Here is a 144,179-nt window from a genome sequence, read left to right on the forward strand (position 1 = left end):
CCCACTGTGTAACTAGAGGGTGAACTACAACCCCCAGCACATCCTGCTCTGTAACTAGAGGCTGAACTACAACTCCCAGCAAATCCCGCTGTCTAACTAGAGGGGAAACTACAACCCCCAGCACATCCCGCTGTGTAACTAGAGGGGGAACTACAACCCCCAGCACATCCCGCTGTGTAACTAGAGGGGGAACTACAACCCCCAGCACGTCCTGCTCTGTAAGTAGAGGGTGAACTACAACTCCCAGCACATCCCGCTGTGTAACTAGAGGGTGAACTGCAACCCCCAGCACATCCCGCTGTGTAACTAGAGGGTGAACTACAACCCCCAGCTCAACCCGCTGTGTAACTAGAGGGGGAACTACAACCCCCAGCAAATCCTGCTGTGTAACTAGAGGGGGAACTACAACCCCCAGCACATCCTGCTCTGTAACTAGAGTCTGAACTACAACTCTGAGCACATCCCACTGTGCAACTAGCGGCTGAACTACAACCCTCAGCACATCCTGCTGTCTAACTAGAGGGGGAACTACAACACCCCCCCCCCAATCCTGCTGTGTAACTAGAGGCTGAACTACAACCCCCAGCACATCCCCCTGTTTAACTAGAGGGTGAACCACAACCCCCAGCACATCCTGCTGTGTAACTAGAGGGTGAACTACAACCCCCAGCACATCCTGCTGTGTATCAGGGGCCAGAAGCAGAACATGAGGGAGGGAGAGAGGATATGTAACAGGGGGATGAGGCCTTGTTACACAAGATGGGCGGGCTCTCTGGTCACAAATCCCAGCTGCCTCCTCAGCCGCCCTGACAGGCGTGTCTGCTGTTATAGAGGTTGTGTAAGGAGAAGCCGCAGACATGTCTCTCTATAGAAACACGGTGTGGTTTGTGAAGGGGATGCGGGAATACACAAAGTAAGTGCTCTACGTCTGTGGCAAGCCGTTCCCAGAATCCTTTGGGGTTACTTAGGCTTGAAGGCACTTCATCCTGGCACCAGTGCCTCAGTGTAGTTGGCATGGCTGTGAGGAGTTGTGGTAAACCTCATACGGTGCAGCCGCCTCTTGTGCAGTTGTGGATTCATGGGAGGCACAATCTACAGCCACAAATGGCAGCACTATTACTGTAGCGGATTTGTGGTGCATTTGGTGTGAAATGGTGTTCCTTCTCCACATGGCATCGAAGTCTGTGGTGAAGCTTCGTATCTGAACTCCACAGCGCTCCGTTACACGCTGCACAAATCCTTTCCCTATGCATGTTCCTTTATTTCTAACATGCCGCGGCCGTGGCAGGGGATCGCGGAGTCCTCCCATTGCTTACAATGAGGCTGCAATGTGAGCGAACATTCCGCGATTTGTTTCTCGCACGGCATCGCATTGCGGTGCTATAGCGGAAAAATCGCTCATGTGTATGAACCTATTTAAAAGAATGGGGTTCATATTTGTGCCAGATTTTCTCGCCCGTGTGACGGCGGCCTCAGTCGCAGGTTGCATCGTGACACGACTGACGCAGCATGACATTGGCCACGTATCGGTATGTAGCTCTTGTCGCACCCCTGCGCCCGGGGTTCGGCTTTCCTGCTTTGACTAGAATGGAGTCCGTTCAGTTTCCATTCAGCTGCCCGGCTGTTAGACGGAAGAGAAAGCATCACTCGCAGCGCTTTTTCTTCTGGTATTTTGCGCTAGACCTGCGGCGGAACCTCCGAGGTTCCAATGAAGATGTAAAGCCGCCCTTACATACGCTGCGGATGAGAATTGCTATGATTGTTCATCCCATAGGCCAGCTGTATATTTTCCTGTAGACACAAAGAAACGTATGACCTATCAGGAAGATCGTTTGATCTTCAGTTAGCATAAATCAGCTGACTAATGAGCATTCGTTATCTGACTATCTGGAGAATGAATGTTTGGGCCCGATAATCTGGCAATGGGAAAGGGTATTAACTGGGGCAAATACAATGGAGTAGTTGTCCACGGCAGCCAATCAGATTATAACGTTGTGGCCGAAAATCATGTGAATGAGGGAAAGCTGCGACCAAGTTGCGTCTAAATCTCACGTTTTTCTTGCCCGCTCAGGCGGCTGGGTGCGGCGTATATACGCCACAGGCCGGAATTCCATCGGCCAATGAGAGAGAGTTTAGCGATGCTAAACTCTCTCCCTCCCCCTCGCTGACTGATCGCGGCAGTAGAAGCTCCCATAGAAGTTTATGGGAGCTGCCGGACAGTGGAGGGAGGTGGGCGGCTCGTGCTGCTAAAGTCCCTTTCCCTCCCCTTGTCGGCAGCTCCCATCGGCTTCTACAGGAGCTGCCAGCTGATCATGGCCAAAAGATGTGCTATCTTTTCCGTTCATCTGATTTTAGGCTCCTCTGTAGATTCTGTCAAATCTGAGGGAAAACATTAACAAACAAAATGATGGAACCCGACGGACCACGTTGTCCCTCCAGTGGGGCTCTGTTAGATGCCATGGAACCCGGAAGACGACTGTCAGTGACATCCCGTACTTGTGCACATGACCGCTCAGCCACTTAGTCTTCAACAGCCATAGAAGAATCATTGCTGAAGCCTGTGAGTGGCTGAGTGGTCATGTGGACAACCCTGATGCCCGCTGCTTCTTCTAGGTTCTGTGTAGTGGGCACAAAGGCTGCAGCGTTGGACAGGGAGACGCCAGGATATGTGAGTATTCAATAGCTCTTCATTTTAAGCCCCTTAAACTTTTTTTTTTTTAGGCCATTTGCATGTTCTCAGTAGGGGCAGGGGAATGAGCCACTGCCAGACACCTATGGTATGGGTTATTTCCTTTGAGAACAAAGGATTGGGCATGTTGAAATCCAACATGCCCAATCCTGCTTTCCCTGATCATTGGGGAAAAGTTGGGACACCCAACAGTGAGCTCCGTTATCTTTGCTCTTATGTGCATGGACACCTCGAGGTTGCCTCATCAATATCAGATCGGTGGGGGTTTCTCTCTCGAACATAAAACCAAGTTGTGCACTTAAATGTAAGAAAGGATGTAACTGCGCAAGTCACAATAACGGGAATATCTTGTGTTTCGTAGAGGTGGATATGAAGCTGCCAGCAAGCACTTCGCTGCGGAAGATTTACAAACTGATGTTACTGGAAGGTCTTACATGATCACAGGAGCCAATAGTGGCCTCGGCAAAGCGGTTGCTCAGGCAATTGCTAAAAAGGGTAAGTCTACTGCCAGTAAGATGTGGGCCAAAGAGAAACTTGGGAAATTTTCACTGCGTTACCAGAAGGAACATTCCCCATCGACGGGTCCATAAACTTGAAACCCCACCAATTCTAAAAATAAGGATGCCTGGCTTCATTTACAGCAAGAGAGGCATCTACATTATGACTCTCTATTAAAGGTGAGGTCATGATGTCATTTCCTCAAAAAGTTTCAGCTCTGTTTTTAGTCCCTAGGCACTGATTCACTGATGGTAGCCATTTTTTTTCACTAGCCCGTCTCCTTGTCCATATATTGGCGTAACATGTTTCTTATTCAATATGAAAATGAGGCTGAATGTGCCAAAGGGGTGGACACTGGTGCTCTGATGCAAAGGGGTGTGTATATTACAGCTCTAACACTGTCTAATCAGAGTGGCTATTACACTATACACCCCCCACCACCCTCAGTAGCTGGTCAAGAGATCTGGAGCAGAGAAGACCATGAGTTGCCTGCCTGCATGACCCCCAAGGCACAGAAGAGATGAATATGGAGGCGCAGAGACTAATTCTGCATTCATGCTCTCTTTCATCTGTCCCCTACTATTTGTTAACATACATGTTGGTAAGAAAAAGCAGACAGATGGAAAGAAGTATGAATGCAGAACTAGATCAGACCAATATAGAAGGGGATTCTTTACTGTAAGAGCAGTGAGACTGTGGAACTCTTCCTGAGGAAGTTGTGTTGGCGAATTCGATTCAAGAGTTTAAGAAGGGCCTGGAGGCCTTTCTTAAGCTTTACAATATTAGATGTTATATTCATTGCTTACTCAGAATGTCCGGTGAGTCGGGGATTATTCTGATTGGCAGACATGGAAAGGATTTTTTTTTCCCCTTAAGGAAAAAAAGACTGCAAAGGTGGAAATGTCATCAAAGGGTAATTGTCATCAGACAGAGATTTACATTTTAATGAATCTGTTAGCTGCAATAAGAGAAGAAGTTGGCAGGTACGTCCTCTTGCAGACTGCTGGGATTCTGAATATTCTCCAGGCTCACTTACACAGGCTTATTTTGCCCGCATATTACATACGTGATACCCGGTGCTAAAAGCCTATGGATTTCTATTGGGCCACCCAGATCTGTGTGTGTGTGTGGGGGTTTCACGTTCGTAATACGTGAAAAAAAACACATCCTATTTTATATTGATGTGTATTACGCACCCATATTGGCCATGGAAATGTAACATATGCAGCAAATTCGCATGTACATGTGTATTTCTTCTGTACTGTGTATTTTAGGGAAAGTGCCTAGAAGGTGTGAGGAGACTTATAAAGCCATCCATGCTGCTCTGGGAAATATGCAAATGGGAGATGCACAGACAGCCATTTCGGGGTGATTGCACCTCATCAGTGTGCTGCAGGGTTCTGGCTTGACTAGTGAGCAGCTTGCAGACCTGTGCATGGTTATCATCTTTTTTATGGAGAAGACTCTGGCTTTGGCTCACAGTTCCCAGTCATTGTTACAAGGCTTACTAAAAAGTCTGGCATTGACTTGCAGGAATGCTGCCTTCCAATAGGTGGCGCTGTATAGGCATTGTTCCATTTCCCTATCTGCATAGGGAAATATACGTGTGACACATCTGCCCATGTGAGTGAGTCCTCTGTAATCTGCTTCTTTAACTGATGTTGCATTATTGACCTCTCATTGTGTTGTGAAATGTGCCGCTCTTTCATGTAACAAACATCCTTTTATTGTGTGGTTCAATATTCCTAGGTGGCGTCATTCATCTGGTATGCAGAAATAAAGAGCGAGCAGAAGAAGCGCAAAAAGAAATTATTGCAAGTAGTGGGAGTCAGGTAAGGATGTAATGTTTGTAGTGAAGACTATATACAAAGTAATAATTCTTATTTGTATAGCGCCAATTTACTCCGCAGCGCTTTCAGGTAATTTTTATTTATTACACCCACAAAGCTGGGTACTCCTTTTACCAACCTCAGAAGGATGGAAGGCTAAATTGACCTTGAGTCGGCTACCTGAACCAAGAAGGATTTGAACCCACAACCTTCAGGGCATGAGCGAGAGCTTAGGACTGCATTTCTGCTGCCCAGTATCACAGCTGCTGTGATGTTGGGGTAAAGTAGATACTGTAGTGTTTGGCAGAAATGTATAGTGGTGGCCATTTTCAAACTTTTTACCATGAGGAAACTCCTTAAAAAGTTTCTCCCTCTGGGAAAGCCCTACAAGTGCAAATTTGGGCTGCTGTATTTCAAATGAACCCTAGTTGGGGAAACGCTGTTTTTAAAAAGGTTATCCAAAGAAAACAACCCCTGTTCATATGCCATACTAGGGTGGGATTACCACTGCCCTTAACATAGCCATTGCTGTCTCCGACTTTGGCCCCCTGTCCAAGGGCGAGGCGGAATATCGCTAGCGATATTCCACCACGGGGAAGGAGGGGGAGCATTGACAGATCTCCAAGATGAGCCTCTCTGATAGATAGACTCACCTTGGAGAATCGCGGCAATTGCAGCATGCCGTGATTTAAATCCCGCGAGCAGAGAATCGCTATGAGTCTCCACTCGTGGATGCCGGCGCTGCGCTTTCCATAGCAACCCTATCATCGCCTGTGGACAGGCAGCCTTCCCCATGCATAGCACTGGAAGAAAGTCTAAGACCTTTGTTGTCCTCCTCTACCCTTGGATGGACCATCCAGTCTGTGTTTTCTTATATAGGTCTCATCACAGAGGTTCTGGCTACGGCTATTCCATCTGGGGGCCTTGGAGAGGTGAGGGGTTTCTGAGACTTTCCACCAAAACTATGCATAGGGAAGCGGTCATATTGGGAGTAGTGGACCAGAGCAGCAGCAGCATGGACGCTAAGTAGAGTATATTGCATTCACATATTCTGTTTCCCAATATACACAAAGTAATTTCTCACAATATTACAGAATATATTGGTGCACCTGCTGGACATCTCTAACCCAAAAGAAGTCTGGGAGTTTGCTGAGAGGTTTAAGACTGAACACCGTTTGCATGTATTGGTGAGTTCTGCCACGTGTTGTCTAGACTTTTATTTCTTTGTTGTACCTTTAACCAGAAAGCTGCATAGTACGACAAGCCGATGGCCTCTTTAAATTAGTGGAGCCCCAATGTTGTATCTTCTTGTATTTCTAGATAAACAATGCCGGGTGTATGGTGAACCATCGAGAATTAACAGGAGACGGAATAGAGAAGAACTTTGCCACTAATGTCTTGGGTAAATAATAATTTTTTTCAGTCTTGTATGTCTTTTTTTTTTTTTTTTATGTGACTTTTTCAGTGTTTTATTATTTTTGCATATACATTCACTAGAGTATTATAGACTGGCATCAAAAAGGCATGCATGTTGGAAACAGAACATAAAGGTTTCCGAGCAGCCATGAAAAAGCAGAAGCTGCTGCCTCCTAGTATATCTCCTCTTATGTAGGGTCTGTCACTGTCTTCTTCAGTACAGCAGACATCCCACTATTAGGGCTTATTCACCAGGGTGAGTGTTTGCTATCGCGCTTTCCAATGTGCATTTTTCATGGCGATGCAAAGTGTTTTTGATTCAAAACGACATCATTATGATCCGCACACACGTATTAGGATCGCAAATGTTTCCCATTGACTTCAATGGGAAACCTTACACTCGTGATTGCGCAATATGCGCGTGCCGTTGGATGGCTTTTAAGGTCCCGTTGAAGACAACTTAATGCCCAAAAATGAAACGTGCTGCAATTTTTTTTTTTTTTTTTTTGCAGCGATTCTTGTGAATAAATTCATTATGAAATCCATTAATTTGATTCACGCAAATCGCATCGCACAAAACTCACACGAGAATATTGCACATGTGAATAAGCCCTTAATCTGTTGTAGAGGAGGTGGTATATACCCACTCTCACAGACTGTATATAATTTGATCAGATATTTATTATACATGTCATTTCTAGAAACACCCCTTTAGCATCTTCATTTCATTACTGGCATCTCTAAAGTTCAGTTCTGGGTTCAGAAGCAAAGACAAAATGAAGCTACAGACACAGTACTTGTGCTCGGGAGTTACATTTTCCAGTTCATCCTTACTAATAGTGAAACACATCTCGGTAACAGTCCCAAAAACCTCTAGGAATGTTTCCCTTCTTCCCTAAACTAAGAGCTGGTTTTAGTACTTTTAGGTTAGGGAATGTATCAGCTATATGTTTCTTCTATTAATTGAAGGGGTTGTGCCACAAACTATTGGAGCAGATTTATGAAAATGCTTTAGAAGAAAAACTTTCTTTGTTGCCCATAGCAACCAATCACAGAGCGACTTTCATCTTTTAAGAGCACTTGGAGGAATAAAAGCGGTGCTGTGATTGGTTGTTAGAAGCAACAGACAGTTTTTGTTTTAGACCGTTTCTTAAATCTCCCCAATTGTTTCTAGTTAAATCTAGCCAAAATAATTCTAGACATTTTTTTTATATTTGCCCTTGTTTAAAAATATTTATACCCACAGATATTCCAGGACTAATGTTAGAATAGCGCCCCCTGCTGTTAATGTGTCCACCTCAACAAATGTTTTGAGGTGATCACATGTGCTTAGTTTTGTTTCTCTCTGCCTCACTATGTATGTGGAGGGATCTCTGCAGTGATGAATATATGATGAAACACAGCCGCCCCAGTGATAACGACTGATAGCCGGCAGTTCTAGGATAATCAGCCAATCACTCGGGGAGTTATCTGTAGAATAGGTGGAAAAGCACAGTCCTTAGGTTCAACTAAAGCAGGGGTGCACAACATGCGGCCCGGGGGCCACGTGCTGCCTGCGATACCATTCTGTGTGGCCCCCAATAATCTGGACACAGAACTATCTATGCATGGATGCTCACATGGAGCTTCCATGTCAGGGTGATGATGAGTGGCACCTAGCAGGGCGACAGGAACAGACAAGTACTGAGGGTGCCCTGTGTAGCTTTGTCTGGCTCTTTATAAGAAGAATGAAGTCTCTTGACCCGTTTGGTGTTCCAGCAATGAATATATGACTTGGAAGCATCGTATTTGCATGTATCTCTCTATTGTAGTTTATTGGACTTATTAAACATCCATCGTCTACAACAGTGACATGCATTGTCTCCTCTCTGGAGTGCTGATTGGGGGAAAGGTGGCCCCCATTCCCACAATAGGTGGGAGTCCTGGAAGTAAAACTTACTTCAATTTTATTATGGCCTATACCTAGGATATAGCATAAATGTCTCAGATGGGTATACCCTTGTGGCCCTTGGAAGTGGTTCATATGGCATTGTGGACCAGAAAACGTTGTGCACCCCTGAACTAAAGGAATAGTAGTCTATTGGCAACTATGTGACTGAACAGGCTGCTGTTGCTTTCTGTCCAATTTCTATTAGTTTCTATTTATTTTATGTTTTTTTTTCTTTTTTCTCCCCTACAGGTACGTATATTCTGACCACTGCTCTGCTCCCTGCATTGGAAAAAGAAGATGATGCAAGAGTAGTAAGTTCCCTGTTATTGACCGTTTTTACCGTGTTAGTGCTTATTCACATGGGCAAGGATTTTGCATGAGTTTTGTGTGTTGCGTGTTGCACAAAACTCTCACAAATACTCTTTCGAATGGACTTATTCACGTGTTTTTTTTCACAGCATGTTCTATTTTTGATCACCTCTTGCATTGTTTTCATGCACATGCGATGTGATGTTTCCCACTGAAATCAATGGGAAACGCTTGCGATCCTCTGATGCATGTGAAGCACCCGTCTGAGGATCGCAATTTCACAGAAGCGATGCAAGGCTTTTTTGAATAAAAAAACTTCTTGCACCGGCGTGAAAAAAGCACATTGGCAAGTGCAATATTGCGCAGAGTTTCTCGGCTTGATATCCCACTTGCCCGTGTGACGCTAGCCTTTAAAGGAGTTTTGCCACAAAAACATTTTATCACCTATCCACAGAATAGATAAAAATATATAATTATTGGGAGTCCCACCGATCAGTAGAACAGGGCTCCCAACTGATGCACTGCATTATCCCCAGTGCAGGGGATATTCTGCCACCTCAGATCCTGCAAGACCCCAAATTAGGTATAATACCATGTATATTTTTTTTTCAGAGATCCTTCCATTATTCTCAGGCCTCTCTCACACAGGGGTTTTTGTACAGCGTTTAGCGCTGCTTTTTCAGCACAGTGCTAAACATTGTATAGCGCTCCCATCCATTTCAGTGGCGCTGCGCTTTGACAGCACTGAATGTTGTATCTTTGCCCGTTTTTGGCCCTGCGTCACTCATTAAAATGAATGGGCAGCGGTTTCCGTGCTGCTGAAAATGAGGTGCAGCTTGGTACCACATTTTTGGCAGTGCTAAATGCCCTAGCTACACTACCTAAAAGAGAAAAAAGAATCAATACTCACCTTGCAGGTGCCATCGGCGTCCCACCGGTGTTTTCGGAGCTTCGAGACGGCTGCTGGGCACTTGTCAAGCCGTAAAAGTCTCCATTGCTAGAGACAGGGATTAAGTTCCCCGCCTCCCAGCAAGAGATTGCTCCGATTGGCTGAGCGGGCTGTCACTTGGCCAATTCAGCCAATCGCCATTGAATGGCTGTGATTGGTGCATCCAGCGCTCGCTGTGATTGGCTGAGCGGGCTGTCACTGGAGCCTCAATGATGCACTATGGTTTCCATTTAAATTACATTTTGCTATTCGTTCCATTAAAAAACAAAAAACGTTCAAAATGGAAATCAAAATTCTGATCTGAATTAGGCCTTAGACCCATACTTTGAGAAAAAAAAAAAAGCAAGCATTTAACGCAAAAGGGAATTAAAGTAGAGGTACTAAATAGATCAGTTGTTTATTTTTGCTAGTATGAGGTGATGTCTACTGGCTTTTCACTGTATACTTACTGCACATATTTGTCAGGCTATATCACCAGCACAAACCGGCCAGTATCTGGTTATAACTTGCCTGTGTACATACACATATAGTACCAAATAGAATCCACATACGGGGCAAAAAAGCACGGAATGTAAAAGCAAAATACTTTATTCAATAACACAAAGAGTTTGTCCATAATGTAGGTCTGTCTGAAGTCTGGTTACCAAAACATATATCTATTATATATCATAATCAATGCATAGAAAGGTAAACCGCATATAACACACAGATGCACTAAAGACACATTGCATGTCCATATCATTGGGAGGAGATGAATAATTGGTTGCCAGGTCTCTTGAAATACGGTAGTTCATCTCCAGATTGGGCATGATGGTACCAAACATCTGCCATCAGGGGTAGTGAGAAGAACGCCATACATATTAGCTCGCTGGCTGATACCGCTGAAGTAGCCAGCGTCAGATGAGTTTTGTACAATGTGTTTGGCCCTGGCACTGAGTTAGGGAGCCCTATGTGTAATGATGTTGCTGGGTTGTTACAGGTAACGGTCTCATCAGGCGGCATGCTGGTACAGAAGCTGAACGTCTTAGATCTTCAGTTCGAGAACGGCACTTTTGATGGAACAATGGCGTATGCACAAAACAAGGTCTGCGCTCCATTCTTCACAAGTCCTAGTATTGGCAATATGTAGAAAACGATTGTATTAATATTTGATTTTCACACTGAATGATTTGTCCTGACGTCCCTACACTATGTAGTTACAACAAAAACGTGGGGGAAAAAATGACGGTATTTTGGATGCCCTTTATTAGAAACCTCACACAAGCGTAATGGGAGTAAGCTACTTATTGCACAGTGTGCCTTAAACAATCCTTAGTTCCATAATAATGTCCTAAATGGTCCAAAGCGCTGCTGGTGCCAAAACTGGTGATGTGTATGTTCAGATGTATTTCAGAGGCTGTAGTGCAGATCAGTACAAAAACCCAGATGAAACCGGGACGGCATGCTGCGCTATTTCCTTCAGGAAAGGATTGGGCAGCACGCGGGAAGTGGTGTTCCAAGGTGACTGGGTCTGGCATTTCCAGATCCACCACTTCTAGTATTTTCCTAGGTCAGAGTCCAACACCAGAAATAATAGCATGATGTGAAAGGGTCAATACTTGTGATGCAGCACATGCCAACCGGGAATGAAATCCATTTCGGAGATTGAGTTGCATTTGTGTTCTGGGTAACATTATGATTGTTGGACTACAAGTATTCAACATATCTAAACCAGCCTAAAGTTTGCACCAATGAACAAGAACAGGTTAACATTTAATGGTGGTCTTGAAAAAGTCATAAGATCAGGTAGAGTTAAAATGAGTCGTATACGACCACTGCCTGTAGAAGAAACAGACGACACGGATTGTTCTGCATCTGACAAAGGGTTATCGGCTCTTTCTCCCCCCCCCCCCCCCCCCATCATCTTTTAAAGATGGATATAAGAAGGTGGTACGATATGTATAGAAATAGGTTGTCTTACAAGCATGGCAATATCAGGGTACATGACGAAATATATTCTTGGCCAAAAAAAAAAAATCTTCCCAGAGATGGTCTACGTGATGTCGACATCAAGATTTGGTGAAACTACAGTTTATTTAAAGGGCTTGTTCAGTTACTGGAGAACATCCTTTTTAGTAGCGCTCACTGTGGTAAAATACCAAACTGCACAGTACTTACCCCTCCTCCACCACCACGATCCAGCGCTGCTGCCCCATTGTGATTTTGGTGTCTGTTGTGAAGTCTGGTGATTGCAGCAGCCAATGAGGGGATGTGAGCACCGATGCCAGGAGAACGTGCAGTGGTACATCAGCGGTCACCTGACTTCCGATGACATCAGCGGTCACAACAGACACACTGGGACCATGGCAGGGCGGTAGAGGCGAGGTAAGTACTGCTCAGTATTTTACTGCAGTGAGCGCTATTGAAGGGACCAACAACCCCATTAAGTTCAGATATTGCATACGAGTGTAACTAAGCAACTGCAGATCCTGTAGAGCTCATCTAGTTAGTAAATCAGCTACAGCACGGGTTGGCGCTCATCAGAAGCTCTTAGGTTATATTTACATGAAAGTAGCGGCAGACAAGTTGTGCATGTACCCTTATGACTCAGTTCTATGATTTATTAAGGGTATAGTGTGCACGTGTGACTTTTATCAGCTTTTTTTGTCATGATTTGCACAAAAGAATATATCTGTTATATGATGTCATACCGGCGCACAATGCGGCGTGTAAGAAGAGCTCGAGCCGTTACAGATTCCCTCAGTTTTTTTTTGTTTTAACTTTTATTTTTTAAGCTTGTAAGAAGGGAAAAAAACACATATTGGGGTGGATTCACATCTGCAGCAGGGATTCAGCTTTCCTGCTCCGTTTGGGGGTGAGGAAAGGGTTTTCGCTACGGCCAGATGATTTTGTCTCTGGACTGACCCCATTGACTATAATAGAGTATGCCTGCTTTCTGCACAGCTACCCGGCATTTGGAGGGATTATTTTCAGCTGGATCTGTGACAGAACCTCCGACTGGAGGTCCCAACGCAGATGTAGAATCGGCCATTTTTGTTCCCAACTTGGTGGTGTGTTTTTTTTGTTTGTTTTTTTTTTACTATTTTACCTGGTCGCTATTAATAAAATGGGCCGATATCCATATGGCAAAAGCTGGGCAGAGACAACGTAGCACAACGCCTTCCAATTGGCACTGCCAGTAGTGATCAACAGGAGTCACATTGGCCCTAGCTGTAACATATGTTATATGGATGCATTTATATTTTCTTTAGAGACAGCAAGTAATCCTGACGGAGCACTGGGCAAAGGCACACCCAAAAATCCATTTTTCTGTCATGCATCCAGGCTGGGCAGACACACCAGGTACTTTTCCTGTAATTCTTTAGATAGGATTATTTGTAGAAAAAGGGAAATCCAGTGTTTCTGTAAAATTCAGTGCTCAATGTGATATAAAGCATCATTAAGGCACCTTTCATTTGGATCCATTCTGTCAGGCTTCCATTGCCTTGAAGGGGTATTCCAGTTACATAAAATACCATTTATATCGTACTGTTTTAAGCTACTTTCGGACAGGCCCACTTTAACTCCATATCGAAGTCCGCAAAACGGGGACCAAATATGGAGCTAATGTAAATCTATATATGCGTTCATATGGCCATATTTTTACGGCCATTTTTAGAAAACGCTATATTTTGCATTTTTGCCTCCATATTACTATATTTTTTTTCTACTGACCAAATACTGATCAGTATTTGACCTTTTTGAAGAAAAAAAAATATGGAGCCAAATGCTGATGAAAATAGTGGTGACTTACGGTTATGTCATCTGAAACACATCCATAATACTAATCCGTATTACGGATGTGTTGCCATAAGCAGAGTTTAAAGCCCTATTTACACAACGATTATCGCTCAAAATTCATTCAAACAATTGCATATGAGTGATAATTGTTGCGTGTAAATGCTACCATCGTTTACTTTTCAGCTGAACGATGATTTTAAGATGAACTTTAAAATCCATTGTTCAGATGGAGAGAAGATAAAAGGGACCGCATGCTGTGTTCTGCACGGGAGTTGGAGATTACATTGTATTAAGCTGACAGCCCATGCGAGAACAAAAGGAGCTGTGTGCAGTGCTCAGACCACATGCTGAGTTCTGCAATGAGCTCCCGGAGGCTCATTTACATGCAAATTAAGATTATAAAGTGCTAATGGGCATTAGTTTTCATTAGCACTTTATTCAAAATGATCACTAAAACTGCCAATCTTTCAATCGTTTGAAAGCGTGTCTTTGCGTGTAAATGGGCCTTAACTTGATTGTGATAACTTTCTGTAACAAGTTCTTATCTCAACACAACAAAAGCCATTGCAAAGTAATTAAAAAAAGTAAATAAACTGGCGCAAAAAGTTCCCATAATGCGTTAAAAGTCATATTAAACTCCAATACAAATGTTTGTCCAAATGTATTGATGCTGTGTAATCTGTGGCCTGCATATTGATGTCTTCTTATTTTAAGCGGTGAGATCGTCCATGCCGGACTTCTATCAGAAAATGAAGAACAGATTACGCACAGAAGAACAAGGAGCGGACACTGTGGTGTGGCTGGCTGTGTCTCCTGCTGCAACAAAGCATGCAAGTGGCCTCTTCTTCCAAGGTATATGGGGTTAATATTTTTGAGGCGAGCAATGGTTGTTGTATGGTGGGTACAGGACAAAATGAAAAGCTCCAATCCCTCTGTATTTATGTCCAACAGAAAAGAACATTGTTTTTTGTAGCAATTGTTGTTGCAGAATATGCAATACCTGATCTAATACTATAGGCATGATCAATGGGCAATAAGCCTGCATGGTGCATCACACGTAACCATGTGACTGGCACCCTAAAGTAGTCATATGTGCAAGTATAATACTAAGCAGCCTACTGCTCCCCCAATGAATAGTAGGTGTGTAAGTGACTTGTCATTATAACACCATGCAACCTCCCCATGTAGCATTTTGCTTTTTCTGCATGCTGGTGGGAATTGGATTTAGTCCCCATAGTGTGGGAGGAAACTGGAGTCCCCAGAGGATACCTATATAAACCTGGGTGCAAACATACAATTTCCATGCAGTTGTAACCCTCGGTCAGATTCAAACCCAGGTGAACCTACTTTTACGGCTCATATGCAATGTGAATAGTCCTGTGTAGCTACTAACTTGATGTTTTATAACTCCTCTAATCTTGAATTAAGGCCTCTTTTACACGAGCGGCGCAGCGATATCGCATCTGTGTTATGTGCAATATTGCGTTGCTACACCCCCAAATAAGCACTAGCTGCATATGTTTTTTTTTTTTTTTTTAATGCATCAGCTAACAGCCACTGTTCATTCCGCCGCGTCTTCGCTGCAGGTCCCAGACACATGCTTGTAATTTTCTATCAGCACTTCCTGGTCAGGTGTTCAAATTCCCCATCGCCAGGAAGCACTGGCTGTGATTGGCTGAGCCGCCGCGCTCGAGAACCCATCAGAGCCAGCGCTTGATGAACCAATCACAGCCATTCATTGTGGGAATCCAACCTGCCCGTGGACATGAGGCCTAAAGGCCCATTTACATGCAAAAATAATTTTTCAAACGACTGAAAAATTGTGATTTGAGATGAGCGAGCATACTCGCTAAGGACAATTACTCGATCGAGCATTGTCCTTAGCCAGTATCTCCCCGTTCAGGAGAAAAGGTTTGGCTGCCCGCGCCGGTGACAGGTGAGTTGCGGCAGTCAGCAGGGGGTAGCTGGGGAAGGGGGGGGGGGGGGAGAGGGGGAGAGAGAGAGATCTCCCCTCCGTTCCTCCCCGCAGCTTCCCGCCCGCAGTCGAATCTTTGCTCCCGAGGGGCAGGTACTCGCTAAGGGCAATGCTCGATCAAGCAATTGCCCTTAGCGAGTATACTCGCTCATTTCTAATTGTGATCTATTTGCATAAAGTGTTGATTGCCATTAACACTTTATCATCTTCATTTGCATGTAAAAGGGCCTCCAGGAGCTGTGCGCAGAGCCCAGCTTGTGATAACACACACCCAGCAGTGCACACAGCTGTATTGTTCTGCTTGCAGCTCCCGGAGGATTACAATGTTAACATCCGGCTCCTGTGAAGATGCAGTCTACTGCGAGGTAAATGTGTTTGCTTTAAGGCCAATTTAGACACCACTATTATCACTCAAGATTTGCTCAAAAGCAATCTTGAGCGATAATCTTTGTGTGCATTTACGCACTCCGAGAACTGCTGTGTTCTCTGAGCACTCAGCTGGGGCGCTGTCTTCTGCATACTCCTGCTGTGTTCTCAGAGCAGGGTACCAGCTGAAACACGCAGTCCTGATAAGGCTCATTGTTAACTTTCAGTTAGCTGAAAGTTAACGATGAACGAATCGTGCATGCTTGCCGCACGTTTAGACACGAATATCGCTCAAAAGACTGCTTTTGAGCGATAATCATTGGGTCTAAATGGGGTATTACTTCTCAGTAGATGAACAATGGATTTTAGGTTCACCTTAAAATCCTTGCTCAAGCAAAAAGTGCATGATGCCTGCGTTTACATGTAACAATTATCGCTCATTTTCAGTTGTTTGAATGAATTTTGAGCGATAATAGTAACGTGTAAATGGGCCTTAAGAATTTACAATGTGGTGCAGCACAAAAGGGGCAAGATAGGTTAGACCTCCAGACTAAGATTGTAGAAATGGAATGATAAATAGGACGTTTTTGCACCCCTCCACACAGTGATCCTGTCAGTCGGACAAACTAAGGCTCAATTCACATGGTGTACTTGTAGATATAAAAGGATGCCTATACAGTTGCCATTGACTACCCTAGTAAAGAGGGGAAAAAAGTGTACAGAGTGAGCTCTTTAGATCATCCAACATCATGTTGAAACTTGGTCTTCTAGAACGACAGTATGAAGAATATATGATGGAACTGGAATTCTGGTCATGCGGAATGGCTGGTCTTTTGGAGAGATTTCACTGTATGTACATTGTAACAGTGGTTCTCCCTGTGGGGTCCGTACCCCTGTGATGTGCCTGATGCGTGTATGTAACTTACCCCATATCTACACTATTGTTGCTGTAAAATTGTAACGCTTGTAACAATCTTAATAACTTTTTCCTGTAGATCGGAAGCCTGTTTCTACACATCTTCCTTTGGCAAGTACACACTCCTCCGCTGGAGATGAAGAGACACTACTTCAAACCTTGCAGGACATGTCTGGAAAATTTGCCACTGCTTCCTGTAACTTGTAGCCCCTCTGCAGGTCTCAATTGAATGTATAAGTCCCAGAAATCCCTTTAATGCTATATCCTAGAATCTAACAGAAGCCATGTGTAACATTATGAAGTAAGATATTCAGTAACACTACTGCACCCTCTAAACCTGCACGGACTTTATACACGGTCACATGCCCTGGTTGACGGGCTCTACCTCTATTAACTACCTCGGTTTAGCTATGGCCTGCCAGGATAGCCAATATATGCTTGTTAATCTGCAGACAACTAGCTCAGCTAGAACAGAGAAGCTGCCAACCGAACCGCTTCATATGTGCAAGTAATGGCACTAATCTGCAAGTAATGGCACTAATCTGCAAGCAATGGCTTTTAAGTCTACTTGTATCGCTGCATTTCAGTGGAAAGGAACAAATTGAACTGATTTGATAGAAATTAACTTCTAAAGGTGCATTTACACACAAAGATGAGCGATTTATTTTGCATAAATTACTACTTGGTACTAATGCCTAGAAGTACCAATTAGTAGCGTGTGAGCCGCAGGGAGCTGTATTCAGAGAACAGACCACCTGCTGTTCTCTGAATAAATTCCCTTTCTTCTGGCACGGGGCTGACAACGTTATCAGTGCTCCTTGGGCAGAACACAGCGTGTGGTCCTTCTTATCAGCTCTTCTGCCGAACGATGGATTTCATGCCGAACTGAAATTCATAGTTCAGCAGAAAAGATGGGCACATTTACACACGATTATCGCTCAAAAAAAGGCTTGAGCGATAAAGGCTCATTTAGACAACGATTACCTGTTAGAATCCCTAGCACAAATGTGAATTGAGCCTGTTTTCCTGCTCTGTTATGGCAGCAGGAAAACTGAATTCCCAAGATGAACAGATCCGTCTTATAACAGAACCCGTGCCAAACGGACCCCATTGATTATAATGAGGTCCTTTTTGTTTCCTGCACCAGTCTGGCATTCTTACCGGATCTGCGCCGCAGGCTCTGACACAGGCGTATAGTTGATTGGTCTAATAAATTATTTTTTTCTTATCTGTACAAGTGCGTGGCCTCAGTGTTTATCTAGTAGTGTGCCCTCTGCGCGGTCTGTGCTAATAGAGGAACCAGAAATCAACTGAAGGGCAGGGATGAAGATTGATGGACGCCTGCCTAAGGACAGGTCATCAATAGAAAAACAACCCCTCAGACAACCCCTTTAATACCAGCGTTTATTATGTGTACATTTTTGCTTATATTGGTTGAGGCTAACTTCACATGGGCAAGTGCGACATGAGGCAGTGATTCAAGCCCCGATCTCTCGCTCATCACCATGTGAATTCCCCATGGGTGCAAGGCGTTTTTATGTCAAAACAGCCAGACATCACTTCTGGGATGTAGCGGAGTTTCTCTCATTATTTTCAATGGGGGACCTTGCGTCGCGTGCACCTAGCATGTGCTGTGATGCTGCTGTGGGCCCCATACAATGGGCGCTGCAAAGCGAGAGCACGTTGGAAGATGGAATATGCCATGATTTGCTTCCTGCATCGCATCTCCGTGCCATGCAGGAAAACCAAGAAGAGGGTTCATAAATGTCCAAGATCTGTGCGTCTCGCAACACACATCTCACGTGACTTTCTTGCCCGTGTGAAGTTGGCTTTAGAGAAGTTAAGGGCATCCCTATACTGAGCAGACAGTATGGGAAAATGGTCACATGGTGCATTTTTTTTTCTTTAATTCCATTTGAGACATGGTTTATGTGGAAAAACCGCAGCAGCGAGGTGGAGCGTACTGCTGGTGCTAAACTTATACATCAATGGGGCAGATTTATTTAATGCTGTCTAGACCAGGCGGGCAGAAGATGCATCCCAGTGGTAACACTGTGTGATATGTGGTATACATCTTGTAAATCACTGCCGACAATAGAGAAATGCCAGAGACTATTTAAAGAAGTCACTACAATAGCTACCCCCCCCCCATAAAATATAAACTGCTAATTGATGTGCATTAACCCTTTCCAATCTAATCCCTGCCACCCACACACTCCTCAGTTTTTATTTATTTTGGGTGGGAAAGCACCTTGTGGATTCCTGGGATGATTTTTATTAGCGATTTTTAACACCCCCCCCCCCCCCCCCCCAAAAAAAAAAAAACAAACAAAAAAAAAAACATGCAGGAAAACCTCAAGGTCCGACTTGGGAATGAAAGGGGTTAACACGACACCTAACAATTGGCACTGTAGAGTCTATATATCACAAGGGCAGTTTAGTTTAACTCTTTCATAACCAAGGGTCATTGATGCACCTATGTCCAGATCACATTTTGCAGTACCAGTATGCACTGTTTTATAAATGGGGAAAACGAAGCATTTGCAACGATTTCTTCAAGATATACGTGGCTATAGTTTGCTTGACAGGGACTGACCGCTCCGAATCTACCCCTCCTTTGCACTTCATATGTGGCCATGCACATGAGCTGCAAGTTAAATTATCACCAACTGCAAATGAAGAAATGGGGAAAAGTGAAATGAAAAGCCACAATCCTTAACGAAGGTTTGCAAATACTTTTTATTTACACTAAAGGATTCAATAACAAATGTCTTAATCAACATGTACAGAAATTAGAAAATACAAATTAATTGAATCGCGTTAACAGCGCAACAAGATTAAATTAGAAGTTACAGAAAGTAACAATTTAATGTGGTCCCTTGTCATTTGTAAATCACCTTGTAAACAAAACGGAACAGCAGCAATTCAATAAAGAAAGACGATGAAACCTTTCACAAGATGCTCGTCTGTAACAATACTCCGGATACCGCACAACAAAAAGTTTAATTACAATTCCCTCTTAAAAACCATTCTGTAGAGAGGAACTCTTACCTAGAAACGGAGCGGCTGCAGGCACTTAATATTAGTCATCTACTACAAAGGTTAGGATCTGCAAAATGGTACAAGATGACACTGTAATTCACACGTCCATCCCCCCAAGATCCGTGCTACATTGCAAGTTCAAACAGATGATGTATCATAAACAGACACAATCATTACAATCAATTAGCATTTTGTGCACAGTCACTCTCCAATAGAAATCAATGTGTCTCTTGCAGTAGTATAGATTTACATTTTCTTCCGCTAGATTATGACAAAGTGAATGTCTTTCTTTTAGGAACATTTCCGTGCTGAAATATAAATTGCTGAGAATTTCTACTTAACAATAGTTGTAGCGGGACTTCTCTCATAGAGCTCCAAATACCATGTACACAGTCAAAGGCCTAAGATACTGATGACCTATCCTGCGTATATGGTCTCCGGTGTCCAAGTGATAGGGGTCTGTGTGGACATGGGATCGCCAAAAATTGCTGCTTCCAGAGATTATTCACGCGATATTCGCCTCGTGTAAAACTACTTTACTTTTATTCACTCAGATGTAATGAATTAGAGGATTTGGATCTTCATAAAAGAAACCTAAAAAACTTTATTGTGAAATTAAAGGGGTTGTCAAAAAAAAAAAAAAAAAAAGAAGAGGGGGGAAAAAAAGTGTTGGCAAAAAAGTTTTAATTCCCTAAGGCTGCCTGCAGATGGGCGGGTCTGATCCGGCGGCGAGGATTCTTGCCGCGGGACCCGACCGCCTGCAGAGAGCGGCGCGCACTTGCCGGGGCTCTGCAAGCCCCGCACAGAAATAGGACATGCCGCGGTTTGTTTGCGGTGAATTTCTGCTCGTGTGCAGGTGGCCTAATCTACCTGTTTGAGCTATGCTCTGCTGTATGCTGATCTGCCAGCAGCAATGACTGCCCGCAGCGGTGATGCCAGGGATTGGCTGCAGCCAGTCATGTGCATTTGTGGCAAATCGTAGCTGCCAGCATGTCAACAAAAACCAGCATGGGATCACTGGAACAGCAGAGGAATATAGGTTAGGAGTTTTTTCCTTTTGAAACACTCCGAGTGAAGCAGCCCTCAAAAAACATTGTATGAAAAGATAGACATTCCCTTTAACCAGCAGACTGCAAATGTCTCCATGTAGCTTGGGAAGGATAGGCATGTGGGGAAAAGGTCTTCGTGAGATCACTTATGGCTGTTGAATTTGTGTGAACTTGACTCAGTAAATAGGAATAGCTGGCTTTGATAAACTGCACTAGCACCATAACTACAGGGAGGCTGGTGACAGCAGCCAACTCCATCAGTCATGTGTAATCTGCCATCCTTCAGACTGCACCATATAGATGGCGACACAGCCCTCGCCCACCAGTGTTTAGTAGTGTCACCACCACTTCTTACTACTGTGGGAGACTAGACGGATTATTCTGCAAGCACTATGGCTGGGTGACATAATGAGCATTAGGGAAATACTCCACCGCTTCAGTGAAATGGTTGTGGATATTGTTGTGGATATTGTATCTTTTCATGCAAACTTTGTGAAAATAATGAAAATATGGAATGCTCCACCATGGCATATGTTGAACTTTTAACAAGAGGCTTAGATGCCCTTCTTGAAAGTAATAGATCACACACATTATAGACTAGATTACTGGATATGGATTTTTTTTTTCTATGATGAGAAGAGTTCTGCATCCTCGAGGTGGATAGATTTCCAAATTTAATAGTGTTCACATGTAGCTCAGTGACCCGATGGGGAAGAACCTGTGCTCATGTCTTTAGGGAAGCTTCATGTAAATCTGTCCTTCCTTTAGGATCCACTTATGGCTCGGACTACAAAATGCATCCTAAGCTGCACTTTGAATCGATTTTAAAAGGGACCGTGGGGTAACATTATATAACACTGACATACATAACAGCAGATTAAAAGGAAGGGGGTCACCTGCTAGGAGCACTATAAAAGTATATTATGGTGCTTATAGGACTGGTCCCACGGGGGTGGCATTTTTTTTTCCTGACATGGCTCCCCATTCCCACGCTATCACCCCAGGAACTCAATACTCCATTTATCAGTAGTACTTCTTCCTTCAGTCTGTGTGCACGCACTCCATTGTTCTCTATGGGAATGTGCAAGCACGAACTGCCAGATGGAGCACCGACTTACCGGGGTGACAGTGTGGGAATGATGAGCCTGGTAAGTATAACTATTCTACCCCCGGGCTCAGTGTGATCTGTCCTGTAAGCACCATAATGTATTTCATGGTGTTTAAAGGAGGTGGCACATTCCATTTAAGGGCCAATTCACATGGCGGTATTTTCAGGGTGTGTGCCATCCGTGTATTCCACAAACAGCACACTGCCCTATTATAGCATATGAGGCTATACATGAGTAATTTTCCACACGGACTGATGGTCTATGGGAAATGAACAGAATAAGGGATGCAGCAATCATTTTTCTGTTTCCATGGCTGAGGATAGGACACACAACATGCAGAGTCTGCAGATTGGACATCCCATGGACGGGTGTCTGGGTGCTGCACAATGAAAGTTACGTCCAAGTTTCTTGGGCACAACTCGCAGTGTGACCGTGTGAATCCAGCCCAAGGCCATGGGAAATCTTCAATACTGGGCTATAGATAATGCAGTAATATACTCGGGTGTATCTTTGCATTTCCAATATGTGACATGATCTACTTTTGGCACCGGGTCTATAAACAAAGAAAACCAACTAAATCTGCTTCTATCTCTGGTCCACTTATATTTCTGTATGTGAGGCTGTGCTGACCATTAAGAAGTGGTTGGATATAAAGATGTACACAACTTGTGAAGATAGCATGCCTGCGAGTATAAGAACTGGGTACATCCCATGATTGCATATAGAAGAGAGGAGCCGTGCTCTGGAAGCGTCCCTCCCTTTCAAGCTGTGACAGTTCACTATTCTACCACTATGCCTCATCAGGCTTTAAAAAAATGCTGTAAGGCCTCATGTCCACGGGCTTTAAATCCACAGCGTTTCTCCCGCACGCAGATCCGCGCCCCATAGGGATGCATTAGACACCCGCAGGTAGTTAAATACCTGCAGATGTCATTTTTCCCATCAGGCGCGGATCCACGTGTGCGGAAAAAAAATGGACATGCTCCATTTTAGTGTGGGTCTCCCGCGGGAACGGCTCCCGAAGATCCGGCCGTGAAGGGGAGACACGCATCGCCCGGAGCAGGTGAGTTTATTCTTATTTTTAGGCATCATGTCCGCGGGGCAGGAGGGACCCGCTGCAGATTCTACATATAGAATCCGCAGCGGGCCTGATTTTCCCCGTGCACATGAGCCCTAAATGTGAGATCTGTGCTCACCAATTCTCTACCCAAGCGAAACCCGGGGTTTTCATTCACATTTGGGCATGCTGGTGACCACTGCAGCCAATCAGTGGCCATATGCCTGTAACTACTGGCATTACCACTCAGCGATGGAAGCTAGGATGGCTAGGGGCATGGCATATGATGGCAGTGGCCACCGATTACATGCAGGAAGCTAATACAAACAAGACTGGCAAGGAACTGCAGTAGAGCAGGTGTTAGATAGCCAGGGCAGAGAATAGGTATTTGGTTCCTTTTCGCTTTTATTATAGTTGCAGGAAAAAAAAAAAATGAATAAAACTTGAAACAAAATTGTAATGGGTTCTACCTACTGCTATATTCAGCCTCTTGTAAATAAAGACCCCCAGCCAATATATTACATGCACTGACAACTCTGGTTATGAGGTTGTACCGGAATATGTGTAACCATTATCCTGGACGGATTATTACTCGTTCGGATATGCATACAGCATGAAGAACACTCTACTCCAGTACTCACGGCTATAAGAACTACAACAGGACTTGTAGGTAGCGGGACTAGATTTAGAAATCACAGCTGTACATTATGCTGGGTAGACAAGTATATACATAGGGGGCTCGGGCAGCGGCAGGTCTCAGCATACCATAGATTATGCCAGAATATGCTGGGGCATCTAGTTGCACCTCGCTACAAGGCCTCATTCACACAGGCGTATGCATAGTAACAGCGTGTAAGGCTGCCATGTCCATCCAGTTCAGCCTATTTCAGTTGTTTCAGTTAAAGGAGATGTCTCGAGGAAGCAGTGAATTTTTTTTTTGCCCAGTCCCCCTAATTAAGCATACATTACTAAGCCCCCCTGTAAATGACTTTTCTAGCTGGTTTGTACTTACCGTTCCAGCGTTTCAGCAACTTATAAAAGTTTCCCCAAGATGGCCGCCGGCTTTTTTCCCGTCGCTTGCTGTAGCCCGACGTGCGCGCTCCCGAGATGCTGCCAGCTGTGTCTCCATGACAACACGACGCCCCGCAGCCGCCGACCGGACCCCTGGAGTGAACACGGCCGACCAGTCACCCACCGCCAGGCAGCAGGTAACCGGCGCAGCCCCCGGCTCCCCAGCGCTACCGCCCCGGCTCCCCAGCGCTAGACCCTGACAGACGAAGGCCCCCTCGCCCCAGCGCTGGGCTCCGGGGCCTACCGCTGTGGCCCGGGACCTTCACCTGTTAGTGAAGATCACCCCCTGACCCATCACTTACCTGGGTGGCTTCTCGGGACAGCTGGGCTGGGCTTCTCCGCTGGGCAGCTCCAGTTTCTGCACCTTCCTCTAACAGAGGATGGTACAGAATGGCCGCTCCAGCGCGCTCCCGAGCGGTGACAGCTCGTCTGCGCAGGCTCGTGCTGAAAGGAGAAGAACGGACTGCGCAAGCGCGTCTAAAAAAGCAAGCTGCCAGCGAATTTAGACGGAACCATGGAGACGAGGACGCTAGCAGCGGAGCAGGTAAGTGAATAACTTCTGTATGGCTCATATTTAATGCACGATGTACATTACAAAGTGCATTAATATGGCCATACGGAAGTGTATAACCCCACTTGCTGCCGCGAGACAACCCCTTTAACTAAACCCCCAAGTCCTTTTCCATGTCAGTGTTCCCCAGTGGTTTCCCATTTAGTGTGTAATGGTGACATGTATTTCCTCTGCCCATGTCCATAACCTTACATTTATCAGTGTTAAACCTCATTTTCCACCTTTCTGTCCGAAACCCCAACCTATCCAGATCCATTTTAACCATATACTGTCCTCTTGTGCTACCTGACCGTTTTGTGTCATCTGCAAACAGGTATTTTATTGTACAATCTCTCCATAATATAAATACAGTAAAAAGAATATGGCCAGTACTGCCCCCTGTGGTACCCCACTAGTAATAGTGACCCAATCAGAGTATGTACCATTTATAACCCCCCTCTGCTTTCTATCACTGACCAATTACTTACCCACATTTTCACCCAGACCAAGTATTCTCATTTTATATACCAACCTTTTATGCGGCACAGTATCAAACACTTTGAAGCGTAGAAGCTGATCAGGTTGGTTTGACAGGAGTGACCCCTCATAAACCCACGCTGATACACCGTTATACAGCCATTTTCCTTGAGGTGCTCCAGGATCGCATCTCTTAGATACCCTTCAACCATTTTACCCACAATACAGTTGTCACTCCCTTTGTACGAGCGTCTAAGCCCATGTTACATCTGGATTCACACGCCAAAAAAAAAAAAATGCAAGAGGACCCAAATGATGTCAGTTTTGTCACAACCCACAAAAGGCGGAGTGCATTAAAATACAAAAACCCCTTAAAACCAGTTTATACGGATGCTGCATTTTTGCTCTTCCACACTCAGACTTTAATGGGGGTTTTGGGTCTGTGAATACTCACTAAAAAAGGACACGTTGCAACATTGCTCAGTGTAAACAAACATCTGAATCCACCACTTTAATGTAATGTGTCTGTGTGCGGTCTGTATTTAATCAGCATACAGCCTGAGTAGGTACAGAGAATACGCCTGTGTGAGTGCTCCCTTATAGGAAATGTAAGATAAGCTTTCCAAACAATTTGACAAATCTCCAAAATCAGCTATTCTGAACCACTAAAGGCGGAACACGTGTCCCGATCCTATTCTGCACTCAGGGGTGGTCAGTCCAGCTTTTATCATGTACAGTCCCAGTTATCACATCCCCATAATTCCAGTTTTCGTTATTAGTACTGTTCTTCATCTCTAGCAGTGCAGTCTGGTGACATAATTACCAAGGGGTATTCCAGTTGTGGAACGTGAAGGCATGTTGTGTAAGTATATGCCATTCATTGCTATTGCTGGAGGTCTCTCTGCAGTACTGAGATAGGAGCAGCACTGCAGAGAAAATGCAAACAGGCCATAGCCCCCTTAATTCTTGTGCTGTGTGGGGGTCCGTTCAAGTGCGAGGGTCAGCATTGCAATCCTTGCATACGATCTTTAAAACAGCAGTACTTCAGATGAAGCCACAGCGATCCACAGAACTCCACTGACTGCTAGAATGAAAGCTCTGAGGTGATACCAGCGGCCGGACCCCCAACAATCGGGAAGTGAAGGCATATACTAGCAAAATGTCTTCACATACTCACACTAAAGCTTTCATCATACATTTCCTTTTTAAGTAGTTGATGTATCACCTACATGTTTTTACTTGACAAAAAATAATCAGTGTTTTGGTTTTGATAAGATCTCACTTTTTGGATTGTAGACTTTTTGGATATTGTATTTTCTGCACGTGACTATGGAGGCAGCCATGATGGTTGCCACTAATGAGATTCAGAAATATGCTTTATAGCAACCACATGGACCATAGGAACCAGTAGTCAGGAGAGGACTCAATTTCTATGGGACAGTGTTGTGGCAATGCTCTGTGACATGTGCAGAGGTCCTTGTGCAGGGAGGGGAGGAGGTGAGCTGTGACTAACGCCCATTGTGAATGGCAGACTCTGTTATCTATACATAGATGTCCTCTTTCAGTGTAATCTTGCCTGTGATAATGAGATGACTACTGAATTTTTTTTTTTTTTTTTACAGAACAGGAAGTGCCAGACTATTAGGCTTAGTGATTAGTGTGAGATCTGCAGGACTTCAGGATCTTTTATTAATACAGATCATCACACTGAAAATGTAAAATCAATAAAACAAATCACTAAAAATTCTTAATACACATTTAACAAAACGAAAAAAAAAAAAAAAAAAGCAGCTTGATTTAAACAATGGGTTATGGTTTACATTCTCTTTAAAAGTTTGTAGCAAAAACTGCAAATTTGCAACTTTTGTTAAAATTTAGGACCATACAAGACGATGATGCACGAGTCACGCAGAGCAAACCACCCCCTTCCCCAGCCAAAAAAAACAAAACAAAAAACACAATAGTGTTTTCATACGGACTAATCAAAAACCTGAAAAAATAAAAACACTAAAATCTGACCGCTTCTATGTGTGAATCCAAGAAGTTTTGGAGCTTAGGCACAGGCCGCTTTTTGTAGGCCACAACTGTGTGAACAGGAATTTGCAATTCTGCACTGCCTAAGATACAACAGCTGCTTGGAGAATTGCTCTATACGTAATGTAGTGACACAGCACCCAGATGCCCTGGCTGAACCGCTCTGCCACAACAGACAGGACAAACAGACAACTAGCAGCTTTTTCTAGAGACGTTCACTAAAAACACTGAGATAATAGGTAGAGCTGAAAAACTGAATTGCCCTTTGAAGAGGGTGTACCGCAGCTCAAGAAATCCTTCTCCAGAGAGAAGACTAGGGGTTTCTCAGAGATCTCCTTCCCCAACGCCACTCCAAACCTCGACTTCACCTCTCTCCACTAGCCATACATCAGTCTGCTTAAAGTATATGTCATTTCATAAGGACATGTCCAAAAGGTTTGATCTGCGGAGGGTCTTGGGCCTGAGACCTCCAACGATGGCTAGAACAAAGAGTGTGAAACGTACATCCCAACGCTGTCTCTGCTCACTAGGCGAAGACGAACTCATAGACTTTCCATTGAGTCCGTCTGCAGATAACAGAGAGGATGAACACTTTATGGCTTTGTTCTAGCAGGCAGTAGGGGTCTCAGCACCCGGACCAGCACTGATCAAAACTTTTTCATGTCCCTATGACATAACGGTCATTTCCAAAAACTTCTGACATCATAAATGAGTTTAATGTGTGAATTCAATATTACTTTTTGTTCTATTTTTATTTTTTTTTTAAATATAAATACAGTTTAGCAAATGGAATTTTTCCCCCCATTATTTAACTAATGTTGATTATGATTAACCCTTTCCAATCTACTGTCTGACGTCTAAAGACATTCTAATTGAAGGCTGTACAGTTTCTGATGTCGGAAGACGTCCTGCAGGGTATTCTTACTGTATATTACTAGCCACTCTGTTGTCAGAGGCCTTGCCAGCATGTTCAATACCGCAGTACTGGCTCTAGCCAGCAGGTGGCGCCATTGTAAAATAGCAGTACATAGATAAAAACAAGATCCGTGCTCCGGGAATATGGCACTTCTAGCAAGTTTATTCACACAACGCGTTTCATCCCTTCATGGGGACTTTGTATTTTGAATGTATTGTTACACTTGAAAATCTATTTATAATAAAATCCACATACCTACCACATCCACATTTATTATAAATAGATTGTATTTTGAATGTATTGTTACACTTGAAAAAGTCCCCATGAAGGGATGAAACGCGTTGTGTGAATAAACTTGCTAGAAGTGCCATATTCCCGGAGCGCGGATCTGTTTTTATCTATACACTGACTTTTCAGAGCGGCTCTCTGGTTGAGAGACGGAGGACGAATGCGGCTCCCCAGCTGACTGGCCCAGCAGGACACCAGGGAATTAAAGGCGCAGTATATATAAAAGAGGACCTGGATAAAGGGTGTGAGTGAGGATCCTAACAAACAGGATCTTCACTGTGCACCGGGTGAGTGAGACAAGATATAAGTAATATGATCATGATATGATCATAGGATATACTCTGGAAGCGCTATCCTGATTTTTGTATATTGTTCTGATTGTAAAATAGCAGGAAGAGAAAAACCCCTAGGAAACTCTGAATCCAAAATTGGATTCAAAGGGTTAAGGACAAATCACTAATATGTTGTCATAATGAAATGTTATGGCCAGGATTTGTATGGAGACAAAGTGGAAGGAGGAGGGAAGAAGAATGAAAATACTGTATTTAGAGAACATGATCACTGCAACATTTTTGGATTTTCTTCTAGACAGTCATATTAATGCCTTAGCAGGAATGTATAATCCAAAGAAAGCATGATAGGAAGGGTTTAAAATAGAAGGATCCTCAAGATAAAAGATGGAGGACACCAACCGTAATATTAGCTTCTATATAGTTGGTGTCCCCCATCTTTATATATAATCTCCAGTAAATATAGTGCAGAACAACCTGCACATTAAACTCCAAACAAATCAACAAACCCAAAAGGTAAGTTCAAAACGTGGAGGTGGAGCTGCCATAGTCCCAGGCTCAGATTAGTCAGGACCTTGTATCATTCAATGCAGCATTAATACAGAGAGAAGCTCTCTCCCCAGAAACTGGAATCAATAAAACCTTAACCACTAGATACTCCGCCTACTACTTCCTGGTAGAGTCTGCACTGAATCTTCTACTTCCGTAATTACGGATGCTGAGCTCGATTTGTAGAATGTTATCAAGAGACGACCGGTGTCATATCCCAAAGCTGCAAGAGAAGAAGAAAAAAAAGTATCACTCAGAAAAAAAGTTTTTATGAACTGTCGATTAATTTTGCGCTTCAAAACTCTAAGGGGGCCTTCACACTTGTGATCGCGATATGGCTGCGTTTTTTTTAAAACGCGTATGCGAGTAGGACTTTCTAATGTTAAAAACGCATTGCAAAAAAGTCAAACCACAAACTTGCGTTTTTTGTGCGATGCGTTTTTAACATTAGAAAGTCCTATTGACATTCATGTTAAAAAAACGGGGCGATATCACGATGGTAAGTGTGAAGGCACCCTAAAGCTGAAACTTCCCATAAAGAAAACCGATGACAGCAATGTTGGGCATGAGCGTCAATGAGCTTTGGCCTGCAAGTACATTTGCATATACGTATAATAATTTACAATATGGTCATGTGACCATAAAGATATAATGGCATAAAGAGGTCAGTGGCTGAATTGTTCACATATGGTTACAGTATTAAGGCGCTTTCACATAAGCGGAATACAGGCACATTTCTGCATTCCTATTAAAGGAGTTTGCCCATTACTTAAAATTGCTTCACAGCCTCTCTGTGGTTCTTGGTTGCTTCTGACCAGGACATGTGACTGCTGCAGCCAATCACTGGCTATAGAAGGTCGCTGCTGTGGTCCAGTGATCCAAACTCACAACATCATGGGTATCTGAGAGATCAGCGCGTTCAGGTCAGCAGACCCCAAGTTGGGCCGAGACATTGTATTACACTCCTGTGACAGCAGCCTAAACCTGACCCCAGTGGACCCCATTGCAGAGGCCAGTAGTTTTAAAGGAAACATTGGACCAGGAATTCCACTATTAAGCGATAGCGTTATCCAGCATGTTCAATGCATTACATGTGTGTATTTGCGTTTATGAATTCCTCCTATATTTTTTTTAAACATTTACGCCAGAATTCTCGGAGTTCGACGGAGTTCTCAAACCTGGCCAGCAATAGACTTGTTAGTGCAGAGGAAGCCCGGATGAGCGGCAGAGACCAGCGGCCACGACCCAGACTGCAGCGGCTAGGTGAGTATTACTTTTTTTTTTTCTCTCTACCTAGCTGGGACTGATTTTCGGGGTAGGGCTTCTATTGCAAGCCCCCACCCCGAAAACCGGTGAGCGGTTAACGCTGCCAAAAACGCGGCACCAAGTGTTGCCGCGATTTCTGCAGTGCTAAAACCGCTGCCCATTCATTTCAATGGGTGACGCAGGGCTGAAAACGCCCCAAAATAGAACTTGCATCGCTGTCAAAGCGCAGCGTTGGAAGGCGCTGCGTTTTCAGCCCTGTGTGAGCAGCCCCATTGAAATGAATGGGAGTGTTGTACAGCGTTTAGCGCTGGGCTGAAAAGGCAGCGCTAAACGCTGTACAAAACGCCTGTGTGAGGGAGGCCTTACACTGGTTTAGCTTGTCAAAGACTGGCGTGTATAAACCTTCAGTTCGGCAGTGCACGGCGCTGGAAGACATGGCAGAAGGCTGCATGGCATATGTGCGGGATTTCAGAGTGACGAATGCGGATGTGAGGAGCCAGGGAGGTGGTGTGGATAGTCTACAGACGCCGTGACTAGGGGGGCTGCAGGTACTACACGGAAGACTCCAGACCAGGAATATTACCATGTGGCATTCTGTGTGTAAAGTAAGAAGTTTAAATAACTAATATTTTATGTTTTTTTTTTTTAGTGTGTAATGCAGTGAACATACTTAATAGCGCCACTGGTGGTGGCTTAGTATGGTGACAGATATCATTTAATATAAGCCAGCTAGTCCCTCTGTCCTGAATAGCAATGCTACGTGCCATAATCATCTCATCATACGGCACTCTCATCACCGAGAAGTTTCATGCCAGCTGGGGAAAGATGGCAATTGACGGCGGTTATTGGGCACAGAAACTAATGATTTTCTATTTATGTGAAACGGTTCCAGGTAGACCAGATCTAATGTGTCCAATTGGCACGATTAGTCAGTTGGATCTTGCCCAATATGGCTGTTTACCAATGTAGTGGAATTACTGCCAAAACCACCTACACTGAATCTTAGAATCAGCTTGTGTACAGGCATGGCAAGCGTCAAACTAGCACTTGATACCTACTTATATCAAGCGATGATCTTCTGCGTTTTCTGTTTATTTCGCGTTTCGAAGATCTTGCATTTGAGATATCATACGATAAAAATCAATAAACATGAACATGGCTGCCATAGGAAAAGGTGACAGAAGCCTAGAGACACAGATCTAAAGAACTATCAGGGATGTAGCATTTTTGACATGAAGAATGGTTTACTCTGCTAGTCTGCAGCACCATTTATTCTCCCTGCCAAACATGTTCGAACTCCAATGCCCCGCCATTATCAGTCAACAGAGCCTGGCAGAATGCTTTTGGAAATGGATCTAGTATAGCTGTCCGACTCCAGTATGAACGAAAGCCATTAGTGATGAACCAACTTCAGTTTGGTCAATTCGACAAATTTCGGTGAAGAGTTCGTTTCAGTCAGAATTAGTTCTGAACCGAAACTTCACCAATACCTCTAGAACTGTCCGAGTGCCAATATAGCCCTGTATAACAGTCTTAGCTCATCTAGGAGTGTATCCAAGTACTTCTGAGCTGTTTTTAAAGGAAATTGAAGGAGCAGGAAAAAGAAAAAAGGAGAAGGGGGGAAAAGGGAACGGAAATTTTTTTTTTGTGGATTCAAGTAAGATGAACTGCCCAGGGTTGGGATTTGCACCAAACGTTTAGTAAAGTTTGACCCCAAACAGGGTTTGGCTGTTTTGGTTTGCTCAACACTACCCATGATGCTAGTGTGAACGCCGCCTTACTTTGCTTTCATGTTCTCGCAGCAAATCCATTGAGTTCACATGTGATGGATTTGCTGAGAATTTTCTGCAGCAGAACATTCCATATTCTAATCCGCACCGGACTTCATCCCTTCAATAGAAAACGTGAAATCCAGTGTGGATTTTGATGTTGATCCATAGCAGAAATCTGCCCCAAAATTGGCCACATGTGAACGCACCCTAAAATGAGAGACAGCGCCACTCAAATCCATGATTACTTTGGAAAGTTATTAAGTTGTTTATGTCAGCACCAGAATGTGACCCTTAGACCTAAATCTTTGAGCGCCTGCTGGTATCACGCAGGTAGAGCTACGTGGGAGACTTTGTGTACACGGCAGTCATAATCTGACTTCATTACTAACCTTAATGACCTTGTCTGTTCCTGAAGTCAGTAACCAGATTCTTGTAGGGTCGAAGTGTACATGGGCTATATTGTGTTTACTATTATGGAATGTCGCAGTTGGCGCACGTCTGAAAAGAGAGAAATAAAGTTAAAAGAAAGATAAGGAACAAATAATAGGTTTGGGATTCACTCAGGCTTATTTATTTACACAGTGCCTAAACTAATAAACGTTTGGTACGGTGTTAGCAGTGGAGCAAAGTGTGATTGTTCACAGTAAGAGAAACCAAGTAATCTTGTAGATATGATACCTTTTAATGGCTAACACAAATACGTGATGGTACAGCGAGCTTTTGAACCTTCTCAGGGTTCTTCCTCAGCCATAATGGAACAAATCTGTTCCATTATAGCTGAGGAAGAACCCTGAGGAGGTTCAAAAGCTGGCTGTACCATCACGTATTTGTGTTAGCCATTAAAAGGTATCATATCTACTTGGTTTCTCTTACGGAGAACAATCACACTCTGCCTTTCTTTTTATTTCTCCTCTCTTTAGGATTTATTCCTGGCTTTTGCTAAAGTCCATAATGCTCTGTGAATTGGACCTTAAAGAGCATCAGTCATTAAACGCCAAAATAAAACATGTCACTTCTACATAACCCATCGCTTCTCTTCTCCCTGGCGCTGCAATGTGGAGGTTGTGCTGAGTAGATTTAAATGATCACTAACTTTTCAAACAACTTGTGTTTATATGGTAGTCCATGTGATAACTAAAAAAAACTATTTACTTTAGTGATGTTTTTGTCCTGAATGGTCTCTCTAAAGTGCTGACCACTAGGAGCCCCTCTTCCTCCTAAATGACTATTGCCTGCTGCTAAGTGGAAGTTAGTCATCATCTTCATTGAAGTCTATGACAGCAGACAGGTGAGGGTGGAGGGAGATACACACACAGGTAACTTGCTGGAGCCAATTATGAGTTATTTGCTATTTATTCACATCTCCACTGTGCAGTACTGCTATACCTTGTTCTACGTGATGATGTTATGCCTGTGTATACTACAGAGAGAGGGCAGAAGTTGTAGTTCTCTGTGCACAATCTATAGCACAGCAGCTAGATGCTTCTCACCAGCTCAGAAATACAGATCCAGCCTGCAGAGGCGGATAATGTGGAAAAATACAGGATACAAGTCGTACAATAGCTAGAACTAGCGTTACATCTCATGTGCGCATGACAGCTTATTCTGAAGTTATTTGAAAAGTTAGGTACGCTTTAAGCAGTCTCTGCCAATGGGTTCAGACTGCACACCATTAAAACATATGGGAAAGTGGTAGAGTAGCAGTGTCTGAAGTTACGACAGCCATTACTACCACTATAAAGGGTCGTTCCGTTGACTGCAGATACTCAGCCCCAATATTTTAAAGTAAAAGGACTTTCTGACCATTGGATGGCTGTCCTTTAATATTCATTAGGGGTTCCACCCCTGTCCATTGCTCTTGAACTAGATCATTTGGCAGCTTCCTCTATATGCTGACAATTGTCATGTGACATCACATATGCAACTGAGTAATAGTGAATGTGGTTTATCAGTTATTTCACTGTGCAAGTCTAAAAGCTCCACCACATGGACTCGTTCAGAGCTAGCCACAACCTTTAGACTTGTTCCATCCCCAGTCACAATGTGCGACACGGATGTGTGTGTGTGTGTGTGTGTGTGTGTGTCCCCCCATGTTCATATAATAATCTTAAAACAGTGACCGATACTCTTTAATGTTTTAGTCTATATTCAATAATCCGTGCACTCAGCTTTCCCTAACTTACTGTTCATCTGTGATGGACTCGTAACAGCTATCACACACACGTACTTCAAACTCAAAGCCCAGGAGGGGAATCGTGGACCTCTTGGAGCTGCATTTTCCACAAACGGCCTTTCCACACTTTCTGCAGTGATGCTAAAATGACAGAAATAGAAATTTTAAAAAGGGACTTGTGTCCAAATAGTCCAGGGGAAGAGGGTCCATGACCACTTAGAGCTCAGGTTTCATCATCTTGGTGCAGTTTGCTGTATCATTAAAGGACTTGTATAAGTTTTGAAAACTTTATAAAATGAAAAATAGCACCACACGTGTCCATCAGCTGTTTCTGATATTGCAGGTCATTCCTTTTCTCTCAGCCTCGGGTTAGATTCCGCATGCGGGAGGGCTGTAACCGATTCAGTCTGTGAGCCCGGCTGGTCACTTTACGTACCCTCCTATAACTGTACTGCGGATGACCACGGAGGCTCGCAGGCGGTCATGCACAACTCAGTATTTTTGTTTGTATTTCCCGCGTTGTCGCTTAGCTATGACGCGGGTACCCGCAGCACATATACAATGTTAATTGCATATGGCCTGCGGGTTAGAGGCCTCTATCGATATCAATGGAGACAGACAACGCGGATTCTGTAGCAAAATAGCGCATGCTGCGGTTTTTGTTGTGCTACACAATTCATATCCCCGACTGTACGAAAAAGCGAAAATGCCTGCTTTTCAATGCCCGCGTTTTACTGTTGATCGCAGCATCTACGATACAAACCGCCTGTAAATAATTATTTTAGCGAACCATCTGTTTACACTAGAGCCGTAGTGTGAACTTTAGGACTGAGCTGCGTCCATATTTGCTGAGATTACGGCTGCTATCAGCACAAGCTCAGAATACTGCATGTCGTCAGCGACCATTGCCATATTTTCCAAATAATTTGAATAGAGTGGCAGCTACATATTGGATCACGGTTCCATGTAAATTCCTCTTGGCCAAGGCTGTAGAGCTGGAGGGACAAGAGACAAGGATTCTCTGTTCCAGCAATCAGTGAGGGTCCCAGCAGTTGTACGCCACAAATTAAGGCTTACCATCTATCTAATATATACCTATATGATAAAGGGGTATGGCAGGCAAAAGCATTTAATTCATACTTGTTGACAATCCCGGAATGTCTGCAGACTCCTGGAAAAAGAGGAAACCTCCTGAAAGAGAAGGCAAATCTGGGCAACAAAGTGGCCTCATGTTGCAGGTGGATCCAAATTATTAAACAGGTGAGGCCAACACAAGTAGGCCGGGTCATCAAAATGTTACAGATAGCCACATCGGTCATAGGTTGGGCCTTGGAAGATAGTACAGTAAATGTGTAAGATTGTGTGGTACTGGCCTTTTAAAATATGAGGTTTTATTCTCATGGTCTGCGTCTTTACACTCCTTACAAGAAAGCAGGTCCTGTAGCATGTGCTCCATCTTGCCTCAACCCCAATTCAGCCACAGTGAACCTACTGGAGTGCATTAGTCACTGCACACGGGTCAGAGCTTGAGGAAGGCCACTACGGCCGAAACGTCGCTGTCTTTTGTAATGGGGCAATAAAAAGTTTTGGTACTTCTCTACATCCGTTTATGCTGCCAGTCACTGCTTTTGTGCATGTACAGAAACACGTCTCCAATTCAAATACTGGTGTATCAATAGAACGTAAATTTCACCGTCTAGCAGTTGCTTATATCTGTACCTAGTAAAAAAAGTGGGTGCACTCAAAGAGCACTTGAAGCACCCGTGTAAAATGAGCACTTTATCTCTATGCACGGATATGTATAAGCTGTGCAATGCACATGGTCAATGGGTTCATTAATGCTACATATTCTGATGTAACTGCATCTAAGGCAACCTCCATTAAAGGGAGGATGTCCATTTTAAACATGTAAAGGCACTGACAGGTAGGTAGGGGCGGGCAAGAGGGACCTTTACATATCCTTACTAATGCTTTTACCATCTGCAGGACTCTAGATTAGGTTTTAATTCCCTGCACGTGACTCGAGGAGGTGCCATCAGAGCTGGCCTTCTCTCTGAAGTGCTCCACAGTTCTGACTGACAGCTGTAGCAGCCAACCAGGAGACCATTACAGTTGTCAATCAGAACTGTTAAGCAACTCAATGGACAGAACTTAAGAAAAACCCAGACCTCACGGCACTCCGGCAATTAAAACTTCATAAGCATCGGTGAAGATATGCAATATCTCCTCTCCCCTGCCCTGGACTAGCGACCTCAGCAGTTTTGTATGGTCAAAAATGCTGATGGGCTCCCTTTAAGCTTGAGGTTCGACTTGGTGTGTCTTGTGTTAGTTTCACAGATAAGCACCAAAAGCAACAGATTACAATGGTCACAAGAGACCTCAGATGCAAAAGAAGTCTCAATGTTCTGAAAACAGGAAATCCCCATTAGATAACAGCTACATTTAGATCTAAGCAGCTTTACACCAGTCCATGCATGGTCTTCTGTGAACAAGACAAGCCATGACACCTCCAGAGCTCATGTTTTCTGCTGATCTTTACTGGGAAATAACCTTAAGAACGGGTACGCACCTGTCGGAGGCCTATCTTCTTGCAGTCCCACATCTGTTTGAAGTTCCAGAAGAAAGGCTGGTCACACTTCTGACAGGAGTCACTGTCCAACCATTCTGGAGTCTGGAGAACAGAAAAAAAACGGAGTAAATATTGCACCAGACATACGGCACCACAAACTATTTAGGCATGGATGTCGGAGCATACTCTATAGGAATTGAGAAGGGACTTGTTATTTGTATAGCGCCAACTTATTCCACAGCGCTCAGCTGGGTACTCCTTTTCCGACTTCGGAAGGATGGAAGACGGAGTCAACCTTGAGCGGGCTACCTGAACCATTCAGAGATTGAACGTACTGCTGCCTTAACACTTTGCGCCACACTAGGCATAGTTTTTAAATCGATCATGGATGATCTGGGCAGTCAAAGAAATATGGGAGGAGATCTGGGACTGACAGAAGAGGAACAATGGCAAAAGATACTGAATAGATTACCGCAAATACCTTCAAGTGAGACACACACGTTATCTCATCTTTATACAGTACATGGGGTATACAGAAGGCTAATATTTATAGAATATTAGACTCAAAAGATACCCTGTTTTATAACCTCTGCAAGGTGAGCAGGCCTGACCTACTTCACATGATGCGGTCAAGTCCAAAAGCTGGAGTGATATTATAAGTGTTGGACCTGGTCAACTCCGTACATAATTATCAGCTTGACGCCATATTGTGTCCTTGGATATGAAGGTCTGCTTGCTACAGGAGCTCTTAAGCTAGCCATAGGATGGATAATGGAAAGTGGCGGTGGACCTAGTCAGCTTAGTACACGATCTGTCTACCAGCTTGACGTGATAGATTTGTATCCTTGGATACGTAGATGACCTGCCCACCACAGAACCTCTCAAGCTGGCAATTACACAGAAGTTGTATATGGCTAGAAAACTTATAGTACAACATTGGTTACAGGAATCACCGCCTAGAACACGAGTTTATTGACAAATTGAATTAGCTTATAGGAACGGAAAAATACAACGAAGTGTTTTATATAAATTTGAGCTCAAAAAGGACGCCAGTCTCATTATTTTTCCCCACGGAGTGCAAGGGTGCAGAAAACCACTGCTAAAGACCACAAACAAAGGAAAAGTTCCAGGAGCTTGGATTTTAGACACTTTATTCTTCATGCACAATCATGGAGTAAAATCATGGAGTAGGTTATATAACTTGCCTACACGTTTCAAACCAAAACCTCTTAGTCATGGCATATGAATACATACATTTGAGGACTTGTGGTTTACTTTGCTAGATAAACCATGGCTGGCACCAGTTCATTTGACAAGAGATTAAATGGAATATTCCATATATGAGATGGCATGAACAAGTTACCAGAGACAGCAACCTCTAATACATGGATGTCAAACCCAAATCACTGAGGGCCATATCAGCCTAATGGTTGCCTTTTAAAGCGCCAATTGTAACATAGTATGCTAGGCTGAATGAAGACAAGGTCCATCTATTTCAGCCTTTTTTTAAAAAAAAAAACCCAATTGATCCAGAGGAAGGCAAAAACCCCAAGAGGCAGAAGTCAATTAGCCCATTTGGGGGAAAATTTCATTCCCGACTCCCTAATGGCAATCAGAATAATCCCTGGATCAACCTCTAATAGTTCCTAACTGCCTGTAAAACCCCAAACAACAACCCGCTGGTCACCTAATGTCTATATCCTGTAATACCCTTCTGCTCAAGAAAGATGTCTAGTCCCCGCTTAAACTCCTCTATGGATTTTGCCATCACCATGTCCTCAGGCTGAGAGTTCCACAGTCTCACTGCTCTTACAGTAAAGAACCCTTTTCTGTGCTGGTGATGAAATCTGCTTTCCTCTAGACGAAGCGGATGCCCTCTTGTTACCGTCGCAGTCCTGGGTATAAACAGATCGTGGGAGAGATCCTTGTATTGTCCCCTAATATATTTATACATAGTTATTTGATCACCCCTTAACCGTATTTTTTCCACGGTAAATAATCCCAGTTTTGTTAGCCTCTCTGGGTATTCCAGTCCTCCCATTTCATTTATTAATTTAGTGGCCCTTCTTTGAACCCCCTCAAGCACTGGAACATCTTTCCTGAGCACTGGTGACCAGAACTGTACGTAGTATTCCATGTGGGGCCTGACGAGTGCCTTATATAGTGGAAGAATAATGTTCTCGTCCCTCGCCCCTATACCTCTTTTAATGCACCCCAAGACTTAACTGGAGCAACCAATGCCAGTCAGCTGCTGCAAAAGCAAAGTCTACAGTCCACAAGTACCCCCAGGTCTTTTTCCATCTCACTTTTCCCTAGCAGTACCCCATTAAGTGTATATTGGTGACATCCGTTGTAATTGTAAGACTGTATAGTAAGGACTCATGCACCAGAGTGCATTTGCGCACGTAAAATGCAGTGAATGAAACCCACTAATTTTAATGGGTCAATTCACAGGAGAACAATTTTTCACATGATGTGCGATTGCATCAAAAAATACGCAGCATGAGTTATTTTGATGTGTATTACACACTGCAAAAGGACCATTGAAGTGAATAGGCTGCTGCAAATACGCAGTGTTTAAGCGGGAAACCTGCGTATTTGCTTACCATTTCAATGCGCTTGTCTTCACGATTCGTTATTGGTTCCCATTTTCCTGATGAACCATCATACTAGTGGGGAAACTCGTTGAATAGTGAATTTGGGATACTGTGAATTGCGAGCTACAATAAATACGTATCCTCTTTGGAATATATGAAAATAGAACGGCGATCTGCAACTCCGAAAAATTCCTTTAAAAATTGAGTTTTGAGCAGCGATATAGGTTTTTCTTTATCTGGGTGCAAAAGTTGACATAATAGTCATGCCTAGAGATATAAGCACAACATCTATGCGATAAATGTCTGAGTTAATTATATGTGAGGGCGTCTCCTACAACTGACACCTAGTCATTCCCCAGTTTGACATGGTGGATGGTGTAGTTCCTTTGCCCAAGTTTTTAAAGAATTTAGTTTTAGTTATTAGTGTCTATTCTATGAAGGGCTTAGTTGAAGTATAGACTCATTTTGCCTTCTGTGTTTTATAGCCTTGGATACATGACAAGGGGATTGGGACTCTCTGGGTGACAGCGACAGCCAATAGTAGCCTTCAGATATCTATTTCCTTTCCACAAGGTGAGAAGTCTGAAAGTAGACTGCACATAAGGATTCAGGAGCACCATCAATGTATAATTTAGGGATTGCCCAAACTATCTGGGCAATCCCCGGCTCACAAAACTTCAGGCATGCCCTAAAAACGCACCTCTTCAGGGAGGCATACCACATCTCCTAAACCAAACCCCTCTGTACTCCACCTGATAACATGCTCCCTGACCTACCGACTGCAATCCCTGCCAGCCGCCCCCTGCAGTCATACCGATTCAGCCACCACACGGCTTAATGTCTGACCATTGTTTATCTGTATAGAATCCCTCACTCTCCACCTCGCCATACCGTGCACATCTCCAGCCCCTTTACCTTCTGTATCACCCCACTATCTGTAGTAGACTTATACAGCATATAGGCCGGGATGCAGATTTTGTACATAACTAACTGCAGCCTGTAATGCTCGGAATATTTTATTAATAACATTAACATTTGAAACAAGAAACATTTAACCAGTGTGCACCATACTGATAGTTATTGAGCCTTGGGGTACTGATGGCTGGGGGTGTAAGGGGAGGGGTTAGGTTTTTAGATTAACGGAGGATAATTGTTAAGCCATATGTTCCATTTGTCGATGAAGGCGCCTAGTTTCCCACCTTGGACTATCAGTATGATATCTTCTATGGAAGATATTCTATTGCTTTTCCAGTTTCGTGCAAGCGTGAGACAAGAAGCATGAAGAACATGGCATGCGATAGTTCTGAAATTCAGTGGGAGGATGTCAATGCCAAGTAACAGAAGGACCAGGCCCAGACTACTCATAATTTGGGGTGAAGGGGAGAGTGAATTCAAGAAACGGAACACCAAACCCCATAGACTAGAAATAAGTGGGAAGCTCCAAAAGATATGTAAAAGCATGCCCCTACGCCCGCAGCCTCTCCAACATAGAGGCAAGGTGTCAGTAAAGATATGTGCAAGTCTGTCCGGGGTGTACTCCATATACCAATGTTCTTGAGGGACCTGATACTAAACCCCACCAATACTCTATAAATTTGTTTTGTGTTTTTTTTTGTACACTTTCACATAACATGTTCCTGGAGAGAACTGGGCACTTCCTAAAATAGGAAAGAGATCTAGCGAGCCAGGTCTCCATTAGGGATTGGCAAATCACTATAAATTGAGCTCTTAAATCCATGGCATGCGCTTCCCACCACAAATATTTTAAAATTGCCTTTTTTTTTTTTTATTAAAAAAAAAAAAATTGCACTTGTATGAAATTCGCACGTACAATAATAGTGTGAGATTTTTACCTTGCCCATAGGAAATAATGGGCGAGTCTTCTTTCAAATCACAGAAAAAAAAAATAGCAGCATTTTCTATCTCGCTGCGGGAGAAAAAAAAACAAAAACTGCACAGGTGAATAGACCCATTGAAAACAATAGTGTCCGTTTCTGTGCGAGTTCTGTTCATCTTACAAAGCACAAAATTTGCATTGGAAACTTGCCTATGTAATCACAGCCTCACCCATTAATTTGAATAAGTTCCTTGTAAACAGTCGATTTTTCCTTCAGCGCCCACCTGCAACTTTGTCTGGGGAGAAAAACTAAATGCTTCAAGTAACTGGGACGTGCAATGATCAGCGGATCGCCAGGGCTGTCCAGCTGGGGCAGAGAGAGGTGGAGTTTCCCATTACAAGTTTTCACTTGGTAGTCCAAACTTCCTAATGAATGATTATTTGCCCCTGCTGTTTCATACGCAGCAACCCAAAAAAATATTCTGACTGTTGCATAGCAACAATGAAGTAGGTGATGGTCTTGTGTATGGTGCGGCGGTGACAGACAGAGGCGGCACATATAAAAAGCTGAACTTTTCTGAACGACGGTAGTTAATTTTGCCACTTGATAGGAGGATGATGAAGACTTGAACATTACACTGAGTTACTAACAGTATGTGAGACATAGCATTTAACCCTTGGTAGCAGCAAGTAACCTCCACAGCACATACTGGCCATTGGTAGATACCGCCTCATCTAAATACCCGTAGCCCAACCCAATCCGCCCCTTAGGTACTGCGCACTCACACTATGAGCACTCAATGTCGTTGACCACATTAGCTAAAGGTCCTTCCTGCTATGACACTTCTTAAACTATACCGGTCAGGTGATCTGCTGCGCCACGACATCTCGCAGTCGCATTAGTACCCAAGCTCTACATGCAAGATACTACACTAACCAACCCATAGCCCTTCGAACTACTGGAGGCCTACAAACCCTTCAAACACAATCTTCACTGTTGTGCACACCGATTCTCATGGACATGAATATTCTCTCACCCCCTTACAACGCTACCAGCCAAAACCTGTGGATGACACATGCACATCGGCTTGTGTCCCCTACACTTAGCGCAAGCATTGGTGGATACTGCTAAGCAATGCTATCAAGTATTATCTAGGGCTACAGAGGAAGATGGCCAACATTGACCAGAGTTGGAGCGATGAGAACTACATAAGGGTTTATGTTCACCCAATGTCACTTTTATGGAGAGAGGGTCTATGGCCACCCTAAGAAGTAAACTAAAAATTAACCCAAAACACAAAATAAAAGAACATCTTAAAACTAACCTCCTGTCTCTCAACATCCATGTTCCAGACTACAATTCCACCATCAGCGCTACAGGAAATGAGTTGCCGGGAATGGTGTGCGTACGAGATGGACTGGATCTTGTCACTGGAAGACACAAAGAACAAAAATTCATTTAGTAAAATAATGTCTGCCAACGGTCAACATTTGTTAAAAGGGTCATTCCGGTGATTAAAAAAAAAAAAAAAAAAAGAAAAATTTAAATTAAATAGGCTGAACTGGATGGACATACGTCTTTTTTCGGCCTTACATACCATGTTACTATCCCCCCAATAAAGTGGGCTAGTGTTACCTTGGTTAGTTATTTCTTTGTATCTGAACCTCTGGTCATGTGATCTCAGGGAGACCATGGAACTCTGCCTGAGGGCGTGGTGGTGGCAAATTCGATAAACGTTCATGAGGGGACTGAATGCCTTTCTGGAGTTCTACAGTCATACATGTTATAATCACCAATTACTTCAGATGGGTCGGAGATCCAGGAACTATTCTGATTGCCAGACTGAGTCAGGAAGGAATTGGTTTTTCCTTTAAAATGAGGAAAATTAGCTTCTACTTCATTGTATCTTTACTTTCCTCTAGATAATCATTGGGTGGGAAATATATGTCCATCTAGTTCATCCTATTTTTTTTTACAACCTAACATACTATGTTACTATGGATTCATTTTCTAATCAATTTCTCAGTCTGTGTGATGCTGTTACATGGATCTACCACAGATACTGCTTACTGAGGGATACAGGCACAGTTACTGATGATCACACAGCTCCTGTCACACAGTTATAATAGAGGAGATCACAGCTCATCCTCCTAACTGCATACTTATGGCCTGTAGCTTATTTAGGTGAATATAGAAAGGTAAAAATGGTATAGCCTTATCTAATGCTGGGCTGATGCATCATAAGACTGATAGAAAGTGAAAAATCTCAGCCTCAAGATGGTGACTACTAAGCATCAAACAGGGGACTGCACTACAGGGAAGTGGCTGGAATATACAGACGAGACCTCCAGATTGTGACAGGCAATCAGGAGAGGGAGGCAGGCATGGAAAATGTGTTTTACCAGAGTAGCCCTTTAAGTTTGTGTGTCATCTATCCTTCATCTTATCTTTCTAAGGCTGCCTGTCCACAGGAGTTACGATATCCTGCGGTAGCCACTGCCTGGGAGGCATATATCTATATTACACACCAGTTCGGCACTAACAACCAATCAGGTTGAATCTGGGAACCCAAACAACCAATGAGGTTGAATCACACAAGCCAAACCACCAATGAGGTTGCTGGAATTGCTGCATGCTGCCGAACTGGAGTGTAATATAGATATATGCGCCCGGGAGCAAGAGCCAGCAGAGAGATCTCCGCGGTGAGCCGATCTGACAGATAGGCTCACCGCGGAGAATTGCAGCAATTCGCAGCATGCTGCGATTTGCTGTCCGCCCGTGCCCCCCTTCTTGAATGTTAAAGGGGTTGTCCCGAGAAAGCAAGTGGGGGTACGCACTTCTGTATGGCCATATTAATGCACTTTGTAATATACATCGTGCATTAAATATGAGCCATACAGAAGTTATTCACTTACCTGCTCCGTTGCTGGCGTCTAATTTCAGCGTCTAATCTCCCGATTAGACGCGCTTGCGCAGAAGGGTCTTCTCCCTTCTCTTGGGTCTCGGCACGAGCGGCGTTCTGGCCCCGCCCCCTTCTACGCGTCATCGCGTAGCTCCGCACCGTCACGTGTGCCGATTCCAGCCAATCAGGAGGCTGGAATCGGCAATGGACCGCACAGAGCCCACGGTGCACCATGGGAGAAGACCCGCGGTGCATCGTGGGTGAAGATCCCGGCGGCCATCTTGGTAAGGTAAGTAAGAAGTCGCCGCAGAGCGGGGATTCGGGTAAGTACTAAACTTTTTTTTTTTTTAACCCATCCCTTGTGTTTTTCTCGCGCCGAACGGGGGGGGCCTATTGAAAAAAAAAAAAAAAAAAAAGCCGTTTCGGCACGGGACAACCCCTTTAAGTTATACAATGTTACAATACCACTTTGTTAAAAACCTGTGCAACAGATGTCTGACGGATGCATACAATTTACTTTTTAGCGTCTAGTGTCATACATCTTGGTAAAAGCTGGTTCTAGAGACAAGTTAAAGGGTTCGTGTCACAAATTATATTTCTCCCCTGGTCACTGGATAAATGTTAGATTGCTGGGAGTTAGACCACTGGGATGTGCAGCAATCCTTCACCAGAATGCAGTGGTAGTGAGCATGTGTGACCACCATTCCATTTACCTCTAAGACAGAAGGAGATTGTAGAGTGCATCGATCTCCTTCAGTCTGGTCACACAATATCCCATTGCTATGGAGCATTCAGGGTGCACAGATCTTAAGACTGCTGGAGGTCCCAGTGGTCACCCTCACAGTGATCTGATGTTTATCCTCTATCCAATGGATAGGGGGAATCAAGGCGATAGTAGGAAAACTCCTTTAAATCTGCTGTCCGGTTGTACACTATTGATGGCCTATTTTTTAAGATAGGCCAACAGTGTTTTTGCCGCCAGCAGTTTGCTGGGCTTATAAACTCATTCACAGAGCTGATTTCTGCAGGAAACAGGCAGCTCCATCCCCACTGTAGTGGCCAGGCTTGAAGAGTTCCCATTTACTTCAGTGGGAACTTAGCCGGTAATACCAAGCCTCGCCACTTGTAGCGGAGTTGTCTGCTTCCAGCAGAAAATCAGCTCAGAGCACAAGCACACCAGCTTGGCAAAAAGCTGATCAGCAGGGTCCGGGGTGGCAAACCCTCACTAACCTGCTACTGATGGCCCATCCTCAGGCTAGTAATGAAGTTTACAATTAGACAACCCCTTTAAGGACGGACAAGACGGTAGCTTGTTTGGCGATCAACCAAATATGGATGGCAATAAGTGGACAGGATACTAAAAAATGGAGCAACAAGATATTCAAGACTATACAAGAGCTGAATGTATGCCAGAAACAATGCTATACAAGTTTTAGCAGATAAAGGTCCCTGAACATATAAACTGCCTGAAAGCAAACAGTTGTGATGGTTCAGGTTCCTGGGAGAGCAAGGCTTCGAGTCATTGCTGTAGAAGTTGGGCTCCAGTGGAAAGTGATCTGTCTTGCAAAATAAATGAAGAATTGTTTCTGCTTATAAAAGCATCTAAACACAAAAGATATGAAAATCATTCCTTGGCAGGCATTTCTTTCCAAAGGTAGTCGTAATGCTGCCGTTTCTAGGCAACAGTCATCGGTTGGCCTCCCCGGGTGCGACAAAGATCCTCCGTGGGATTGTGTGCAAAAAAACAAAATCATTGTACCAAGTCCTCAAAATAAAATACACAAAGAATAACAGCAACAGCTGTCATGTACTTTGGCTCATTACTAGACAACACACATACGGTGTATATATTCTATATAGGATATACAGTATACATATATTACATACATATGCACACTGATCAGCCATAATATTAACAATTGTAGGTTCCCCTTGTGCCACCAAAACAGCACCAACCTGTCAAGGCATGGACTTCACAAGACCTCTGGAGGTGTTCCGGGGTATCTGGCACCAAGACACTAGCAGAAGAACCTTTGAGGAGGTTGTCCAGTTAGTATACGAAATTACAAGTTTTCGTCCATCCACTGGATGTGTGAAAACTCATAGGTCAGTTGTGTCCAACCACTGGGACCCCCACCGATCTTGAGAATGGGGGACTTGTCTCTTATTACCCAGTACAGTATTGCTCACTCCTATTTCAGTAATGCTGAAGCGAATGGGCTGCAGGTCCCACGTGTGCGGTTGTGGTTCTAGTCATTTCAATGGGGTTGACTAACACAGTCAGCTTGCCTTCTTCCCACAGTGCATCCTTGTACCATCTCCTGCCCAGCTAAACAATGCATATGCACCCGGCTGTCCACATGATGCACAAGGTAATGCTTTATCAAACAAGGCCACCTTCTTCCATTGGTCAACAGTCTATTTCTGATGCTAATGCCCACTGTAGGGGCTTTCAGCAGTGGATGACAATCAGCATAGGTACTCTGACTAATTTGCAATTACATAGAAAGCTGTGAAGCCCTCTGTCATTGGACATCTTCCTATCATAGCCAGCAGTAACTTTTCCATTAGTCTGTGCTATAGTTTTTGCTCCCCTGTTGCTGGTTCACTGCCTGTCCTTTCATAGGCCACTTTTGGTAGGTACCGACGACTGCATACCAGGAACATCCCACACCGACATCTAGCCATCACAATTTGTCTCGTCGTGGTCACTTAGATGCTTGGACTTGCCCACTTTTCCTGCTTGTAAACACATCAACCTATAGAAATGATTGTTCACTTGCTGACTAATATATTCCACCTATTGACAGGTGACAGTCATCAGATAACTAGTATGAAGAATATAACAAATGGGTGGAGCAATCTTGAATAGTTGCCTAGAGATCCTAGGGGCTTTAAGGCCATTGGCAAGAATGAACTTCAAATGGAGGTTCTGCCAGCCAATTGGATACCTTCCCTAATGATAGGTATGCAATGTAGTGTAGGACATAGGGAAAAAAACTGGTACATGGCACAACCTTTCAATGGAGAAACTTTTGACAACTTAGTAAAGTTCTGCTCCTATTATTATCAGAGACTCTTCTTGAGTCAAGCTGGGATACAAAAGAAGGACAATGACAAGGTATATAGGTAATAAAAGAAGAAGCAAAAGAAAATACAACACAGATAGAAATTAATGATAAAGTTAATTAAATCAGTAAGTGTGTGAAGGTAATGAATAATCCACAATAGAATTCACACACTTGCTCCCTTTTTAATTTCTAGCAATTTTGTTTCCCCGTTTACATGCTTTCCTTTATATGGTATATACCTTATTATTGTCATTAGTGTATATCCTAGCTTGACTTATGTAGAGGAGTTTTACCTCAAAATATGTTTCATTACTGGTGCCCTTTATAATAAAAGGAATTAAACCCAAGTTGCCAAAAGTTTCTTCACTGGAACGCTGCATCATCAACTAGGCGTTTTCACGATGATCACCAGATAATGAGTGTTATTCGCTTCACCTGTCAGTAGTTTGAATGCAAATAAGGGAGATGGGACAATACCTCTGCAGCGCCACCTATTAGAAGGCAGCATTCCTACAAGTCAATGTTAGACTCTTTATACAAGCTTTGTAACAATGACTTGGAAAAGAAAGCCAAGCCAGATTCCATACACAGACACCCCGAAACAGCTGTCTGTGTATGGATTCTGGCTTGGCTTTCAATTCCCAGTCATTGTTACAAGACTTGTATAAAGAGTCTAACATTGACTTGCAGGAATGCTGCCTTCCTATAGGTGGCGCTGCAGAGGTATTGTTCATCTCCCATATTTGCATATTACCCAGAAAAGCATGAATGGGTTTATAAGTCTCCTCACTCACTCACCTTCTAGGTGCTCTCCCTAAGGAGAAAAGATAGCGTTCCAGACTCATTAGTTTAAAGGTTATGGCTGAACGGTGTAAATTGATATTATTCACACATGATCAAACTACTAATGACCACTTGACCCTGAGTATGTATGTTTGTGTGTGCTTCTCATGCTCCACCCCTTGTGATGTCATCGCAGGTCCTACAACATATATAAAGCACAGAGCCTGACTGACAGAAGAACACAGTTAGGGCTCTTGGAAGGGGAGGACAAAAATAACAAAATGAGAATACAACTAGGCAGTTATTATCTCAGACACAACTCAGCTGTCCTGACAGAAGGCACCAACCTACTGCCACCACACAGATCCGGTGGGATGAAGGGCCTGCGGTGATGTCACTGCTGTGGGAGGAGTCATTGTGCAGTTTGGTAAAAGATATCCAGTGGCCTAAAGGACCTGCGGTGACATCACTGATGTGGGAGAAGGCATTGTGCAGTTTGGTAGAAAGTACTGTATACTGGATAAGCCGACAGCAGCTACCAGGGCCTGTGATAATGTCACAGTCATTTGATCACCTCTGTGGGTAGAGTCAGGGATCACATGACCAGGGGTTGATCACTGTATCCAGTTGTCTGCTGAGCTGGTGAGGTCTGGAAATCAGCATGGATGTACCACGCTGTTAGTGAATCAGTATGGATGTAGTACAGCTGTGTGTGTAATGTGTGTGGACAGGATGGATGTAGTAGAGCTGTGTGAAGATCATAATGGATGTAGCCCATCTGTGGAACATTGCGCCACCAGAAACACTGGTACTATGATTTCCTAATAATCACTACGGTAGTAGATTTATAAATGCTACGTGACAGCAAGATAGATATTCAAAGGTGGATTTATAAAAGCATGCATGTTTAGCGGACTGACCAGTTGTCACTTCATAAAAGGAAACCACAAACACTGTGCTGAAATCTGCTCTACGACAGATCTAAAGGACTCCATCAGCTTATAACTGGGTCTGTTATGGACCCATCATGGTTTCCGTCATTTTTGATGGCAAGAATAGTGCTGCATGCAGTTATTACTGCCTTCAAATCTGATGGAATTGCTTCCAGAGCCTCTGGAGCGAGCTGGCAATGCGGGTGAGAACAGTCTGTAGAAGTTATAACCACTCTGCAAAATGCACGAGCCCCGTAGTGAAGTGAACAGTTTCTTACTGATGTCCTTGCAGTTCTAAAGCCGTTCCTTTTCGTCCCCCGATGTCCCATATGATAATGGAATGGTCAGAGCTGCCAGAAAACAAAAGTCTCTGTACCGGGTCCCAACACAAGGCCGTCACACCAGCTGGGAATGAAACACAGGTTAATATGGTCATTGGAGGATTTACAGGTCACTTGAGTGCATCCCGAGTCCCTGAACACTGGATGCTCCTTAAGTCAACAAGTTCTGCTCTACAACCCATAATGAAATACACTTCAGAGAGCAGATCGATCAGAGTGCACAGCTGTGGATTATTAGTGAGGCAATAGTGGAATATGAACTATGCTGGATGCATTACTTGCTAGAAAAGGCAGTAAACAGTCCATGAGCACAAATCAGAAACCTCTTAAGGATGCAGCCATTTCTGCCTTTTCATTTCTGTTTTCTCCAAGACAAGTTGTATTTTTGAATGCTACTCAAGGACTTTTAACATAGACTAAGTGGAGTGAAATGGCAAAAAAATGAAAAAAAAAAAAATAAAATAAAATTGTTGTGCCAAAAAAAAAAAAAAAATCTATATCTATCTATCTATCTATCTATCATTATTTTTTTTGAGGAGGGAGATCTTCGTACACAGCAGCAATGACGACATGATACAATTTGGTATCATAAATTATACTGACCCACAGAATAAAGTTATGTAATTTTTTTTGTTTTATTACTCTTAAAAAAAATTAATATCTTTCAAAAAAAATACAAAAAAACCCCAAACAACAAAACACAGATACACAAAAAAATTGTCGCCATCTTCTGAACAGCATAATTATTTTTTTTTTGTAAATGCAGCTGTGTGAGGGCTTGTTTTTTGCGGGATGCCCTGGGGTTTCCATTGCTGCCTTTCAGGCTATAGGATTGCTTTTTATTTTATTTTTTTCTTTGAGACGAGGTGACCAAAAAGCTTCATAATTCTGCATTCTGTATTTTTTTTTCCTGGTGGCATTTGCCATGTGAAGTAAATAATGTATTTTAAACAAACAGACTGGCCTCTTTCGGATGCGGCAATACAAAATGCTTGTTTGTTTTGATTAGATTATGAATATAATGAAAAGGGAGTTTTAAAAAAATTGTTACACAACACTTTCCGCACTTCTATTTACTTTTTTTTTTTTTGGAGTTCCTTATGGCTACTTGAACTTGTGATTGTTTGATCACTTATACAATAGAATGCCTGCATACATACTATATAATACAATACTGAAGTATTGCAGTATATTAAGATGTGCCACAGGCAGCTCTGAACAAACAGACATCCATAGCAGCTCTGAGGACTTCCACAAGGCCCTGTGTTGCTATGGCACCCGAATTACATCCCATGGAGCATTTAAATGACATTGTCAGAATAGACAGCATCCTTTAAATTGTTAACAGCCGCATGCAAAGTAAACTCTATTTGCGGCTGTTGCAGCCAGGTATTGACTGTCAATGCCCATTCCATAAACTCCCTATGCACATCTGCTATAGCTGTATGGCAGATGTCACCATGGGGTTAATAATTGTATTCACCCTATATGCATTTTAGAAAGGCTTGGTAACATGGTGAGCTTTGTGGTCATCCTTGTAGAAACAGGACATTTCAGAAAGGTCTATTAGGTATGTGAATAAACCCATAAGAACGAGTCCCTAGAGGTAAGGGATTGTCTGCTGAACCCCTGAGGCCGATTATGGTGCCCGAGCCTGGAGCCACCGGAGGATCTGCTACTCTGTGGGCCAAAAGACAAATGTAGATCACTCTTACAGCTCTTGGATGGCAAATACTGCAAGACAAATATCCAACAATACAAGAACTGCCATAGAAGAGCTGGGAAGACCGTCTGACAAACGCTAAAGGGTTACACTTTTTGGTACAATATCAAGCTTCTCCAGTATAGTAAGCAAGAAATGATTAAAACAACTTGAAGGGGTATCAAACTTATTTTCACCAAACGCCACATCAGACTTATGGCCGCCAATTTCTGCATGAGTAATACGCTGCAAACAGAACCCACTGACTTCAATGGTCTCATTGAGGGGAGCAGATTTTTTCATGCCATGTGCAATCGCATGAAAAAGATACATGATGTGACCTATTTTGGTGCGTATTATGCACCACAATAGGCAAGTGACATGAATGGGCAGGTGCTAATATGCAGGGAACCTGCGCATTCACTGCAAATAAAAAAAGCATGTGCTTAAAGGGGTTGTCCCGCGCCGAAACGTTTTTGTGTTTTTTTCAACCCCCCCCCCCCCCGTTCGCCGCGAGACAACCCCGATGCAGGGGTTAAAAAAGAACACCGGAGAGCGCTTACCTGAATCCCCGCGCTCCGGTGACTTCTTACTTACCTGATGAAGATGGCCGCGGGGATCTTCTCACTCGGTGGACCGCAGGGCTTCTGTGCGGTCCATTGCCGATTACAGCCTCCTGATTGGCTGGAATCGGCACGTGACGGGGCGGAGCTACACGGAGCCGGCATCCAGCACGAGCAGCCCCATTGAAAAAAGAAGACGACCGGGACTGCGCAAGCGCGGCTAATTTGGCCATTAGACGGCGAAAATTAGTCGGCACCATGGAGACGAGGACGCCAGCAACGGAGCAGGTAAGTGAAAAACTTTTTATAACTTCTGTATGGCTCATAATTATTGCACAATGTACATTACAAAGTGCATTATTATGGCCATACAGAAGTGTATAGACCCACTTGCTGCCGCGGGACAACCCCTTTAAGTGATTTTTGTTCTTGCAAATACGCCCGAAATGCATTTACACCCATGTGAACAAGCCCTAATAGTGACTCTCATAGTGGCCACAGGAGTAACAGTCACCCCCACAGTGGCCCCAATAGTAATAGTCACCCCTGTAGAGGCCACAGTAATAATATGGATCCCCATAGTGGCTACTATAGTAATATTCACTCCTGTAGTACTCCCTGAGATGCTGGCCGGCCAGAGGCTATTAGCAACCACCCTATTGACTTCTGGCCAGGCAGCATCATTACAGGCTTTACACTCACCCCGCCTGTAGCTCCGGTCCAGCGGTGGTAGCGGCTGCAGGGTCTGTGACTGCGGACTTCTCAACTTGGCGTAGACATCGATGGTCACAGACTGTGCACTGGAGCTGCATGCGGGAGAGGTGTAGGGGGGGGGGGGGGTAGAATTCCTTTAAAGGGATTATCCAGACAACGCCCGCCAGGATGCATGAGGGCGGGAGTGGAAACACTTCTCAGCCCCGTGTAGTGGTCGGGGTGCGTAATTGCAAGCTCAGCTCCCATTCACTTCAATGAGAGCTGTACCAAAACAAAAGCATTGGACACTACACTGGAGTCAAAGGAAGCAGATTCCGCTCTGACCACAGTATAGCCTGGCACAGACACCTGGTGCTGCCTGGAAAACCCCTTTAAGGACCATATCTGGTAATCTGGGTAGCAAGTTTTTTTTTTAAACTAATCAGTCACTTAGGCTGCCTGTCCACGGGCGATTGCTCATTGCGTTACCCGCGGTGATAATCCGGCTCGCGGGTAACGCAGTGAATGCTTTCCATAGCATTGCTACAGAAGGCAAACCCCTGTCCACAAGCGGAGAATCATAGTGATTTTCCGCTCATGGGATTCAAATTGCGGCATGCTGCGATGAGCCCGACAGGTCTTCCCCCCTCGTCCCCCGCAGCGGAATATTGCTGGCGATATTCTGCAACGGCCATGGAAAGGGGGCCTAAAACAACTTAACTTTTCAACAAGATGGGGCGACGTGCCGCATATCTAATGCAAGCATGAGGGAAGTTGAAAGTAACATTTCTGGTCATCTCTATTGTTTTACACCCACTCATGTACCCGAGATTTTGCTGGTCACTCCCCTCACCATATTTATTCCTAAACGCCCTTTGACATGGTTTAAATGAACCCGTTCACCAGTATTCATGAACAAACCCCCTGTTCATCGGAGTCTTGTTTGGCGGTCACGGGTACCGTCCGCATCGATGAGAGGTGCGATGGTTCAAAAACACATAGGGGGGAGATTAAACCATCTAAGACAGAAATGGTCTGTTGCCCGTAGCAACCAATCCCAGTGCAGCTTTCATTCCTCAGTGCTCTTGAAAAATGAAAGCTGCTCTGCGATTGGTTGCTAGGGGCAACAAAGTCAGCTTTTCTTTTAGACGGTTTCCATAAATCTTTACACTCGGGTCAATTTCCATAGGGAACCAGACAGAAAAGAGAACGTTATTTTGCCGCAGCGTATGAAGGGATCTGGCCCTCTATCAGTGCCAACATGGCGTCACACAGAATTAAGAGCGCAGAATCATTTCTTTTGCTGTAAAAGGCAGATTACACTAAAAATATCCGAAAACATAATACACAAGTCAGTGATAAGCCAACTCTGTCACACCAGTCATGGAAAAAGCCGACAGCTAAAGAGACCTAGGGATTAAGAGAAAGTCTATGCTTGTAAATTGCTGTAATTAGAGGTTGACGTTAATTCCTAGCTGATTAGCGCAGTCTAAGCCCACAGCGACAGCTATATGGGGGAAAAAACTGCAAAATCTAACAATATTAATAATACCACAATCTAGATTAGTTTAGCGAAATCTGAGAACAAACAGCGAGCTAATGCTGCCCAAATGGAAACTAGAAGTATATCCCCGTGGGCCCATTGTATAGGATGGCGGCACAATAGCATTGTTACATATGCCAGAGGAAAGCTCTAACAAAAGGCATAATCACAAGACTATTCTCCCCGTGGGAAGGGTTCTATAGTAATACCAGTAGTCTGCACTAGGACGCCACCATAAAAAGCAGATTTAATACACATTAATCTTTATCATTAGTGTAGAGAGGTATAATCAGTAGAACCATCATCAGTCACTTGAATGTGGTTGCATCTATGTCCCGTATTGGATACCAATCTGCTCCATGTTTCTGTAATATCTGATGGCATCTCTTGGCGGATACAACACTGTAATTCAAGTAGATCTTATACTATTAGCTTTTATATGTAACAAGTTAGAGGTGGCTTCCCATCTGCATTGGGGATGCTGCTTTCCTGCTCTGTTGGGGGGGAGCAGGAAAGGGGAATCCCCACGACCAAATGGTTCCGTTTCTGGATGGAATGAACAATGCCAGACGGACCCCCATTGGCTATAATTGGGTCCGCCCACTTTCTGCCCAGCCACCCGTTTTTGGATGAAAGAAAAAAAAAAAAAAGAGCTGCATGCAGCACTTTTTCTTCTAGTACTTTCAGCCGCTTCTGTGACGGTTCCGATGCAGATATGAAACTGGTCTAAGGTCTCCAAGAGCCACAGATTCTGGGTCAGATTGGGGGCCTGTGTCCAGATACCTATATGTCCCTGATAGAAGCTTTTGATACAGAACTTGGGACTTGGTGCTTGTAAAATGGTTTATACACAGTAGATGTAGGATGGCCGAACCCAAAGATTTTGTTGAGAATCAGCAGGGTACTATCTCCACCATCCCTAGTGGAAACAGGGTGAAAAAAACCAAGATTGGGCACGTTAGATTTTAATATGCTCCATCCTTGTGGGACATAAGCTGTGGCAAGACCCTTTGGGCGGTAGGCTACTTCTTCTACATTAAAGTAATTAACCCACCAAAATTATGTATCACTTATTTGCAACGGGAAGACCCAGTAATCATGAAGACGTCACACCCCAAGTCGCTCTGATCACTTCTATTGTGCTTACGAATATGCGCTTAGCTATCTGTATACAGAGGGAATGTCCAGTCACTTGATGGACTTGAGGGGCACCATTCTTGTGATACCAGGGGTCCTAGCGGTTGGACCCCTAGCAATCACTTTTCCCATACATACTGGATTAATGATTTTGGTAGTGATAACCGCTTTTAAAAAAAATGAACACTGCAAACAGTAAAGGCTCATTCACAGGGTCATAAGTACACTGCGTATTACACGCAAATTATTTAAATTTGTAATACCCAGTGCTGAATCCTCATTAATTTGCATTGAGGCATTCAGATCTGCATATTTACTCACGTGGCAAAAAAAAAAAAAACGCTGAAAGTTCCATCTTGATTCGTGTTACAGACTGAAATAGCCCCTTAAAGTCAATGGGATTGTGTAATTATGCACAATACATACGTATACAGTGTATTTACACATAAAATCTATGGACCTGTTTGAGTTTTTTTGCCCACATGAAAACCGCTGGTAAATATGAAATATGCGTGTAAAAGAGAAAAAATAAAAAAATTAACCACACAGGCAGTGCCAGATACGCAAGCAATGCGCTGCAAATTCATAGACTGAAAACTTAATTCGCCTGTGTGAATAAGCCCATAATCTGGTAATTACTTTAAGGTAATATATTCACACAGGGTGGATTTGTTTTGGAATTTTCTGCAGCACAAAAGTCACACCAAAATCAACACGGTTAGGGCTCATTCACAAGGGCGTATGAGTAACAAGTCTTGCAGCGTTTTACTCATTGCAAGCGATTCACTCTGCCAGCAGAGATCACGTACTACAGGCTGTGATAGGCACTGACGTCACGGACATGTGCAGTGTGACTTTTTTTTAATTTTTTTTTTTTTAACTCCCCGCTCTGTGCGGTGCTGCATATTAAACGCAGCCCTGGAAACAGAGAAATAGAGCATGCTGCAATTTATTTCTTCTGCTGTTTCTACGGATGTTCCCTCACAGTTCCAACTCAGGTGTGAATAGAAGAATGAAAGCCCATAGTAATACACCCCCACGAATGAGCCCTTTATGTGCGGAGTTTGGTGTGGATCTCACCCCCCTCATTTAGAGATGTGGAATCCGCGGCTACAAATTTAAATTTCATACTGGATATCAATCTTTGCACTGATTTAGTGCAGAATTTTTCCACAGGTAAGATTTTGAAGTATTAATCCACACTGCTGCCACTCTAGATGCCGTAGATTTTCAGCATGGAAAATCTGCAGCAAATCCACCCTGTGTGAACATGGCCTTAGGCTACCTGCACATTCTGTAACTCTTTGCCGCAACCGCTGATTGCAAGGTGACACCTGGAATAACGGTTGCACCTGGACTTAAACCTAAAGTCATCGTGTCACCTTTCAATCGGTATTGATTGGCAGGCAGTTGCAACAGAGCTGCAGCATGTATGAGCAGTCAACAAATGTCTCTACCCCCTATGCTAAGCTATAGCTGTTAACCCTTTACAATCCAATTTTGGACTCAGGGTTTCCTAAAAGGCTCTCTCTTTTTACTGTTATACAACAGTGCCATCTGCTGGCTAAAGCCAGTGTGTGTGCGCCAGAGAGGCTCCGACAGCGGATAGGCTGGCAATAGACGGTAAGAATACCCTGTCGGATGTCTTCTGACACTGGAGCTGTACAACCTTCAATCATAATGTAGGAAGATGTCAGACAGTGGATCAGAAAGGGTTACTAGATGATCACTCACCTGTATGTCCTTTAAATGTAGTAATGAGGCTACAGTTGTCTTGTTCAAGTTTTAGAATAGTGACCTGTCCAGAATGGTCACCGACAAATACGTGTCTTGTCTCCACGTCAAATCTGTTGCATCAAAGTCAAGGAAGAAATACGCATGAAGGAAAATGTTCTCTAAAAGTTATTGTTAGAAAAGAAATTAACCAGGTTTTATAGAGAAGGGCCTATAGTGTACAGGAACAATACACTTTATACCATACATAGAAGAACAAACCCGTGGCTTTTGTGGCCCCGTGAGATGAATTCCCGTTTTGTGTTCTACTGTTCTGAAGGAACATTGTATCGACCCAAACAACCATCCACATCCTCACTTATGTAGAGAGGTCAAGTCACCAAGTTAATGTTGTCAGGAGCACAAAAGGAGATGCCTCCAGATCTTCAAGACTTTGCTGTATGACAGAAAGATGAAATGAAAACCGCAAGGCCGTCTTTTATTTACAGAGTACTGAATAGTTAATAAAGCATCGAACATCATCTGGGTAGAACATAAAGCTCTGCTCAATTATAGCCGCTGTAATTGGAGATGGAGCTGTAGGCAATAGCAAGTGATGGAGTGGTTCCCATGGTAAGTCTTGCAGGTAACACGTGCCTCCACAGCTGCAGCGCAGAGTGCAGATCTCAGCATATAAATGAGCAGCTTACAAGTCCTTTAGTATGAATTTTGTATAAATCCTCCCCGAGGATCAGTAAAAAAGTTCGAATACAGAAAAATGCAAGTAATTCTTCCGTCTACTATCGGGGCTGCACATCGTGGCTATCAATCACAACCAATAGCATTGGAATTGTGGTCATCACAAATGAATTGGAGGTCTAGTCTTAATAAGCAAACCCACTCTGTTTCAGTCGCACCGCGCATGTCTGCGGCCATACGCAGTGCACTTACAGTCATATGCAGTCTCTGCTGGTAGAGCCAGTATTTACAAACGTTGGTAAAACGCTACGTTTGCGGGCATGAGCACTTATGGTGGATTTTCTGCAATGGAAAAAAAATCCCCACCAAAGTCTGCACTGTTTTGTATGGACTTTGAGACGTATTTTGTTGTAGAACTGCAACACATTTCAGCCCTTCAACAGAATATAAAAAAAATAAATAAATATGCGCGACCAAGTGCGGTGCACTCACAGCCATACGTGGTCTCTGCCGGCAGACCCGATGGTTACAAAGTCTGTAAAACACTGCATGGAGACCCGCAGCGTTTTACCGATACGTTTGTGAACATGAGCCATCAGGTTTAGTTCCTTTGACACCATACTTTTCCCAATATTTAAAAGGTTAGAACTTTTCTGCTTTTACACACCAGAACTGATACAGAAGGAGAGATGACCCAGTCTGTGAGCTTACAGTCTACAGGGAAGGGGAAAGGAGTTCTTTTTAAAGATTTTCCAAGTGGTGGAGAATCTGATGTGTTGGGGTTTCATGTAAATAAGGGAGATTAAACAATACCTCCACAGCGCCAGCTATTGGAAGGCAGCAATACATAAAGTCAATGTTAGACTCTTTATCCAAGCCTTGTAACAATGACCAGGAATTGAAAGCAGATTCCATGTACAGACAGCTGTTTCAGGGTTTTTGCTCTTCAGTGTGCAGTAGGAGTCTGGCTTCGCTAGTGAGAGGTCTGGGATGGGGGTCAGAAACGCTATCTTTTCTCCTTAGGGAGAGCACCTGGACAGTGAGTGAGCAGACTTAAAAAGGCCATTTATGCTCCTCTGGGTAATATGCAAATAAGGGAGATGAAACAATACCTCCACAGTGCCACCATATTACCCAGAGGAGCGTAAATGGCCTTTTAAGTCTCCTCATTACCGTCTAGGTGCTCTCCTTGAGGAGGAAAGATAGTGTTTCTGACCCATGTCATACTGTAGGTATTGCTGCCTTCCAATAGGTGGCACTGTGGAGGTATTGTTTCATCTCCTGTATTTGCATATTACACCGTCTATGTGCTCTCCCTAAGGAGAAAAGATAGCGTTTCCGATGGGGGTTTCATATTACATTCAAAAATAAATAAAGCCCATAGAAGGAGCTGTTTTTGTTGCAAAACTTGGCAGATATAAAAATGATTAGAGTTGTGGTGCGATTAGATGAACGGTCTTGCCAAGTGGCCTATAAAGAGGCTCAGCGGCTCCTTGTGTGTAGTGACCTCTTTCTCCGCTAGTGCAGAGCTTGTTGACCACTACACGCCTCTACGACCCAGGGAAGAGATTTTGCCCAGTTAACAGAGTCAAGAGGCACTTGATTTTTATTTTATTTTTTTGATAATGAGTGTACCAAACACAGATTAACCCTAACTGTAATGTACCTTTCCAAGAAAGACTACACTTTGCACTTGAATTGTGAAAAGAATGAAGGATGATAAAAGGTTGCACACACACGAGCCAATGAGATTCCACTCTTATGGCGTAGGATCCTAAAAGGATACTGTAGACATGAAGCACAGGCCGTAGTGCGGTAGTTTCCTAGGCGTTCCCCAGTCTCCGAGCAATGCCAGGTAAAGAGCTTGTCCTGACCCGTACTCAGCATCCACTCCATCTCCAGAATGAAGAGCACCATGGTTACTCTGCTCTGGTGCGCTGTAGGGTAATAACACATTACTGTAGAGTCCGGTGGGCAAGAATACTCCAGCTACACATTAGTCAGCCACTTACAATACCAAGCAAATCAGAAATGTCATAAGTAGCAAATTTGTGGGCATTTGGAAAAAGCATGGAATGATCATTCTCAATCAGTGAAGCTCCCTGCTGCCAGACAGATGGGGGTTATGAAGACCTTAATGCGAGACCAATCCAAATTTGAGAGAACCCCTCGTCTGTATATCAGTGCCAGGATCTAAACTCAATAATTCTATTCCTTTTTGACTTTTTTCAACTCTGAATTATTTTCTGTGCCTTTATTATGGGGACCCTTTCTCTGCCCTCAGCTCAGTGCCAGTTTATCTAGAGCGACTCATCATCTACAAGGCTGTAGTTGTTAATCGGTATATCCCAGCAACTAGTATATACTCCAGATTGCAGTTCCAGCAAGTGCAATCAGACGATTTTATTTGGGAGGCTTTTCTGGTCAGATGTGTCCTTTGCAGCAGCCGCCAGGAAATGTAGTATAACATAGCGGCCATTCAAATGAATGGCCATCCATATAATAAATGGACTGCTGCAGTCTGCTGTAGCAGAAGCTGCTCTTACAGAGGGGTTATAGCTCATAACATGAGATCCCAAGTAGGGGACCACCCTCTATGATACAAATATACCCCATAAGGACAGGTGTTGGCTGTATGAGATAACCCCTTTAAATAAGGTATTTAGCTCAAAGCTAGATTGCCTCTGGGCTAGCAGCAGAGAAGAGGCTAATGAGTGGTCCTAAAATCTCACTCATGGTCTAAGAGGTGGCCCAGATGGGGCAAATTTGCTGTAGAATTCCTGCGCGGACCCTCCGAGTGGACATTCTGTGGCATTTACAGTAGCAGCAAAGTGGATGAGATTTTGAAAATGTCATCACAGGCCCCTTTCACATGAGCGTATATCAGCCGCAGTTTTCACGGCCAGCCGATATACACTACGAGCTGATGCATTGGATTCCAATGCATCAGATCAGACGGCAGTATTTGCGCGTCATGAAAGCACCCGGCCGGGCCAATATAGCGCTAAGTGCTTTCATGACAGCCTGCAAAGATAGTCCTGTCTTTCGGGTCGGAATACATCGGCCGCTGCATAGGTTCCTAAGGGAGCCAATGACAACGGCTGGAGAAGGGAGACGAGAGGCAGTTGAGCAGCGTGACCGCTAAGCTTCCTCCTCTCTGGCTGTTTGCAATGGGAGGGGTCAAGCTTCACCCAATCGCGCCTCCTCCCATTGCTGGCTGCGGACAAGGGGCGTGAGGTTAGCTCCGCCCCCATCCATTGCACATAGCCGGACGGGAGGAGAGAGGAGGTGAGCCGGGGAGGGGATAGGAGGCCCCACGGCATTGCGGCCTCGGCGAGTATGCGCCAGGGCCCATGCCATCCGAACGGGCACACGTTTGATTTGTGCGCCAGTTCACGCGTTTTATGGCGCTGGCCGGGACACTACTGCAAATCGGCCCGTGTGGACCCAAACTAGGGCGTCTGAAACCCCTGCATGTGCAAGTATCAGAAGAGTCCTTTTTGGCAAGGAAAAAAAATATATATATACCATTACATGTTGTTCTTACCAGAATACGTTCTTGTGGGGTTCATTTTGTTGTAATCTTCAGCTAAAATAAATTCCTAGAAAAAAAACAAAAAGTTGTTGTGCTTGTAGTATGGAGGAATGTCCTGGCCTGACTGTGGGTGCACGCTTCTATAATGCTGCAAGTTCAGGTCATGAGACCCCCAGTTGGGCTCCCTTCATAATGCACACTCGTAATATGAAACTGACCAAAGTCCATATAGAAACCTGGTAATTCTATAAAAAGTATATCTAGGATACCCAAGCCTGGTTTTAATTGTTACAAAAAGATTAGGAGGTGAAAAATAAATGTAACATTCCGGGTCCTTCCCCTTATTAACTAACTGTCCATTCAGAACCTACCTGCCTAATGTCTCCAGCTGTATAATAAAGAGATGACAGCGGAGAAGAGCAGGAAGTGTCAGCCTGATGACGGTCAGTGGCAGGGTGGCCAACTATCCAGAAATTCCTGGACACTCCATACAAAGGATTTTTCCCCAGTATCCGTGAAAAAAAAAAAAAAAAAAGGATGCGTATATGATTATTTTAGAGACTGCCTGTCCGTGATTTGGGGGCAAGTGGTCCAGAAAAATGAAAATTTTAATTTTGGCCACCCTGCTCAGTGGGCAGCGCGAAAACAGAACTTAGGAGGATTTCAAAATATACCGTAGGTGCAGAAAATTAAAGGATTAAAAATAAAAAGTTACAAATGTGTTTAAATTAAGTTTTTCTATTAAACAGGTAATTTTCTGACGATGTATTCCCTGTAAACATGACTTCCTACATCAACACCACAACGGTTTATCAAATCACACCAATTTTCAGCACTGACCGTCTACACGTTTCAGTTCTGTCAGCTGTCCATTGCTTTAGGCTGCTTCACATTGGTGAGTGCAACATCGTGCCGTGATTCACGTCCTAATATCGCGCTCACAACCATATGAAAGCCCTGTGGTTGGGAGGCAGTTTCATTGCATCACTGGGCGGATCGCAGAGTTCTCCCATTGCTTTCAGTATAGCTGGCGCTGCTGACGCTGGTGGGATGGTCTTCCATGGCTGTCCGATCACCAGATTTATTGCCAATAAAACATATATGGGACCTTCTGAGACGCCAACTTTGACCCTCTAAATTATATAGACTTGTAGGCTGTCTGTTACAGCAAATGTGGAGCGATATGCTGCAAGATACCGTATCTGCCTGTATCCAGGCTAAAGGCAGTACAACAGGGTACTAGAGCCTCCATGCCCACCCGTATCCCATCTTATATCCAAGTTAGTGGCGGTACAACAGGGTACTAAAGCCTTCATGCCTGCCCGTATCACATCTTGTATCCAAGCTACAGGCAGTACAACAGGGTACTAGAGTCTCCATGTCCGCCCTCATCACATCTTGTATCCAAGCTACAGGCGGTACAACAGGGTACTAGAGCTTCCATGCCCACCCGTATCCCATCTTGTATCCAAGCTAGAAGCGGTACAACAGGGTACTAGAGCCTCCATGCCCTCCCGTATCACATCTTGTAACCAAGATAGGTGTGGTACAACAGGATACTAGAGTCTCCATGCCCGCCCTTATCACATCTTGTATCCAAGCTAGGGGCGGTACAACAGGATACTAGAGCCTCCATGCCCGCCCATATCACATCTTGTATCCAAGCTAGAGGCGGTACAACAGGGTACTAGAGCTTCCATGCCTGCTGGTATCACATCTTATATCCAAGCTAGAGGGCGGTACAACAGGGTACTAGAGCCTCTATGCCCGCCCATATCACATCTTGCATCCAAGCTAGAGGTGGTACAACAGGGTACTAGAGCCTCCATGCCCACCCGTATCCCATCTTGTATCCAAGCTAGAGGCGGACCAACAGGGTACTAGAGCCTCTATGCCTGCCCATATTACATCTTGTATCCAAGCTAGAGGCGGTACAACAGGGTACTAGAGTCTCCATGCCCGCCCGTATTACATCTTGTATCCAAGCTAGAGGCGGTACAACAGGGTACTAGAGCTTCCATGCCCTCCCGTATCATGTCGTATATCCAAGCTTGAAGCGGTGAAACAGGGTACTAGAGCCTCCATGCCCACCCATATCACATCTTGTATCCAAGCTAGTGGCGGCACGACAGGGTACTAGAGCCTCTCTTCAAGTGTTGAATTCTCTGCAATAGATTCTCCTTTTGCTCTGATATTGTAATCACTTACTTATATCAACATTACACAGAGAAAAGTTTAATTTGATTCCAACAACTCCTTCTAGGGGAGGGATCTTACTGGTGGGCCAGCTACATACCGTAATAAATGGATTTTTTTTTTAATCGCCTTTAAAAGAGGTTCTTCGGTAGCTGTCTTGTGTCCTGTACCTCAGCTGCTGCAGAACATTGTGCACACTCCCGCTGCTGCAGTCACTATTTGACCAGGATCCACATTTCATAAATCAATGGTGAACACAAAACTTGGGAAAAAGAGCCTCTGCAGCAGCTGAGATGTGAGTTATATGGAATAAAGTTTCCCCACTATAAATTACACACTTTGCTGTACGGTATCTGCTTACAAAGTGATGGTATAACCTGGTGATGAGCCATCACTGTATGGGATTGGAATAAGCTTTTAAGGACTACTGTAGAATGAACGGCTGGGATTTGTGATGTTTGACAGAAGGTATGTCTAGCTTATATTTTATCAATGCTAAATCAGTCTTTCCTTCTGTTCAGGTCAGCTGTAATTGTCCCAAGCTAATGAGGACAAGAGCACAGGGAAAGAAAAAAATGAAAATGGCTAAATAAAGACACAAATTAGAGCAGGAATGAGGTAATTTGAGGATACAGACCCAATATGCCAGGCCAATTAGGACTGAGGCACACACAAGACATGAAACGTGAGGTGCGTTAGGAATACCATCTGTACAGCACCAGGTTTAGCATATAAAGAACCTCCAGGCCAAAACTAGACTTCATTAGGAGGACCTGCTAGGAATACACTAAGCATACAAGGGTAGGGTCCCACGTTGTGGTTAACGCACGTGGCCAAAACCCCCACCCACCTGTAATGTCCAATGGCAGCAGAATTGCTGGTCATACAGTCCATTGGATGTTGCAGCAGGTCAGGTTGGCATCACGTGGTTTACTCTAACACTTGCCCCTACTACCCTCAAGGTTGTAACAAATTACCAACATCATCATAATTACTGCCCTTGAGAAGTCTTTGGATTTGATGATCACCTGGCTTATGACTGTCACCTGTAGCAGTGTTTCTCAACTGCAGTCCACAGGGACCACCAACAGGTCATGATTTCAGGATCTCCTATAGCACGTGTCAAACACAAGGCCCGCGGGCCGAATCCAGCCTGCTGCCTCATTATGTGGCCCATGGCGTGCCGACGCCCGTTACCAGTGCAGCGATTACCAGCTGGGGTGCCACAGCTCCCCGCTGGTAATCGCGCTGTTACCGCTGATCCCAGCGCACACGGACGTCAGTGTGCAGCTGGGATCCTCCTTCCCTAAGTCCCCTGCTCATCTGTTCTGCAGGAGGAAGAGTTCCGGGCGCCACACTGACGTTAGTGTGTATCTGGGCTCAGCGCGAGCAGAGGGGGAGCGGCGCTGACAGTAGGGAGGAGGTAAGTATATGGGTTAGAGGGGGAACTATTATTCCTAATGGGAGGGGGCTTCTTATAATTACTGAGGGGGGTGGGGGCTTATTACTGAGGGGGTTAATGTTGCCATGGGGGCATTACTACTGAGGGGGTTATTACTACTAATTTGGCCACTGGGTTTTTTTTTTTTTTTTTACTGGGGCCACTATAGCGGTCACTATTAGGGCTCGTTCACATGGGTGTAATTGTATTTCAGTTGCACAAATACGCAGCGCATTTGCGCAATCGGAAATCGCTTATGCCTGTATATTTGAGTACGCAAAAAGGAAAGCAGATGGGCCCACTGAAATGATGCGCAAATATGCAGTTAATACACAGGTTTCCTGCGCATTCCCTACGCATTTGCGCGGCCCATTCACTTCGATGGCCTATCGTGGTGCGTAGTACACAACAAAATAGGTCATGCTGTGTGATAATTAGAGATGAGCGAACGTACTCGGATAAGCACTACTTGTCCGAGTAATGTGCCTTATCCGAGTACCGCTGTACTCGTGCTGAAAGATTCGGGGCGCTCCGCTGCTGACAGGTGAGTCGCAGCGGGGAGCGGGGCAGAGCGGGCGGGAGAGAAGGAGAGAAAGATCTCCCCTCCGTTCCTCCCCGCTCTCCCCTGCAGCTCCCCGCTCCGCAGCGCGTCCCGAATCTTTCAGCACGAGTACAGCGGTACTCGGATAAGGCACATTACTCGGACGAGTAGTGCTTATCCGAGTACGTTCGCTCATCTCTAGTGATAATATACATCATGTGAATGGATTCATTGAAATCAATGGCTTCTATTCACTGCATATTATGTACGCAAATACGCTTGTGTGAACAGGCCCTTACTGTACTGTCTTAGGCCCCCTGCACACGGGCGAAAATTCCGCGGCGGGATTTCTCGCCGAATTTCCGCCCATGGAAGCTGCCATAGGATTGCGTTAGAAAAACGCAATCCTATGCAGACGGACGCAATTCGTCCACGCGAAATCACGCGCAGAAAACAAATCGCGGCATGCTCTATTTCTGTGCGGGGCTCGCAGAGGCCCGCACAGGAATGTCACTCCCCGGCCGCTGGCTCTGCTCATGCGCCGACACATCACAGAGCCGGAGCTGCGGGAGCAGGTGAGTGCCACGCTGGTCCCTGCAGGGGCTCTGGTCGGGTCCCGCTGCGAGAATTCCGACCCAGCCGTCTGCAGGCGGCCTTACAATCGGCCCTTTGAGGATCACCATAAGCCTGATGTGGCCCTCGGTGAAAATGAGCTTGACACCCCTGTCCTATAGTAAGAACACCTGTGGCAATGTCTGAGGCACCGACAATAATCACCTGTGCAATACTGAGGAAGTCCTGAAAACATGACCTGTTGCGGTCCCTGAGGACTGGAGATGAGAAACACAGACCTATAGCTTGTCAAAAGCAAGAGCGAAAGCTAGTAAAAGGTAAAGGTTTTTTTTTGTACATTTAGGTTTCTAATAGTTCAATTACCAACTATCATCTTTTAAATGGAAACTACCTTTTAACACAACTTCTGCTCATTTAACAGTGTGTGTCATGTGTGGGTCATCAATCTTGTGATATACTTGCATTCATTTTTTTCCTGTAACTACTGAAAATCAACCACTGCCTGTCGTTAGGCATTTGGCTTCTCTAGTAAGAGAGACATGGGGACACAGCTACTGCATGAAAGGAGGGACAGGCATTCAGATACTACTTTAAAGCCGATTGGAGTAGGCTATGCAAGGGAGCATGGGAAGCATGGGAGAGGACGTCCCTGCCAGTATAGTACTGGCAGAATGGTTGCTTAGGACTCTCCCCCTTCCCCGATTTGTAAGTGGATTGCAAACAGAAGGGCAGCAGAAAAATAGAAATACATGGAGAACTGAATTGATAGAACTCAAACTGGGTGCAGACAGCAGTAAAGCAATGGCCAATGAAAACCTGGGTTGCTTTTGTAAATTTTTTAAAGCTTAGGTATGCTTTAAGGGGGTCATCTCAAACTCAACTTTCCATATACCCTACTAGGACATAAATATATCATAAAGTGGGATGCCCAATCTATAAACCACAGCAGACAGCTGCAAAATAAGCGGCTCCCGTCCCGCTGGTGGGCTTGGCGTTACATGATGGGTCATTAATTTGCTGCTGCAAGGGATACGTACGGGTAGATGCAGCTTACCATTAATTAAAACAGGGTTAGAGAAACCGGACCAACAGCGATCAGCTGATTTTCAGGACCCTTTCAATTTAAAAAAGGGGTTGTTTTCATGAAAACCCGTTTATAGTCTGTGGTCTCGTTTAGTGGTTAATTAAATACATTCTTCCAAAATGTAAATGATGATGGGCGATCTCAGTACCATAACCTGTTGCAATCCTCACAGTTAACCCTTCCCTATTAAAGCCAGTTTCCCGTGACTGAATTTGAATTGAGGATTGCGTAAATCGCTATCTGTGCGGGCATTGAAAGGCATGGACTTTTGCCGATTTGCTCAGACGCGCAAGTAGGAATTAGCGACTTCCGCAAGTAGATTAGAAAAAAAACAAAACACTACATGCTCTATTTTAGAGTGCATTCCACCCATATGAGCTCCATCGATCTCTATGGATGCAAGCGATCTGCAGTGCATACGCAATTAACAGTGTGTATGGGCAGGTTCGCTCGCAAGGAGGAATTTGGGGGAAAATTCAGGACAAAGTCTGGGGAGAGGCACAACCATTCAGACTGCTGTCTGCAACCTCCGCTTAGATTACTAGACTCCATTTGTTAACATGGCTAAAGGAGAAAACTTTGTGCTCTAAAAGCTTGCAAGAATAAACTTTTTCGGTCTTTTCATATGAGTATTTTATAAGAATATTTAATATCACCTGAATTTCTCACAGGTAGAACTAGTCAGAAAATATTTAAAAAAATAAATAAAAAAAAAAATTATATTATATTAATACATACACACACAATAAAAAAAAAAAATTCTATATCTCTCTATCTTTCTATCTACACACACGGGTGACTGGCTCTTTATTGCGCCCAAACACTTCTCTGCTCACAGCACTGTTCTTAATGTCAAGATTACAAACCCGAGTGGGAACAAACGCAGCATTGTGGAGATGAAATCTGTGGTACAAGGGCATCTAGTTACACTGGGTAATGAGATAGTTGTTTCTAGGTCAAGTGGAAGCTGACACATTGCAATGAAATGTAATAGTGAGGCTTTGCTCTATCATTATGCAACAGTGAGCTGGCACAATTAAGAAATATGGCTGAACACGGCACTGGATCCAAAGCTTTATCGCTTTTAAAGCCATCACCTATGAAGACAGACACATACATATAGGGGGTGTAGGTCCATCTGAGCCTTGGACCCCGAGGATGTCCAAAAGCCCCCATATGTGCAGTATAGGGCGATTGAAAAAGTAACGTGGATTTATTCCTAAATGAATTGACATACAACAGCCAGAATGCCATGGAGATAGAAGATGTATAGGACATTCATTACCCATTATGCTTTGCAAAACTACCTAATCTTCCTTGCAGGCTTTGTCCCATCTCTTTTTTTCCCCAAGGTATATGTATGTTTTAGGCAACTTGCCATCAGTTGGCCGCACAATATAAAAGGGAGTCTGTCAGCTGGAACACGCTGTCCAAGCTGAAGGCATTATGTTAGAGCAGGAGGAGATGAGCAGATGGATATACTGATGTGTGGGGATGGATTCTGTAGAACTTGTATTGTATTGCCATCTCTGCTCATTCTGAGCCGAGTGGTCCAGTGGGCGGTCCAATCAGTGATCCGCCTACTGGACTCCTGAGCTCAGAATAAGCAGAGATGGAAATGAATAAAATACACGTTAGACTGAATCTTTTCCCAGAAAACTATATACAATCTGCTCAGCTCCTCCTGCTCTATAACATGATACATGTGGATTGGTGACAGGTTCCCTTTAAATATTACCCAATAGGGAACAGCTAGTGCGCAATGGCAAAAGATTGCCCTGGCTAGATCTATAGATTTATCCCCTCTCCCCTCAGATCACACTGATCAGAGACTGCACACATGCACAGTGTGTAGCCCATTATGTCACTGTATGCAGTCTTTGCAGACTAAAACACACTTATTGTGTCTGCCCTTTATAGTAAGAGAGACAATCATCCTGTAGACATATCTTTTAATGGCCAACAACCAAGCATGAAGAGACGCTATAAGATTTATACAGTAGGTGTGCTAATACACAAAGTATGGGGCCTTCCCAAGTCAGCCTTGCCGTGACATTCTCGGCCAGTGCTAAAGGGCCATAAGTTCGACATGTATTTTAAGGAGGATCTACGGCAGACAGACACTCTGATTTCTGCCATACATAAATGATCAACATTTTTATAAATGATCTGAAGAAGGGAATTGATGGGGAAAAAACGTATCAAATTTACTGATGACACAAAGCTAGGTTCTGGGCACCCCACTTTAAAAAAAAAAAGGCAGACAAACTGGAGCAAGTTCAACGAAGAGTTAGCAAGATGGTTAGCGCTCTGCAAATCATGTCCTATGAGGAAGGGTTAAAGGATCTGGGAATGTTTAGCTTGCAAAAGAGAAGGCTGAGAGGAGACTTATTAGCTGTCTACAAATATCTGAAGGGCTGTCACAGTGCAGAGGGATCAGCCCTATTCTCATTTGTACAAGGACAGACTAGAAGCAATGAGATGAAACTGAAAGGGAGGAGACAAATTAACTTTCTGACAGTGAGGGTGATCAATGAGTGGAACAGGTTGCCACGGGAGGTGGTGAGTTCTCCTTTAATGGAAGTGTTCAAAACAAAGACTGGACAAATATCTGTCTGGGATGATTGAGTAAATTCTGCATGGAGCAGGAGGTTGGAACCGATGACCCTGGAGGTCCCTTCCAACTCTACCATTCTATGATTTATGATAAGATATGGCATGAATCCACATGTGGACTGCCTCTACTATCATATAATGGGGCTAATCAATGGCAAGTGTATGCATGAACAAAGCGTGAACGTATATGGGGGGCAATAGCTGTCAGAATAATAAGCGTACATCTAAAAAAGGTGTATGACCACCTTAAGCCTGTCCACTTTCCATGGAAAAACATAAATGTACAATATACTTACTGAGATTGTACCATTGTCTAGCCCCACAGACAGCCTCCGGGTTTCCGGGTTAAAAGACATGCATGAACATGGAGCTGAAAGATATGAACATGTGATGATGTTAGCAATGTTCATACACCCAGTGCTAATTTCCATACATGCATCCATCTCTCATACATCAAGGTTTGCCTCTCTTACTGTTGGGGTAATATAGTGGATAGCGTTCCTACTAGCCCCTATTACAGTGCCACAAACACTATGCAGTCTATGGCGTCTGTGAGGCATCGTATTGAATCAATATGATGAAGCATGCCATATGCAATACTAGAGGTGGAAAGAGGTACGGTACTGGAGCATACGATCGGGCGCACAAGAGTGGATGATAAAATCTGCATGCTCAAATGAACCTTTACATGTATACGTTATTGCAGTTTTCCTGAGGCAAAGGCTTGGGAACAACACGTCGCTCCCCAGCTGTTGGCAACTACAGAGACTATTGTGCAGTAATAGCACAAAAGAAGTCAGAGCATTACTGAAACCTGGGCAGAAGGGACACGACTGTATGACTGGCAGTTGATACACATCACGGTCGCCGAGTTCCTGAATCAGGTCAAGGACACCTATTAAAACTATGTATCACCATCAGAGGGATGTGAAGAGACAAACTTAAAGCATACCTGCACCTTCAGAGGACTTTTCAGAATAAGCTGCTGTGTGTGTACATAAGAAATAAGACCATTACTTGCCAAGGCATGGCTTGTTTCCTGTATTTGTCATCAGTTTTCCCCTCTGCAGGCTGTAAATCTAATTTTCAGTTCACTCGAAGCGACAGAGAAAAAAAAAAACTGTTTGCATGCTGCTTGCACACACTGTACATGGATACAACTGCAGATTTGTTCCCTAATGCTCTGTAGTGCACACAGAAATAATATCAGAATGGAGGATACTAGAAGGACTGAGCAGTGTAGATGTGATCCCAGTAGCTGAAAATTACTCATAATTATCTCCAGCAGCCACATTTGTGCAAGTCTCTCCCCCTTTTCCTCTCCCCTCTCAATAGGCTTCTATGGGCAGCATAAATCATTACCCTCCTTTAGTTCCTGCTATCACTGTTACTGGTGACAGATTTCACTTAACAGCAGTGGCCAGAAAATTAGAAAGGAGGGAGAGTCCTAGTGGTCAACACACTTTAGAGTTTAAAAAAAAAAAGGCATTTTAGGTAAATAAAGAGCTATCAAAAGTGCAAATCAATCACAGCAGATGTCAATATTACCAGAAGTTGTCTGAAAACTATGAAGAGCATAAAATTTGTCTCATACTGTATTCTTAAATCTAATCTACTCATCTGCATCAGTGGTAAAAACAATATATTAAGTAACAAACCAAGTTATGATGGTTACAGAACATGGAGTCCGGGGAGGTTTGTTTTTTGCCTACTTACCAGGCTTCCCGTTCCCATGCTGTCACCAGTGGAAATTGGTGCTCTGACCCTTTTCTGTAGGCTGTACGCGCACACTCCCAAATAGAACAGCGGAGGTGCTTACGCACAGGCTGCAGAAAAGTGTCAGACTAAAGACCCATTTAGACACAACGATTAGCGCTTAAAAGCCGTCTTTTGAGCGATAATCGTTGTGTCTAAATGTGCCCATCTTTCAGTTTTCTGCCGAATGACGGTTTTTAGTTCTGCTTGAAAACAGTCGTTCAGCAGAACAGCTGATAAGCAGGACCGCAGGCTGTGTCTGGTGTCCATAGAGCTGAATTCTCCACGGGGAGCCCGTGGCTGAACAATGGAGCTAATTACAGAGCTCCTGCTGAGTTCTGCAACAGCTCCCAGAAGCTCATTTGCATGCAAATGAAGCTAATAAAGTACTAATGGCAATTAGTGCCTATTAGTACTTTATCAGGGATCGTTTCGCATCTTTCAATCTTTTGAAAGATTATCTGTGTGTGTAAATGGGCCTTTACTGACCGGGCACCAACTGCCACCAATGACAGCATGGGAATTGGGAGCCCGGTAAAAAAAAAAAAAAGAAAAAAAAAAAAAACCCCACACACACTCTTACAGACTCTGTGTTCCCTGTCCTATAAGCACCATAGCTTAGTTTATGGCGCTTACAAGAAGAGACAGGTTCCCTTTAATAAAAATAAGCGTGCAGAAAATATTGGTTCATGTCGCTCTTTAGTTGACAAGCCCTGTGTAAAAAGACCCAGGCCCAAGACTTTAATTGTGTAGCTAGATGCTACTTACACCACTTCACCTGCAGCAGTAGTGGCAAGGGAGATGTGGTAATACATAGCAGCAATTTAGGTTAATGTTAGACCAGGTAATGTGTGACATGCCAAGTCCACCAGAGCAGAAGCCTTTACGCACCTGGGCCACAGGAATTTGGACGATAATCATCCCATGCAAATGCATGCAGCAACTTCGTAGAGATTAGATACATTAGGGGAAACAATGCTGGCGTGTTCTAATGCTGGAGCCTATAGCGCAGTCTATGGACCAACACAGAAGCCCATACAAAAAGTACTGCTAGGTGTACAATCCCTTAGAGCCAAGTTATGGGGCGATCGATTCTCCGAGGGCGGTTCCATATTAGGATTGATTACTTATTACTGACTGATAAGGGAATTTAAAATCTAACATCTAAATCTGCATACTGCACTTGATAGGAGAATAAGGAATGTCCATGAATTAGATTGATTAATGATTAAAGATTTTAATTACTACTACACTACCTTCTACCAAGGGAGAAAAAAAAAAAAAAAAAGAAGAACATTGGCATATATTTTTCTTTCTTCATTCTACTAGCCCTGTGCAAGTGCCAAGACCGAGGTTGGCGCAGAGTGCAGCCCTCCATGTGCCTCATGATGCTTAGCTGGTTTCTTATTCAGCAGTTTTCTGATTCTCAATAAATGCCTTTTTGTTTTGTCCTTGGGCATTAATGAAGAGGACTTATTTTAATAATCAATTATATTGCAGTGCGGCGCCCTGAGGGCAACCCAGCTGAAAGGGTCATGAAAAATTTAAAGAGGCACAAAAATGGGCATTAATGTGGGCACAGAAAAATTGTTATTCAAAGGCTTAAATGATCTAACGCAGTCAGCATACAGAGGATGATGCCCCACAACAAGAGTGGTTCTGGCCATGAAAGCTGGCATCAAAGTGGGCAGACCGCCACTTTTGGCTGACATGAATAAGTAACTGGTGTTTTCAAAGGGTTAAATGGCTTTGCGCCACTGATCTAACAGTGCCAACAAACAGAAGGTGATGCCCTGCATCAAATAGAATTGAGTTCCGTTTGGCTCAAAAGTGGTTTTGGCACTAAAGTGGGCAGGCACTTTTTGCTGATTTGACTAAGTAACTGATGATGTTAAAGGGTTAAATGAGTTTGGGTAACTAATCTAACACAGCATATAGAGGGTGATGCCCCATATCAAATGCAATGGAATATAACCTGGCCCAAACTGGTTCTGGGCAGGAAAGCTGGCATCAAAGTGGGCAGGCAGCCAGTTTTTGCTGATTTGAATAGATAACTGGCATTTGAAAGAGTCAACGTTCTCATACTGCGAGCATACAGAGGCCGATCACCCGCATTGAACTTAAAACGAGTTCAGCTCAGCTCCAAGTGGTTTTTGGCATTAAAATGGGCATCAAATTTAGTCGACTTAGACTTTAAATTATTTGAATAAACAACTGACTTTTTAAAGGTTAGGTGGGTTATCCTGGGCAAAACAAGCTGATGTGATGTGGCGATTGGCTGCAGCAGTCACATGGTTTTTGGTATTGATGACTTTTCAATGTCGGGCCGCAGTCATAAACGGAGAGCAATGGGGGACTGAACCCAAGTACGCAGCACACTATGTGGCGGGTGGAATCTTACCAAAAACTGTCTATTACACACAAAATAGTAGACGATACCACGCCAAAAGTTGGGGACTTCTACACTGCTGTTATTTATGTCATTGTCTATATGTAATCTCTTCATTGTTTCTCAACACGATTCTTCATAGCGAACACCTAGTACTGACTGAGCCCCAGAGCAAGCTTTAGAATGTCCACCCATTTCCCCCCCAGATACATTGCAGAGTCTCTGAAGTGAGCGAGGATTGTTGCTACGGTCCTAAAAGATCAGGAGACGAGCCTCGAGACCAAGCTCTTTCCCAGACCCACCAAAACTATACACGCCGGAGTTGGGGTACCTATAAAACTATTAAAAACACAACAGGCTTAGATTCAACAATTCAGTCCACCACACAGGAGTAATACCCTTCTGGGTCCAGACAAAGACAACTGGCCCCTTTGTGTTCCTGCACAGTTACAATGCTTTGTCGTCACCCCCACAAAGTTAAAATGCCCTCTTTGTGCCCTACAGCAATAGTGCCTCAATTTGTGTTCTCACACAGTAATAATACCCAATTTGTGCCCAAGTGTCAAACCCCATTTGTGTCCCCAAAAAGGAAATATTGCCCAACAAAGTAGCAGTGGTCCCTCACCAAGGTAATAGTTATCTTTTGTGCCTTCCCAGAAGTAATGGTGGTCCTTCTGTGCCTCCATAACAATAGTACCTCTGTGCTACCACAAGTAATGGTGGTCCTTCTGTGCTTCCGTAACAATAGTACCTCTGTGCTACTACAAGTAATAGTGGCCCTTCTGTGCCTCCAGAACAATAGTACCTCTGTGCTACCACAAGTAATAGTGGTCCTTCTGTGCCTCCATAACAATAGTACCTCTGTGCTACCACAAGTAATGGTGGTCCTTCTGTGCCTCCATAACAATAGTACCTCTGTGCTACCACAAGTAATGGTGGTCCTTCTGTGCCTCCATAACAATAGTACCTCTGTGCTACCACAAGTAATGGTGGTCCTTCTGTGCCTCCATAACAATAGTACCTCTGTGCTACCACAAGTAATGGTGGTCCTTCTGTGCCTCCATAACAATAGTACCTCTGTGCTACCACAAGTAATGGTGGTCCTTCTGTGCCTCCATAACAATAGTACCTCTGTGCTACCACAAGTAATGGTGGTCCTTCTGTGCCTCCATAACAATAGTACCTCTGTGCTACCACAAGTAATGGTGGTCCTTCTGTGCTTCTGTAACAATAGTACCTCTGTGCTACTACAAGTAATAGTGGCCCTTCTGTGCCTCAATAACAATAGTACCTCTGTGCTACCACAAGTAATAGTGGTCCTTCTATGCCTCCATAACAATCGTACCACCTCTGTACTACCACAAGTAATGGTGGTCCCTCTGTGTGACGCACTTGCAGATGCACTGTTTCCAACTCAGACCAGAAGCTGGGAACTCAAATAATAACGCGAAGCCAGTAGAAGTCAGAAAATTGCAGAATGGATGGATCACATGACCGGGGCCAGTTCAGAAGAACCAGACAGATTTCAAAATCTATGTATATTGCAAAGTAGCTTGGTGTGGGTGAGTGGGAGCCAATAAAAATATCTTGCTTATAAGTGGACAACCCGCTTAAGAGTTCCATATATTGTTGGAATATAATTACACCATCAGCATATATGGTCAATCTACACAGAGGTCGAAAGGGAGCTACAGCCCGATCCGGTCGTGGAGATGAAGCTGGAGCATCGGAGATGGAGTCACTGCGCACAGCTTTGTCCTAATGAAATGGAACTAAAATGCAGCCAGCGTAAGAGACTGCATAAAGTACAGACAGATAAGCACAGCTAAATAGTCAAATCTCCATATTTTACTGAAACTGCCACTGTAATAGCTAATGTTCTTTCAGCAGTATATAATGAGAGAAGTCAGACATTTCTGTTATGTGGCAATTACACTTTCACTTTCCATCCTCGTTCAGCCAAAGAAATGTTTCACAGTTAAAAAAAAACAAGAAAATCAAGTCCAATAAGTGATGTAAAATATAAACGAATATACCAAATGTGTGTTTTATGAGACGTGCAGGTACATTACTTGGCCGTTTTCATCAGCCCCATAGACAGCGAATGGAGTGACATGGCGCAGTCTTTATCGTAGCTTCATTCACACTGCTCCTCTCTGCCGTTGTGCAACAAGGAGGAGCAGGAGGTTCAGGACTTCCTGCTCTAGTGATTGCTGGAGATCCCAGTGATCAGACTTATTTATTGCCTACCCACAGGATAAGTGTTCATTCTGGGAATATACCTTTAAATTAAAGGATTATTCCAGTTGGTGGGTGAAATTACAAGTTTTCACCAATCCACTGGTGAACCTGCGATCGCTTATACTATATACAACACTACTTCAGAGGAATTTCTTCCGACACTGTATTAAGATGTGCCACAGGCATGTCTTAACAAGCAGATCTACACGGCAGCTCTACCTTCAGAAGTCCTACGGCTGTCATGATACCTGGACAGCACCTCGCGATCTCATCACAAAGGGGGCCATTCAGGACTCTTGACCGTCAAACTGGGGATTTAAATGTTGTCAGAATTGACAGAGGCATTTAAAAGGATTATGGCTGTGATCGGTGTGAATGCCGCTCACAGCTGTTGAAGTCTGATGTCAGCTGTCAAAAAGCACTTACAGCGGCCATGTGTAGAGTGGGCAGCAACGCTTTTGACAAAAAAAACAAACAAAAAAAACCCCAAACAAACGAAAAAAAAAACAAACACGACATGTACACAACGGCAACCTCTGGAGGTACGGCCACACAGTGCGCGAGTCCTGTAGATCAGGAGTCCCCAACTCCAGTCCTCAGGGACCACCAACAGGTCATGTTTTCAGGATATCATATAGTAAGAACACCTGTGGCAATGTCTGAGGCACCAACAATAATTACATCACCTGTGCGACACTGAGGAAATCCTGAAAACATAACCTGTTGGCGGTCCCTGAGGACTGGAGTTGGGGAACACTGTTGTAGATTACATGCGGAGGATCTGCAACGTTTACCGTATGGACCATGTGGATGTGCTTCTAACAAATATCCACCCAGAATCTGCGATGGAGTTGACATGCGATACAGATTTTATAGTCGCAGCATGTCAATTATTTGCTGAGGATTTTCACAGTGGAATTCACAGCTTTCAATAACAGGGTGAATTCCCGTGGCAGTTCTACCCCAATTTCAGTGCATCGTCTGATGTAGAATGGCCTGGATTGAAGAGGTAGAGAAGGTAGGTCAGCAGAGAGTTCGAAGACTGGCCAAAAGGAAAACTCAGTTGATTGCTTGCTATGAGTAACGGAGGATCAGCTCTAGGAGTAAAGAGAGAACCATTCGTGAATAGGATTAGTGACACAGACTTACCGGGCATAGAATGATAAACACTGGGCCAGTACTGCCCGCTGTCCCTCTTCATCCACACGCGAACAGTCCTAAAACAAGTGCAAATACATGGATTAAGCTGGTTACAGACAGCACTTTTCAGAAAAATTGCACTTTGCGAGGCTCGCACTGGAATAGAACACGCCGTGACTTCACCCCGCGAGCGGAATATCGTAGTTGATTTCCGCTCGTAGGCACGGAATACGTGCAGATACGCCCGTGTGCGTTAGGCCTTTTAGTGGCATTTTTAAAAGCCCTTTTTATTGCGGCCAGATGTTACTTTAAAGTCTATGGACATCTTTGGGGGGTCAATTTTTGGACTAACTTACATATTTGCAACAGAGTTAACACCTTAACACCACAGAGCGTACATTTGTGTTCTGGGTGTAGGGTTATATGGGGCAGGATCCCGCTCCATACAAGGCGGTGCTGTCTGTCTTTGATGACAGACACCTGCATTCAACCTCTAAATATTGCTGCCAATTCTGAGAGCAGCATTTAAATGCCCCAATGATTGTTCGGGTGCCACTCGGTTGGTATAGCCACCGAGGGCCTGACGAATATCAAAATGCGGTATAATGTGATACTGCGGAAATTATATTATACTGTTTTGAGTGATCAAATGATTGCAAGTTCAAGCCCTCTGTGGGGACTTAAAAGGGTTCCGTCATTAGAAAAAAAAAACAATACTTACCAGGCAGCCTTCTTACCGCATCTACTCACCAATTCTTTCCCCTGGCTCCTCCAGTCTCCCGGGTCACCTCACCTTCAGCCGGCCAAATCCTCTTCTTGCTGTTTTGGAGCGTCCATTAGCTGCAGTTCACTTCCTGCAGGGCAGTGAGTGCTACGGGTAACATAGCGTTCACGGCCTAGTGGGGAATGCCGAATGCTTTAGCGCACATGTGCGATATCTCACCGCTAGTGATTCATACAGTATATGAAACAGTAGAAGAGAGAAATTGAGCATGCGCAGTCACGCTAAGGCCGACTACCGTGGATTTGTCATTCCCTCCTATGTAATGAACGCTACGTCACTAGTGATGCAGCGTACATTGCCCTGCAGGAAGCAGAGTGATGGCAACGTACACAATATCACAGGAAGAAGATCTGGTCGGCTGGAGGTGAGGTGACCCGGGGAACTGCAGGAGCCTGAAGATCAGTGAGGGGAAGAAGATCTGGCAAGAAGGCTGTCTGGGGAGAAATAGCTTCATTTAGAATTATTTTTTTTATTTATTTATTTATTTTTATTTTTTTAAAACGACAGAACCCCTTCAGTAAGTTAAAAAAGTTATCCTTTTTAGTCAAATAAATTACTGAAAAATTTTTTTTTATAAAAAAAGGCAAAATATAAAAAGGAAAATATAAAAAATAAATAAGTAAAAAAAGGCACATTTGGAATTTACACGTCCATAAAAGTGCAATCTAACAATGCACCACACTAATTTATCCCACACGGTGAACATCTTTTTCTGTTCCTGACAACTCCAGAATTGTACATTTTTTTAGTCACCCCATCTCAAAGAGGAAAAAAAAGAAATGTAATAACGAACGATCAAACAAAATCCAAAATGGCACAAATGGAAACTACAGGACGTCCCACAAAGAATGAGCCCCCGCACAACTATATCAACAAAAAATGTATGGCTCAGGGGCATTCCTCCGAGACGCTACCTTTCTCTTACCCTATCTTTTCTCTTCCTTTCGCTCTCCACTCACTTCCACTCCCCCCCCCCCCCACCCTAACCCACCCCCCTTCTAGACTTAACCTCGGTCACTCTTTCCTGCTCCCCGTTCCCCCTTACCCCACTGTGCTCTTCCCCTTTACATTACATCACCTTGGAGCCGAAGCTCACCCCGAACCGCTCCGGCTCCTACGTATTCCTTAAGGCGTCAACATTAGAGATAAGCGAGCGTACTCGGAAAAGCACTACTCGCTCGAGTAATCTGCTTTATCCGAGTATCGCTGTGCTCGTCCCTGAAGATTTGGGTGCCGCTGCGGCAGACAGGTGAGTCGCAGCGGGGAGCAGGGGAGAGCGGGCGGGAGAGAGGGAGAGAAAGATCTTACCTCCGTTCCTCCCCGCTCTCCCCTGCAGCTCCCCGCTCCGTGCCGGCACCCGAATCTTCAGGGACGAGCACAGCGATACTCGGATAAAGCAAATTACTCGAGCGAGTAGTACTTTTCCGAGTACGCTCGCTCATATCTAGTCAACATCCAACAAGTGACGCACATAGTTTAATAAACCCAAGTTAGGTGTATCGACGTTACTTGGCTATCAACTCCAAACTCTGAAGCCTAGCGATATTTAACCAAGAGGCAGAACTTGGAGACACGGTTGTCTCATATACAGCTGCCCACACACACGGTTCTCTTGTTGGGTCACCGAAGTGACCATTGTAAATGCCACCAGTACTTTTCCAAACAAACATGTTCATTAGATTTTGAGGCTTGTTAATTTGAATGTCACTTTATTGGTTTTCTTATTGTAAAAATCTCAATAAACATATTTTGAAATATTAAAAAAAAATGTATGGCTGTCAGAAAAAAAAAAGTTTTTTTAAAGTAATACAGAAAAGTAAAACTATATAAATGTTGTATTATCGTAGTCGTACTGTTTCACAGAATCAAGTCATCATGCAATTTTTGCCACAAGAAACAAGACCCCCTCTCCAAAGATGGCAGAATCGTCTTACTCTTGCCCCCACCCCACCCCCCGACTTGAATTCACTTAGAAATTTTTGAATGTTTTTCAGTACATTATAGGCTACATTAACCCTTTCCAATCCACTGTCTGACGTCTAAAGACATTATGATTTTGGGCTGTACAGCTCCGATGTTGGAAGACGTCCGTCGGGATTCTCTTGCTGTATATTGCAGCCTCTCTGCTGTCGGAGCCTATCCAATGTGTCACCTCATGCAGTACTGGCTTTAGCCAGCAGATAGCGTCGTTTTATAACTGCAGAAAAAGAGTAAGCCCCCTAGGAAAACCAGGATACAAAAATTGGATTGGAAAGGGTTAAATGGTACCATTGAAAAACACTTCTCGTCCCGCTCTCATGTAGTTATGTAACTGGAGAAATAAAAGTTTTTTGAAAGGGAGGAGGAAAACCCAAAAATGGCCATGTCCTTAAGGGGTTAAAAACAATGCACTGTTTGCCTTCTGCAGCTTTTGCTTATCACTGTATATAGACGCTGCAGAGCGAGAAATCGTTGGAATAAGTGAAGGAAGACAAAGTCATTTGCTTTAAAGTGCCGTTAGTTTATACATGCAAGTAGAAGATATGTTTTTTTTCGTCTTTTACTTGATCGCTGGTCTTTCCGAGGACTGTGCCAGGATGGAGATTGTTCCAGCCCGACCGCCACCATTCACAGTAAACAGGCAGTTGCTCAAAGATTTAGTGACTCTTGTTCAGTTGTTTGGTTTTTAGGTGAGCTAAAATCCAAGTAACTGACAAATGAGCAATTTATCGCTCAATGCCCCGGGGTGGCCGCTCGTACACGGGTCGAGTATTGCCCGAATTCGCTGTTTCCAGCAATAATTCATGCGACCATTGCCCTGTGTAAAGGTATGTTTGTTTTTTGTTTTTTTTTAACGGGCAATAAAACGCTGTACTAAGCCTCCATTCACTTCAGTGGGGCGTCTCAGACGAGCGTTTTTTAATGAGCGCTAAAACAAACGCTGTGTGTTCCATTTTTACCGCAGCAGAGCATTTTTGACGCCCTCCCCCATTGAAATGAACGAGGGGAGTTAAAACCGCTGTCATCGTTCAATTATTCCAACGGTTTCTTGCTCGTGTAGAAGGACCCTTTGACTGCAGTTTCTGAATACAATGATAAGTAGAAGTTGCAGAAGACAAAACGGTGCTACATTTTTAATCCAACCATATTGCAAAAATCATTGTCAGCCCAAAAAAAGTATCCATCGCCTTTAAAGTCCATGCTTAAATACTGTACAAGATGCACAATGGAAAATACATAGAGGCAGATTTACTAATACTGTCTAACAATAAAACAAGTGCAAACTTACACTAGACAGTCTTTAAAGGGGTGGTCACACTTTTCTTTTCTTTTTTTTTTTTAAACAGTTCGCCATGGCCTAAAACAAAAGCAGCAATACTCAGCGGAAGTCAGGCGGATGCTGCAGCCAATCAGAGGCCGCAGCGTCACTTTGCATTCGCCTGGCATCAGCGGTCACATTCTGAGCGCCATGATGCCAGGAGTTCAGGACTGCGCTATTGTTTTACTTGGAGAGTCCAGATGCAGCCCGGCAAGCAGTGGAGATACACATGATATACGGCAGCATATAGCTCTCTGCACAACTTACTGTAAGGAAAGATTTAACCTGTGCAATGCCTTTCCCCTGTACGGCTAATCCTATAGAAGTTAGATTGGAACCACATCTCTAAAAAGTAGATGGGATTTGGGAGGGAAATCTTGTTTTATCTATGACCAACTTTATCTTTTGAGGCTTTATATGGTTATCCGGCCGTGACAAGTGCATGTATAGACTTCTGCCATTACAAGCCACTTTGTAATATAGTGTGCTTTGTACACTTACCTGCCAGGCAACTATGGGGGGGGGGGGGGGGGCAGGGGTGTGTGTCTATATTACTACTGGGGCCACTATGCCGAGACGCCACTTTCAAGCCAATCCTGTGCACCAAGTCTGCTAAGCAGCGTCTCCGCAGACATACCTAAGCCGATCCTCTGATATAGCGTCTCAGCAGACATATCACGTGATTGGATTTAATGCTTAGATACAGCACCTCAGAAGATGTATCTAAGCAGATCATGTTTGATACGACTGCTGTGACGCTGTATCCAAGCCGATCCTGTGTGATACAGCGTTTCAGCAGATGTTTTACGTGATCGGATTAGATACATCTGCTCAGCAAACATATCACGCAGGACTGGCTTACATAAAGCGTCTCAGCAGATGTATGTAAGCCAATCTTGAGTGATACAACTGCTGAGCTGCTGTATCAAAGCCGATCCTGGGTGGTTGTGTATCTGATCCGAGTTGGGGGGGGGGGGTGAGTGTATCTATGCCTGTCAGGTGTGACACTATCGATTCAGCAGACAGTAACACACCTGATGGGTATAGAATGGGCGGCAGCAGTAGGACACCCGATACAGTAGAGTGTACAGGGCCAGGAAAGACTGCTGAGGAGTTTAAGGAGTCCTGCCATTATTGGGAGCACGCACACAGAGGTGGGAGGAGCAGGGCATTGTGGGATTGCAGCACAACGGCGCCATCTTTGAAATCTGCTTGGAACATCAGTTTACAAGGGGGTTTGGGACCCCTGTATGCGGGGTTTTAACATGGTTAGTGAAAGGAAAGCATTATTACTATAAACAAATGTCACCCTGCGTGGCCGGACAATTAGATTATAGCACTGTACAATGTAGGGTTTTTGGTTACTAATTTTAAAGCACAGTATTCATAGAGGTACACTAAAATAGCTACAGATTTATGAACTCGCTCACAATTAAACCTTTCCATGCTGAAAAAAAAAAAAAAGGAGTGTGACTAGACCTTAGACTGACTTCTTAAACGGTTGTCTAGCTGTAAAATGTACTCATGCACCAAGCTGATTCCGCAGGAAGTAGACAGCTCTGTCCTCACAGCAGTGGCCAGGCTTGGTATTACACGCAAAGTTCCAATTTAAGTGAACGGCCTGCAATACCAATTAGAGCCAGTGCAGTGGGAAGGGAGCTGTCTGCTTCCTGCGGAAAGCCATTCAATGCACAAACTCTTTGGTCCCGCAAACAGCTGATTGTTGGGGATCTTTGGCAATGGATCCCCACTGATCCAGTTTTAATAGCCTATCCTAAGGATAAGCCATGAATAGTTTACTACTGGACAACCCCTTTAACCCCTTTCCGCTCCAGGACGCATTTACATCCTGGAGCGTCCGGGTATGTATGAAGAGAGGTCATACAGAGTGGGCATCAGCTGTTTATTACAGCTGACACCTGCGGGCAATAGCAGTGATTGGCCGATCGCGGCTATTAACCCTTTAAATGACGCTGTCAGTTCTGCAGGAGCGATCAAAGCATCGCATATTGTAGTCCCCCAGGGGGACTTGAATGTAAAGTTAAAAAAATAAAAATTAAAAAATTAAAACACGCCAGAAATGCACTTTTCAGTCACCCTGTCTCCCAGAAAAAAAACGCAATAAAAAGCGATCAAAAAGTTGTATGTATTCCAAATTAGTACTAAGGGAAACTTCAGGACATCCAGTAAAAAAAGTGAGCCATCGTTCAACTACGTCGACTGAAAAATTTAAAAGTAAAAGTAATTGCACGCAGAAGAGGATGGCAGAAAATAATTTTTAAAAAATTAAAAGGTCTTTGAAAAAAAAAACAAAAAAAAAAAAAACACACTACACAAGTTTGGTATCGTAGTAATCGTACTGAATAAAGTTATCATTTCGCTTTTATTGCAGTTTGTGCGCCGTAGAAACAAGACGCACTAAAAGATGGCAGAATGGCGTTTTTTTTTGTCATTTCCCTCCACTTAGAATTTTTTTTACGTTTTTCAGTACATTATATGGTGCAGTAAATGGCACCATTGAAAAATACAACTGCAAAAAACAAGCCCTCATACAGCGACGTTGATGGATAAATAAAGGAGACACACACAGCGACAGCCCCTCTGCTCTTTTCACTTATAGAACAGCCATGCACTAAGAGGGCTGTACAAGGGGAGCGAGCAGGGAGCAGCAGATTTTCCGTGGCTGCTATTCCATATTTATGCAAATCAAATGATGCTTGTAAAGGAAGCGATCCGACTTGTAGCAGATGTTATGAAATTGCTTTAGAGGCCATTATCTAATATTTTATCTCTCCCCATATAAGCCCTGATGGCCTGCGAGGAACACTATACAGCCAACAAGCTGCTCTCTTGGCGGTCATTGCTGTGTAAGGCAGGCTCACACGGGCGGAGCGGATTCCGTATGCGGTAGGCCCACAGCACATGCTGGCTGGGGACCCTGCGTACCTGTGGTTCCTGTATTGCGGATGGCCGCAGGGGCTCGCCGTCTGTCATGCGCAGTACAGTTATGTTTTTTCTTCTTCAGAATTTGTATTTCCGGCGTTGTCGCTTAGCGATGTTGTGGGCACCCGTGGCCCACACTCCGTGTTAGTTGCACATGGGCTGCGGTCAAACAGCCTCCTTTGACTTCAATAGAGGCCATCTGCAGAGGAATCCGCAGCAAGATAGAGCATGCTGCGAATTTTCCCCCGCTCGCGGAATACGTAATTTGTATCTGCATGTGTGAGCGAAAAAAGCAAAAGTACGTGCTATTGAATGGCTGCATTTTGCCGTGGAGCGTCTGTGTGGACGCCAATCACAGATTCCACAATTGGAATCCGCCCGTGTGAGCCAGGCCTAAGTAAGAATGGAAAAAGATCTATAAACAAACCCAAGTAGCCCATAATATGCGGATACATAGCCGCCGATCTCCTTTTATTATGGGAGTAAGCACTGCAGGGTGGAGTCCCTTCTGTGTCACATCTGTATCATATAACCACACAAGTAAACAGCATAACTCGCCGCAGAGGAAAAGCAACGTACTACTGCATGAGAGACGAGCGCAAAACACTGCAACTCAGGAAAAACACAAAAAACATGAGAGTCAATAGACTGCACTAATACTCCGTCACTGAGCCGCGAGCTTAGATGCTGTAGCGCCAAAGTGTTTCTGTCCGGAAGTCTATGGACAGGAGGCATTTCCAGAAGACAAATATGAAGACTATCACCCCCAGGGGTGTAGCTGTAGGCCCATGGGCCTTTGTGCTAGCGAACACTATGGTCTAGCACACGGTTGACAGCGATATCAACGCAAGAACAATCGCATAGATATCGTAGCTCTGTTCTGTGCAAATGTCACTGCAATTTCGTAGCACTCTCTTGCCAGGATTTTCTCAGGAGCTTGATATATAAGCCCTACCCTGAAAATAAGCCCTGGCTGCATTAAAAAGCAAAAAAAATAAAATAAATTTAAAAATGAATACGTCCTCTAACAGGCACTGTCCGCTCTGACACGCAGTCTTCAACCAGCACTTCCTGGTCAGGGGTTCAAAAATCCCGCCTCCAGGAAGCATTGGCTCTGATTGGTTCTCGAGCACCGCAGCTAGGCCAATCAGAGCCATCATTTCCTGGAGGCGGGACTTTTGAATCCCCTCACTAGGAAGCGCTGGCTGAAGACTGCAATCAATTGTGCCAGAGCTTCGGGAGGAGAACTGCGACAGCGCCCGTTAGGTGATCTATTGTTTTTTGTTTTTTTTTTATGCAGAATGGCCTTAATTTAGGAGCAAATAGTAGGACTTCCTACTGTAAAAGTTGCTCCACATGAAAACCGCAATATCATGCGATGCAACAGGAAGGAAGGCTCCATAGGGAAACATGGGCTACGAAACATCGCAAAGCGCGGCTGTATAGAGCATGCTGCAATATTTTTCTCCCGCAATGAAGCAGCCTTCTAAACATCGCTAATGCGACAGACACCATGGGAAAGCATCAGCTTCACGTACGTGAGGAAAAAAAAAAAAGGCACGATTTTGTCGCCTACCTCGAGTGCGGGAATCCTTAACTATTGCTAATTTGTCGTGCATGCGCATTTCATTCTCTGTGTGCGAAAGCCACAGTTAAAAGTAATGCAAAGTTTGGTACCACGTATTACACGCGCGACCCCCCAAAGAGGAGAATAAGGAACTGACAGGACAGTCCAGCAAAAGGTCAGGTGCGTTGAAATCAAAGATACTTATCCGCGCCTTACCTTGACATTCGCATAGAGTTGAATGAATCCCATACACATTGAAAAGTGGCCAATCCCACCACAATCAGCAGGATCGGCACCATTCGCTTCCTTAAGCCGGCTTCAGATGGGCGAGATTTGCAAGTTGTACAAATACGTCCCCCATTCTTTTGAATGCAGTCATACACATGAGTGACGTCTTCCTGCATGGCACTGTGATGTGATACGGAATACAAATTGCGGCATGTTCCATCTTGTGCGTGTCCTTGCATCAATGGGACCGTCGTCAGCATCGCACCATGTAATAGGCGCATGTGATGCAAGGTCTCCCATTGAAAACAATAGGAGAAACCCTGCAATCCTCCGCCATGGTGGACGATCACAGCGTCCCCAAAGTGATGCAAGGCAGTTTTGAGAGTTAAAAAAAAATAAAAAATAAAAAAAACATCGCATTCACATGCTGGCGAGCGCAATATCGGGCTGCGATTCACGGCCTGGCGTTGCGCTGGCCCGTATGACCTTAGCCTAAGGGCTTGCTCACTTGAAGTTCCTCGTGGTACTTGACCAGGGTATACATCTGCATCATCTTCTGCCTTGACTAGTTTTGGTATTCTATGCATGGGCCAAGATGATCACTATGAACATAGTCAGCACCCCATCAAATACTGAAATTCACAGCACGGCCCGACAGAAAACTAATAGAAACTGCAAATTGAATCCCTTTTTCCCCCCATCTGCACAATGTAATAATGATCAGTAAGCGCCGCAGCCTCCCTGCCTGCAGTGTATGATTCTTCTGCAGGCTCTGTGGGTAGTGAGGGGAAGTGGTGACCTTGCAGCGGGAGCCTGCAGTCTGCGCTCTGCCGCAGGAGCCAACGGCAGTGCTTCACTGCTATACAACAAAGATCAGCAAGACGCGCTTACATTGTGCGGCCATCACCATTTCCGTAGTATTTTACCCTAAACCCTGAATGTGCGGGGGAAGAACACACAGCGTTAAATTATCCTGCATTCCCACATCCAACAGGGATCTGAACAATTATTGTTCAGTGTAAAGGCACGCCCCGGCTGAACGATGAGCGAGAATTTGTTTGTTTCTAGTTCAGTTTCTGCATGCATAAACAGGTAGTCGTTGTGAATGTAGGCAGGCGGGCAAAAAAAAAAAAAAGGAAGATTCCTCCCCTCCCTCCCCCACTCTATTTCTATTAACTAGCGATGATTGCCCCTATGTAAAAGCACAGGAAACGATCACTGGGACCACCCATCAGACATAGTCCTGTGTAAAAGGGCCCTAACCGTGTAGTACTACTGCAGCTATAGTACTATGAGTTGAAGTCCCCGCCTCTGGAAAGCGCTGCCTCCGATTGGTTGAGCGCTATGATGTTTAGCCAGTCAGAGCTATCGCTTGATGCATGGCTGTGATTGGTTCATCAAGAGCTCAGCTAAACAGAGGCAGAGCCTCCAGGGGGCGGGGATTTTTCAAACCCCGGCCAGAAGAGAATGAAGAACAGTGCCGGGGACCTGGAAGATGATGCAGCGGAGCCGAACAGCGCTTCTAAAGGTGATGTATACTATTTTTTCTTGCAGCCAGGGCTTAGTTTAGGGCTTTGACAGTAGGATTTCCAACTGTCAAAGTTGTATCGCACCGCCCTTCAATCGCGTTTGTGCGATGCAACAGAGAGGAAGGCTCCACGGGGAAACATGGGCTACAAAACCTCGCGAGTCGCGGGCATCTCATCCAACCCGCGAGGTTTTTGACTCGCAATGTTGCATTCTACAAATCATCGCAAATGTGAAGGAAAGCATGGGCTTCACATACATGCGATTTGTAGCAACACGAGAAAAATCACGCGACTGTCGCCCGTGTGAAGGAGGCCTGAAAGGCATCCCATGCGGATGTTTCCCATTGAAACCAATCACGGCCCCGATATCACCCTCGCCATACATATGAAAGCCATTGTGGATGCAAAGATGTTTTCATGCGGAAACAGCCTGGCATCACTTCGGGGATGAAGTGAATCGCCAGCTGCGGCAGTCATAGCCATGGCAGAGGATCATGGAGTTCTCCCATTGCAACGCACAAATCTCGCACGATTTTCACGCCAGTGTGACGAAGGCCCTAGAAGGTTGCAACGTTGCCTTCCCAATGACACATTAACTTTCAGGGCTTTCTCATGCGATAGATAACAATACAAGTTTCTAATGTTAACAACGCATTGCATGAACACGGCAAGTTCGTGCGCTGCGATAAAACGGAGCCTCCATAGGGAAACATGGGTGATAAAACAAAGATTTCTAAATCTCGCATAAGAGAAAAAAATGGCAGGTTTGAATGAAGTGATTGAAATGCATGGGTTGTATAATTCTGCACTCTCACATCGCACAGAAAACACACGATTTTCTCACAATTGTGAAGGCAGCCTAAGGGTTTGGCTAGTTAAAAGAAAAAAAAAAAAAAAAAAAACTTTCTAACTGAAGACCCCCTTAGGAAGGAGCCGACCGCTACTTGTATGGCAGCTAAAACCTCAGCGGAACCTTCTTGCGGCCAAACAGGTGTGTTATTACATGGCTGCCCATATACTACCTGTATATAATAACTGCCAGCGGTAATGATACTCTTCATTTCTTTTAAACCTTTTCTCGTGTAGGAATGCTGAGCCGACACAAGCTGCGGCAGCTACTAACCGGGTTATGTCTTGCAGGCACGCGTGACCCAGATATTAAAGCAGTTTCTGTATTTAACCATTTCATACATAGAAAGTAATAGATGGAAATACATGGAAATTATGTAAAAAAATAAAGAAAAAAAAAAAAAAAACCCAGCAAAAGGACATCCTGTGAATGTAAACAGCTCAACGAAAGGGGTCAGAGGAGGAGGTTAAGAATTGTTCTAATGACCAGGCAGTGTACAGTGAAGAATACTGCAGCTGAATACCAATTAACTTGTAAGAACACATAAGTCATTGCTCCTTCACACGAGTGTATACGTTTCTGCGGTCGCCCACCCGCACCGTAAAAAAAAAAAAAAAAAAAAAAAAAAAAAAATCACATGAGTGACGAAAAGACGCAATGAAGGCCCAGAGCTTAATTAGTGTTTTCTCGTCCATTCACGCGACCAGGTAATAGCGGAACAAAAGAAAATACACCACAGCTCAGAAATCCTCGCTCAGCAGAATTCCTCAGAATGACTTCTAATGCCTGAACATAGGCACCTATAAGCAGTGGGGGAGGGGAAAATCACCCGATCAGATGATCCCAGATTTCTGTTGCACTGTACTGATTGGTGGTCAGAATTCGGTTGAAGTAGCATCAATTGACAAGTATGTCAGTGCCTCCATCTAATTTGCGGTAAGAAGCTTCCGGTCCGCATGGGCCAATATTCTTGCAGATCTGAACACCTGATGGAATCTGTACTACAATTAATTACTGCGGTTCTGAGGGCCACTAGATAGGGGGGGCTCAAAGAGAACAGCCATATAGTGTATATATGCAGTATACTGTATATATGGCACATGGACAACACTACAAGCAGCATCTCTCGCTCTAGCGGACCTGACCCGCCCGTGTGGTAAACGGCCATCATGAAATCTGCTCTTCATGGGAACACGCAAAAAACAAACAAGGCCCAACTGAGATAGCTGTTAGCCTATGGACGGCCTTTCATAGCGCCATCTGCGGGCGATTTATTGCCGCGAACCACACTATGACTATCACCTGTGGACAGGCAGTCTTAGGGAGGTTTCAAATGCACGATTTTTGCGTGATGCGAGAGTCAGTAAAAAAGTAGATTACGAAATCAATGATTTTCAATAGTTTTCTTCACATTTGTGATGTTTTCACTGATGCGATTATTTTTTTGTATTTTTTGTTCTCTCAACATTGCTGCATGCTCTTTCTGCAATGCGTGATTTTTTAAAAATCTCCCAGGTTTCCCTATGGAGCATCGCAGCGCACAAACTTGCGTTGCGCTTTTAACATTGGAAGGTCCTATTGCGATTTTTTAAAAATGCGCGTTTTTATCGCGTGATCTTATTGCGGTCGGCAGCAATGCGATGCTAGATTATTCTAGAAAATTTTTTTAAAAAGCCTTGGGCTTATTTCACATGAGTGCGCACGATATCGGGCTGCGAAACGCGACCCAATACCGTGCTGAAGAACGTGCAATTTCTCTGCGGATGTGAGGTTTGTGCGTCAAAAACGCCTCGCATCACATCACGGAAGCAGCGATGCTCCGCCACAGCTGTCCATGTTCCCAACCTTGCATCGCGTGCCTCACACATGGTACAAGGCCTTCCACGGCCAAGACGTTCTGAGGCAGCGCCCAAAGATGGGACATGTTGCAATTTTTCCCCCCCGCGCTGCAATGTGATGCAGAAAAATAAATGCCGTCGAACACGTCCCCGTTGAAAAGAATGAGGTTCATAGTTGCGCGTCTCGGTTTTCTCGGCGGTGTGAAGGCGGCTGGAAACAGATGAAGTGATTGTGTCAGACCTGAAGACGTACGGATTGGTCCTCATCGCTGGAGAATCCACTCCCAGCTTTCCTCAAAACTAGGTACGTAATTCCAGCCGTAAAGAAGTCCTATGTAAATCCTCTCACTGATGTAGCTGCTGCGTCACCCCTTTGGGGATGATGAAAAGTAGCATTTTTTTGTTTGCATTGAGTTTCGGTTCCTCTTCGGCTCTCTGTTGTCAGTAAATAGCGCTGGGTTACTGTTAAATGCCATGCCCTTGTGTGAGCGGCACAAGACGTCCTGCCACAGGGCCGAGCCAGGTAGGAGGCTCACTGCACAAGGACTTCACTAGAGGTGTATTACTTAACCCCTTAAGGAACGGACACTTTTTAGGGATTTTATCCATGTGGTGGTTTCACTGTCTATTTTTTTTCCCTTCAGCTCCGAAGGTTATTTTTCCTGCATCCCCCCCCCGTGACATATAGAGGGCTTTTTTACCCCCCATTTTTTAGTTTTAGGGCTAATGCCCACAGGTAGATTTCTGCCGCGTTTTACGAGGCAGAAATCCGCGGCGTTGTCCCACAGCTGTTAGGTTCAATAGAACCTAATAGCTCAATGTTCACGCTGCGTGGAATAAACCACGGCATGTTCTTTATAGCACAGCGGAAGTATCGCGGGAATACACGTCCCCGCCTACCGCGTCATCTGACAATACCGACACGTCATGCGCTGAACTGCACATGCGCAGTGGGACGGGACTAACACGGCGGATCCAGGGAGTATGGGGGTTTTGGGGGACCATGGCCATGGCTGTGGGCATGAGGCCTTCTTGGGGGTTAAAACAAAATGATATTTTTTAACATAAATATACGATTTTTCAAATGTATGAGAATGGGTTCTATTATTGTTTCAGTTGTTTTGTATTACAAGGCACATACAGTGATGGCTTTGGTTGGCATCGGTGGTGGGTCATATATATATATATATATTTTTTTTTTTATTCTGTAATTATTTTTTTTTTATTATTATATCATACTTTCCCACTGTAGTTGGGGCATCCACAGGAGCCCCAGTTACAGGAAAAAAACATTCCCCTGTAGTGACATTAGTCACTGTCAGAGCTGATCAGGGTCTACTAGGACCCTGCAGCTCTGCTGTACCAGGGGACCCTGGTGGTCACGTGATCACCGGTCATACAGTGGAAGAAACACTTCCTCTTTACTCTTTAGGGCATAGCACTCATTGAGCGCTATGTACCCGGGAAAGGAGAAGGCAGAAGGGGTTAAAAATTGCTTCTTCCTTCTCCTCTGGGTTCTCAGCTGAGGACCCGACCCGACCTGCTTCTGCTTGATTGCAGAAGCAGGGGCTTTAATATCACACCGTATTTCTGCTATTAGCCAGGATTAAAGCCCAGGACCAAGCGCCATATATTTATCGCATTTGGTCCTTAAGGGGTTGAATTCAGTGGGATCTGAGCCTGCATTAGCAAGCTGGGCTGCTGCAATGTGTATGGAGCTGTCTGCATCTGGCTCCCTACACAGTTAGCAGATGGGATAACAGCTGATTGCTGGGGTCACCACTGATGATCTTATGCATCCTTCAGGAGTATTTGCATTTTTTTTTTCTAAACAAACTTTTGACATGTCACAGTCACGCGTCAAAAGTTTTGACGAGTTGAGGTCCTGCTGCCGAGAAGGGGGCTGCAGCGCTCACTAGAGTGCTGTGTCCTTTTGGCTGTCTGTCGGCTCCTCTTGGCAGCTAAAGTCAAATCACAAAGGTCTATGAACTTCTATGTGTCAGTCTTTGGCAAACAATGAAGACAGCCGATGGGGCACAGCGCTCAGGTGAGCCCTGCAGCCCATTGTTCCAGCAATCAGTGTGAACTCTACTGATCAAAACCTTTCAGATGTCATTGAGACATGTCAAAAGTTTGTAAAACGTGCAATTACTCTGTAAACTAGGACCCTGGGAGGGAGGAGGGGGATTACTACTGCTTTGTAGCAGGGTTCTTTTTCGATGTGCTGCATTAAAGGGTCTTTATATAACCCAGCTCTCAACCCCAGAACCACATGTTACAGGTCTGCATGGGCCTCCAGGTTTTGATCGCAGCCCTAATGCTCATGGCAGATTTTATGTTATTTGTATGTAAATAAGAAGCTTTACATTAAATTACAGCAAGCAGAGAACTTAAAATTGCATCAATTTTACAATAAATAAGCCTTAGTTACATAAAAACCAACAAAGACTCGAGGAAGTTTGTAAAACATTGCGGCTTGGAATACGGAGCTCCTTCCCCATTAGTATAATTGCACCATCACCGCACAATCCGACAGAGGAGATCTTCCGAAGTTTTAATTTAATTTCTTTTATACCACAGCGCCCCATCGTAGAGGTTTAGGCCCCTTTCAGACCGTGCAGTTTTAGTGGTGGGTTATTTTTAGCTAATATGGGGAACAGACGCCCAAAACAGGAGGAATACATATCCTTCCTCTTGCTTTAGTTCGCTCTTTTAAGATTCACTTCTCAATTTGCAAAAAAATAATGCGTGATTTCACATATTACTACAGAATGCAAATCAGGCTATATTTACACTAGTGATAATGGAAGCCATGAGACTGATGGGTTCTTCGGAGGAGGACACAAACCCATAAGGCCAAGTTTACACTGGCGAACACAATAAGTTTGATCAAATACGGTATTCAGGTAGTGATGAATGACTTTTAGGCCGGCTTCATACAGGCGTAAGTACACGTCTGCTCGCATTTGTATTGCGTTTTTGCATACCTCTTACTGTATTTTTTGCACGCAAGCATGCTTCCGATGAGGTCAATGGACAATAAAGGCCGCCTGCGGGTCGAATTCCACATGTGCGTACCTGCTTTTGTCTTTTCTCCATCTGTACTGCAGCTGGTCTGCACGGCTCGCTGTCGGACATGCGCAGTACGGACTTTTTTTTGGAACTCCTGCTTTTCCCGCGTCATCGCCTAGTGAGGACGCAGAATGCACAACCTTTCCGCAATGTCATTATGGAAGGGGCGCGGATCGGACGACTTCCATTTACTTTAATGGAAACAGTCCGCATGGAATCCGTGCAAAGATATTGCACAACTGATTTCCACTCATGTAGAGGAAACCGGGTTTTTCAATAGCATGTTATGGGCGGTATTTGCTGCGGAATCTGGAGGAGGACGCCCGCTCTGGATTCCACAATGCAAGTCCACCCGTGTGCGGCCCAAGTTAAAATAATTAAATGTGCTTAAATTGATTTCCAATTGCTGCGTAATGTGTGCGTGGTTGTTTGTGCGAATATGTCGCGAGAGAGCATAACCACCCACAGGGATACATGGGCGTCCGCAAGTGAAATAAAGCATGCAGATTTGATTTGTGGACCTTTTGGTTGGGAAAATAATTAAAAAATAAATTAAAAACACAGCAAGCTCCAATTCACTGCGAATTCCACACAGACGGCTTTCATTGAAGTCGATGGAAGCTGTCCGATCCGCAGGCCAACCGCAATTGAATTGCGGACAGGCCGCGGATTTCGTAGACATGACTCCTAAGGCTACATACATACGACCGTGAATATAAGCTCCATTCTTTTGATTGGGGTCACGCATTAGGGAGGTTTTCCCCCTTAGCGATACTGCTGCAAAGGGAGGGGAGAAAAAAAAATAATTGTTGCATGTTCTAGGTTTTCACATTGATGTCAATGGGACATTAAAAGCCATCGCATGGGAAACACTGTGGGCAATTTTGCACCAAATTCCACATTTATGATGGCTTCACACGGGCGTATGTGTTTTTGCACAACATATTTGCGCTATTTACAAGGTTTTTGCGCACGTATTGGCGCATGTTACTGTATTGTTTGCACACGCAGTGCATGGTTTTTTGCAGCAGACACACCCTGATTTAAATGGCTATTTAGCTCAACGAATTCCAGAATGTCTTCTTTTTTTTCGCTAAATTGCGCAGTGTTTCACGCATCCCCTTCCGTATTGCGTGTGCATTTTTGCTCCTCCTGTAGACTTCTATGGGGACCCTTTGTGCACAAACGCACACCAAAACAGAGCAGGAAAGGAGAACGAATCTATTGAAAACAACTGGTTGCACTCTCTGCGTATTGCTCACAAATACGTGTGTGAAGCCGCCCTTTAGATATACAGATTGACAGCAGAATATTCCGTAATGTGTGAAATTACAAGTTTCCCAACACTTCCCTTCTTTGAGCCATTATTAGGTCTGCACACTCAGCATGTCGCTGCTGGTCATCCGGTACAATGGACAGCGTCAGCACAGATGTATCCTGTATACTACACAAAAGAAATGGCCAACTTTGATAAACTTCAAAAAGTTTAACTAAAAAGTTATTTGATAAAAAATGATAATAAATGACAGGACAAGAAAGAAGAACACTGGCGGAGGGAACACTGGCGGAGGGAACACTGGCGGAGGGAACACTGGCGGAGGGAACACTGGCGGAGGGAACACTGGCGGAGGGAACACTGGCGGAGGGAACACTGGCGGAGGGAACACTGGCGGAGGGAACACTGGCGGAGGGAACACTGGCGGAGGGAACACTGGCGTCACGAGCAGATGACCTTCACTGACTAGAAACAACACATTTTATGCAAAACTGGACTAGTTAGAGCCACTACTTTGTTTGCTAAGAGGAGGTGGAGGAAAATAAGAGGACTGCAGGATGGGACTAGGCACGGGGTTGGTTTGTGGTCTCCCCATGTACACACACTGGTCTCTACGGCAGCTCTACACAAAAATAGTTAGAGATTTGGCAAAAACGTTTAGTAAAGTTCTTACATGTAAAATGCAGAAGCATTGGGCGATAATAATGGCTGCAGAGTACATAGCTTCAGTATTAATGATGTGTCGGTCACCATCATGGAAGTGTGACCCCCTCCCAGGCTCATAAGGAGATCCTGCTAACGGCTCTCAGTAGTGTGACATAACAGTGAATGGGAGTCATAGAAACCTCACAGAAAATGCTGTCCTGGAAACAGGGACCCCCCCAAAAAAAAAAATTTCCAATATACTTTGTTTTTTGACAAAACATTTCTAACTAAAATAGCACTTTCTGTGCGCCATCAAACAACTCACAAGAAGAGTCCCTTATATTCTAGAATTGTGAAATTCTACTTTTGTCAAATTGGCCTATTTTGGGCATAAGAATGCAACACCTCATTTTATTGTGCAGGTCGCTATGAATATGACGATACCAAATATGTGGGATTTTTAATATTTTTTTTTTATACAAATAGGGGAAAGAGCCAAAAAAAAAAAGTTTTTTTGTAATTTGCTTTTACATGTTTTTATTTATTGTTCCACTTTTTATATCCCTGTAGGGGACTTGATACATAGCAGCTATGATCGCCATGATAATGCATTGCAGGATTTCTATACTGCAATGCCTTATCGCTTGTATTACAGATTATAGGCAATGGCAAGCCGTGACACCAGTATCTGGCATCTTGTTGCCATGGCATTCTATCGGCCCTACGCCCTGCCTCTGTGAACCATTTTCATGCCGCGATCTATGTAGATCACAGTATGTAGGGGTTATTGATCTCAGGTGTTGCAGCGGGAGGCCGGCTATCAGTAAGTTTACGTCTTAGTATGTTAAGTACCACACTGCCATGACGTAAACTTATGTCATATATGGTTAAGGGGTTGTCCATGGCTACTTTCTTCCGAACAGCACCACCTTTGTCCATAAGGTAGTATGTGGTATTGCAGCTCAGCTCATTGAAGTGAATGGGAACCGAGTTGCTATACCAGAAAACCCTATGGAGAAAGCTGGTGCTCTGTTTGGGAGAAAGCACCAATGTTTTTCTAACCCTGGTCATCTGTGTTATTGCGGCGCTGACGGCATGCACCCGCACAGCTGATCGGTCTGGGTCCTGAGCGACGGACCCCGATGATCAACTATTGATGACCTATGCTAGTGATAGGTCATAAAATAGGATTTCCCTGGAAAACCCCTTTAACGAGCATCAGAAAATTCCTACTCTCTGTACGTCCTCATTGGTCCCCGCTAACGGGCTCCCAAGATGTACTCTTGTTGCTTGTCAAAATGGCATCTCAGAAAGCTATGGGGATCCACTTAAAGCTTCGTAATTTAATTATCATTGGATTTCTGAACACCCCTTTAACATGCCCGTCGCCCCAATAATATACATCAGCAAGTGTCTCTCTGGATAAGGTGGAAGGAGGTCAAATGTAGAGGACTAATAAGCTCTGTGCCCTCTAATCAGCTGTTATGCAAATGATAAAATATTTGCCATCCCATTTGACATAATTGCACAACATCCTTGTCATTCTACAATGCAGGGCCCTAACCTCAGGCGGCATTTTATACTGACAGGTCAGTTTTATAGAGGGCCCGTCATGTTGTCCAGCCAGCGGACTGGCGGCACAGCTCTGCAGTGGCGCTCCACTGAATCTATCCCCTCTCTCATACTCCCCTCCGTTCACCCATAGAGGCTCTTCTTAGATCCAGCTCCAAGTACTGTAAATCTGTCAAGTGGGCGGTCCTCACCACTTACTGTCAATGATTGACAATGGAGGTGACTGACAGTCTGACAAGTCCTCTTTAAAGTGGGTTTCCCAACAATTGAGGTGGAGTTAGAAGAAACGCATCAAAATAATAGGTTTCACTGCCACTAGGTGAAAACTGAGATGAAAGGTGAACTACTAGATGTGCGGGCACCGCAGGAGGAACCCTCCAAATATGTACAAGTATCAGGGCAGCAGGGGCAGTCTGTTTTTTGATTGCTGATAACTTACAGAATGGAGATTTGATTAATTTCTCCATAAATGCCAACGCACCCCTCCTGCACCCACAAATGCCAACGCACAACCCCTATACCCATACATTTCAATAGACTACGCCTGAATCCATAAATACCAATACATCCCTCCTGTGCCCCAAAGCGGCAACCTTCCACCTATGCCCACAAATGCCAATATGCCTCTCCTGTGTCCCTTGCCAATACATCCCCCTGTACCCACAAATACCAATACCGTGCCTATTAAAAAAAAAACAAAAAAAAAAAACCACCACACAATACACGCATCCTAACTGCCAATACAACCCCTATACTCATAAATGCCAATACACCCCCCCCTCCTATACCCATCAATGCCAATATACCTCTCCTATGCCCATAAATGCCAACATACCCCCCTCTCCTTAAATGCCAATACACCACATCTATGGCCATAAGTGCCAGTAAACCCCTCCTGTGTCCAAACATGCCAATACACCCCCACACACACACACGCACAAGTTCCACTACCCCCTGTGCCAGTCACTTCTGCACCTGGCACTGCATTATTAAGCCGTCCTCCATGTAACACAAGCCCCGCGTTCATTAATTGATGCCGAGTCGCAGGCGATAAATAATGGAGCGCCGGTGTGTGGCATCGGGTACCTGTCCTCCGACACACTGATCACCCCGTCCTCCTTGGGCACAATCACTGCCATGTTCACCACGTCCTGGGAGCCCTCCACCTTGTTCAGCAGTACGGGTTTGCGGGTGAGGGGTTTGGGGTGGATCTCCGCCGCCATGGTCTTCTACCTGCTGCCCAGGTGTGATGTGCCCGTGTGTCTCCGCAGCCGGGCACCCACTGGCAGCCGCTACACACAGCCTGAGCTCCGAGCTGCTGTCAGCTGACCTCCACGTCACGGCTCAGGACACGCCTCTCAGTTGTAGTTTTTTTTTTTTATTTCACTCATCTTTATTTATGTGTAGAGAAGTTGTGTACTTGGTGTATGTGTCGCTCGTCACGTGACGCTTTCCCAGCCTGGAGGCATCTTAACATCTTCTGCAACACTTCTGCCCTAACAACCAATCAGGTTGAATCAGCCAACCCAAACAACCAATCTGGTTGCTGGAATTGCTGAATAGGGCAAAGGTGCTGCAGAAAATGTTAATATGCAGCCGGGAGGTGTGCCGGTCACGTGACTGCTATTCTAGAAGGTGATGGCAGGCTGTCAGGAGAGGGGCCACATGTCCTCAGCAGTGCTAGTGTAGTGTGACCAGCCTATTAGGCCCTCATGACCACCCAAGAGCCATAATATTTAACGTTTTCAAACAACATATCAGTATCGTTTGATTGCATCGTTTTGGGGGAAATATAATGTATTATAGAATTTTGTTGTGGATGGGAAAGGAAAATAAATGCTGAAATTCTGCTGTTGCTTTGTAGGTTTTGTTTTTATAGCGCTTGCCATGCGGTATAGGAAACAGACAACGTGATTCTCTGGGTCAGCGTGATTATGGCGTTACCAAATTTATATACTTCTTTATGTTTTACCACTGTTTAACACTTTGTGTCGCTGCATTTCAATAGCCGTAATACGGGGTTATTAAAATGATCTTCCTGATTGGAAACCCTCATAACTCCCATTTAACGACACTCAGATACATAAATGTGAGAACAATGGAAACGGAAACTCAAAAAGTTTTGTTGTACAACATCAAAAATGTTTTCCACAACAAAGGTGATCAATGTGGACCCCCTTTGTCACTCGACAGACATCAAGCCTGCAGTCAAGTTCCTGCTGTACACATTGTAACGTATCATGATTGGGATACTGCAAATCAGGCATGGTGGGTGGTAAGGGGGGCATGTAGACGCTAACACTCCCCCGAAGTAAAGAATGGCGTCTGTGTGTCAGGAAGGCCTTACGCTGTAAAAAAAAAAGAAAAACAATGGCAGAACTGAGGTGTCTTCTCTCCCTGCTCTTAAAATAATAATATTAAAAGTTTTACAATACGGGAGGCGGAGCCGACTCATGGTGGAGCAAGCCGTGCCTTGAGAGAGCTCCCGCAGCAACGGCCAAATAACTCAGCTTAACGGCACAAAATACCCAGCAGACAGACTGAATGGGGCGCAGGAGGGCACAGAGCACACCGGGGCACCCGTCGGGACGTGACAGAGGCGGCCTGGATCACTTCTTGCGGCCGCAAAGAGAGGAGTCCGCCCGCATTGGAGGATCAAAGATGGCGCCGGCGGAGGAGGAGAGCGGGAAGAGCGGCGGCGCTGCAGGAGTGAGAGGTCCGGCGGGGGCTACCTGGGAAAAGAGCCTTGAGGAGGACTGTGTCGGCCAGGAGACGGAGGGAACAGGAACAGAGCGGCACTCACCGCTTCTGAAGCCCCACATGGAGCAGAGGAGAGAGATCAGCGGCGAGCTCCAGGAACAGCACCAGACAGGTCAGACCATGTCCCCTCACACAGCAGCACCAAGCCAGGCTATCAATACAAACAGCCCAGGCAGCCAGAGGGGAGCCAGGGGAGAGTCCCTCAGCCCTGCAGACACCCCACTAAGACTCTCACATGTACCCAGGCACAGCGCCAACTCCCAGCGCAGCCCCACTGATTAGAGTGATTGAGAAGAGTGGGACTGGAGAGCCCATCTACACTCCCTCCCCACTAAAGGAGACCTGGATGGCGCATTAGTCAAGTTGGAGGCGTCCCATAAGAGAGACATTTCAGCCTTTCAGAAAGATATAGTCCACGTGGGTCAGCGCCTGACAGAGGTGGAGGATTTACAAGACAAAATTCTTGAAACTACGGAGTCCCACAGAAAAGTTATCCAAAAGCAGGCAGCACAGATTGAGGAGCTATTTGCGCACATGGATGACCTAGAGAACCGGCATAGGAGGAATAACGTGCGCATAAAGGTTTAAGCGAAAAAGTAGAAAATGCGCAACTAGAGGCATGGGCCCAGAAATTCTTTAAAGGGGTTGTCCCGCACGAAACGTTTTATTTTTTTTTTTCAACAGCCCCCCCGTTCGGCGCGAGACAAACCCGATGCAGGGACCTAAAAAAAAATCCGCACAGCGCTTACCTGAATCCCCGCGCTCCGGTGACTTCTTACTTACCGGTTGAAGATGGCCGCCAGGATCTTCTCCCTCCGTGGACCGCAGCTCTTCTGTGCGGTCCATTGCCGATTCCAGCCTCCTGATTGGCTGGAATCGGCATGTGACGGGGCGGAGCTACTAGGAGCCGCTCTTTGGCACGAGCGGCCCCATTGAGAAAAGCAGAAGACCTGGACTGCGCAAGCGCGTCTAATCTGGAGATTAGACGCCGAAAATTAGACGGCACCATGGAGACGAGGACGCTAGCAACGGAACAGGTAAGTGAATAACTTCTGATAACTTCTGTATGGCTCATAATTAATGCACAATGTACATTACAAAGTGCATTAATATGGCCATACAGAAGTGTATAGACCCACTTGCTTTCGCGGGACAACCCCTTTAATGACATCCTACAGAGACCAGCGGACAAGTTTATCGAAATAGACAGGACCCACCGCACACTAGGTCCGAGATCTCTGGACCCAGCGAGATCGCGCGACATCCTGTGTAGGATCCATTTCTACCAGGAAAAGGAACTGATAACACGTAAAGCCAGGGAGGCAGGGGAGCTGACCTTCCAAGGATCCCCTATCCTCCTCCTCCAGGACTTGTCAAGCAGGACATTGCAACTGAGAAGAGCGTTGAAACCGCTGCTATCGGCTCTGAGGGAGAAGGATATTTAGTAACAGTGGGGGTACCCTTTCCAATTGCTGGCGCGGAAAGGAAATAAAAGGGCTTCCTTTAGATCACTGGGGGACTTGCCGGGATTTTTAGGCGCCCTCGGTCTTCCAATGATAGCGCTCCCGGACTGGCCCCGCCAGGAGGGGGCGCTGGCCCCTGCCTTACGCTCCCCATGGCAGAAAGTCGGAGTTAAAGAAAAGCGCTGATTCCAATGCATCGTTTCCCTGTCTGCTAGGGTTCTTGTCTGCTTTTTGTTACAGGTTCCACCTTGGCAAGAATCACTCGTTAAAAACCTCTTGTTCCATGCCGGTAACGCTTTAATGCTTTTACTATATACCACATTGTTTCCAGTTGGCCAGAGCCGCTAGAGAGAGCGGCCCCACTGTTGGATTCCCCGCGCCCCCATAGGGGCAATAGCCTGTGCGCTATACTGAAATGCTATTTTGCATTCTATGCTCGCTTAGTTTGAGAGGTACTATGCCTCACGTTTTGTTGGTCTTCCCCCTTCCCCCCCCCTCTCTCCCCCCCCTCTACTCCCCCCTGGGGTGTGGGTCCCGGGATTTAACAAGCTTTTGAGCGATCCTCCCTCTCATGGCTAATGTGTCCATGTGCACCTATAACGTAAAGGGGTTTAACACCCCAGAAAAGCGGAACCAAATGCTCTATCATTTACACAGGAAGGGGATCATGGTCGCCATGTTGCAGGAAACCCATTTTAAGTTAGAAGGCATTCCGCGCCTCTCCTCCAGATACTATGCCACATGGTTCCACAGCCCTCACCCCATAAAGAAGGCAGGCGGGGTCTCGGTGGCGCTCCACAAGTCTCTCCAGCACATTGTCCTAGACCATGAGACAGATCCGATGGGCCGTTATGTATTTGTTAAACTGGAGGTCATGGGGGCAACGCTAACTTTTGCTAACGTCTATTTCCCCAACCAGGGACAAGTTCCGTTTGGGATAACCACCTTGAGAAAACTGGACACCTTCGCCACCGGATCCAGAGTGATACTGGAAGGCGACCTCAACCTGGTGATGGACCCGGAGGTGGACACGTCGGTGGGTAAGTCCCCCATCTCACACACGGCATGTAGGGCCCTAAAGAGGGAACTGGACAGGATGCACTTAGTAGACATGTGGAGGATTCTACATCCGGGTGTCAGGGACTACAGTTTTCACTCGGCGGCCCATAACAGTTATAGTCGCATCGACCACATTTTAATCTCACACAGTCTTCTTGATCATAATCCGGCGTGCTCTATGGGACATATCCTTTGGTCGGATCATGCTCCAATATACGGGGAATTAACAGACATGGGTAGACGACCGCGCTTGGGCCAGTGGAGACTCAATGAGAATCTCCTTAATGACTCCCTTTGCGTAGACGAAATAAAGAAAACAATAGCGGACTTCGAGGCGACCCACAGAAACGACACCACAGGCCCCCCGGTTAAATGGGAAGCCCTTAAATGCGTCCTTAGAGGGGTATTTATTTCTCACGGAGCTCGCCTCAAGAAAGATAGAACAGCTAAGATGCAGAAACTTATGGGAGAGCTGGCCATAAAGGAAGCCCTCAAGAAGGGTCACCCTTCGGACGCAACTAAGGCGGAAATCTCCGTGATCCGCCACCAAGTCTTGCAAATCCTAGATCAGAGATCCATGGGAGCTAGAGAGAGACTGCGCAGAAGTGTCTTCGAATACGGAGACAAGTGTGGGAGGTGGCTTTCCAGGACATTGCACCCGAGAGCTTCCATAAATCACATTCCCAAAATACAGACACTAGGAAGGGTAGTTCACGCCACCTCTGAGATCTTGGAGGTATTCCGCACATACTACAATGACCTATATAATCTGAAACAGGACACTGAGACCGCTAACGATGCAGGGATAGAGGACACACGAGACTACCCTAATAGTTTCGCCCCGAAAGTAGCAGACTCGGCTGCGCTTGGGGACTTAGAGGAAGACTTCTCGCTTCCAGAACTAGCTTGCTTAATAAAAGAACTTAAAATGGGCAAGAGCCCAGGCCCTGACGGGTTCACCTCTAAATTCTATGAAATATTTAAAGCCGAAATCTCCTCGTTGATGCTCGGGTCTTTTAACTCGGTAAATAGGGGATGCCCCTTTCCCTCCCAGGCCCTACAGGCCCATATAGTGGTCCTACCCAAACCGGGAAAGGACTCGACAGTGTGTAGCAATTATAGGCCCATCTCACTCATAAACATCGACATTAAGTTATACGCCAAACTGATTGCGACCCGCCTGCAACCCTTCATCCCGAAGTTAATTCATAGGGACTAGGTGGGGTTCGTCCCGGGGAGGGATGGTAGGGACAACGTAATTAAATCAACGTCCCTAATATCGAGGGCCCAGGGTGCGGGGACTCCGCTCTGTCCCATGGCCGTCGATGCCGAAAAAGCCTTCGACAGAGTAAGATGGAGCTTCTTAGAGGCCACTCTGCGGAACGTGGGACTGGGGCCACGAATGAGAGAAAGGATAATAGCCTTGTATAAGGACCCTACGGCCAGGGTAAGGGTCAACGGGACGCTGTCAGATACCTTCCCCATTCACAACGGAACCAGACAGGGGTGCCCGCTGTCTCCCTCCCTTTATATTTTAACGATGGAGTCGCTGGCGAACGCCATCAGAGGGAATGATTCCATTAGGGGAGTCAAGGTTGGACAAGCGGAGTACAAGCTATCCCTGTTTGCTGACGACCTCCTGATTTATCTTACCTGCCCAAGCGTTGGCATACCGGTCCTCTTACGGGAGTTTAATAGGTTCAGCAAAGTAAGCAACTTTAAAAACAACCTTCAGAAGACAGAGTTACTGAATGTATCTGTCCCCCAGGCCGAGGAGCTTAGGCTGAAAAGGCAGTTCCCATTCAATTGGCAAAGCAAAGCCATAAAATACCTGGGCATTCAACTCCCAGCTGATCCCTCGCACACATTCAACCTAAACTATAAACCATTCCTAGAGAACTTAGAAAAAGATCTGAATAAGTGGAACCCATTGTTCCTGTCTTGGAGTGGCAGAATTAACACGGTCAAGATGGTGTCGCTCCCAAGGTTTCTCTACCTGTGCCAGGCCCTCCCCACCCGGCTACATAGACAATTTCTAATGCATATATGCTCCTTAATCACCAAATTTGTCTGGCGAGGGCGTAGGCCCCGACTAAAACATAGCACGCTGGTTAGAGCCAAGGACAGGGGAGGTTTAAGCCTCCCAGACTTCGCCCTGTACTACAAGGCCAACATAGCCAGATGTGTCCTCGATCTCCTCAAGCGCAGCGAGTCCAAACTTTGGGTCGCGATGGAACTAGATTCAGAACCAGGCTTGACCCAGGGGATGTTTTGGATCCAGGGGGGGGGGCTGCTCAGAGACTCTCCCAGAGTGTCTCCTCTGCTGAGGCTACTGGGGGAGGCATGGTCGAGTTTTGCTAAAATGGACGGGTTGGTCTCAATCCCGGGTCCCCTCACACCAATCCTAGCCAACCCCCAATTCAAGGCCTTCGAGACGAACAGCTCCCTGCTGTTGACACCTGCGATACAGGTACCACGTCTGAGAGACGTAACACGGCAATCGGGATTAAACCTTTAGCGGAGTTTTTTGAGGAGACACGGGCACCGCCGGGAGCGTGGATGGTATACCTCCAACTGAGGGGCTCGCTGGACTCCCTGACACCCGAACTGAATCTATCCAGGGCCCTCACTCCCTTTGAGGAACTATGCATGTCTCCTGACTCACCTGAGCACCTTATCTCATTACTATACAGGCTAATACTGGACCGTGAGATGGGGGACGAATCTCCGAGGTTCACGAGAGTATGGGAGGACGAGTTGGAGAAAAGCTTCCCTGCTGCACATTGGCAGAGGGCCTTCATTTTAACGCACAAGGTTACAGTCCACTCCAGGTTGCATGAGCTAAACTATAAGATCCTGTCTCATTGGTATACCACCCCGGACAGATTACACAAAATGTTTCCCCAAATCCTCCTCCCAGTGCTGGAGGTGCTCGAGTGGAAGGGGAAATATGGTACACATCTGGTGGGAATGCCCTCCGGTGGCGGTGCTGTGGAAGGATGTGGAGGGGCTATACAATAATCTGTCAGGGGCGGGAGTGGTGTTCTCGCCTGAGATGGCCCTACTGTCTATGTTCCAGGGGTCCATTGCCCAGACGAGAAAAGGCATTCTGAGATTCTTCATACTGGCGGTAAGGCTGATTATTCCAAGGTTTTGGCGAGCCACCTCTAGCCCCACCAGGGCCCATTGGGTTGAGGCAGTGAACACGCTGGCCAGATTCGAGGAGATGAGGGCAGAGGACGACGCCACGGTGGTGAAGTTCTTCGCAACATGGCGGCCATGGTTGGACTTTAGATTGTCCCCCAGACTGGAGGAGTGGATCACCCGGCAGACAAATGCGTCATAGGTATGCAGCACCCTGACATTGCCCCGCGAGATGAGCGGGAAGCATTGCCCCCCTTTTGGCGCAGAGAAGGGCAGTTATGCTCATATCGGAACCCCCCATTCCTGGGGGACTCAAAATAGATTGCAAAGCTCACGCAAACAGGATGTCAATGTGATAACTCATCCTTTATCCTAATCTACCCACACCCCACCCCCCTCCCCCTTCCTCTCCTAACGGCCCGCTGAGCTCCTCGGAGCCCTAACCTTGGTTAATCCTTCTTTTGTTTCTTTCCTTGTTCTTCACTCTACTACCTCATGGACCCCTACCTAGAGGTGGGAAAGAATTTCGTTAGTAAAAAGAAAAGATTGGGCGGAGGCAGGTCAGCTACAGTCTCCACGGTGACGAGGTAGTGGAGAGGTAAAGTGGGCGCAACACTAAGTATGTATACATTACAATCGCATTATTGTCTGAGATGCACCCTTTGTTTGTTCTTTTACATGCCTTCCAGCCTCAATAAAAACTTATTGAAACAAAAAGTTTTACAATACATTATATGTACCCAAAAATGGTACCAATAAAAACTACAGTTTGCCACACAAAAAACAAGCCCTCATACAGCCTCAGAAAAATAAAAAAAGTTATGGCTTTTGAAAAGTGGAGATGAAAGTCCCCAAAAAATCATGGCGTCCTCATGGCCAAAATAGGTCATGTCCTTAAGGGGTTAATGACATGTTGGCACATATCTGCACAATTATGTCCATACCAAATTTATATGGTTTTCTTTTAGATTTTACTACTTTTGAATAATACAAAAAATTGTAGCACGGCATTGAAAGACCAATAAGGGTATGTTCAGATGCCGGAATCCAACACAAATTTTTCTGTAAAAAACTTAAAAATAAGGTGAATTGGCAATCAATGTTAGATACATTTTACATGGATTTCGTAATGGATCAACTAATAATGCCATAGCTCGTTACTTTGCTGTGGATTGCCAGTAGGATTTATGATGATACGGTTCACTTACACTCTGTAAACAGTCACATTCAGTGCAGGTCTTATTCACCCTGCCTGCACGGAAGTAATATAATTATGGCTGACTTAGGCTGCCTGTCCACGGGCATTGCGGTATCCCGTGGCGGAGACACCGCCCGGGAGCTAAACCGACAGACGGATCTCCGCAGACAGCCTATCTGACAGATAGGCTGACCGCGGAAAATCGCAGCATGCTGCGATTTGCCGCCCGCGAGCGGAGAATCGCAATGATTCTCCACTCGTAGACAGGGGAAAAGCGCTCTCATGGAGAGCTTTCACTGCGTTCCCCGCGGCCAGATTATCGCCGCGGGGAACGCTATGAAGACTCGCCCGTGGAAAGGCAGCCTAAGGGCTCCTACCCGCTTGCGTTTTGTTAACGCTGCGTTTTTGTTTTTTTTTCCAAAGTAGTTTTTTATTGAACATTTTCAAGGAATACATAATGTTGCATTCTCACAAATGACATATAGATACAAAACAAGAAATATATATCATCAACTTCAATGTGGTAGTTTTATCTATCATTTGGGGAAAAATGATTGCATGTTTACAGATTACAAAATTTATGAATTAACATATGCAAGATAAAGTTTAACGTAACTTTACACAGTTGTGTTCACCAACCATACATTGTTACTTAGGTTTTGTACCACTCGGTTCGTGAATTTCAATAATAAAGCTTCAAAAAGTGAGAAATTGTTATACACATTAGTTGTTGAACCTAATAAAATGTTAAATTTTTTAATTCAAACTTTAAAACAAATTTTCGTTTCGAACTGCTGCCAGTACTTCCAGATGTAGTTAAATTTATGCAAACAGTTGTTATTTTTTGCATGTATTTTTTCATAGCAGTAATGGTCTGCCATCATGTCCAATAAATCTTTGATCATAGGGGGGGACTCCACTCTCCATTTTTTTGCAATAATATTTTTTGCTGCTAAGAGAAAGTGACAAGTCCATTTTCTTTTCTTTTTAGGGATACATTCACAGTCTAAGAGTAAGAGGGCCAGCTGTGGGGAGTGTGGCAGCCTCACTCCAGTGATGGCTTGTATACTGTTAAATACCTCTTTCCAAAACGGTTGAATCTTAGGGCATGTCCAAAACAAATGATAAAGTGACCCCTCACAACCACACCCTCTCCAGCATTCATTATTAACATTCTGAAAGCATCTGGCTAGTCTCGCAGGTGTATAGTACCACCTAGAGACCACTTTGTGGTGGGTTTGAAGTAAGTTGGCTGAGAGGGTGGCTCTGTTTGCCCATGCAAAGGAATTCAACCATTGTGAAGGGTGGAAAATCTTCCTCAAATCTCGTTCCCAGTTCAACAAATGCATTTTTTTTTGCATTATTCATACTTCCAGATATAATATCGTATAGTGTTCTGGTCTGTAAGATTTGAGAGGTGCTGCATCTTTGGAGTAGGGTTTCCACCTGCATAGGAAGAGAACATCTCTCTAACTGGGTGCTATTGAGAAATGAGGTAATTTTCATATGAGAGTATGCTTCTGTATTTGGTAGATTAAACTTCCCCTTAATTGAGCTGAAGGTGAGAAGTTCACGTCTTTCAAAGAGGTCTGTTACTAGCTTAATCCCCTTCTTATTCCACTCTTTAGTATTTATATCTTGGATAAAATACGAGAGGGTTTCTAAAGGGAGTTGTGTGGATGTGGCTCTTGAAGTAGATTTATATTTATATGCTAGAGAATTCCAGCAATGAAGAGTTATTTTCATTAAAGGAGAAAGATTATGTTTTATTAATGGTGTAGTATTTTTTGGATATAAGGTTTCCAAGATAGAAGCCGTGATATGCGAACTTAGATTTCTGTTGTGATTTTTGTGTTTTTCTATATGTCCCTAGGAAGGGAGTTGAGATTCTCTCAGCCATGCGCCAGATTGGTTTATAATAATTGCTTGATAATAGGTTGATAAGTTTGGAACTCCAAGACCCCCCTGTCTCCTGTGTAGGTACAAAATTGACGCTGCTATTCTGGATTTTTTCTTATTCCAAACAAATTCTAATAATTGTTTTTGGAAATTAGCAATAGTATTCTTGGGGATAGGGTAAGATAGCGTACGAAAAAAGTAGAGAATCTTTGGCAGAATCAGCATTTTATACAACGCTATCCTACCGAACCATGAGAATTCTTTTTTCGCTAGATCCTCTAATTCTTCTTTGAGTGTGTTTAGTAATGGGTCTAAATTAGATGATATAGTCTTTGCTTTAGATTGGCATATCTTGATCCCCAAATAAGGTATTTCCGTGTGCCATTGGAAAGGGAATTCTTTTTGGATATCTAGTTTTAGTTTCTTTTCTACATTGAATCCGAGAATTTGTGATTTGTCTGGATTTAATTTATAGTAAGAAGTACTACTAAATTGTGATATGCACTCCTGTACGTTTCTTAAGGAATTTAGGGGGTCATTTAGAGATAGAAGGACGTCATCGGCAAAAAGTCAGTTTTTGTGTTGCCGTAGACTAATTGGTATTCCCCTGATTTTTGTAGCTATTCTAATTGACTCTGCCAGAGGCTCTATAAACATCACAAACAACAAGGGGGAAAGGGGGCACCCCTGGCGAGTACCGTTAGTTATGTAAAAGGGGGAAGATAGGGCTCCATCCACCAGTACCCTTGCGGATGGTTTCGTATAGAGGGCTCGAACCGCTTGCAGGTAGTTGTCACCCACTCCAAATTTCTGGAGGACAGCAAATGCAAATCCCCAATGGACCCTATCGAACGCCTTCTCTGTATCCAGGGAAAGGAGGAGAGAAGGCGCCCGACTCGAGTCCATTATCTCCACTAGATTTTGGGTTCTTCTTGCACCATCTGCTGCGTTTCTGCCCTTTGTAAACCCCACTTGGTCACTATGTATTATTTCAGGCAAAACCTCTAGCAGTCTCAAGGCCAGAACTTTTGAGTAGATTTTTGTGTCGGTGTTTAAAAGTGATATAGGCCTAAAGTTTGCCGGTGATGTAGGGGCTTTACCCGGTTTAGGTAACGTTATTATTGTAGCCTGGAGCATTTCCTCAGGCATTGTTCCTTTTATCATAGAATCATTAAATATAGAGGTTAATTGTGGGGATAAGATAGGTGCAAAAGATTTATAATATTCGTTGGATAGACCATCTGGTCCCAGAGATTTATGGTTTTTAGATATATTTATTGTTTTATTTATTTCGCTGATGGATATGGGTTTATTAAGGGCTTCTTTTTGTGAGCCCACCGATGGAAGGGATACGCTGCTCAAGAATTTATCTATGATTTCAGGGGTAGGTTGAGAGGTCGTTGTGCAATCTTTCAAATTATATAAGTTGGTATAAAATTTTTTGAATTGTTCCGCAATTTGCTGCGGATGAGAGATCTGCATTGTGGGATTTTTTAAACAGTTTATGTAAGGGATCTTAGCTTTTATTTGTCTTTTTTTTGCCATTTTGGCCATTAATTTTGAGGGTTTGTCGATATTGGTGTAAAAGTTAGCTTTGGAGTAGATAAGACTTCTATTGTAGTTGTCTAATAGCTCTTTCCTTAATTCTCTTCTTAGTGAGATCAACTCCGATTGGAGGTTGTTTCGAGGGGTTTCTTGTTCAATTTTTTCCTGTTTTGGGATTTTTTCCAGTAGGGTGTTTATTTTAGCTTGTTTGTTTTTTCGTTCTTGTGCTTTTAATTTTATTAGAACCCCCCTGATTACTGCCTTGTGGGCATTCCAGAGAGTAAAGTTACTTATATCTGGGCTCTCATTTAAGGTAAAGTATTTTATTAGCGCTTTTTTAATTTGTTCTTGAGCGTTAGGCGACTTAAACAGGTTTATGTCATTTCGCCATATTCTGGTGGGGTTAAAAGGAGCACTAATACTGAAATTTATGCAAATGGGAGAGTGGTCAGACCACGTAATTGTTCCTATAGTAGAGTTTGTTATAGAGGTAAGAGTCCATCTATGTACTATGAATAGGTCTATTCGAGAGAATGTCTTATGTCTCGAGGAAAAAAAAGTGAACTCCTTTGAGGCGGCATTAAGACATCTAAAAGTGTCATAAAGACCTTCTTTGTGGAGCCAGGGTTGTAATACTGTGGCTGTTCTGTTATGTGCTGTGGAGTCTAGTGTTTTATTTGGAATAATGTTGAAATCTCCACAGATGATTAACTTGCCTTTCTGGATCTTTTTCACTTTTTTTATTATTTTGTTTAAAAAGGATATTTGAGATCTGTTGGGGGCATAAATGTTGGCTAGTGTAAGTGGAGTTCCGTTGAGCAGGCCCTGCAAAATGATATATCTTCCTTTCGGGTCAGTTATTTTATCTTCTACTGAGAAGTGAAGGCCTTCTCTAAACGCTATCAACACCCCCGCATGTTTTTTGCTCTGGGCGAAAATCTGGGGAAAGTTTTGGTTTGTAAATTTGGAAGAGGTAAGTTCAGTAAAATGAGTTTCTTGTAGACATAATACGTCTACTTTGTTTGTTCTTGTATCTTTCTAGATCATTGATCTTTTGAAAGGAGTATTTAATCCCTTTACATTTTGAGAATATATTTTAATGGACATGATAGATTTTCAAAGAAAGCTTAGTATTAAATTTTAGTCTGGCAGCATGAGTAATAAGGAAAACAATACAGATGTAACACAATAAACCAAATGTAGGTCTCCTCTTAAATGAAAGCTTGCTTAAGTGACTATTGTAGGGTTGATATAAGACCTGTAACAAGAAACAGTCAAACTTTTGTAAAGTGTCAGGTTTAACCTGATGTATTTTGGGGGGGTAAAAGTCCGCCTTGCAGGGTGAGACCCTTCGTTTACTCACGTATCCTGTAGACCCAGTCGGTCAGATCAGCGTCGGTTCACTCGGGATTGACTTGTTCTTTTCTTGGTGGAGTAGATGGTAGCACACATCTGTTGGGAAAATTTTTGGTTCTTTGAGGTTTGGCCGCTTGTGGCGCTGCTTGCAGTGGAATGTCCCATTTTGCTAGGATTTTTTCTCCTGCTTCTGGGGATGTTATGATATGCATAGTATTGTCCCTGTGGATCATGATTTTCTTCGGGAAACCCCATTTATACGGGATTTTGGCAGATCGCAGAGCTGCAGTCACTTGCGAAAAAGATTTCCGAGCTCGAATTGTGGATTGTGATAAGTCCGTATACAAGTTGATGTTAGCATATGGAGGTGGTAAAGGTTGGATACGTCTTGAAGCCAACATCAATTCTTCTTTTACATGGAAAAAGTGTAGTCTAGCAATCACATCACGTGGGATTGAGTCTGGCAGAAAACTCGGCTTAGCAAGCCTATGGATTCTATCAATTGTGCAGTCCTGGTCATTGGAGTTAGGGAGGACGGTTTTGATCAATTTAATAAGGTACTGCTTTAGATCTGTTTGAGATACGTTCTCAGGAATACCTCTGATTTTAATGTTGTTCCTCCTACTCCTGTCTTCTAAATCAGTCAATTTGCTTTTGATGAGTTCTACTTCTTCCTCTAACGCGTAGTGAGCATCTATCAATTTATTATGTGATGCTGTAACTTCACTCATTTTGGATTCTACATGGTCAGTGCGGACCTCCAGCTCTTGTATGGAGCTATTTACTGTGGCAGAAAGAGCTTGGATGTCCCTCTGCAGGGATCCATGTAAGGCAAGCATCATATTTTTAATGAAATCCACCGATGCTGGGAGGCTGGAGGAAGGGGCATTTTTAATTAGATCTTCCTCAAAAGGGAGTCTTTGGTGACATGTTTTAGATGAGGAGGAGAGACGAAGTCTCTGCTTTTCTGGACTTATGGAGGGAGAGGAGGATGGGGATTGGGAGCCGGTCGGCGCCATTTTAGATGTTTCTGCCGCTCTGTCATGGAGCTTTTCAGCTCTGTCACTCACCCCCGTTTGCGAGAGACCTTCTAGTGATCCTCCGTTCAGTGTCTCCGGGCTGGCAGCTTGTGATTCCGCATTCCTAGGAGATGATACCGGGGATCGCAGTTTCTCTCTGTCTGCTCCGGAGCTCGTGCGCGGGACGGCGCCATCTTGACTAGCAAGCTGTGCTTGTGCCGAGCTGCGGGAGGAGAAAAAGTCCGATACTTTGTGGAGCGGTGTTTTTGTGTTTCTCCTCTTCGGCATGTTGTTCCCTGGAGTGTAGGGAGCTTCTCCGATCAATTTGGCAGAGCTGGGATAGCTTTAAGTAGCTTTAGAAGGGTCTTGAAGACGGAGCCTGGCTCTATATGTCTATCTCCATCTGCATCAGGCCACGCCCCCCAACGCTGCGTTTTTCTTAATGTGATTGTACATGGGACTTTCTAATGTTAAAAACACAAAGCACAAACTTGCGATTTGTTTTTAACATTAGAAAGTCCCACTGACAATCACATTTAAAAAATGCAGCATTAACAAAACGCAAGTGGGTAAGAGCCCTTAGGCTGAAAGGAAGGAAAGGATATATATATATAGACACGATTGGACACCATTTACACCAAACAAACCAACTGTCCAAGCATCAAAAGAAAAACAGGAAAATCAGAGCCTATAGGATACTAGGCGATCGAATACTTACCAATGTACTAACACAACAAGGCAGATGGAACTATCAGTAACACTGGCGTAACTATAGGGGGTGCAGAGAGTCTAGGAGCCTTAGGCCTCATGTCCACGGGGAAAATCAGATCCGCTGCAGATTCTACATGTAGAATCTGCAGCGGGTCCCTCCTGCCCCGCGGACATGAGCGCCGAAAATAAGAATTTAAAAGTATTTACCATCCGGCGCGGGCGGAGAAGATCAGCTGTTCCTCACGGCCGGATCTTCATTTTCGGCCGGCGGAGGAATTCCTGACGCCGGCGGCACGTCGCCGGCACGTCGCCGACGTGCCGCGCGCATGCGCCGGGCACATCCGCCGAGCCGAAGCAAGGAAGATGCGGCCGTGAGGAACAGCTGACCTTCCCCGCCCGCGCCGGATGGTAAATACTTTAAATTCCTATTTTAGGTCTCCCGCGGATCCGGACGGCTTCCATAGGCTTCAATAGAAGCCCGCGGGAGCCGTCCCCGCGGGAGACCCGCACGAAAATGGAGCATGGTCCGGATTTTTCCATGCTCCATTTTTTTTTAAATCCCTTTTATTGACGATCCGCGGGTATTTATCTACCCGCGGGTGGTCAATGCATCCCTATGGGATGCGGATCCGCACGCGGGAGATCCGCTGCGGATCCTAAATCATATTTTGCCCGTGGACATGAGCCCTTAGGGGGTCCATAAAGTCTCTCTTCCCCATATTGCAAACAAATACTATCAATGAATTGACCGAAACGTCAAGTGAATCCTGACTGTGGATTGCGTATATTAAATAAAAATGTAAACAATATTTTGACACTATTTACTGCGCGACAACACTAATGAGTGCCGGATTTTTCTTCATTGTATTTCCGAAGCACTTGTTGGCTCTTCCTCAACAATGCCATGAAGAGTGTACCAAGACTGGTGGAACCATGGACAGACATCCAACAAAAGACAACGCAGCGGCAGGTCATATGTAGTTGATCTAAAAGGTGAACATCAGGTGGCACATCTGGTATCTCAGCAACTATGTGCCACAGTGGACCAACTGACCCAGCAGTACAAAAGGGAGAAAGTTAGACAAATTTCCTCAATGATCATGCGCTGTACCTTGTGTCAACTGAGGTTTAATAGCCGAAGACCAACAAGGGTGCCCCTAATGATCCCACATCATTGCCAACAACACCTCGCATGGGCCTAGAAAAGACGTCAGTACACCTTGGACACACGGCAGAAGGCCATCTGGAGTGACAAGTGCCATTCCCTGCTGAACAATAAGGATGCTGGCTCTGCATCTAGTGTAAACAGATGGGTGCACCATTTGGGTTCAACATGCCAGTGGTGACGGTGCCAGGGTCTGGAGAACAATTTCCTGCCTAGAACTATTGGTCATCATATCATAATCCTTAAATGGTGAAAGCTACAGGGACCTGCTAGCTGATCATCTGCTCCCATATATTCAGGAACCCTTCTCTGACCGCAGTTACATCTTTCAAAAGGACAAAGCTCCTTGTCATCGAGCTCGGATAACTATGGTGTGATTGGAGGAACAGGACCATGAAATCACATTGCCATGGCCCCCAAACTTAACTCCACTGAATATGTTTGTGATACATTGGACATGGCTGTAAGATCTACTCCCACTTATCTGCAAAATGCACACCAATTGCTGCTTGGGCATGGGTCAAGTTTAGTATGGAGGATGTTTGGAATCTATTCCCCGATGTCCGAAAGCCGTGATCACCCAAACAGGTGGATCAACCCGTTATTGGGTAGGTATTCCTAATACAGTGTTCGTTCAGGGTATACAAGAGTTAAAAGCAGCTACTTATTACACACAAAACTGCCAATTGCTGGCTCTATATAAGTCAACAGTGAAAATCAGCACAACTAAGTCCAGGGAAGCTTTTTATTGACTCTCTAGGAATAATCACTGTTTAATTGAATCTGGTGACATTTACAGCTGATAAACAAAGAGAGACAAATACAGATCTGTTCTCACAAACCATCCGACCATTCTAACTGCATGCAATTACCTGCACCGTCATTTTTTAAAGTGATATAACCAAAAACATATTTAGGGGACAACTGCCAATGTGTGCTTATATAAAATCACGCCTATAAAGTACGTTTGTAAGAAAAATGTATGTTAGGTAAGTGCAGTGGGTAAAGCCAGGGTTGGCACTGCTTTCCAGGCCTACCAGTCAAACTAGACAAGTTAGAAATTAAATGGGCGAGGTCGTAGACAAAGTCAGCATTGTTATAACATTTAAGCTAATTTCTGTGGTGTCTGGTAAGACCACACCTCTACTGCAGCCCCTTGTCTCCAAGCCTTACAGAAGCACCTCAGCAAATGTTGTTTGTCTATATAGTGTAGCATGGGCTATTATTAAAGAATAATGCCTTGTGTATATCTGTTTTTATTTGAAGTGCCAATTATGGGTCGTCTACCATTTTGATTCCCCCCCCCCTCTGTTATGGTTTCCCCAATGCAACTTACACTTCCCATTACACCTCCTGCTTTGCAGAGATAGAGGGAGTGAAGACAGTGGTGGATTACAATAGAGGCAGATTGGGTCGCTGTTCATGGGCCACTCAAAACGCCTACAGATCAAGCTTTACAAGAGGACCTGCAAAGTCTTCCCATCAACTATGTCCCCACGGACTTTGTTGCAAAGTTTCTTATACCCCAACACCCTGTCCACTTTCCCCTTTCTTCCCGGGACTCCCATTATATGCGGAGCCCAACGCTAGTACACTATTCAGACAAGTGGTTAGTCTCTACCAGGCTCTGCATCTAATGGGCCCCAATGCAGGAGAATGGGGTATGGGATGTAGAGACATAGGAGAATATGCTACAGAGTCAGCAGGCACACAGCTACAGCTGACCCCAATGGTGAGAATTTCAGAAGCCTGTATGTTGCTGAAGTGCAGTTATCACTGCTCCTGTAGGCTATTATGTTATGTTAGGCACTTATGTTAATAGGCAGAAAGAAGGGGTGGGGCGACAGCACGCAGAGCCACTGCATATTGCGTCTTACCAATGCTGAATTGGAGCTGCAGGTGTAGTAGCCAAGCCAGTCACTGGAGAGTAGTCAGAATACCCGGGAGTCATTAACAGGAAGTCATGGTATGCAGTACAAATGGATGAGATGAAAGCGTAGTCAGTGAAAGCCAAACATCAGCAGCAGGAGGTATCGATATGCAGTACAAATGGGATGAGGTGGAAGCGTAGTCAATGAAAGCCAAAGGTCATCAGCAGGAGGTATCAGTATGCTTGTAGAGGAGCCGGAGGAAGAGGAGCTTGATTAAAGTGGTGAAACACAATAATCACGGACTTGAAGGAGTGGTAGGGCTAGGCTTATATAGCAATAGGAAACAGGGACGGGGTCAGGATCAGGAGGCAGAAACTAGGTAACTGAGTAATACAGAACAAGGCTAGGTTTTAGCAAGAGAACTGTCCAAGTCCTGGATAGCCTAGCAGAAAGGGCTGCTGACTGGAACACAAGAGGTTGTGGGTTTGAGCCCTGACACTGCATTCCCTGTAGCAGCAGAGATCCCAGCAACAACGGTGTTCCCAGCAGCAGCAGTGGTCGCAACAGTAGCAGTGGTCCCTGCAGCAGGCATGTGTGTGTAAATGTATGACTGTGTATGTAGAGTATGTGAAAAGTATGTATGTAAAAGTATAGCTATGTGTGATCCTTGTATGTGTAAAAGTGTGTATCTGTTATGGTATCGCATCTATGCAATGAGCTTGGTTCTGCCTCTATATGGATTTAAAGGCTTGTGATGAGTCCTGGCTATTATGCTTAGGTTTTCAAGATAGACTCAATTTTGATTTTAGAACAGCATGGTAGAGATATTGGGGAATTGATTGATAAATTCAAACCGTTACTGCATAGAAGAACTAAGACCTAGCGGAACAGAGCTTTCCTGGAGAGATATGTCTTAAAAGCAATGATCCCTAGGGGATTACTTGTCCATACTTTCCCATCATTTGTTATTGCTCATGAGGATTTTAAGAGACGGTGGGAGGAGTTAGCTGACACTAGCTCCAAGAGCTTCATGGAGCTTTTTATACAATTAGATAGCATCATGTTCTCAACTTAGATAATGAAATTGAAGATATTAACAACAGTACTGATAGGGATCTCTCCAGGGAAGCTCTGGAGAAATTGAAGGGAAAATTAGACGGGGATCTCCAGAAGTGAGAACATGATGTTTGTGCTATCAAAACCAAAAAGTTCCAAAGGAACATTGCTGACCAGTCCAGATCTACATCGAGATTGAGTTCAATGTCATCATATATGTCACATGATGATTCTCATGGATTGAAAGACATGGGACAACTTGGACCTTTTCATTCTAACATTTCACCTATAAGAAATCCGTTACTCCTGAGTACGGAACGTAAGAAGAGCTTTCCCCAGGGACAATGTAACAAATCCAGAAATAATCTGAAGGTAATCAATTTGTCCTTTATCCCCCTCTCTGATGCCCAATGCTCTGTGTTGTAAAGGGGTATGACTTTTTTCCCTAATAATAATTTTGAATATTTTACAGCCTTGAAGGACCTGCATTTGTTCTCAAGGAAGCTGGCCCTGCGGAAGATTCATAACAGAGAGTTATCACCACTGGGATTGGATGATGATTTGGAACGTAGGACTTTAGCAGATCTTGAAAGCCTTTTACGTGAACAGACTGTTTTATCAGGTAGCTGATTCTATTACACCTAGGTCAACAACATTTCCCCCCTTGTCTATTTGCCCACAGGTGGAGATTTTTACCAATCTAGTGGCAGATGAATGCCGTGCAATCCATGGTGGTAACTGTGTTGACAATGTGACTAGAGCTAAACGTTTGGCTCTAGCAGAATTAAGAGATCTTCAGAAAGTTGTCATTCAACCGGCCGACAAGGGGGGAAATGTGCTTGTTCGGCCTGCCAATCTGTATGAAAAGGAGGCTTTTAGACAATTGAGGGAAAAGAATATGTATGGTAAATTGTTGTTCAATCCTTCGGTGTCTTACGCATTTTAACTTTTACGTTTGCTGGATATGGCACTGGAAGGAGGTATCATGCCAAAGAAAATCTATGATGGTCTGCTCTGCATTTATTGCCAAAGGTACACAAAACTGCAGTTGAACTCTCAGGATCACCAATTGTGTCTGGCATTGGAGGGTTATGTGAACCACTCTGCAAGTTTATTGACTTTTATTTGAAACAACTTGTCATTAACTTGCCCTCCTTTGTTAAGGACACAACAAACGATTTGGTGAGATTGGATGGGAACTACATGGAGCTGGCCAGGTTCTTAATGTCAGCTGATATTGAGTCAGTATACACTAATATAAGACATCATGATGGGCTGATCAGGTCTGCTTCTTCCTGAGGACTACCAACTGGGACAGTGACTTATGTATTTTGACGAAGCCCTTTTTTTCCAATTTTCGTTTTTTCTCCCTTCTTTTAAAAAATCGTAACTCCTTTATTTATCCATCGCCGTCGCTGTATGAGGGCTTGTTTTTTGCGGGATGAGTTGCATTTTTCAATGGTGCTATTTATTGTACCATATAATGTACTGAAAAACTTTTAAAAAATTCTAAATGGAGTAAAATGAAAATTAAAAAAATCAACATTCCGCCATCTTTCAGTGCAAGACGTACAGCGCACAAACTGCAACAAAAATGACATAATAACTTTATTCTATGGGTCAGTACGATTACTACGATGACAAACTTGTATAGTTTTTTTTGCCGTACTACTCTTTTTTTCAAAAACATTAAATTTTTTTTAAATTATTTCCTGCCACCATCTTCTGTGTGCAATAACGTTTTTGTTTTTCCGTCGACATAGTTGTGCCAGGACTCATTTTTTGCAAGGCATCCTGTAGTTTACGTTGGTACCATTTTGGAATACATACGATTTTTTGATCGCTTTTTATTTGCTTTTTTCCTGGGAGGCAGGGTAACTGAAAAAGTGCATTTCTGGCATTCTTTATTTTTTCTCGGACAGCGTTCACCGTGTGGGGTAAATAATGCACTACTTTGATAGATTAGACTTTTACGGACGCAGCGATACCAAATATGAATTTTTGTTTTATGGTTTAGATTTTTTTTTATAGATATGGCAAAATGGGGGTAATTTAAACTTTTATGACTTTTTTTTTTACAATTAATAAAACTTTACTGATATTTACTATTTTTTTAAGCCCCCTGGGGGACCACAACTAGCGATGATTTGATCGCTCTTGCAGTATGACGTAATGCTACAGTGGCATTTAAAGGGTTAATGGTGTTATGAAAATTCAATGTTCCGTCAATATGCTGTGAGGCTCCAAATCAGAGGTGGTTATTGCGGCCGCCGTGAGAAAGCAATGGACACAGACATTATGATCGTGTCTTAAAGCAATCTACCTTTATTACAAAACATCTTTCTTTATATAGTATTTTAAAGGAGAGTGGTCTATTGTCAATATGTATACATTGCAGCCAGTCATGTGCTTTTACATAGATAGCAGTTACACATTAGGACATTGTCTTTACTGGACACGATTGCACACTGACCTTTGAACAGTGTAACAGAAGATAAAGAAGAATGTAAGTTATATATACGTTTGCTAAGTACTATTCTCTATTTCTAATTCCTGTAACAATGCAATCTTGCCGTTCAAACAACACATGAATGTACAAGCGTATATCAAAGATGTTCATAGGAGACAGAATGAAATATATATACTAGCTGACCCGTCGCGCGTTGCTGCGAAGACAGACAGCCATACATTCATTCGTTTTTATATATCTAGATAACAACCAATCTCAGCGCAGCTTTCATGTTACCTCAGTGGTATAATATATAACAACCAATCACAGCGCAGCTTTCATGTTACCTCAGCAGTATAATATATAGCAACCAATCACAGCACAGCTTTCATGTTACCTCAGCAGTATAAAATATAACAACCAATCACAGCGCAGCTTTCATGTTACCTCAGCAGTAAGAGAAATAACAACCAATCACAGCGCAACTTTTATTCTGCCTCAGCAATATAAAAAATAGCAACCAATCACAGCGCAGCTTTCATGTTACCTCTGCGGTATTATATATAGCAACCAATCACAGCGCAGCTTTCATATTACCTCAGTGGTATAATATATAACAACGAATCGCAGCACAGCTTTCATGCAACCTCAGTAGTAAAAGAAGTAGCCACTAGAGATGAGCGAACGTACTCGTCCGAGCTTGATACTCGTTCGAGTATTAGCGTGTTCAAGATGCTCGTTACTCGTAACGAGCACCACGCGATGTTCGGGTTACTTTCACTTTCATCTCTGAGACGTTAGCGCGCTTTTCTGGCCAATTGAAAGACAGGAAAGGCATTACAACTTCCCCCTGCGACATTCAAGCCCTATACCACCCCCCTGCAGTGAGTGGCTGGCGAGATCAGGTGTCACCCGAGTATAAAAATCGGCCCCTCCCGCGGCTCGCCTCAGATGCATTGTGACATAGCTGAGGGACAGTGCTATCGTGTTGGAGCTGCTGTAGGGAGAGTGTTAGGAGTTATTGTAGGCTTCAAGAACCCCAACGGTCCTTCTTAGGGCCACATCTAACCGTGTGCAGTAGTGTGGAGGCTGCTTTTTGCAGTGTTGCACTTTTTTTTTTTTTGGTATATCGGCTGTGCAGAGCATTGCGCCCTGCAGTAATACTCCAGGGACAGAATTGTGTAGGCAGGGCCAGAAGACATATATTATTGATTGAATATACGCAGTGGTCCTTTTCAAAAAAATATTGGGCAAAAAATCTATTTGGCCTGCCTGTCACTGTGCTCAGTGTTCTGGGTCTGTGTGTGCTGGGTGTAGTAGTTCTACAAATAAATACTCAGCCAGCTAAGTGTTACAGCAGGCTTGCGCCAAATTATTTCCTGGCGTTCCGTAAGCGAAGTCAGCCTCCAACCACAGGCCAATAAGCGGCACATTTAATTACAGCGTTCTGTTTCTGCACTACTGCTAATACACCATGCTGAGGGGTAGGGGTAGGCCTATAGGACGTGTACGCGGGCGAGGACGCGGAGGCCCAAGTCAGGGTGTGGGCACAGGCCGAGCCAGTGCGGTGGCCAGGGGTAGAGGCAGGGCCAGACCAAATAATCCACCAACTGGTTCCCAAAGCGCCCCCTCGCGCCATGCCACCCTGCAGAGGTCAAGGTGCTCTACGGTGTGGCAGTTTTTCACAGAGACGCCTGACGACCGACGAACAGTGGTGTGCAACCTTTGTCGCGCCAAGATCAGCTGGGGAGGCACCACCACCAGCATGCGCAGGCATATGATGGCCAAGCACCCCACAAGGTGGGACGATGCCCGTTCACCGCCTCCGGTTTGCACCACTGCCTCTCCCCCTGTGCCCCAACCTGCCACTGAGATCCAACCCCCCTCTGAGGACACAGGCAGTACCGTCTCCTGGCCTGCACCCACACCCTCACCTCCGCTGTCCTCGGCCCCATCCAGCAATGTCTCTCAGCGTAGCGTCCAGACGTCGCTAGCGCCACTGTTTGAGCGCAAGCGCATGTACTACGCCACGCACCCGCACGCTCAAGCGTTAAACGTGCACATTGCAAAATTGATCAGCCTAGAGATGCTGCCGTATAGGCTTGTGGAAACGGAGGCTTTCAAAAGCATGATGGCGGCGACAGCCCCGCGCTACTCGGTTCCCAGTCGGCACTACTTTTCCCGATGTGCCGTCCCAGGCCTGCACGACCACGTCTCCCGCAACATTGTACGCGCACTCACCAACGCGGTTACTGCCAAGGTCCACTTAACAACAGACACGTGGACAAGCACAGGCGGGCAGGGCCACTATATCTCCCTGACGGCACATTGGGTGAATTTAGTGGAGGCTAGGACAGAGTCAGAGCCTGGGACCGCTCACGTCCTACCCACCCCCCGAATTGCGTGCCCCAGCTCGGTGGTGGTATCTGCGGGGGTGTATGCTTCCTCCACTAAACCACCCTCCTCCTCCTCCTACGCAACCTCTGTCTCGCAATCAAGATGTGTCAGCAGCAGCAGCACGTCGCCAGCAGTCGGTGTCACGCGGCGGGGCAGCACAGCGGTGGGCAAGCGTCAGCAGGCCGTGCTGAAACTACTCAGCTTAGGAGAGAAGAGCCACACGGCCCACGAACTGCTGCAGGGTCTGACAGAGCAGACCGACCGCTGGCTTGCGCCGCTGAGCCTCCAACCGGGCATGGTCGTGTGTGACAACGGCCGTAACCTGGTGGCGGCTCTGCAGCTCGGCAGCCTCACGCACGTGCCATGCCTGGCCCATGTCTTTAATTTAGTGGTTCAGCGCTTTCTGAAAAGCTACCCCCACTTGTCATACCTGCTCGGAAAGGTGCGCCAGCTCTGCGCACATTTCCTCAAATCCCACACGCACGCTGCCACCCTGCGGACACTGCAACATCGGTTTAATCTGCCAGTGCACCGACTGCTGTGCGACGTGCCCACACAGTGGAACTCTACGCTCCACATGTTGGCCAGACTCTATGAGCAGCGTAGAGCTATAGTGGAATACCAACTCCAACATGGGCGGCGCAGTGGGAGTCAGCCTCCTCAATTATTTACAGAAGAGTGGGCCTGGTTGGCAGCCATCTGCCAGGTCCTTGGAAACTTTGAGGAGTCTACCCAGATGGTGAGCGGCGATGCTGCAATCATTAGCGTCACCATTCCTCTGCTATGCCTCTTGAGAAGTTCCCTGCAAACCATAAAGGCAGACGCTTTGGAATCAGAAACGGAGGCGGGGGAAGACAGTATGTCGCTGGATAGTCAGAGCAACCTGATGTCTATATCTCAGCGCGTTGAGGAGGAGGGGGAGGAGCATGAGGAGGAGGGGGAAGAGACAGCTTCGCCCACTGCTGAGGGGACAGATGCTGCTTGCCTGTCATCCTTTCAGCGTGTATGGCCAGAGGAGGAGGAGGAGGAGGAGGAGGGGGAGGAGCATGAGGAGGAGGGGGAAGAGACAGCTTGGCCCACTGCTGAGGGTACAGATGCAGCTTGCCTGTCATCCTTTCAGCGTGTATGGCCAGAGGAGGAGGAGGATCCTGAAAGTGATCTTCCTAGTGAGGACAGCCATGTGTTGCGTACAGGTACCCTGGCACACATGGCTGACTTCATGTTAGGATGCCTTTCTCGTGACCCTCGCGTTACACGCATTCTGGCCACTACGGATTACTGGGTGTACACACTGCTCGACCCACGGTATAAGGAGAGCCTTTCCACTCTCATTCCCGAAGAGGAAAGGGGTTCGAGAATGATGCTATACCACAGGGCGCTGGTGGACAAACGGATGGTAAACTTCCCATCCGACAGCGCTAGTGGCCGAAGGCGCATTTCCGCGGCCCAGGTAGCAGGGGAGGCGCAGAGATCAGGCAGCATGTACAGCGCAGGCAGGGGAACACTCTCTAAGGCCTTTGACAGCTTTATGGCTCCCCAGCAAGACTGTGTCACTGGTCCCCAGTCACGGCTGAGTCGGCGGGAGCACTGTAAAAGGATGGTGAGGGAGTACGTAGCCGATCGCACGACCGTCCTCGGTGACGCCTCTGCCCCCTACAACTACTGGGTGTTGAAGCTGGACACGTGGCCTGAACTCGCGCTGTATGCCCTGGAGGTGCTTGCTTGTCCTGCGGCTAGCGTCTTGTCAGAGAGTGTGTTTAGTGTGGCTGGGGGAATCATCACGGATAAGCGTACCCACCTGTCAACCGACAGTGCCGACAGGCTTACACTCATCAAGATGAACAAAGCCTGGATTTCCCCAGACTTCTCTTCTCCACCAGCGGACAGCAGCGATACATAAACAATACGTAGGCTGCACCCGCGGATGGAAGCATCGTTCTCTATCACCATCCAAAACGGGGACCTTTTTGCTTCATCAATCTGTGTATAATATTCCTCCTCCTCCTCCTGCTCCTCCTCCTGAAACCTCACATAATCACGCCGAACGGGCAATTTTTCTTAGGCCCACAAGGCTCAGTCATATAATTTTTCTAAACAATTTTTATACGTTTCAATGCTCATTAAAGCGTTGAAACTTTCACCTCAACCAATTTTTATTTTAACTGGGCTGCCTCCAGGCCTAGTTACCAATTAAGCCACATAAACCAAAGCGATTAATGGGTTTCACCTGCCCTCTCTGTTGGGCATGGGCAATTTTTCTCAGGTACATTAGTACTGTTGGTACACCACTTTTTGTGGGCCCTCGCCTACAGTGTAATCCAATTAATTTTTTGCCCACCTGCATTACAGCTGACGTAACATCAGCTGTGATGGGCAATGCAATGGGATATATTTATGTACCGCCGGTGGGTTCCAGGGAGCCACCCATGCTGTGGGTCCCCACAGGGAGTTGTAAATGCATCTTTGTCCACTTCTAAAGAACCTCAGTCTGACTGGGGCATGCAGTGTGGGCCGAAGCCCACCTGCATTAAACATGACATTATTACCTCAGCTGTGATGGGCAATGCAATGGGATATATTTATGTACCGCCGGTGGGTTCCAGGGAGCCACCCATGCTGTGGGTGCACACGTAATTCCCATTGCGGAGTTGTACCTGCCTGTGACTATTTATAAAAAACCGCGGTCTGACTGGGGCATGCAGACACCTTGACAGAATGAATATTGTGTGGCACATAGGTTCCCCATTGCTATGCCCACGTGTGCAGCTCCAGATGGAGGTGGCACAGGATTGGATTTCTCATTGCTTCTGTACAGCTTTGTGGACTATCGCCCCGCCCCTTTTAAAGAGGGTCGCTGCCTAGCCGTGCCAACCCTCTGCAGTGTGTGCCTGCGGTTCCTCCTCATGGCAGACGCACTTATAAATAGACATGAGGGTGGCGTGGCATGAGGGCAGCTGAAGGCTGGGCAGGGACAGTTTTGTGCGCGCTGTGGACACTGGGTCGTGGGGGGGGGGGGGTTGGGCAGCATGTTACCCAGGAGAAGTGGCAGCGGAGTGTCATGCAGGCAGTGATTGTGCTTTGTTGGAGGTAGTGTGGTGCTTAGCTAAGGTATCCATTGCTAATGAGGGCTTTTCAGAAGTAAAAGTTGTTGGGGGGGGGGCACTCTTGCCGCTATTGTGGCTTAATAGTGGGACCTGTGAACTTGAGATGCAGCCCAACATGTAGCCCCTCGCCCGCCCTATCCGTTGCTGTGTCGTTCTCATCACTTTCTTGAATTGCCCAGATTTTCACAAATGAAAACCTTAGCGAGCATCGGCGATATACAAAAATGCTCGGGTCGCCCATTGACTTCAATGGGGTTCGTTACTCGAAACGAACCCTCGAGCATCGCGAAAAGTTCGTCTCGAGTAACGAGCACCCGAGCATTTTGGTGCTCGCTCATCTCTAGTTATACCAGCTGTTCATATATAAGTATATACAGTAGATATATTTAATTGTTTTTAAATAGCTCATCTACGTATGTAATATATCTACTAGAATGTTCCTGTAAGCTTCAATATATTGGACGCACCACCTAGACCCTGAGAAGTCGCATCAGGACTCAAATATACAGGAGATACCCCGGCTACACCAGCATGCTCCATATCACTATATACAGGAGACTTGACGAAGGCCGCGGCGACAGCCGAAACGTTGGCATCAAGCCCGTGTGGCTTCAATAACGATGAAATTCTTTTATTTTTCTGCATTGAGGTATTTGGGTCCCCTGCTCTGCGGCTCCAACACATCATTTCTTGCTGGACTGTATAGGGGTCACAGATCAGACTCCTTTTGGGAGCCCGCAACACACACCGAAAGGAGCCTCCCTTATTCTATAAGGTACGCACAAGTGCTGTTGTGTTTGCGTTATTTGGTTCTACTATATACAGGAGATGTATAGCTTATACCAGCTGTAAATATATATATACTAGCTGATATACCCGTTTTCATCCGAGTTAATTTGGTACAGGTAATTTGGAACATGTAGTTCGCATTGAAAATTTTATGAAGTCGAGGTTACTTCAGAGGAACTGAGGAATAAAGTATGTATACTCATAGAGGAGCGTTAGATTCTCCTCACACTGCATGTACGGATGTGCCACCCCTCCCATTCTTGTCACTTTTTACTCTTAAAGGTAATATCCCTTTTTATTCAAATTTCCCCCCATACTGGAGGTTGCAGTACCTTCCAGCTTGGATACAAGATGTGATATCAGTGGGCATGAAGGCTCTGGTACTCTGTTATACCACCTCTAGCTTAGATACAAGATGTGATACAGGTGGGCATGGAGGCTCTAGTACCATGTTGTACAACCTCTAGTTTGGAGGCAAGATGTGATATGGGCGGGCATGAAGGCTCTAGTACCCTGATATACTGCCTCTAGCTTGGATACAAGATGTGATATGGGGCATGGAGGCTCTAGTACCCTGATGTACTGCCTCTAGCTTGGATACAAGATGTGATATCGGTGGGTATGGAGGCTCTACTACACTGTTATACTGCCTTTAGCTTGGATACAAGATGTGATATCGATGGGTATGGAGGCTCTACTACACTGTTATACTGCCTTTAGCTTGGATATATGTATAAAATTCTATATGTACAGCTGGTATATATTATACATCCTGTCTAAAGTGGTAAGGACCATGCTGGTATAACCTGGGTATCTCCCGTATGTGATTGCACAGTTTACGCATAATTAAAAAATGCAGTATTGTTTAAATCCACATGTGGTTTTTAAATACCACATGCAGTTTTTGGATGTTTTTTCTTTTTATTGTGGTTCAAAAATGCAACCAAAAACATGAACAGCCTAAGGCCTCATGTCCACGGGGAAAATCGGGCCCGCTACGGATTCTACATGTAGAATCTGCAGCGGGTCCCTCCTGCCCCGCGGACGTGAGCGCTGAAAATACAAATAAATAAGAATTTACCTATCCGTAGCGGGCGGCGAAGCTCTGCTCTTCCTCACGGCCGGATCTTCTTTTTCGGCCGGTGGATGAATTCCTGACGCCGGCGGCACGTCGCCGGCACGTCGTCGACGTGCCGCGCGCATGCGCCGGGCACATCCGCCGAGCCGAAGCAAGGGAGATGCGGCCGTGAGGAAGAGAAGAGCTTCCCGGCCCGCTGCGGGTGAGTAAATGCTTTAAATTCCTATTTTAGGTCTCCCGCGGATCCGGACGGCTTCCATAGGCTTCAATAGAAGCCCGCGGGAGCCGTCCCCGCGGGAGACCCGCACGAAAATGGAGCATGGTCCAGATTTTTTCATGCTCCATTTTTTTTAAAATCCATTTTATTGACGATCCGCGGGTATTTATCTACCCGCGGGTGGTCAATGCATCCCTATGGGGTGCGGATCCGCGTGCAGGTAATCCGCTGCGGATCCTAAATCATATTTTGCCCGTTGACATGAGCCCTAAGGGGCTACAAACACATTGTCATGTAGTCCAGGAAATGAGTCATGTTTTGAAAGCTTATACAAGGGGCTGGATCATGTATGTAGATTCATTTTGCAGCTGTATGCAGCACGGTTTAAGTATGGGTATAAGTGGGGGGGGGGGGCGGATCGGGGCCCAAGCTGAACTTTTGCACCCGGGCCCCTGAGCCTTTACTTACGGCCCTGGTTGGAGCAGCTCATGCTTGTCGGATGATCAGACGGTCCTCTCTACTGGTGGTATGTCCTGAGTCCGGTCGCCTTGTGTGCCCTCACACATCTACTAGCCCCAACACCTCCTAACAGTCTGGTCAGACGCTCCTCTCTACTGGTGGTCTGTAGGGGGCATCCTGAGCCCGGTCGCCTTGTGTGCCCTCACACATCTACTGGCCCCAACACCTCCTAACAGTCTGGCCAGAAGGCCCGGGTTGCAGGCAGTGCGTTTATTACGACCATCTAGCTCCTCCCATCCCGATAATGGGCCCCTCTCAGACTCTGGTAACGGGGTGAAATCTCTTCTCTGTGTTGTAGAGGCGTCTAGTGGCCAACAAGCTCTACACAAGCGGAAGAAGAGGTCACTACACACAAGGAGCCTCCGAGACCCTCTTATAGGCCAAGGGGGGGGAACCACTTTTAGGGCCTCAGGTGACAAGATCATTCATCTAATCACCACAACTCTCATCATTTACAGATCTGCCTGAGATGGAACTGCAGGACGAGTTTTACAGCGAATAAGGGAGATATATATATATATATATATATATATATATATATATATATATATATATATATGTTACCTTTAATTGTCATCCAGCTAGAGATGAGCGAACGTGTTCTTCCGAGCTTGATATTCGTGCGAATATTAGGGTGTTCGGTATGTTCGTTATCCGTAACGAACACCATGCGGTGTCCGGGTTACTTTAACTTTCTTCCCTGAGACGTTAGCGCTTTTTTTTGGCCAATATAAAGACAGGGAAGGCATTACAACTTCCCCCTGCAACGTTTAAGCCCTATACCACCCCCCTGCTGTGAGTGGCTGGGGAGATAAGGTGTCCGCCTGATATAAAAGTCTGCCCCTCCCGCGGTTCGCTATGGATGCATTCTATATGCGCTCAATGGGGCCAGCGGCAGCAGCGCTGACCCCATTGAGAACATATAGAAGACAAATCCTTCTTCTCTGGCACAGCTGTAACAGCTGTAGCAGAGAAGAACGATGTTTGCCCATTGAATTCAATGGAGCGGCAATACAGCATGTTCCACTGAATGCAATGGGCTGCCGGCGATCGCAGGATGAATGGTCGGAAAGGGGTTAAATATATAACCCCTTTCCTGCAATTCATCCAGAAATGTGTTACACTAAAAATATATACCGGCGTATAAGGCGACGGGGCGTATAAGACGACCCCCCAACTGTCACCTTATACGCCGGTAATACAGTGGAGCAAAGAATAAAAATCATTACTTACGTTTTTAGATGATCTGCGGCGCTCCTGCAGGCTGTCACTCCCTCCTAATCCACGGCAGACAAGCTTTCTCTATGAAAGGCTTTAAATCCCTGCCTCCAGAAAGACACGTGCCTTCAGCCAATCACAGCCAATGACAATGATGTCATTGAATGGCTGTGATTGGCTGTGTTTCTGGAGGCGGGGATTTCAAGGCTTGAAATCCCCGCCTCTAGAAACACAGCCAATCACAGCCATTCAATGACATCATTGTCATTGGCTGTGATTGGCTGAAGGCACGTGTCTTTCTGGAGGCAGGGATTTAAAGCCTTTCATAGAGAAAGCTTGTCTGCCGTGGATTAGGAGGGAGTGACAGCCTGCAGGAGCGCCGCAGATCATCTAAAAACGTAAGTAATGATTTTTATTCTTTGCTCCACTGTATTACCGGCGTATAAGGTGACAGTTGGGGGGTCGTCTTATACGCCCGGTCGCCTTATACGCCGGTATATATTTTTAGTGTAACACATTTCTGGATGAATTGCAGGAAAGGGGTTATATATTTAACCCCTTTCCGACCATTCATCCTGCGATCGCGGGCAGCCCATTGCATTCAGTGGAACCTGCTGTATTGCCGCTCCATTGAATTCAATGGGCAAACATCGTTCTTCTCTGCTACAGCTGTTACAGCTGTGGCAGAGGAGAACGATCTTTATGCTGACAGTGGGGGGGGGGGGCACTCTTGCCGCTATTGTGGCTTAATAGTGGGACCTGTGAACTTGAGATGCAGCCCACCATGTAGCCCCTCGCCTGCCCTATCCGTCACTGTGTCATTCCCATCACTTTCTTGAATTGCCCAGATTTTCACACATGAAAACCTTAGCGAGCATCGGCGAAATACAAAAATGCTCTGGTCGCCCATTGACTTCAATGGGGTTCGTTGTTCGAAACGAACCCTCGAGCATCGCGGGAAGTTCGTTCCGAATAACGAACACCCGAACATTTTGGTGTTCGCTCATCTCTACATCCAGCCTGTGTCAATAATGAAATGACTGCTGAAAGGTTTAGGAACACTGTGTGTCTGTAGGTGACAATTAACATGTCTGGAATGAGCTCTTTGTTCTCAGGTGACACTATTTATATACATATACATCGGCCCGAACGTTATTAAACATTTTCTGCAGTGTTTTATATTTTTCGCTACTTTTTTAGTCCTCGGCTAGCTCAGTATGACTTGCCCTTTAAATGTGTCTGACAAGCTGATGTGCCTGCGCTATATATTTTATTAGTGCAATCCTACCAACCAAATATTTATCACCTCGAGGATAAGTAATACATTTGTAAGGTTGGAGGCTTTTCTTGTTTCTCTTTAAAACAGACCCTAAAATATTGGTCCTGGCTCTTCCTAGCTAGTGAAAAGCAGACCTGCTTTCAAATACAGTGAGCTATCCACTACATGTGAGTGTTCGCATACAAGCGCTGGCGGCAGCCGCTAGCATTCACAATTTAGTGCCTACTGCCACTCTAAATGTGAATGTCCTGGGGTAGCCTGACAATTAGCTTTACATTGTGACAGTCAGCGGCACTTGCAGATTCAGCCCGGCAATTGTCGGGGAGACGCGAATGCTAGTGGCTCTTGCTAGCACTCATGTAATAGCAGCCTGAGGCTAGTTTTACACGAGCGTTTTATTGCAGCAATCTTGTTTCAATAAAACGCTAGCCGAAAATCGCGACCATCTGATGCTTTGGATTACAATGCATCCGTTCAGATGGGCGATTTTCCGGGGCATAGAATACGGTGCGCATTCTGTCCAGCCGCTTTTCTGTCCGGCTGAAAAAGATAGGTCTTGTCTATAATTTGCCAGAATACGACAACCGTTCTCATAGGCTCCCATGGAAGCCTATGAGAGTCATCATACAAGGGAAAGGGGAGGAAGTTTAGTTTGGTTCACGGTGCTAAAAGTCCATCCCCTTGCCGGCAGCTCCCATAGGCTGGGGAGAGGGAAGGGAGTTTAACAAACTAGCTCTAGCCGACAATGGCATTCCGAGCTACAGCCCAGCCATCTGAATGTGCCATAAAATGGGAGAAGGCCAAAAACTGCAGCACCCATGTGAGGGGGTTCTAAGAGTTTAGAAATAAACACTAATGAGTACTGATTTTTACCGCCTTCATTCGTTATATATTCCTCATTCAGTATCTACATAATGACTCTGCAAAGACAGACTTGCAACATCAACCATTTTATTGACCAACAAGAAACCAACAATTGTATACAAGTAGCAGAAATAGTTAAAGTTGGAGTCGGGGGCTGGGCAACATTGGCAGGAAATTCAGGGCCTAAAGGACTCAGCCCCCAGGAGTCACTCCCACTGTCCTCCCAGTCACCAGCAATTAACAGCCTGGGTCTGGCTACACTGGCTCTGTGGACAGATGGGTTTTAAATTGTGCTCCCCTGTGAGATAGTGCTCGAAGGGTGTGGGGCTTATAGAATGACTCTTTTAGGAAGACCTTTGCTGAGACAATCGGAATCAACTTTATTAAATGAGTATTCCAGGGAGAATACTGCCGTGTTTCCCCCAAAACAAGACCCTGTCTTATATTATTTTTTCCCCCAAAGAGGTACAGGGTCTTATTTTTAGGGGATGTCTTATACTTACCTAGCAGGCACTGCCCAGGTCCCTCCCGCTGGTCTCTGGTGCTCTGGCGCTCTTGCTTCAGTCCTCAGTAGACGACAGAACATTGCTTCCTAGTAACAAAGTTCGTAATCCCCACTCCCAGGAAGTGATGGCTCTGATTGGTTCTTGAACGCTGCAGCTTAGCTGATCAATGCAGCGCTCGAAGGACCAATCACAGCCATTGCATTGAATGGCTGTGGTTGGTTCATCGAACGCTGCATTGATTGGCTCGGGCTCAGTTGTGGCACTCAAGAACCAATCAGAGTCAATGCTTCTTGGTGGCGGGGTTTACGAACTCCATTACCAGGAAGCGATGTTCTGTTGTATGTTGAGGACTGAAACAAGAGTGCTGGAGACCAGCGGGAGGGACCCAGACGGGGCCTGCTTTTGTTTAATGTTATGTGGCTAGGCCTTATTTTCAGGGTACGACTTATTTTTAGGGTAGGTCCTACTTGTAGGGAAACGCAGTATTGATGACCTATCCTCAAGTCATCAATAACAGATAACTCACTTGAAACCCTGACCAGTCAGCTGAGTGGGCGCATGCTGTCAGCGCCGCAAATACACAGAGGTCGGAGCGGAAGTCTCTGCGCCAACCTCCTTGTAGTGGGCAGTGCTTGTAACTGCAGGCACGGCTCTCATGGATTTCTATGAGAGGCGTGCGTGCAGATACAAGCATATCCTGAGGATCGGTCATCAATATTATTCTTCGTGGAGAACCCCTTTAACTAAAATGAAGAGCTAGAAAAAACAGCCGGGTCTTTCATGCGCCAAGTGAGCCTTCTCTTACAAAGTCTCACTGCCGTGAAACAAAGTATAAAGTCCTTTCAGCAAAACGGGTTTTAAAGTCAGTCCCATGACTCTCACTTGAGAATGGCTGCTCAAAGATGTCCGTGTAGGGGGTAGCGTATGTCTCATATCTCTATGTAGTCAAAGCAGCTGCCTCAACTAACAGGGCACTGGAAAAAATGGGAGCAGTAACACATTCTTCCTCTGTATATCCCTTCTTCGGAGGGACTAATCCAGCTCATAGAGCTGCGGACAGTGCACACTGCTTACTGGAGACTCTCCGTTAGCCACACCACTCACCATACTGACTTCATGTTTCCTAAGTCTGTGCTCCTCTGTCACACAGGTGTCGTTATGCTGTCAAGGCTCCACCTCCGTCATTACACATGACGCCAGCCAGAACAAACCAAGGTAGAGGATGAAGGATGCTGTGGCAGTATGATGCAGGTGAGTGAGTTTATTATTATATTGCCGGGGCACAGTGGGGCCTATAAATTGACTCAGGAAACGCTGCAAGGCCTATAAATAACTAAGGGGGCACAATGGGCCTATAATGACTCGAAGAACACCAGGGCCTATATATTTATGAGGGTGCATTCACATGGTTGTATTTTCTGTCCACATGCAATCAGTATTTATTACTGACTGAATATGGACAGCATACGGACCTATTAAAAGGGATGTCCGGTTGTAAGCTACTGATGGCCTATCCTCAGGATAAGTCATCAACATTAGATTGCAGAGACTCTATTGCCTAGGACCCCCTCTGATCAGCTGTTCTACGAACCAATGCTCTTATGTACTGAGCTGACTCCTGTAGGATGCAGACAGCTCCATTCTCACTGATGTGGCCAGGCTTGGTATTACACACCAAGTTCCCTTTCATTGCCATTCTGCAGTGAGAGTCTAGCCTTGTGGTTCCTGCAGGAATTGTCTCCGTACACAAGCGCATTGGCCCAGAGAACAGGTGATCGGCAGGTTTCCTGGTGAAATTGGACAACCCTTTTAAAGCAAATTGGTGAATTCAGACGTGCGTTTCTTTTATGTCGAACTAAAAATCACAACGTGTTCCATTCTGCTCCTCAAACCATCGCCCCCCCCACCCCCACTCTTTTCAAAACAAGCATCTTGATTATTCCCAAAGCTTCTGACACATATATTATCCATTGCACCCCTCTGAATGTCCCCCGAACAATTCGGTTGGGTGCTATCGGAATGTGTATGTAGGTGAGACTGCTGGATCAGATATGAAGGTGCTGAAGGGTCCAGCCAGTTACAAGGGTCTCTGTTCCTAAAAGCGTCAGGTTTGTTTCAGCAAGTCCAGAACTTAGTAGTCAAATTGGCAACAAATACAAGTTATAGACGGCTGGTCGATTTGGATGTAGGAGAGCAATATCAGTATCCGAAGTCCAACCTTTGCACTGGGAGGGGGTATGATTGAGGTTACTTGTATTTGTTGTTCGGTCCTTTCCAGCCTCCGGCGGTCGTGTTCGCCTGTAGAGTAATATGAGAGAATATGGAAATAGAAAGCATTACTTGCTGTAACCGATAGTGTAAGGTTAACCCCTTGAGTGGCAGGTTTCCTACCACCCTGTCGTGCCCACCAGGGCAGGTTTTTTAAAATGGTCTAATCATTGAATTTCAACTAGTTTTGCAGTTGCGTCTCAAGAGCCATAACTTTTTCATTTTTCCATTGACATGGCCATATAAGGGCTTGTTTTTTGCGGGACAAGTTGTGATTTTTTAAACAGGGGGGAGGAAAAAAAGAAATGGGGAAAAAAGAAAAAAGGGGCCATGTCATTAAGGGGTTAAATAATGTATTAACTTCCTTCTCTGGGTCATTACGACGCATGGATACCACATGTGTGATTGTATTTTTGATTTTTTACAAAGTAAAGGGAGACAAGTGTTTTTTTTATTTTTTTAATAATTTTTTTACTTTTTTTTTTTTAAATTTTTTTAAAATTTTTTATTATTTTTTGTCCCTTTAGGGGACTTCCACAGGGACCCATCAGGACCCCTGATCACATTCCAGGGGTCCGATGGTGACAGCCCTTTACATGCTGCAGTGACAGCCCTTTACATGCTGCAGTCACATAGACTGCAGCATGTAAAGGGTTAACACAGCAGAGATCGGAGGTTTTCTCTGATCTCTGCTGTAAGAGCTAGTACCTAGCTGTCCTCTGACAGCTAACAACCAGCTCTCCCTGCCACACAGACCATCGGCTTGCTTCTGACAAGCCGATGGTCTCTATGGCAACCTGTAAACAAAGCAGGACATTGCCGACATGTCGGCAATATCTTCTGCTGGTTTTTCAAAGCCCTTGCACTGCTCTGTGTGGGACTGTGCAGGCAGAGCACACTGTCACAGCTTGTGGCATTGTGCTCTGCAGCTCCCATAGTGATACATAGCCCGGAAATCTTCCGGGCTATGTTGCTATGAGCAGTGGAGCTCGTCACGGAACTTTTCCGGGCGTGCCACTCAAGGGGTTAATAGACTGAATTTTGAGTTTTTCTCCTAATTGCCAGTAGTGTTGGGTTATAATAGGGGTGGTTTGGGTGGCCATCTAGGGCCCATGCCCACCCAAACCGCCCTACCATGGATACAAGCTCTCTTTAGTCTTTCAGAAGCAGCCGTGTCCTACAAGTATAAGACGTGCCACGTGGCACCAAAGGAGGGCCGTGTCACAGCGGCATTGCTTACAAGCAAGAAGCCATGACTGTGTAGCTTTGCTAGTGATTCCCAGCAGCCCACCCAAAGCCAGAAGTCCCACCACTGAGGAACATGTTGCCCTCTGTCCATCGAGGGGCAGCAGAGAGGAGAGACAAATAATACTCTGCTCAGGCAGCAGGGAAGCAAGTCAGCAGCTTATGATCATTAACCCTTTCCAGCCCAACCTCCCTGCCGCCCGCACCCTCCCCAGCTCTTATTTTAGGTGGGAGAGCGCTTTGAGGATTCCTTGGAATTACTCAACAGAAACAAATAAAAATGATGTCAGGATGATTTTATTAGCATTTTTAAAAACAAGGTCAGTTAATATTATATATGTATATTACACTATCTGGGTGGATACGCTTTGTCTGGCTCCTCGGTTGAAACCTGTCTGGCATGGGTGACCCTACCGGCAGAATACACTACCACCAGCATAGCTTTCAGCCTTATCGGAGCACGCAAGCCCCTCCCCCACGACAAGGGGGTATCCATGGAGGGGGGGATGGGGGATAGGGTAGGAATATTTGTTAGGGGTAAGGGTGTTGGGTGGGGGTAGGGATACAGCTCTCGCTGTCAGCGGATGGAGGATGAAGGTGGAGATCCATCCTTACTGCCGGTGGTCATATTTTGCCTGCTCTTACAGGAACTGCAGTAAACGTTTTTGTCAGCGATCTCTCTGTAGCGGCCGAAACTATAGAGACAGAGAAAATACGGGTTAATAGACAGGAAACGGAGAAGGACACAAATCATTACAGGATAGGAATGGGTTGTATCAGCCACAAATGTTGACCCATCTTACCTGCGTTGGCACAAACTGCAACGATAGGTGAACGGGTAGTTGATGTTGTAATCATGGTAGGCCCGCACCTCTGGCAGCTCAGGATGTATGTTGGAGACTGTTGCTGCACGTGCCATCCATAATGGACCATGAGGATCGCTTTCCTTTTTCCTATCAATTATCCAGCAGGCAGCGTGACACATTTCGTGGACTAATGTGTCCCTCAATCGCTCTAAATTGAAAAGCATTTATAAGTACAATGAGCATAAAAGACGTATTCCATCCCCAGTACCAGCCTATCACTTCTATCACAGACGGGGCATTTCCTGGCAGCTTCTTACCCCGTATATAAAGACGTACAGATGGATGTGATGTGAGACCTACCTGCAGAATCGCAGACTTTATCTGATAAGTTGATGACGCAGTAATGCTCGTCACCCTGGCTCTTCACATGGCAATAACCTGAGGTCGTTGTTAGCCTCTTGTTCCATATGATGCTCATGTTGTCGGGGAGCTAAAGAAGAAAGAAGAGAAGACAAAGTCCAATAAATCTGCAGTTCTATCTTAACATACAGCAAAGAGAGATGTCAGCCATCCTGGAGCATCACTTGAACCTTTGGGGCCTCAATATAAGAAGTTGCCCAACTCTTATTTATAGCTTTTTTTATAAGGGGCAGAAGACCTTCAGGACCCCCTTGTACTCCAGGACCCCAAATCTCCAAACCAATGAAAATATAAATTATTCTAAAGTGCCCAAATATTGACTAAGTGTCTGGGATTACCAATTTCAGGCCAATTAGAATTATTGAGGGAGGACATATTGGATCAGTCGATGATAAGATACCTTGTTCTCAAAGATGGTGCTGTTGTACAGCTGGTAGAGCCTGGATACCAGCTCCTGCTTTGTCTCCTTGAAGTTAGTGGTGTAAATGGAGGTTGGCAATGTAATGTCTTCAAGGAAACAGCCATGGATGTTACATAGAGGCCTCCTGGGAAGAATAAGGAATCCTATATAAACATTGCTTCACATCAAAATCATAGAGATGAGTAATATATTCAACAGGACTCACCTCTCCTCTGAACTGTCTGAATCTATATCGTCCTCATCATCGCTGTCGCTGATGGTTATAGCCGAGTCCAGCGGTATATACGTGCGATGAGTCCCAGTATCCATACAGATTCCTATAAATTACAGAGAACAGAGCAGTTTTCTATACTTAATAACATAAATCTAGATTGTAACTACAAAACGCAGTAAGACAAGCGTCAACATATCAGGAGCGTTATTGGATCAGTGCCGTACCTGGGTTATAAGTAGATGGGTGGTAATCGAAGCCACCATCTTCACCTCCGTATGGAGAGCTGGTAGTCGGCTTCTTAGGACGGGGCTGGAAAAACATAGAAAAGATATTGAACAAAACCCGAAAACATGATTGTCTAATTTCTGGAATAAATCATCTTGGTACATACCCCACTGACTTCTATCATCGCCCTATATGTGGTGTATGAAGGGTGTGAGGGGCTCGGCTATGGTTATGGTATGGATAGGGTTGGGGGTGACATTTTATTTGGCCTCTTACAATACTAATCTCTGTCCTGCACATGGACCTGTAGTCACAATGACCCCACTGAGGGGGTCTTTAGTCTGCAAGCATCATCCAGGCTGTCTGGAATAGTTTTGATCATCTCTTTCCCTCCATCTTCTAAGACTTTTACTCCCCCATGTATTAGAATTAACTAACTGTATAGATATGATGCGCTCTAAAGATATTTTGTTTACCCTTGACCTCTTGAGATATTTCCTATATGGGACTTGGGAAATCACAGCTTGACCAGTTTAATTTTACTGGTTTTTATATTAAAACGGTTTGATCTGTTTCAATTTTAGCAATAAAACTTCGGATTGTGTTACTTCATAGGCCGACACTGAAATAGGACTTTGTTTTCTTTATCAAAAATCTTGTCAAAAACTCAATAGAATATTGTTTACAAAAAAACCTCTGCTCACCTGCTGGATCTCCTCGTCCTCGTCCTCTGAACTGGACACAATTATATAATACTTTCGCTTTGACATAATAGCCAAACTTGTACAGAAGGATCCTCGCTCCACAAACTCCTACAAAGACCTTCAATGGAACTTTGGGCGACTGGGAATTTATGGATGTTGGTAATTTGTGACATCATTAGATTGTTCTTACTTATGGAACACTGTGACATCATGACAGTGACATTACTGGTCGTCTGATCACTTCTCACTGTGCGGGTCACCTTTGACCTTTCGGCGCCTTATGATTGTCCTATATGATATTCATACATGCACATATGTATAGAATGTTTAACCCCTTCCTGTTGCAGCCAGTTTTGGCAGTGATGCTTTTTTTGATGTTCCCTTGTGCTTTGAATGATGATGTATTTTCTAATAGAATCATGAAAAGTAACTTATAATGCATTGAAAAACTTTAAAAACATTTTTGGGGAGTGAAATACATTTTTAATTGTCTCCTGTATGAGGTCTGGTTTTTTGCCAGAGAGCTGTAGTTTTCATTGATACCGTTTCAGCTACATATGATTTTTTTCAGCACTTTTTATTGCATATTTTTGGGTAACAAAGTGACAAAAAAACTGAGATTCTCTCCTCATGTTATTTTTTACCATGGACTTTTATGGTTTATATTTGTTTCCGTTTATAGATCTTACATAAGAAATTGGAGAAGTTTTTTTTTAATGTCTATCTTATATTTTCTTAAACTTTTTAAAAGTTAGCAAACGGGGAACCACTGCCCCCCACCATGTACTGCACCTCTGTTGCGGGCTGGCTCCCAGTGATGCTCCAGGAGGGGAGGGCTGTTACCCGGGGCAGCCAATCCTGTACTGCAGACTCCCCCGGTGTGCAGTCCTCCCTTCCACTGAGATACTGCAGTTGTGATATATCAGTGCACTGCCGGGCCTATGATTGGTCCGACCTGCGGTGGCTGATAGCAGAGGAGGGGAGTGAGTCAGCGGGGTAACCAGGTATGCACCGCATGTAATCCTGTATGTATAGCTGGTATACGTTATACCAGCTGTTCATATATAAGTATATAAAGTAGATATATTTAATTGTTTTTAAACTGCTCATCTACATATGTAATCTATCTACTAGAATGTCCCTGTAAGCTTCAATATATTGGACGCACCACCTAGACCCTGAGAAGTCGCATCAGGACTCAAATATACAGGAGATACCCCGGCTACACCAGCATGCTCCATATCACTATATACAGTATATACACTTGACCAAGGTTGCGGCGACAGACGAAATATTGGCATCAAGCCCGTGTGGCTTCAATAACGATAAAATTCTTTTATTTTTCTGCGTTGAGGTATTTGGGTCCCCTGCTCTGCGGCTCCAACACATCATTTCTTGCTGGACTGTATAGGGGTCACAGATCAGACTCCTTTTGGGAGCCCGCAACACACACCGAAAGGAGCCTCCCTTATTCTATAAGGTACGCACAAGTGCTGTTGTGTTTGCGTTATTTGGTTCTACTATATACAGGAGATGTATAGCTTATACCAGCTGTAAATATATATATACTAGCTGATATACCCATTTTCATCCGAGTTAATTTGGTACAGGTAATTTGGAACATGTAGTTCGCATTGAAAATTTTATGAAGTCGGGGTTACTTCAGAGGAACTGAGGAATAAAGTATGTATACTCATAGAGGAGCGTTAGATTCTCCTCACACTGCATGTACTGATGTGCCACCCCTCCCATTCTCATCACCCTTTACCCTTAAAGGTAATGTCCCCTTTTATTCAAATTTCCCCCAGACTGGAGATTGCAGTACCTTCCAGCTTGGATACAAGATGTGATATCAGCGGGCATGAAGGCTCTATTACCCTCTTTTAGTGCCTCTAGCTTGGATACAAGATTTGATACAGGTGGGCATGGAGGCTCTGGTACTCTGTTGTACTCCCTTTAGCTTAGATATAAGATGTGATATGGGCGGGCATGGAGGCTCTAGTACTCTGTTGTATCACCTCTAGCTTGGATACAAGATGTGATATAGGCAGGCATGGAGGCTTTAGTATCCTGATGTACTGCCTCTAGCTTGGATACAAGGTGTGATATGGGGGGCATGGAGGCTCTAGTACCCTGTTGTATGACCTCTAGCTTGGATACAAGATGGGATATGGGCAAGCATAGAGGCTCTAGTATCCTGATGTACCGCCTCTAGCTTGGATACAAGATGGGATATCGATGGGTATGGAGGCTCAACTACCTTGTTGTACTGCCTTTAGCTTGTATATATGTATTTAATTATATATGTGCAGCTGGTATATGCTATACATCCTGTATAAAGTGGTATGGACCATGCTGGTATAACTTGGGTATCTCTCGTATGTGATTGCACAGTTTACACATAATTAAAAAATGCATTGAGAACCTTCATGTGGTTTTAAAAAAATGCAGTATTGTTTAAATCCACATGTGGTTTTTAAATACCACATGCACTTTTTGGATGTGTTTTTTTTTTTATTGTGGTTCAAAAATGCAACCAAAAACATGAACAGCCTAAGGGGCTACAAACACATTGTCATGTAGTCCAGGAAATGAGTCATGTTTTGAAAGCTTATGCCAAGGGGCTGGATCATGTATGTAGATTCATTTTGCAGCTGTATGCAGCACGGTTTAAGTATGGGTATAGGTGAAGGAGGGGGGATCGGGGCCCGAGCTGAACTTTTGCACCCGGGCCCCTGAGCCTTTACTTATGGCCGTGGTTGGAGCTGCTCATGCTTGTCGGACGATCAGGCGCTCCTCTCTACTGGCGGTATGTCCTGAGCCCGGTCATCTTGTGTCCCCTCACACATCTACTGGCCCCAACACCTCCTAACAGTCTGGCCAGAAAGGCCCGGGTTGCAGGCAGTGCGTTGATACGACCATCCAGCTTCTCACATCCCAATAATGCGCCCCTCTCAGACTCTGGTAGCGGGGTGACATCTCTTCTCTGTGTCGTAGAGGCGTCTGGTGGTCTACAAGCTCTACACAAGTGGAAGAAGAGGTCACTATACAGAAGGAGCCTCCGAGAGCCTCTTATAGGCCAAGGGGGGAACCACTTTTAGGGTCTCATGTGACAAGACCGTTCATCTAATCACCACAACTCTCAATATTTACAGATCTGCCTGAGATGGAACTGCAGGACGAGTTTTACAGCGAATAAGGGAGATATATATATATGTTACCTTTAATTGTCATCCAGCCTGTGACAATAATGAAATGACTGCTGAAAGGTTTAGGAACACTGTGTGTCTGTAGGTGACAATTAGCATGCCTGGAATGAGCTCTTTGTTCTCAGGTGACACTATTTATATACATATACATCGGCCCGAACGTTATTAAACATTTTCTGCAGTGTTTTATATTTTTCGCTACTTTTTTAGTCCTCGGCTAGCTCAGTATGACTTGCCCTTTAAATGTGTCTGACAAGCTGATGTGCCTGCGCTATATATTTTATCAGTATCACCTCGAGGATAAGTAATACATTTGTAAGGTTGGAGGCTTTTCTTGTTTCTCTTTAAAACAGACCCTAAAATATTGGTCCTGGCTCTTCCTAGCTAGTGAAAAGCAGACCTGCTTTCAAATACAGTGAGCTATCCACTACATGTGAGTGTTCGCATACAAGCGCTGGCGGCAGCCGCTAGCATTCACAATTTAGTGCCTACTGCCACTCTATATTTGAATGTCCTGGGGTAGCCTGACAATTAGCTTTACATTGTGACAGTCAGCGGCACTTGCAGATTCAGCCCGGCAATTGTCGGGGAGACACGAATGCTAGTGGCTCTTGCTAGCACTCATGTAATAGCAGCCTGAGGCTAGTTTTACACGAGCGTTTTATTGCAGCAATCTTGTTTCAATAAAACGCTAGCCGAAAATCGCGACCATCTGATGCTTTGGATTACAATGCATCCGTTCAGATGGGCGATTTGCCGGGGCATTGAATACGGTGCGCATTCTGTCCAGCCGCTTTTCTGTCCGGCTGAAAAAGATAGGTCTTGTCCTATAATTTGCCAGAATACGACAACCGTTCTCATAGGCTCCCATGGAAGCCTATGAGAGTCATCATACAAGGGAAAGGGGAGGGAGTTTAGCAGCGGTTCACGGTGCTAAAAGTCCATCCCCTTGCCGGCAGCTCCCATAGGCTGGGGAGAGGGGAAGGGAGTTTAACACACTAGCTCTACTAAGCTTCCCCTCCCTCCCTTTGCCAGCAACCTTTGCCAGCACCCCCCTCCCCCTCCCGACAATGGCATTCCGAGCTACAGCCCAGCCATCTGAATGTGCCATAAAATGGGAGAAGGCCAAAAACTGCAGCACCCATGTGAGGGGGTTCTAAGAGTTTAGAAATAAACACTAATGAGTACTGATTTTTACCGCCTTCATTCGTTATATATTCCTCATTCAGTATCTACATAATGACTCTACAAAGACAGACTTGCAACATCAACCATTTTATTGACCAACAAGAAACCAACAATTGTATACAAGTAGCAGAAATAGTTATAGTTGGAGTCGGGGGCTGGGCGACATTGGCAGGAAATTCAGGGCCTAAAGGACTCAGCCCCCAGGAGTCACTCCCACTGTCCTCCCAGTCACCAGCAATTAACAGCCTGGGTCTGGCTACACTGGCTCTGTGGACAGATGGGTTTTAAATTGTGCTCCCCCGTGAAATAGTGCTCGAAGGGTGTGGGGCTTATAGAATGACTCTTTTAGGAAGACCATTGCTGAGACAATCGGAATCAACTTTATTAAATGAGTATTCCAGGGAGAATACTGCCGTGTTTCCCCCAAAACAAGACCCTGTCTTATATTAATTTTTCCCCCAAAGAGGTACAGGGTCTTATTTTTAGGGGATGTCTTATACTTACCTAGCAGGCACTGCCCAGGTCCCTCCCGCTGGTTTCTGGTGCTCTGGCGCTCTTGCTTCAGTCCGCAGCAGACGACAGAACATTGCTTCCTAGTAACAAAGTTCGTAATCCCCACTCCCAGGAAGTGATGGCTCTGATTGGTTCTTGAACGCTGCAGCTTAGCTGATCAATGCAGCGCTCGAAGGACCAATCACAGCCATTGCATTGAATGGCTGTGGTTGGTTCATCGAACACTGCATTGATTGGCTCGGGCTCAGTTGTGGCACTCAAGAACCAATCAGAGTCAATGCTTCTTGGTGGCGGGGTTTACGAACTCCATTACCAGGAAGCGATGTTCTGTTGTATGTTGAGGACTGAAACAAGAGTGCTGGAGACCAGCGGGAGGGACCCAGACGGGGCCTGCTTTTGTTTAATGTTATGTGGCTAGGCCTTATTTTCAGGGTACAACTTATTTTTAGGGTAGGTCCTACTTGTAGGGAAACGCAGTATTGATGACCTATCCTCAGGTCATCAATAACAGATAACTCGCTTGAAACCCCGACCAGTCAGCTGAGTGGACGCATGCTGTCAGCGCTGCAAATACACAGAGGTTGGAGCGGAAGTCTCTGCGCCGACCTCCTTGTAGTGGCCAGTGCTTGTAACTGCAGGCATGGCTCTCATGGATTTCTATGAGAGGCGTGCGTGCAGATACAAGCATATCCTGAGTATAGGTCATCAAGATTATTCTTCGTGGAGAACCCCTTTAACTAAAATGAAGAGCTAGAACAAACAGCCGGGTCTTCCATGCGCCAAGTGAGCCTTCTCTTACAAAGTCTCTCTGCCGTGAAACAAAGTATAAAGTCTAGAGATGAGCGAACGTACTCGTCCGAGCTTGATACTCATTCGAGTATTAGCGTGTTCGGGATGCTCGTTACTCGTAACGAGTACCACGCGATGTTCGGGTTACTTTCACTTTCATCTCTGAGACGTTAGCGTGCTTTTCTGGCCAATTGAAAGACAGGGAAGGCATTACAACTTCCCCCTGCGACGTTCAAGCCCTATACCACCCCCCTGCAGTGAGTGGCTGGCGAGATCAGGTGTCACCCGAGTATAAAAATCGGCCCCTCCCGCGGCTCGCCACAGATGCGTTGTGACATAGCTGAGGGACAGTGCTATCGTGTTGGAGCTGCTGTAGGGAGAGTGTTAGGAGTTAGTGTAGGCTTCAAGAACCCCAACGGTCCTTCTTAGGGCCACATCTAACCGTGTGCAGTAGTGTGGAGGCTGCTTTTAGCAGTGTTGCGCATTTTTTTTTTTGGTATATTGGCCGTGCAGAGCATTGCGCCCTGCAGTAATACTCCAGGGACAGAATTGTGTAGGCAGGGCCTGAAGACATATATTATAGATTGAATATACGCAGTGGTCCTTTTCAAAAAAATATTGGAAAAAAATCTATTTGGCCTGCCTGTCACTGTGCTCAGTGTTCTGGGTCCATGTCTGCTGGGTGTAGTAGTTCTCCAAATAAATACGCAGCCAGCTAAGTGTTACAGCAGGCGTGCGCCAAATTATTTCCTGGGGTTCCGTAAACGAAGTCAGCCTCCAACCACAGGCCAATAAGCGGCACATTTAATTACAGCGTTCTGTTTCTGCACTACTGCTAATACACCATGCTGAGGGGTAGGGGTAGGCCTATAGGACGTGGACGCGGGCGAGGACGCGGAGGCCCAAGTCAGGGTGTGGGCACAGGCCGAGCCAGTGCGGTGGCCAGGGGTAGAGGCAGGGCCAGACCGAATAATCCAGCAACTGGTTCCCAAAGCGCCCCCTCACGCCATGCCAC

General features: G+C 44.9%; 2 protein-coding genes across 2 annotated transcripts; one reads left to right on the forward strand and one right to left on the reverse strand.

Moving 5' to 3' along the window:
- The first annotated feature begins 796 nt into the window (after positions 1 to 796).
- DHRS12 (dehydrogenase/reductase 12) lies at positions 797 to 17,894 on the forward strand. Its single transcript, XM_066583687.1, has 10 exons — positions 797 to 913; positions 3,051 to 3,184; positions 4,937 to 5,019; positions 6,111 to 6,203; positions 6,337 to 6,418; positions 8,612 to 8,673; positions 10,600 to 10,704; positions 12,872 to 12,962; positions 14,115 to 14,252; positions 16,737 to 17,894. The coding sequence occupies exons 1-10, from the start codon at positions 858 to 860 to the stop codon at positions 16,862 to 16,864; spliced, it is 972 nt and encodes a 323-aa protein (XP_066439784.1). The 5' UTR covers positions 797 to 857; the 3' UTR covers positions 16,865 to 17,894.
- Positions 17,895 to 28,341: 10,447 nt separating this feature from the next.
- WDFY2 (WD repeat and FYVE domain containing 2) lies at positions 28,342 to 97,796 on the reverse strand. The gene is made up of 12 exons (XM_066593534.1): positions 97,583 to 97,796; positions 76,904 to 76,971; positions 69,666 to 69,739; positions 60,931 to 60,985; positions 59,170 to 59,320; positions 56,706 to 56,818; positions 49,271 to 49,397; positions 42,629 to 42,734; positions 36,870 to 36,971; positions 34,311 to 34,441; positions 32,517 to 32,625; positions 28,342 to 29,312 (listed from the first exon to the last, which is right to left on the reverse strand). Exons 1-12 carry the CDS (start codon positions 97,717 to 97,719, stop codon positions 29,283 to 29,285), a joined length of 1,203 nt encoding a protein of 400 aa, XP_066449631.1. The 5' UTR covers positions 97,720 to 97,796; the 3' UTR covers positions 28,342 to 29,282.
- Positions 97,797 to 144,179: the final 46,383 nt, after the last annotated feature.

This window comes from Eleutherodactylus coqui, chromosome 1 (genome assembly GCF_035609145.1).
Source record: "Eleutherodactylus coqui strain aEleCoq1 chromosome 1, aEleCoq1.hap1, whole genome shotgun sequence".
NCBI lineage: Eukaryota > Metazoa > Chordata > Amphibia > Anura > Eleutherodactylidae > Eleutherodactylus > Eleutherodactylus coqui.

Excerpts from the sequence above, each read along its gene's own strand:
- DHRS12 (XM_066583687.1), top strand. The coding sequence starts at position 858 with ATGTCTCTCTATAGAAACACGGTGTGGTTTGTGAAGGGGATGCGGGAA. Across the intron at positions 914-3,050 it reads GGGATGCGGGAATACACAAA|AGGTGGATATGAAGCTGCCA; the intron begins GTAAGTGCTCTA and ends TGTGTTTCGTAG. Across the intron at positions 8,674-10,599 it reads AAGAAGATGATGCAAGAGTA|GTAACGGTCTCATCAGGCGG; the intron begins GTAAGTTCCCTG and ends GGGTTGTTACAG.
- WDFY2 (XM_066593534.1), bottom strand. The coding sequence starts at position 97,719 with ATGGCGGCGGAGATCCACCCCAAACCCCTCACCCGCAAACCCGTACTG. Across the intron at positions 60,986-69,665 it reads TAGACAATGGTACAATCTCA|GAATTTATTTTAGCTGAAGA; the intron begins GTAAGTATATTG and ends TTTTTTTTCTAG. Across the intron at positions 34,442-36,869 it reads AGAAGATAGGCCTCCGACAG|CATCACTGCAGAAAGTGTGG; the intron begins GTGCGTACCCGT and ends CTGTCATTTTAG.